Here is a 137,726-nt window from a genome sequence, read left to right as displayed (position 1 = left end):
ATAGGTGCTGTGCAGATATTCGTTATGCAGCGGCAACGGACTACTGGGGACAAGGAATCGCCACGAGGGCCGTGAAACTGGCGCTCTCTCAGGTTTTCCAGGACTTAACTGAGGTCCAGAGGCTGCAGGCTTTCGTGGACATCAACAACCGAGCCTCCCAAAGGGTGCTCGACAAGGCCTGGTTTACATGGGAGGGTTAGCTCAGGAAATACTCATATCTGAAGGGGAAACTGAAGGACCTGTACTTGTATAGTTTCTTATCAACCGATACTGTTTCGGGGAAACATTGGATAGACTCACGATGATATGAGTTTTCTCTCGTTTTCAGGTCACTTTGCTATCCTAATTGCAGCAGAAGCTGCTCCGCCCCGATGATATTCCTTCCCTGCAGAATCCCATGTACTTGACGAGAGTAACATATCCCAGAAAGAGCCAAGGTTTATGGGTTGGACTTTGGAGTTAAAGTAAAGGGCAAGCTTGATTGCACTTTTATGACACTCTTTTTGGCCAGAACCAGGAAGTCTTCTCGAGTTTTCCATCACATATTGATGAAGGGATTAGGAACCTTCGGGTGGAGACCAGTTGTCCACTGTTATCAGTAATTTATATGTAAATTGGACCGGTAGCCAACTGTTTTCCCGATCCGCTTGAGACCTCCATGCTCCATATGGGCTTTGGCCCCATTCACCTACCATGGAGAAGAAGCCATATTCCACTCGGGAAAAGTGACATAAATAAACAATTATACAAGGAAGATGTCCAGCTCATGCTCCATAAGATATTCTTCCCCATTAGCCGAACATTTTGATCAGTCAACAGAACTCTATTCCAGCTCCGATGGAGATCATCGACCCGGCAAGAATCACTCTCCGTCCATTTGAACTGACCGATGCCGACGACTTTTTCTCATGGGCCAGCGACGATCGGGTCATAAGGAACCTTAGATGGACTGCCTTGGCCTCCAGGGAACAGGCGCTGACCACCGTCAGGGAGGTTTGCATCCCCCACCCTTGGCGCCGCTCAATCTGCATCGATGGCCGTTCGATAGGGTTTGTCTCAGTGTTCCCCTGGTCGGGTGAGGATAGGTGCCGTGCGGATATTGGCTACGCGCTGGCACCGGAATACTGGGGCCATGGGATCGCCACAAGGGCCGTGAAACTGGCGCTCTCTCGGGTTTTCCAGAACTTGACTGAGATCCTGAGGCTGCAGGCTTTCGTGGATGTTAACAATCGAGCCTCCCAACGGGTGCTTGAGAAAGCCGGGTTTGCACGGGAAGGTTTGCTCAGGAAGTACTCGTATTTGAAGGGGGAGCTGAAAGATTTGTACTTGTATAGTTTCTTATCAACCGATACTCTTCCAGTGGACTAGAAAGTATTCGAGTATGTAACAGATTTAACTATCTTAATATTTCATGTTGTTTGATGCTAAAGCTCTGGTCCTTCTTTTATTACCTGCACATGTTCTTTGAAGTTTGTTCAGAATCTCGAACTTTTGTCACAATCACTGTGAAATCCGGCATTTTAATACCCATGCATACACGCGCGTACATATTAGTTAAGTATTTCAAGTCCTCAACCACCCCCAACCCACCCCACCCCCCAAAAAGAAAAAGAGGGATTGGAGGCCCAATGGGTTATTACTTAAGAATGGGCTTGTGCCCATGAAGCCCACACACACTATCCTTATCTCCTCAAACTTCCACTGATTCTACCGAGGGAGATGGGGAAATCAGCTGAGAGTACGGCAGTGGTGGGGCATCCCGACGTCATTCTAAGAGTAAAGGATAGGGTATACCAAAGCCATGTATCTCGAAGATTTGAACTTGGTAATTTGTTTTTGGAAGTTACCAGTGAGTACTCTATTTCACTGTGAAATGACATATATCTAAATGGATGTTTATGTTGAGGAAAATAATTCGGTGATTTGGTTAGCTGGATTCTGCTTCTATTGGTCATATATTAAAAACGGGGCCTGATCGGTTGCTTGACCTCACTGAATGTAAAAATGGGAGACATTGTGATGCGTTCATGATATTGAGATTGAGATATGTTTCGGGAGTTGTGGAGGTTGAGGAGGGGGATGTAAGGAGATACGAGATGGGGTCATGTCGAGTCACGGTACGGTATGAATGGAATCTTGTGGTTTTATTTTATGGATGCCGGAGTTGTTTGTTTGTGATCGAGATTGGGGATGTGAAAGTGTCATTTTTATTGTAATGATACTGGCTTGTAATATTGCCGTATTACCTTCTGTGCTTGAAATTGTTGCCTGAGGTTATTGTGATACTTGAGTGCTTTGGTGGCTAGAGCTCGATATCTTTTAAGTGTATGCATATATATTGTTTATATTTCTTATGGGATGCTGATTTGGAGATGAATTCTAATATCTTCGTGTTATCAGTCTATATATTTACATTTATTTTATGAAAGTTGATCTGGTGAGCCGAATGATGGATTTTAGATATGATTATTTATATTTATATTTATATTTGGTTGTTTTAGAAATAGATATGTTATTAATAATAGTTTATTTTGCTTTAGGATGTGTGCTCACTGAAATGCAGTTCATACTTTGCATATTATCTTTTAGATGAGCTAGAAGATAGCTAAGTTGCACATGGAGGAACATTTTGACATTGGGGATCGACTTGGAGGACTTGTAGGGCGATCCTTTTACCTTGGAGGTATTAGCTTATGTATAGGATGCTCAGTGAATACGTCACGATCGGAAAATTCTTGTTTCGCTATTCATGGGTGATGAGAAATATGAGAGAAGTTTCTTTTGGAGATGAATACTTTCTTCTGGTGCATTTATGATATAATCGGGTGAAATCAGTTCTGAAGTTGGAAATTTCATGAGATTGATAATCAGGTTCATATTTTAAGTAGAAAATTCAGAATTTTAGGGGAAATGCTGCTGGAATTTCGAGTCGTGACACTAACCCGGCAACAAATTCCTAAAATTGATGAGTTTCAAGGTGGAGAAGAGGGAAATGAAGTACCACTTGGAAATTGGGAAAGAGCTTTTGCAGTAGCTTTACGTTTAACTTTCAGTAACTAGTCCATCTGCAAGTAGTTCGCACCCGAGCGTTCCAGTTGATCTCGATTAGTGCTGGTAATGAATTATAGACTTCTAGGCCTCAAACAGAATAATCAACCTTTGACAAACCTATGCAGGTATCCGGCTTTCTTTTTTCGTGATTAAAGGCAACTAGGCAAATATTATAGGAGAAGATGACAACTCTTGCTCATCAATCACTTGATTGATCCAAGTTAAATCGTTTTATCTAAACATGAAATACGCTACATAGTACATATACCTTCCCAAGAATTTGTGCTGATGACTTCATTGAAGATTTACGTGTTTTAACTGTCGTGTTAGAATTTTATCAAAAAATAAGCAACATCAAGTGCTTTCCAAGGGACGGACTTAGGGTTCGTAAACCGCATTCTCTACTTCCCGCTTCACCGTTTCGAACAGAACAGATGACAGACAGCGCTCTCCAAAGCTAGGAAAAACCACCTGAAGAAACAACCGGGTCCAATAAAAGAAAGGAAGGAAAGTCTGATCCCTCAGAATCTCTTGGCCTTATAAGAGACTCTGAGGGGAAGAAAGTTCCAGTGCAGAAAACTACACATCAACTTCAAATCGACTTACTACAATGAGTTTTCCCTCGTTTTCAGGCCTCTTTGCTATCTTGATTGCAGCAGCAGCTGCTGCACCCGATGAGATCCCCACCTGCGCAAGATTCGCGAAATCTCATGTACCATCATTGACACAGGAACGATCTTCCAATTTTCCATTATTTGCTTACTGGGAAACAAAGAGAAAACGAGAGGAAAAGGCATGCTGGATTACTGCTTACGACATGCTTACTGACCAGAACAAGGAAGTCTCCTCGAGCGTAATCCAGTATATTTTTTAGGAAGAGAAAACGAAAAAAGGGCAAATTTTCACTGCTCTCCAAAACTGAATGGAATGCTCTGCTGGTTTGAAGACTTACCAGCAAACCTTCCTTCAGCGCGAGAAGCTTAGCAGTCTCAATGGCTTCTTCACTAGATATCTGCAGAAGTTGTATAAGGGTCATTCCTTCGGATTGCCGATAAGTATTTGACAAATCAAATATCAAAGAGGTGAAGTTCATATTCCTACTTGAACAACTTCGTCAAGTAAGTCTCTGTCCAAAACTGCAGGGATGAAGCCAGCACCGATTCCTTGGATCTTATGTGGCCCTTGGGAAATCAGCGGTACACATTTATCACATTCACGATGAAAACGAGGTAAGACATTGCTTGATTGTACCGAGTAGGGTAGAAAACCGAGAGAATTTCTAGAACTCAAGACCTAGCACATTTGCATAAATCAATATAGAACTCAACAAACTGATAACCGCTATTGAAAGATTCAGATTGTAGGTGGAGGAAGACGACTCACCAGGTTTTCCACCAGACAAGACTGCACTCTCGCGAGGTTCCACCCCATACAGCTGATTTCCGAGCAGGTTGGATGTAGGAATATCACGAGAATTAGAACATTCTTCGGCGAAACAGAACATGGCAAATTTCCCAGGGGTTTAGAAAGAGAAGTTTACCTTAATATTTGGGTTTTGCTCTTTGAGATATCTCCCAGCACCTGTTACTGTGCCTCCAGTCCCAATCCCGGAAACAAGGGCTTCGACTTTTCCCCGTGAACCTTTCCATATCTCGCGTCCTGTGGTCTCGTAATGTACCTAGTAGAACATAAAAGGAAAAGGGAAGAATCAACTGTTACACACAGCCAATAATTAATTAACTGCCTATTCATGCAATGGATTAAACACACGGAAGGGCACCTTAGGGTTGGCGGGATTCTCAAACTGCTGAAGCATGTAAGAGTTCGAAGTTCTCGCCAGTATCTCTTCTGCCTTTTGGACCGCTCCTTTCATGCCTCGGGCAGGATCTGTGATAACCACCTCAGCCCCGAAAGCCCGGAGAATGGTTCTTCTCTCAAGACTCATTGAAGCCGGCATTGTGATTATCAGTCGGTATCTTTTAGCAGCTGCCATAAATGCTAGACCGATGCCAGTGTTACCACTCGTGGGCTCGATCAGGACACTCTTCAGAAGTATGGCATTAGCAAAAATGATTTTTCAGTCAGGATCAATCACCTCCTTGTGTTGCACAGAAGTACACATAACTTTAATTGCGATTCATTACGGTCTCTTTTGAGAATTAGATTGAATGACTAACCTCCCCGGGCTTGATCAGACCCTTTTCTTCTGCATCAGTAATCATACTATATCCGATCCTGCATCCAATGATCATCAAAATATTCTCACTATTTCTTCGGAAATCTATAACTTGTCCAGGAGAACTGAAACCCGATAGGCATAGAACAGTAGGAACCCGATCTTTTCGCACCTGTCTTTGACGCTAGAGCAGGGCTCCATCATCTCTAACTTCGCAGCAATTCTGGCGACGCAGCCATCAACCACGCGGTTGAGGTACACCAATGGTGTCTTCCCGATCAGCTGCGATAATAAAATGTATCGAAACGATTCTCCTGATCAAATGAACTGAAAAGGAGTAGTTCATAGTAACAGTTGCACAAATAAAAGCTTACTTCGGTGACATCCTTAGCGATAACCGACCCCTCCTCCACCATCCTTTCTTATTTATCACTGTGCAACCTGAAAGCGGCCATTCAGTTAACAACTTCCAGAAGATTCAGCATCAAGAAAGTACAAGAGAGTGATGGCTGCACATCATACTGTGAACAAAAACCTTGACAGTGATCAGGATTCACATTCGAAACACATCAAATAAGCAAGTTTCTGTATCAGATTCTTCTGGGGTTGATCAGAAAATCTCGCTCTATTGTATCGGAAAACTCTAACCGAACAATTTGGTCATCGACTGGAGAAAGAAAGCTGAGGTGAAAACCTTTGGATTCTTGACTGAAGCAATGAGAGGTGTTCTTGCATTCAGTTTCCAAGCAAGAAACTGAAGCAAGAAGGGAAGGAATAGAGAAAATGAGAACAGATAACAATCAAACAGTGAGGGGGAGAGTCAACTTTACCTTACTTCAGAGAGAAGTAAAACCATGGAGGAGAAGGAGAAGCTTCTCTTTCAGATATTCAATGGGCAGTGCTTGGTGACATTTCCTTGATAATCTATGCATAATATATATAGGTGAACTTTATTTATATTTATATATTTCTTTGGAGATAATAATGCCTAGGTGCTCCTTTGCCCTTTGCTCGGGCAAGCATCACTGCCGAAAAATATGGTTGATTTTTTTTTTGGGGTATGTATCTTATATCCGGAAGTCCAATGAGCCTCAATTATTCCACTGAGCCAAATTGACCCGTTAAGGAGTAAAGTTTTTTGAACATGAATTTTTTTTTTTAAATATTGTATTCTTTTGCACAAGAAAATGCATATACGTTGCAAAACTGAGCTTCCACCGGCAAGTTTATCAAATGCATACATGAGCTCCAACCTCACAGAGAGTACTTCGTGACAAGTATATATCGGCATTTTAAGGAGAATTAGTTTCAATTTATAAGCTGAGAATATCTTGTAGTTTTGCTAAAAAAGCAAAATCCTCATGATTTAGAAAGACTTTGGCACTTCTATACACAGAAGGTTTATTGATCTTTTTATCTTGATCTTCTTCAGCCCATGTAGTCTCTTCCCATGCTGTCCAATCAAAGGAAAGATCAAGACATCGACCTGCAGTAAACATAGATTAAGTCCGGAAAAAAAAAATATTGAACAGTCGCGATTCGCCACCATGACACCGATAGATCGGTGTTATTTTTCTGACCTCTATCATTATTTTTAAGAAAAAATTCTTCAAAAATTGAACACACATTGCATATCTTGTTAGTTGACTGTATAATCCATTGTTTTTTCATTGAAAAACAATAAAAACTCCTGTTATGAATATAGGCTACTCTACTTTTGAATCCCTTTTCTCGGCTACAAAGGAGGTCATGAGTCTAGTAAAAGGATAAGGATGAGAAATTATACGAGAAGTTTTACTCGGAGAATCGAACCAGAATTTCAAGTGAAAATGTGTGCCAGCTGCATTCTTTTCTGCTCTGTATTCGTAGTTCTGCTACGCTTTCTGCTGCTGCTTTTCGCTTTGTCTTAGTTTGTTCCTGACAAAGAACGAATGCCAACGCAGCAACCGATATAACTTAGGACATCTTGCAGAGGTTTTTGGCGACAGCATGAGCTCTTTGTCATGAACATGGCCTGTTCTACGTCCAGATTCATTCTGTTCAAATAAATCGAATTTTGGTCGTTTTCTATATGAAGAGTTGACTATACATTATGCACTCACTGATCAGTCGATGTAATAAGAGAAATTTTTTCTTTGCCAGCGAGAGGAATATCTCTCCTGGATAAATATATACATAAAAGTACACGTTGCTGCAATAATTCAGCTGATTGCGAATCGAGATCTGTACGCGCGTGCCGTGTTCTAATTGGTTGCACCTCCATTGTCTGATGTTATGACGATACGCGGACAGGAATGCCTTCTCTGTGTGCGGTTATGCGTGTATATATACAAGTCCAGAGAAAAGAGAGATGGGCCATGAAAAGGACGCGACTCGAAGAGAGACGGTCATATAATTTCGATGTTACATTGTATATGTGGCCGAGAACCGTGTGAAGACAGAATGATATGTTGTGCTTTTGGTGGCTCGTGGGAAGGAAAGATGATGTTGCAGTATGTTTAATTACATGGTATAGGGCATATATGCATGCAGACGATGGTAATTAGATCGATATATCTTGTATCCTTTTGGATTTTGCTTGAAGATAGAATATGCCTGTACGTCGTTAAACTTAGACTAATGTACTTGTTTCAGAAGAAACATAATTGCCGAATCAAATGGATTGTTCTTGCATAAGGTTGAGCATAGTTGTGCATGTTCTCATGTTCTATTCTGCATGCAATTAAACAGGAAGAAAAATAAGGGAAGGCGAAATAAGAGGATAACGGAAAGTCTAGAATCAAATTCAAAATCTTTCGATTCGAATTCAAAATCTTTCAATCCAAGTCAAGGGTCTGTCCAACTCTAGCAGAAGTACTACTTATGTAAGTATCCCTAATGAGGAATCTTCAACTATTGAAATCAATGTTCATGATATTTGCGATAAAACAGCAAAGCCGTCGCATGTTGTTGGCTACATTTGTACTTTATTCTGGCCGTGTTTTCCAGTACTCGAATGCTTAGCTGCGATCCCATGTTTCTTTGGAAATATGCTCCCTGATCATCAATATTCGTCGTCGCATGACGAACTAAGCTAGACTCCGGCCTTTTCCATGAATGCAATTATATTTCACTATAGACTCCCTTTTCTTCGCATGAAAATTCTGTATGTCGAATGTTTCACTTACAGCGTATCGACCGCATCATATCATGCGTCTAGTATGATATAGCTTATTTTCCTCGATGTCCGCTACCCCGGCAGCTGTCTTCAAATGTCTAAAACCTGCATTGTGCATATGCAAATCGTATTTCAATAGATTCTATCGTAAGCGTAATTTGCTTAGAATCTGAGTAAAATACTTCTTGATTTGTGCCAGTCATCCTTGCTCCGGGGCCATGCTAATCTTCTCTGTATTGGTCCCGGACTCCTAGATTACGCTCATGTCAAGTAAAGTGCATAAATTTTTACTTATGTACTTCAGGTAAATCAGTTAATTGTACTGTATTTTCAATTTTGATTTGATTATACATATCGACATTAAAATTCCCCACATTTATCTATCGAAAAAAAATCTCCACATTTATCTACCCAAAAAAAAAAAATTCCCCACATTTTATAGACACAAATTGCATAAATAGAAATTAGTTAATTGCAATTTGAGAGGAACAATCGGAAAATTTTGAGGTCACCCCTGAAAACTTCATATTTCTCGAAATGGGACTTGCATTCTACTTTTATTTCCAACCTAGCAAAAAAAACAGATAATTCCAATGTTTCCCCTGTATTTCTGATTAGTTTGAAAAACACCCCATTACTTCGCTTGACATTTATTCATTTAACTATACCTTTCTTCTGCCCTTTCACCATCCCAACCCGTACAGATCTCGAACCCTCTCTCTCTCTCTCTCTCTCTCTCTCTCGCGTCGGTCGCTCTGTCAATTCGTCAATTTTGGTGTCGTGCGAGTTGACTCACAGCAGGTGCCGACTCAGCCGCCGATCATGGGAGTTCCCGCGTTCTACCGGTGGCTCGCCGACCGGTACCCGAAGGCCATCGTCAACGTCATTGAGGAGGAGCCCGGCGTCGACTCGGCCGGCGTCCCTGTGCCCGTCGATGTCTCGAAGCCTAACCCTAACGGCACGGAGTTCGATAATCTGTACCTGGACATGAACGGAATCATTCATCCCTGTTTCCATCCCGACGGCAAGGTACGTTTATCCCTGCGTGTGTATGCAAATGCTGAGATGGTTTCGTTTGCTCCTTTTTCGGTGTCTGGGTTGAGCTTTGAGGTTTTTTGGTGAACGATGAGAAGTTTGCTCAGCTGACCAGTTTAACGATTAGGGGCAGTGATGGCCGAATTCAGTGAAGTTCGTTCCTTTCTTGGCTTTGTTAGTGAAATCCTGGTGCTATAGAGGGAGCTGAGGTAAAGAGACCCCGGGGGGGGGGGAACTCCTAGTCCACGAACTTTCCAAGTCCGCAGCAACAGAAGAAATATAACGCCGAAAATTCCAGCGGCATGTGGCAAAGAATGTTAAGCACGTCAATCTTCTTAAACAGAAAGTCGGGTATAAGATTAAATGTTCGACTAGATAATAGTAGAGAGAGATTGCAATTGAATGGAATTTCTCACCTCGGCCCTGTAACTATAACGGTAGAAAAGGGATGTGAAGATTTTGATTGGCCCATATCTGTGGTGCCCTGCAGTAGTTGCACCGATCGGCCTGATAATATGCTGATTTGATTTGCACGGATGATCGAAGTTTGTGCAGCTGGGTTTAACATAATTGTGCCAAATGTAGCTCATTGCAGAAACTGATATTCATTAGACGAGGAGGTTTGAGGAAATTTTTAGTATGAAACATTAATTTAATTGGATTGTTGGTACATATGCATTCCTAGCGGAAAAATTGGAAATGACAGTTAGGTCTAGAGCTGTGGAGATAGTTTTAATATTAATATTGAGAAAAGGAATTTAAATTCCCTACTTTAAAAATAAAAATAAAAAATCCACGGGCAGTACATTATTGTTTGGAGATGGTCTAATTTACTGAGAATATGGAAGCTTCTTCTAGCTAAGAGTAATTGAAGTCCTGTGGCTTTGCCCACACAGACAACATAAATGATGGAGATCCATTTACTGCTCATCTCGGATGTGATTTTAATAAGGTTTATATTGCATCTTGAATCTTGACCCAGCATTAGCTTAGAAAACTGATAAAAAATGATGCCTTTATTGTGGGTCAATTGCTTCTACGTTCCCTTCATTTAGATCGTCTATAAAATTTACGAGAAGAATGCCCTTCAATTTCTACTTCAGAGAATTTACTTTTTATTATCTGATGCATGATTAAAAGTGTCTGAGAATGCAGCAAGTATTGAATAGGATTCCCTTCGTGGTTGAGAAGATCTGTTATTAATTGCTTGATTGTTATCCCATATTGCAGCCTCCGCCTGCCACCTATGATGATGTCTTCAAATCAATATTTGATTACATCGACCATCTCTTTTCTTTAGTTCGTCCTAGAAAGCTCCTTTATATGGCGATTGGTAAGGTTCATTGTGCTTTTCTTGTATCACTAACTATAATTGGCATAGCATACTGATGTGAATCTTTGCAGATGGTGTTGCACCAAGAGCTAAAATGAATCAACAACGTTCTCGGCGCTTCAGAGCTGCAAAAGATGCAGCTGATGCTGTGAGATTCTCCTCAGACTGACTAGACAACTTAGGATCAACATCATGGAGAAATTTATTTATGCTGTTATGCAATGCAGGAAGCTGAAGAAGAAAGGCTGAGAAGAGAATATGAGGTTGAAGGAATTAACCTTTCCTCCAAAGAAAAGCCTGAAACATGTGATTCAAATGTAATCACTCCAGGCACACAGTTCATGGCTGTTCTTTCCGTTGCCCTTCAGTATTATATTCAATCTAGGTTGAACCGCAATCCTGGGTGGCAGCAGACAAAGGTGTGCTTGAGATCCTGTTAACTTGAAAATTTCGTTAGTACATTCAAGACTGGATGATTCCTTACCGATGGAGTAATCCTTTCTGTACTTTTTGGGGGTAAAATTCTGGTTTTCAGGATTCTTTGTCCTCTCTAAATATATTTATGGGGCTGCATTGGGTGCTTATTGAAGGTTATTCTGTCTGATGCGAATGTTCCTGGGGAGGGGGAGCACAAGATCATGTCATACATTCGGTTGCAGCGTAATCTTCCTGGTTATGGTCCAAACACCCACCACTGTCTGTATGGTCTGGTAAGATTTCCCTCTAGGTGTTCCCTTACTCTCCTTTAGAACTTTCATGTTTAATATATGTTGTTAGATTTTCTCTCTTTCTGCAAACATTTTCTAGCAATAGTTAGAAGCTATTGGAGACAATATAACGGTTTTAGTTCCTCTCAATCAGGATGCCGATCTGATTATGCTTTCTTTGGCTACACACGAGATTCACTTTTCAATTCTTAGAGAGGTTAGTACTTCTAAAGACACTCTTTTGTGCCTCTACGCTGGGTCCCTGCTGACTTGCATCATTTTATGATATTTTGTTGCCCTTCAGGTTGTCACTCTTCCTGGACAACAAGAAAACTGCTTTATTTGTGGCCAATCTGGTCATCTGGCTGCTGAGTGCAATGGTAATACTGATGGGAATGGGAAAGATGAAACTCCTATACACAAGAAGAAATATCAGGTTTGATGATTGCATGTGGCTTTTGCTCCTGTTTTTATCTTTCTGGTCTCTCATATTGAAATATGCATTTTCTGCTGCAGTTCCTCAGTATCTGGGTTCTAAGGGAGTACTTACAGCATGATTTGGAGATTCAGAATCCTCCTTTTGAGATTGATTTCGAGAAAATAGTGGACGATTTTGTCTTTCTTTGTTTCTTTGTTGGCAATGACTTTCTTCCCCATATGCCAACATTAGAAATTCGGGAGGTATGCAACTTCTATTCTTATTTAATTTGTTGCCAATCATATTAATTATTTGCATATGTTATATCATGTATGGTTACTTTCAAAGTTATTAAGCCTCTGTCTCATCTCGTTTCCTCTTCAGGGTGCAATAACCTTATTAATGTCCATTTATCAAAAGGAGTTTGCTGCAATGGGCGGTTACCTTACTGAAGCAGGCGAGGTATCTTTCCTCCCTCCCCTCCCTCCAACCGACAGATTCAAAAACTAATGGGAAATTCATGTATTATGTAATAATAGATGTTTCATAGAATGTGCTGGTACATTTATTTGATTAGGGTAGGTCAACTGAATTTTGGGGGAATGCATAAACATGATAATTTTGAATAGCACATGATAAGCTCTATGTAAAGTATTTCTGTCTTGTTGGGAAAGTACACTGTTGATTAGCATAGCAAGGTCCTGATGGATATGCTGTATTAACTATAAGCTTTTATGATCAGTCTTGGGATAAAAGGGTGCTTTAGCTGACTTTTCTCATGCTGGTGGCTGCTTGTGTTCTCAGTTTATTGAATTGCGAAGCTTTTCCGTAATGTCAGATTATTCATTTACTATCTTCTCATAGTGGTACTTTTGTATGCTTTTGTATGCTTTTGATTCTCTGACGATTTTCTGGATCAGTAGAATTTCTACCTATGGGCATATTCAATAGAGAATGACAAAAGTTAATGCTCCTACTGAATGGATTCACTTGCACAGGTGTTCCTAGACAGAGTAGAACATTTTGTCCAGGCTGTTGCCATCAATGAAGATCAAATTTTTCAGAAGCGGGCTCGTATACAGAAGGTCTTTCTTCTTGTCACAGATCTATGCTGCTTTTTATATAGCTTTGTTTAGTGTATTGTGCAGTGATTGCTATGACTTTGATTCTTCATATGTATATATTTATACGCGCATACACAGACACACACTCACTCTCACACTCCACACTGTGGAGTGTTGGGCTTAGCAGGGAAATAATTGGGTTATTGCAGGAGACTGGAACTTAAATGCACACATGCCACAAAACTTAGCGAGATTGCAGTCCTTTGACATTATCGACCATCCTTTTTTCCCCAATTGGAATGTCAAGTGATCTGTCCGCATTGGGAATTTGGGTATATTTCAGAAGGTGGGATTTCTCCCACTTCTGATTAAGTGAGAAAGGGGCGTTCTTTTGAACATAGGCATACATTTATCAGTAGGTAACAATCAGATATTTAAGTTTCTGATCCATGAAAAACTCAAAGGCGAGATCTGTGACTCCAAGGAAGAGTTGTAGACCCTTCTATTCGAGTCCTAGACAGGACAGACCATGGTTGATGTGGAGAAGATTGAGCAGTGTCTGCAGTTACTCATACGAATGAAATTCCTCCTTGATCTCTTTATGATGGAATTACCTCAACTGCTATTTTGAACGTTACTTCAGGCGCAGGAGATGAATGAAGAAATGAGAGCTCGATCAAGAAGAGAGACATCTGAAGAAATACCTGCACCGGTGCCAGTAGTGGACAAGGTATTGAATTTAAAATCCAGCCACATGCTGCCATGCACCTTTACATGTAAATAATGTTCATGACGAGTATCTCAAAGAAGATGTAGGGTGCACTTGCTCATAATATCTGGAACCATACAATGTAGTACTTTACCTTCTTCTTTTTTTTTTTTTGGGGGGGGGGGGGGGGGGGGGGGGAAGGTGTTGGCAAGAGATTCGATTTACTGAAGAATCAGATGCTATTTTATTCAGATTAAACTTGGCGAGCCTGGATACAAGGATCGGTATTATGCCGATAAATTTGCTGTCTCAACTCCAGAGGAGATAGAAAGAGTTAGAAAGGAGACTGTAAGTTCTCGATTCATATTGAATTCTTGACTTCTACTTGTTATGATTTTCTATTCCAATAATATAGTTTCGAAGGTAGAGCTTTTAAACTATCTTTTAAATGTTGCACTTTTTTTTATAAAACATTTTTTATTATTTAAATGTTTGCACTGGGATGATGGAATGTTGTGTTTATTTCTCTCGATTAGGAAATTGGAGTAGCCAGAGTAGTCACTTGTTCTTGCTATGACCTAAGAAAGTTGTGTTAGCATAATTCAGAAGAAAAGTCGACATCTACGCCTTCTGCTGTGCATCTTTCTTTCTTTGAACTTATGAATTTCTCCATAATTATTTTGATCTGTATTCTTTCCATGATGTTCAATGCTTATTGTCCTGTCTTTTCCCCGTGAATGTCCATTGATATATTATTTCTGGTATAAAAAATTGTAATGCTGGGCATTCTTGTAGGTCTTGAAATATGTGGAAGGTTTATGTTGGGTCTGCTCGTATTACTACCAAGGTGTGCGTTCATGGCTATGGTGAGTCCTACTATAGAATTTGCTATCAAGTCGGCTTATCTAATTCCCTATAACTTACTCTTATCTTCTAATACTTCGATCGACTGTTGTAATTGATTCATAATATCGTACACATATCAAGGAAAAAACTGGAAATTTGATTGTGGGAAGTGTTTGCATCTCATTGTCGAAAATGCAGAGAGCAGTCTCTTTTGCAACATAATTTTGAGATATCATGTTCATTGTGTAGGCTGTGATTGCTGATAGGATTCGCCAATCAAGTATGAGTGCACAAAAGAGCAGTTTTGTGCAGATATATAATCTGTGTTTTGCTTTATTAGGTACTATCCATACCATTATGCTCCTTTTGCTTCGGATCTCAAGGATTTGAATGATTTGGAGATTACGTTCTTTCCGGGGGAGCCTTTTAAACCGTTTGATCAGCTTATGGGGACCCTGCCAGCTGCAAGGTTGATTTATTTCTACCTCTTTTTGATGTCTATCAAGATTCATCAAATGGCTTCCATAAATTCTCTTCATCATTTGATGCGGGACATATTTGTGCTGCAGTGCCACTGCTCTGCCAGAACATTACCGAAAACTGATGACTGATCCTTCATCGCCAATCCTCAAATTTTACCCAGCTGGTAAGTATTATTTCAAGGTGAATTTCTCTTAATTGAATTATATTTTGCCGCCTAACCTTTTCTTTTCTATATAATAATATGCCCGCAGATTTTGAGATCGACATGAATGGCAAGAAATTTGCATGGCAGGTAAGTGCTATATTCCACAGAGAGATGTAATAGCTTTCTATTAAGCCTTTTCTAGCGCAAAATGCTAATAGCCTTTACATTATTTTGTTTGGTTCAGGGTGTTGCAAAATTACCGTTCATTGATGAAAGAAAGTTGCTCGTAGAAACCAAGAAGCTTGAAGCCTCTCTAACAGTATGGAACGCAACATATTCTTCACTATGGGTTTCCAGGCTTTATATTTTCTTCCTTTTAAATAGCCTATGCAGTTGCCTTTTTTTATTTTTCTCTTGAAGAGCTTTCTTTCAGAATCTTTAGCAATTCATGATATTGGTGGATGCAGGCGGAAGAGCAACTTCGGAATAGTGTGATGCATGATTTGCTGTACGTACACCCAGTGAACCCCCTGTCTCAACAAATATATGAGTGCTACCGGATACTGTCTCCATTATGTCAACATGAACGATACCCTCTGAGAATTGATACGAATGCCAGGTTGGTTGAAATTAATTCGTTTTTCTTCCATGTGAATATGATGTAAATTAGTCCACTGCCTTCATTTTCATTTGTGCTGGTTTTTGCAGTCATGGAATGAACGGATACCTTTGGTTATATCAGAGGAATGAACTGAGTAATGTAGTTCCTTCCCCAGTCCAGGGATTACCTGATATTACCCATAACCAAGTCTTGTAAGTTCTATATTGCTCGAGTTCTTTAATTTTCAATAATTTTAAGATATGGCAGTAAACCTGAAGGCTTAAATGCAAATTATAATAGACAAAACAACCTAGAGTAGATGGCTGGTCTAGCTATGCAAATTATAATAGACAAACAACTTAAGGGTAGATGGCTGGTCTAGCTCTCTGTTCGTAAGTTCTGATCTTTGCTTTATTGTTCAGAAATGTGACATACCTAGATCCTGAAAAGCATAGGCACATCCCAGAATTGCCCAAGGGAGTAGTCATGCCCAAAAAGGTATTGTTATTTGATGTCTTGATGCTCTTTTTATTGATAAAATTTGCCTGTTAGGTTCGGGTATGTATATGACTTAATGCAAGGCAAGGGTGTTGGATATTCGGATTTGTTAGTCATTAATGAATGGCTATGTCTGAACAATCAAATTTACGCTACTTCATTTCTCATTTTTGCAGATTTTGGGACCTTTAGATTTCAAGCCGTTACCGGTGTTATGGCATGAAGACAACGGTGGCAGACGCCAGCAGGGCCGAGAAAGGTGCGTGGAATACTGCATCTTCTCGGAAATGAATTTCTGATCACTTATTAGTTTTTTTATGGACTCTCTTTCATTTTTTTTTTCCTATGGCAATTTATTGTTGAATTCTCACCTTTATAATTTTACAAGACATAGACATCATGCAAAATACATGTGTTATCTAGGGCCCGAGTACCTGGAGCAATAGCTGGTACTTACCTGGGGGAAGCAGCTCATCGTCTCATCAAGAACACACTCAACATCAAGTCCAGCAACAACAATAGTGCGTCCTTGGGATGGAATGGACCTCTTCAGGGGAATTTTCCAGGAAACTATGGAGTCAACAACAGGCCAAGGCCAATGGGACCCTCAGGTTATGAAAGAAGGGGCTATTATATTGAGAATTACAATCAGTACCACCACGGGAATTACATTAACTCTCATGGAACAGCAGCTGATTATAAGAACTCTCCACCATCGAATGGCAATTATCAGGGCGGGAGAAACAGTAATCGAACCCATGAGAGACAGTACGTGGAACAGTATCGTGAGATGAGGAACGGAATGGCTGGTTTGACAGTTGAAAATAGTGGGAGAGTCAACAGCAGAGAACCGCCGAAGACGTTGAATGCTGGCCAAGTAGTGTTAAACCAAGAGGAGCAGTTCATTCAGAACATGTCTCCATTGCCAACACCTCCGATCAAGTGGATTCATAAACAGAGCTCTGAGGTTGGTGATGGCAGTTCCGGAGGAGGAACTGTGAAGAAGGTCTACCAGGTGAAGACTAGTGCACCATCCCAGGAAGGGCCAACTTTGGACAACCAGCCATTGTAGTTACAGAAGGCAATGTCATGATTTATCTCCCCCTGCCTCGCTGGGAGCTCTAGGTTGCTCGTGGCTCAAAACTGCTGTGCTTATGGGAGACTCAGTAATCCATTCAAAGAGCAGCATGGCTCCGAGGTCCCATTAGGCACAGACAAGATGCTTAGCCGGTTGCTTTGTCGCAACTTTTCGCTAGACAGATGCTGAGAAACAGGAACCCTGTAAGTAGAGAAAATTGGTCGGATGGCAGCAGTTCAACCGAGGCATGGATTGGGAATCTTAAATAGGCACAGTTTACTTGAGGGAGCTCTAGTGCTGCTCGGGTTTGCCATCTTAACAGGTTCACTAGGGAGAAAGTGTATATTATTGTAGAGGTAGGTGAAAAAACATTGATGTTGTTACGTTGTGCTCTTCATTTTAGCGTGAAATTTTCATTTTTATAAGGAAAGACCGTGAATAGCAGAAAGGTTGATCATGTATGGTTAATTTCATCGATTCCACAGCTAATGGAAGATGTTCATTTTTAGTTGAGATATGGTTTATGTTATCAGTGCAAGTTCCGGATTTGATCGAAACTGCATAACTGTGCAAAATGTCTGCATGGCAGTGTCTCTGCTTCCGTTTCTTGATTTAGTTTGATCTCCTCTTAGCTTTACAATGAAGGTATCCTACCGTCAGCGAATTCCGAGGATCACTGACGGTCGTGAAATTTGACGAGTCGAGGAAATGGCTCTCGAGCTAATCATATAACACCATGCCCAAAGTACTTATGCGAGTTATCTTTCTATCTGCACATATTATTACAAGCAGCCTTAATATTCTCTCATCAAACCACCGATGCAACAAAGAAGACTAAACAACAAGAAGAAGGAACATTGCAACTGCCACTATTGCAAGAAGTAGCCCGACAAAAAGAGAAGGAAGAAGAAGAACAAGCTCCCGTATATCAATAGGGCCTTCTGCCCCGACGTCAGGGCGTTCCCTCCCAGCCCGAACTGCTGGTTCTGCGCGAACCCGGCAATCTCCACGCTCTTGCTCTCGAAGAAGCTTTTGGCGGCCCCACAGGTGGGGCACCTCCAATCTACAGGTATCTTGTCGAATGGCAGCCCCGGAGGGATCGGATACGCCGGGTCCCCGACCGACTCGTCATACTTGTACCCGCAGGACCGACACTCGTAGATCCCCGTGTTCAGGACTGCGAACTTCTCCTCCAGCCTCCTCTTGTCGAACTTCTCCTCAGGAGACTCGGGCTCGGCCTCGAGGGTAGGAGGAGGAGGAGGGGGGGAAGGGTCCTCGGCTTCCCGGTTGGACATCGGGGTGTCTTCCTTCGAGACATCAATGGAGCGCGGTAAAAGGCGCAGTCTCGAGGCGCCGGGGAGCAACCGGAAGTAAGAGACTCTCTGGGGTCTGGCAAGTGAGCAGTGCGCCGGCTTCTGCTTCGGGGTGGGGGAAGGTTTGGTGGAGATGCTGTGGAAGAAGAAGGCGGGCCTTGTCGTTGCAGAGGCCATGGTGGTTGTGCAACCGAACCTGCAGGGATGACTGAGATATGGATGGAGAGGGAGAAGGGTCCGAGCTTGTCAATGGAGTCCAAGGTTAAGGGTGGAAGAGGGAATCCATGTAAAAGGAGGATAGCAAATGCTAATGGTGCTGTTCCATTCTGGGAGGAGGAGATGTGAGGTGTACAGATAAGGTGAGGAAGGGAAGGGGGAAGAAGGGGCGTCTGGGGGAAGGTCCTCCTCACCTTGAAAGCGAGAAATTTTCTTTTCCTAAATTTGCGGGTCCTACTCTAACATCTTACTTCAAAAAACAACGTTTGATTTTAGAATTAAAATAATTTTAATTTTTATTATGAAAAAGGATAAATATTATGTAGTGTATTGAATTAAAGTTAAATAAAATTTTTAAATTGAAAAATATGTATTTTTATTGCGTAGTGTGTTAAGTTAAAATTAAAGTTAAAATTTTTGTGATTTTAATTCTGAAAACAAACATGCCATAAATATTTACCTGCAGATTTGCAATCACTGAGGTCGACAATAAGACTATGCCTGCATATGTCTCGAGAATTTCAAGAGCTCTTAGAAAGTACAAATTGATACGATCACAGATCTCTCCCCTTACAACTACCAAAACCCGACCGTAAGGACCCATTTGCAGGGAACCAAAGTGTTCTAAGGAGCGGATAGAGTGTAATCTAGGCTCGGACTAACTGAACCATGAAAGGATCCATCGACCAAGGAAAGCCGATATGGAGAGACGAAAATACTAGTGAAAACATTACTCACTAGTAAAAACCAAAACTTTCAATTTTTCATATAAGTTCTTCCTATTATCGTGGATTATCCATGATGCATCGCATATAAACTTTCAATGATTATATTAATATCTTAAGTGACCCTCCTTCACACCATGAGTTACTTTAATTATGCAAGCTTCTCACAATTTTCAGCAGAAATTACTACTTCCGTTAGAGGTTGAAGCCGAACGATGACAATGGTTGTGTCAGTGCAAAGATAGGACGTAAACCAACTACACATATAGTAGGATTTCGTTTGATATAGTTATCGCTGAAAAATCTGAAACTTTCACAATGAATAACTTCGATTGAGCTTATAGATTTGCTTTGCGATCAAGTAGTCAAAATTGGGAAAGATAACTGAGCATCGGTCACAAAGTGCAACAACAGAAACACAAAGGTTTCATCCCAAAGCTCTCTAAGCATGAGAAAATATTGCTATTAAAAGTAACTGACACCCCGCATTCCGCTCTGAGATTAACACACCTACATGCTTACTTCTTCTTTCCACCCTTGGCAGCATCACTGGCCTTGGTCTGCAAGAAATGGACCCAAAACATTCAGCGTATGAAAAAAATAATAGCAGCATGACTTAAAGAGAACACTGAAAAACCTCTGAGTTAGCTCACCTTCTTGACTCCACGGATTTTCTTGGCACGGTTCTTCCGTTCCTTCATTTGCTTCCTCGACTTCTCTACCTTAGTGTCCAGTCCATTCTGCCATTCAGAAATTGCAACCGGATCAATATGTGCTTAGAAGATATTGAACACCTTATAATCTTAGAATGAAGAAGCACAGAACAGATAGATTGCTCGTGACTTCCCATAAGCCTAGATTGAGCAGGACAGAAGTAAAGAACGTTAAAATCTTACCCTGATAAGTCTGTACTTGGGCTCATATTTCTTCGCAGTCTCAACAGAATCGTAGATCAAACCGAAGCCAGTGGACTTCCCACCACCAAAGTGAGTCCGGAACTTGAACACGAAGATTGAGTTCGGGTCCTTAACATCATACATCCTAGCGAGCTTCTCCTTCAACTCCGCCTACATAGTTCAACAAACAATAAGCTCAGCTCTCAAGTGATAGGTGTCGGACAGAAAAGGAAGGCCGCAGGTAGACCAATAAATAGTTATAAACCATTCATACCTTTGATACATTAGCTCTCCCAGGATGAAGAACATCAATAACCTACACATTCATAATGCAGACAATTAGCATCTACGAACTACGAGATGCTGCTCGAGTCAATTGCGGCATAACTAGGTAAAGAAACCAAAACACTCTTTAACTCCTCCATCTACAACGAGAAACTAAACTCACATCAGGCAATCATGATACAACCATTCGACCAAAGCGAACTAAGAGGTTATCTCGATCATCAAATCCTATTGTACATATCCTTGATCAACAGCACACAACAAATACCTGACTTTTGTCGACACAAAAGCATCACAATTTCCTAATGTCAAGGGGATAATCTCAACATCCTCTACAATCTCGAACTCTTATTGTGATCTTATCATCACTTGAGCTAGGGAAAGAAAATAAAGGCACAAACTTTATCATCTTCCTGACTCCGAAAGCCTAAGCACATTGCTACGATTCTCATGATCTACCACAAGCAATACCAAGAATGAAGCTCCGTCCTAAATCAGTCACATCAACAGTATCCCATGGCGCTACATTTCTGACCCGAAAACTGATATAAGATTCAAAAGCGGACATTTCAGCTAAAGATCTGATCCGCAGGCCACCCAGCGTCAACCTACCGCTAGCAATGAGCAAGGAGAGAGCTAGAGAGAAAATCGGCAGAAAATTAAGCAGCGAAGGGGAGAGAGGTACTGACGAATTGTTTCCTCGCGAGGAGCCTGTTGGTCATGAACTTCCTGGTCCTAATAGTCACTGCCTTGTCCGCCATGATTCTCTTCTCTTCTGCTCCTGCTGAGGTCCGCCGCCGATTGGTCGAGCACAAGGCGCAGTGTGCAGCTCGGGAAGAAGGCGATGTGGAAGCTTGGCCAAAACCCTAGCCTCATTTATAGGGTTATTAAGTTTTCATGCACATCCTGTACCTGAAATTGGGCCTATGGGCCTTTGGGCTTCGTTTGGGGTTTCTGTCGCAGGCAGTCTAACAGAAGAACTGGGCCGGCCATCTGACCGGCAATGCAGTATGATTTAAAATAAGAAATTATTCATAAAATCTAATAAGATTAATGTATTTCTTCGAGAAATTATGTACCTCTAAAAACATATTCTGTCAAATTTCAATTTTAATGACTAACTTGAAAATACTTGTAAAGTTCATAATTATCAGTAAAATATATATAATTTTAGAATCAATCATATTATATAGAGTTATTTTTCATATTCATTAAATTCAAACTATAAAAATTGGAACAAACATTCCTTAAAAAGAAACTTGCACCAGCAATAAAACTAGTTTACTAAATAAAACAAATTGGTATAAAAAAAGTATTGACTGAATAGTAAGTAGCTCTAACTCCCGTAAAGAAGAAAATACAAGTTCGAACTCTAGGAAGCGCACTTGTTGAAAGAAGGAATAGCTTTTAATACTCGAACTCCTGAAATTGCGAGAGCAATGTCTTTCACAATTTTAACTTACCGGAAAAAAAAATGAAAAGAGATGGTTAATCACTTGAGAATGATACATGTAAAAGGGGAAGGGCGGCCGTTAGCAGGCCCCTTTCTCCCCTAATTGGGAGATGTTAATCTATGTCTTTTCAATGGTAATCATTCTCCTTTTCAATTCTCCAATGAATCCACAAATCACTGGAGACCTTGGGAGTGGTGGCCTCTGATGAGACCCCTCTTTCCCATCTCCCTTCCAATTTTCAATTTTTTTTTTGTACTTTGTATTATTTTAATATACTAAAAATTGTTCAAAAGAAAATGATAAAGGTTCTTTTTAAAAAAAAAAAGTGGCGTCTTCTTCTATTATTTAGCTCAAAAAATATGTACACGGTTCAATTACATCATCATTTAAGAACCATAACCCTTATGAGGTAATAAAATGATCAAAAACATACATCACCATTTAAGAACCATAACTCATCTAAGGTAATAAAATGATAAAAAAAAAACAATCAAGACCGTCCATAAATTGCAGCATCCCTAGATTTTTAGCAAGCTTCGAACCCCGCAGTTTATGCTGCAGCTTCTGAATTGATAGAATCTTCATCTTGACAGCTTCCCTACACAACAATCTTATACCTCAAAAAAAAAATTCCCCCCTTTTCTTTTGGATAAAAAAAGTTACTTGAGGCCCAAAATAAGGCATTTTTCCTTGCACAAAACGAAGAAAGGGTGTAGGGTAATAGCTAATATTCTCACATGGTAATATAAAGGTTTCGAGTTTGATTGTCATCAATGAAATTACTCGTGCCCCTTTATTTAGATTTCATTTTCATTTCTTTGTATTAGGTCACGAGCATCGTATTGTAATCGAAAAAAAATATTTCTAGGACGAACCGGACGGTCCGGTCTGGAAGCTGTTGGCCTTTTGGCTTCAATGATCAATCAAATGGGGATTCCTCCGCCTCTGCGTCGTGGATGAGATGAGGTTCACATCTTCTCCTTGTCCGAACGCTGCATACAGCCCCTGCTCGCACAGCCACCACAACAGCTCTCCTCCAATTCAAGATTCTCGGTTTTTAACCAGTCATGGCAGCGGCCACCCTCTCCTTCCTCCAATCAAGCCCACTGAAATGCAACCCCGCCCGCTTCCCTATCCAGCTGCCCCCACCCCACAAACTCCCCGCCACTCCTCTCCGTTTCGTCCGGACCCGCGATGGGTTTCCGAGGCTGGGCGTCAGCTACTGCCTCCCCTCCAAAAACTCGGACCTCATCTCCACCGACCGGAACGAGAACAACCCAGTTAAGATTCTCGTCGACAAGATCTTCGGAGCCCTCGAAGCTCTGAAGAAGCCCGCTCTGGCCGCAATCTTGCTGGGGCTGCTCCTGACTTGCGATGTCAGCTCCGCATTGGCTGCTTCGGGAGGCAGAGTTGGCGGGAGCTCGTTCTCCTCGAGAAGGTCCTCCTCATCTTCGGGGAGCTATACGACGAGGTCGTCGAGCCCGGGGTTCTCGTACTCGGCTCCATACTACGCGCCCTCGCCTTTCGGAGGGGGCGGGGTGTACGTGGGTCCAGCTGTCGGTGTTGGGGTCGGGGCAGGATCGAGCTTCTTCTTGATCCTCATGGGGTTCGCGGCTTTTATATTGGTTTCAGGTTTTCTCTCCGACCGGTCGGAAGGTAGCGTGCTCACTGCTGCTGAGAAGACTAGCGTCCTCAAGCTTCAGGTCAGCGTTCCTTTTTCATCCCTCGCATAGCTCTATCGGGTGTTTGCTCTTGTTACTCTGAGCTGCAAGAGAAGAACAAGGCAATAAAAGTTTCGAACTTGAATTGAATTGGAAGGAAAATGAAGGTTTTGATACCTGGTGCTGGTAAAGCTAGGAGCCATTTTAAACTCTTCAATCTTGTAGATGGAGGTGTTCGAACAGGCCTGATCAGTTCAATTTGGGAGAAATATTGAATTTGAATTGAACAGCAAAATCCATGTGATATGAATGCTATTCCTTCGCTAAGGAGAACGACTGAAGTGGGAGTTTTTTAGGGGCCACTATGAATTGTTTTGAAGGAATTCGTCATCAAACTTGTTTTCAAGATCAATTTCAAGAGTTGTTTTCAAGCGCCTTTTGAAATGCAGAGATAGATTTAGTGTGTTTTAACATAGTTTTGCAAAGCTGAGTTGGTGTTGGAAATTGTCCATCAACGCTGGCGGGTGAACCATGACTGGTAGCTGGAATGGTGGCATGGTTATCGCTGGACTTCTACCCTGAAACTATCTCAAGAGTTTGGATCTCTTAAGAGTTCTTTTAACTGATTGATTTAGGTCGGGCTATTAGGCATGGGAAGGTCGCTCCAGAAGGATCTTAATCGAATTGCTGAAGTTGCAGATACATCTACCCCGAGTGGACTCAGTTTTGTGTTGACAGGTGAACTTCGACCAAGTTGCTGTTTTTACTTCTCTAGAATTAATAAATTTGCCTTTCCTTCCTAGGATGCCGGAGTGACCCATCATATTAAGCATTATTTTGTGAAATTAACTCTAAACAATATCAGCTTTGAATTTTTTAAATACAATATGTTTTCAGCTGCGTCATTCATAATGTTCCTACACTTGTGCTTGTGATGATCTATGTACAATTTTTGAGCAACCATCATAATGCTTGCAAATATGTATGCTTGTTGAATTAGTTGTAATATCTCTTTGTTCTTCTTGTTGTTTTTTCTTGCAGAGACGACACTTGCTTTGCTTCGACATCCTGATTATTGCATCTCTGGTTATTCATCCGTAAGTATAATATGAATACTTAAAGTCATTTTATGGGAAGATCTAATATGTTTTTGAATGGCCAGTAGATAATAGTTCTATGAATGTTATTTCTGCTTGAAGGTTTTCGTACTCAACTGTCTATTTCATGATTTGTGGTCTTACGTATGTGATTTCATGTTATTGAACTCTACTTTAGGTGGATGTGAAGAGGAGCATGGAGGATGGAGAGAAACGCTTCAATCAACTATCTATTGAAGAAAGAGGAAAGTTCGACGAGGAGACGCTTGTGAATGTGAACAGCATTAGAAAGCAGAGCACAACCGCCCGTGCATCTAGCGGAATCAGCAATGAGTACATAGTGGTTAGTTTTTCTCCTGAAGTTTTCTCAAAATCAAGAATTGGAAACTGACTCTTGAAAATGTAAAATCAACAATTCAATTTAGCAATGCCTTCCTCCATTTGGTCTCTTATGGTAAGTTTGCTTCCAGATAACAATTTTGGTGGCTGCTGAAGGATTGCATAAATTGCCTGCCATTAATGGAAGTGGAGATTTGAAGGAAGCCTTGCAGAAGCTTGGCTCCATTCCCTCTAGCAAAATACTAGTGAGAACAGAAATATTCCCTGGAATTTACTTTCTTTTTATTCTTTGAGTTTGTTTTCTCATGAACCTTGGATGATGACCTATGCAGGCAGTCGAAGTGTTGTGGACCCCGCAGAATGAAAATGATACTCTATCGGAACGAGAGTTGCTTGAAGATTACCCATTGTTGAGGCCTCTATGAAGTAAAAGTATGTAATTGCCACCCTTCCTTCCTTGCTTAGAGGCGTATCATATGAGCTAAATTCGACCGTTGGAGTTACTTGTATAGAATAAGTTGTATATAGTGCACAAAAATTTTCATTTGAGCATCGGAAGATGTCTCCTTTGTCATACAAGGAAATGGTTAGAGAATGGCTAATTGTTTGGTTCCATAGCTTTTCTTGGCACTATATTTATCAGTGAGCCGTTCCTATGACATCTTAAGCTTGAGTTGGAAGAAATTTGATCAGGATTTCTTTTACTTGCCATATGGATATTCTCTTTCCATGTTGAGTGGATTCATACGAGGTTGAAGAGTGTTTCATCATGATCTCATGGGTGGACTGGAGTCTGCTGCACTTTGCTTTATAACTGCATCGAGCGAAAATCTTGGGTTCCATCAGCTCCTGCATATTGTAGGAATATTTGCTGGTTAAGACTATACGGACTAGTCCAAGACCATAGTCACTTCCATGTGTCAACACGGTTGCATTGACATCTTCACCAAGGCACTCGGGAAGGTAGGGCGTTCTTGATATCCACGTTTAAGGGGGAGTATAGGAAGAATTTAGTTCCAATTTAGTTCCTAAGTGTCCGATATATCATTTCCTTTTTCTCCTTTCCTATTAGCTGCATGTATCATAAGGTACAATTCTCCATTTATCACTTTCCATATTTGTTGACTGCCATTGTATATGTCCATGCTATAGTACATTCAAGAGGAATCTATATCTATATATATACATAAATCAGATATTCGGGCCATCTTCCGTTTAATTTCGCCTAAGGAAGTCGAACCCCACAAACATTCCCTTCTTCTCCGAAATCTCTAGCCAATCACTTGTCTAGATCCTCGCTTTTCAATCTGCCAACCATGGCGGCGGTCACCCTCTGCCTCCTCCAATCAAACCCAATGAAATGCATCCCCGCCACTTATGAATCCAGCTGCCCCCACCACAAAAGCTCCCCGCCCCTCCTCTCCGTTTCGTCCACTCCCATTACGAGTTCCCGAGGCTGGGTGTTAGCTGCTGCCTCCCCTCCAAGAACTCGACCCTGATCAACACCGACCGGAGCAGGAGCAACCCAGTTGAGGTTCTCGTGGACAAGATCTTCGGAGCCCTTGAAGCTCTGAAGAAGCCCGCGGTGGCCACAGTCTTGCGGGCTGCTCCTGACTTGCAATGTCAGCTCCGCATTGGCTGCTTCTGGGGGCAGAGTTGTCGGAAGCTCATTCTCCTCGAGAAGTTCCTCCTCATCTTCCTCGTCTTCCTCATCCTTGGAATTCTTGTACTCGGCTTCATCTTCTGGGGGCGGGGTGTACGGGAGCTCGGCGGTAGCGGATATGATCGGGGATGGATTCTTCTTCGTCTTCCTCATGTAATTCGCGGCTACCATGCTCACTATTGCTGAGAAGACCAGCGTCCTCAAGCTGCAGGTCTGCCTTCGTTTTTCATCCCTCGCATAGCTCTATTGGGTGTTTGATCTTGTTACTCTGAGCAGCAAGAGAAGAAGAAGGCCTAAAACTTGGCTAGCTTGTTCATGGAGTTGTTCGCAGATCAGTTTCTGGGTTAATAGACCTTAACGGAAGAAGTTTCGGGGTTAAAGTTACTGTTTTAGGCTGCCGGTCGATTTAGGAGAATTTTTTAATTTGAGTTGAACACCAAACCCGTGTGATATGAAGGTTATTCCTTCTCTAAAGAGAAATTACTGAAATGGGAGTTTTAGGGGCCGTTTCGAATTGTTTTTAAGGAATTTGTTTGTCGAACTTGTCTTCATGATCAAGGTCCAGAGTTGTCTACAAGTGTTTTTTCAATTGCACAGAGATTTACAGTGTTTTAAGATAGTTGGGGTTGGCGTTGGAAATTGGCTATGGATGCTGGTGAGGGAACCATTGACTGGTCGCCGAAATGGTGGAATGGTTATCGCTGGACCTATTCCCTTAATTTATCCCAAGATTTTGGCTTTCTTAAGATTTCTTTTAACTAATTGATTTAGGTAGGGCTATTAGGCACGGCAAGGTCGATACAGGAGGATCTTAATCGAATTGCTGACGTTGCAGATACATCTATCCTGAGTGGACTCAGTTACGTGTTGACAGGTAAACTTCCGACCAACTTACCATTTTCCTTTCTCTAGATTTAATAAATTTTCCTTTCCTTCTTAGGATGCCGGAGTGAGCCATCATAGTGAGCACTGTCTTTTGAAATTAACTCTAACAATGTCAGCTTTGAATTTTTTAAATACAATATGTTCTAAGCTGGGTCATTCATAACATTCCTCAAAATAGGTTGCGCTTGTGCTTGTCATGATCCTTGTGCAATTTTTGAGCAAGCATCATCATGCTTGCAAACATGTATGCTTGTTGAATTAGTTGTAGCATCTCTTTATTCTTCTCGTTGTTTTTTCTTGCAGAGACGACACTTGCTTTGCTTCGACATCCTGATTATTGCATTTCTGGTTATTCATCTGTAAGTATATGGAAACCAAAAGTCATTTTATGGAAGAAGATTTAATCCCAAGTCAGTAGATAGTAGGTCTTTAAATGTTATTTCTGCTTGAAGGTTTTCGTACTCAACAGTCTATTTCATGATTTGTGGTCTTACGTATGTGATTTCGTGCTACTGAACTCTACTTTAGGTGGACGTGAAGAGGAGCATGGAGGATGGGGAGGAAAGCTTCAATCAATTCTCTGTTGAAGAAAGAGGAAAGTTCGATGAGGAGACACTCAGTTAACGTGAACGGCATAAGAAAGCAGAGCACAACCACCTGTACATCCAGTGGAATCAGCAACAAATATATCGTGGTTAGTTTTTCGTCTCAAGTTTTCCCAAAATCTGGAATTGTAAGGTGAAAGTGACAATTTGATTTAGTAATACCCTTCTCAATTCTGTGTCTTACGGTAAGTTTGCTTCCAGATAACAATTTTGGTGGCTGCTAGAGGAGTGCATAAATTGCCTGCCATTAATGGAAGTGGAGATTTGAAGGAAGCCTTGCAGATGCTCGGTTCCATCCACTCTAGCAAAATATTAGTGAGTGCAGAAACATTCCCTGGATTTTACTATCTTTATATTCATTCACTTTGTTTTCTCACGAACCTTTGATGATGTCCATTACAGGCAGTCGAGGTGTTGTGGACCCCGCAGGAGGAAAATGATACCCTCTTGGAACGAGAGCTGCTTGAAGATTACCCATTGTTGAGGCCCCTAGGAAGTGATAGTATGTAATTGCCACCCTTCCTTTCCCTGCTTAGAGGTGTATCTATGATCTAAGTTCGATCGTCGGAGTTGCCTGGATAGAATAAGTTGTATTTAGTGCAGATTTTTACTTCAGAACCAGAAGAGGTCTTCTTTATCATAAAAAGAAACGGTTGTAGAATGGAAAATTGTTTGTTCCATAGTTTGTGTTTGTTACCATCTTTAATAGTGAGCCGTTCCTATGACTTTTTAAGCTTGAGTTGATAGAAATTTGATCGGGATTTCTGGTCCTTGGCGTGTGGATTCATATGAGGTGGTTAGATTTAGGCATAACATGGAGTGTTTCATCATGTTCTCGTGGATGGACTGTGGTCTGCTGCAGATCAAGCGAAAATCTTGGGTCCATCAGCTCCTACATATTGTAGGAAGGTTTGCTGGTTAAGACTATACTGGCTTTCAGGAGCTGTCGTAAGTCAAATTCAGAGGAGCCTTGATCGAGCATGCATCAAGTAACGGGTGCAACCTCCTGCGTATCCAGGAAGAAGTCGAGATCGGGAGTACCTGCCCCGTGGAATTCCTGTTAGTGACATGCTTACAGTCATGTAGTCATCTTTCGCCAAAAGCTTGTGGGCTTTTCCTGGAAAGCTGTGGGCGACTTCTTTCCGCTCAAATATAATTAAGGCATGCGACCGAAATTCAGTGCTCCTTTGGGTCAGAACTATGACGAGTTCCTTCCCTTCAAAGCAGGGCGAGGCGCGGGGTACTTAGTCAGAGGATGACTCTGTCATGTTATATGGTGTTACGCGAGGCATGACCCATGCGTCGCACGGAGAAGTTTCTTGTACTATCGTCCTTTGAATTCTCTGTTATGTCTTGTGAAATTCTTAATTTTTTGTGATGCTGATTCTTGCTAGGAACTCTGTGTTTGATAGTGGACAACGACGGGGAACAACAGTGTCTCATCTTCTTTGCTTGGCAGTTCGCATTGTCAGTTTGTTAACATCTTTTGTGGTGGAGCCATTCCTAACATTCACCACTCTTTAGGCTTGGGTTGAAAGAGATTGGTCGGGGCTCCTGGTCCCGATCGTGAAGATATTTCCTAATGCGGATTTCGCACGAGGCAGCCAGGTTTAAGCGTGCGTAACGTTTGCCTGTCCTATTGACATTTGGCTCCCACGTAGCTAAGTTTTTGTTCTGCACTCTCAAGGAGACAGAAAACGAGTTCTGATCTCTAGGGAAATCTGGATCCATAGATATCTCGAGGCTTGCGGATAAGAATCAACTGCATTGTCATCGAATTCTCAGTGGCCGCGGATTACTAGTCCTGCTCCTGCTTATTGCGTAAGCATGTGACTTGCCAAGCCCGTCTGGAGTTCTAGGAGCTGTCTACCACATTCGGTGCACGACCCCTCCCTCCACCACTGGATAACCATTTATTGTCAAGGCAACCAGATTGTCTGCTTCCTTCTTCTTATCTGTGCTTCTCCTTTTCAGAATCCATTAATTAGGAAAAATCCTGAAATGGACGCCACAGGAATTTTGTGAGGCAACTGACGGACATTGTCTTCTTCCCTTAGAACACGTTTTGAACCTTAAAGAAGAGACACGTACATTAATTGCCACAAAGACATCAAGTTTTCTGTCCCTCTTCATCATTTTAACACAAGTTATTCTTTTTTTTTTTTTTGAGGGGCAAAAATCTGTAACCATATATGATCATTCCCGTATTACCTTGCTCCCGATATATATGCTTTCCTGATCCAGTCCTTTATAGTTGCTTGTCGTATCAAATATGGCGAGCTCAGTTGCCGAAAGGTTCATCGGCAGCCGAACTTTTCTAGAAGGGAAGTACAATGAAATTAAATATATAGAATACTGGCATGCCTTTGAATAGGAAGATTTTTGTATTAAGAATTGACTTCTTGAGCCCTTTTAAATGTAGGGATAGGCTTTTGAATTAAGGGTTGGGGTGAAGATATTGATGGACCATTAAGTAGAAAGGCATCCTCCATATGAAGTAATGCAAGATAAATATTACACATAATACATACATACATATATATATATATATATATAGTAGTAAACTAGGATTTGAATAAGGAGGGGGTATGACACTGTTAGGGGCGAATAAAAAGTTAAATTTATGAGTCAAGACACGAATATAAGTATTTTCACCAAAAATTAAAGAATAATATGTAAATTTTCTTAGATTACTATAATTTTAGGAAGTGCGACTGTCTTCCTCAACCTCCATTCCAGTCAATCCCGTAACACATACATGCATATATATAATTGCATAAAGATCAACTTTCGAAATTGATAGAAAGAAAAATTATTTTAAGCAATCTTCCTTTTATCTTTTTCTAGTTAATGTATATACGATTGAGTTCATGTCGTAAAAGATCACAATCATAAACGCATTATGAGACATAGGTGGAAAGGCTCTTCCCTCTTTTTTCCTTTCCATCTAATATTCATATCAAGATGTTCAATCGTTCTCTGTTGACTCCGCCTGCCACTAATTAACTTTGCCATTAGTGCTTATCCATGCCTATACAAAGTCATAAAGCAAGGTTCTTTCTCTCGGGTCGAAAAAACACTAAAGCCGCGATTCTCGTTTCCTCGAAAAATCTCCAATTTAGATCCGCTCGTACAATCACAAAGCCTGATTGATGCGATTCCACAGGACCAATCAAAGGAGTTTTATGTATCTTACATGAAAAAACCAGCTCGTCTAAAATCTGTATCTAAAATCTGTCGGTATTACCAATGTACCATATGATCATCATATTAGTTGGGCCAAAGAACCGTAGAAGAAATATTAGCGTAAATCAGGTTGCCGGAACGTAATATCACCCATTGTTTCTCCAATATGGCATCTAATAAAGGTGTCGTATCTCATCGAGTAAATGATTGAATTAGTCTAACAACAATCAATTACTAATCTAATTATTGGGTCCTTTAATAGTTTAATTTTAGAGTTTTTTTTTTATTTCTTTATTTTTGCAAAAGGATATAAAGTGGACATAGAGCACGGGATATAGTTGTGTCACAAAAGGAAGCTACGGGATGAAGTGGTAAAGATTCAATTGATTTGAAGCCTCACGCAAACACCCACCTAACATGCGTACGTAGAAAACATTACCATCAATCCTAATATCATTTTCCAGCAAATTCGACAAGCTTCCTGTATTCCACGCAATTTGGTGCGCACTTTTTCCCTCCCGAAGTCCGCGATTAATTGTATCCCCGCTAGTTGTCGTGCCGTGACCATGTACTGTATATAAAAGGGTCAACTACAAAAAATATTATTGATACGTATAAGAAAAGATTATTCTCCATTATTTCTCGTACTATTTTAAAATCATGCGTCTTTCTTTCCCTTGACAGGATTTTTCATCATACCCTTATAACTCACGATGCTCTCTCGTAATTGAAGCGTATCACAAAAGTTGACTAGATCGATATTGAATAGAAAACTTGGAATTTGTTGATTTCTTCAACAGCTGCACGCGATTAGATTCGGGGAATTTGACATAAGATAAAAGGGATGGGGAGCAAATTATAAGTAAGACAAAGTTAAGAGAAGAAAAATGTAATTTTCTTCTATCCTTCTTTCTTTCTTTTTTGTTTATATTAATCACAATTTGATTATGTTCCCCAATCAATTTCTAAACTCGATAAATGGTCCATCTCACAGCCTAAAAAATTAAATTTAACAAACCAACCTTATTGTATTAACAATCTTTTTCCTTCCTAGGATGATCATGACATTTGGGTTAGTGCTCGCCACCTAGCAAGTCCTATTCAAATCTCATCGTACAATGTGTGCTTTTGGAGTACAATTATGCTACAAGTCACCCACATTATTAATACCAATGTAGCTCATGCAAATATTTTTTTGCCACGACTTCGATCTGTACCCCAAGAACGGGCAATCAGAGAATTCTGTAAAATTCGAATACTTTTATACGTAAAATCTAAGATCTTATGTAATCTGATCGAGTAATTTATGATTGGAAAGATCGGGTCTAGACAAGAATTATAATTTGGAACATAACAAGTTGGAAGTCATGGGGAGTGGGACCACCCCCAACAAAAATTGATTGTCAATCCATGTGGAAGACCAGTGAAACTTAGCATGGCAATGCATGTCTGGACAAGGAGCATGATGGGCTGGGTGGGGCCCATCCAATCACTCCTCATTAGTGTTATCAAACCAGACCGGATAGCGAACCGGGTAGGACATGGGTTCATGGGTTCAACTGGTGATTTGATGGGTCGAATTGCATGTTTAATTAATTATATAATAAATGTTTATATTATTGCTTTAGATAAAATAAATTGATAATAAATACATAACATTTGTATAGTTACGTAGAAAAGGACCTGTGGCTTAGTTGGTTAGTGAGATGGTCATAATTTGGGTGTGAAGTGGAGGGGTAAGGGTTCAAATTCCACCAGGGCCACCACATTCATTTATTTTGATTTAAATATAGTAAACTGTTGAACTCACAGAACCGGCCGATTTGAATTTAAATGTGCATTCCCGATCTGAATGTGAAATCGGACCGGTCATAGTGCCGGTTCCAGTCCGGCCGGTCCGGTCCGGTTCTAATATCTATGCTCCTCATCCTCAACACCACCACCCTCTCTCTTCTTCACTTCCACTCCCCCACCTATCCCCACTTGATCATTCAATTTTAGGCCAAGAGAAGTGGACCCACTTGAATCTCTTCATTCACTTTTCCATGACTCAAAACCATCACTACCATTTGGAACTTACCAAAGGCCAAAACCCCTTGCTGTACTGACTGGAATGGATTAGACTGATCACATTATAAGGGGTAAAGCTCAAGATAGGAATAGTCATTTTGAGACTTCGGGGTGGAAAAAAACCTTTAAAAGGTGTTTGGTAGGAGATAATCCATGTGAGTTACTGAGAATCTAATTTTAAATTTCCCGAATCCACTAAATTACTATGTTTGGCTAAGCATATTTGGATTTTCAAGATAATCCATTTTCCTCTAAGCATATTTGAATTACCAGCAAAATTCTATGACCATGCCAAACATGATTATGAACATTACCAATAATTTTAAAGGCGTTAATATATCTTAATGCTAATCTAAATAATCAATAATCCCAAATAGTAATGCACAACCACCTTTTCCAATGGACTCTTGCATCTATTGCCGGCACGAAAATTCAATGTATACAACTCATATTCCAATAATCATACAGCCTCTATGGCATGAGACGATTTTACAAAAGAATGGTGTTTGTCACAAATTTTTATACGAACAGCATTGACGGGAGGAGAGACCGTCCCCCAGTAAAATGTGGAAGCAAAGTAGCTGGCAATCCCGGGAACCCTCCTCATTCACCGCCTCACAATCTCGGTCCCTTTGGGCTCCCGAATTGGGGCTGCCACTCAAACCAAAATTCTCCTCACGATAACTGGTCCAGGATCTCGAAGCAAGCCTCATTTCCCTACTACGAGCCACCTGAGCTGCTGCAGGATCCTGTTCTTGCCAGCATTCAGAAACTCTTGAGAAGAAGGCACCCTCAAGAGGAGCCCGATCCTGTTATCTGTATAGTCGAACAATCTCTTGCTAATGATTCAAGTTCCTTCTCCAACTTGGACTGTCCTTCGGTTTTAGATGGTACTACTGACTGGTCTGACTTTTCACACTCTTCATCAGTGTGATTACAGCAAAGATCAGACCCGACAGAACTAAGTTCACGGCTCTCATGCTGATCCCAAATTTCTCGATAGTCTAACTGGCTCCTTGAACCGATGGGCCCATTGCCAGTCCCAAGATGGTCAGACTCCTCGACCTGGTAAGTGATCTCCTCAAATCGACCATGCATTGAAGCACATCCCAAGCACTGAATGTGCAAATTTCTGGACCCGAGGTTATGAGACAGGAATTCCATGAGCGAGCCCATGGATGTGTGATTGGAGGCGCAGTTGTGGCAGAAGCCCATGTTTGAGGATCGAGGTGTTTCCTGGATCCCAGGGCCAGGCCTCCACTCAGGAACCAGTGAGGATATCTCATCATCGATCATATCTGCTATTTTGGTCTCATCTTGGTCATGTATGTCCAGTTCTGCAACCATCTCGGTGGCAACACTGAGTGCTGTATCATTATCAATGTCAAAGGAGAAATATATATTCCGAACTCGACCTGCAAAAAAAATCACACAAATAGTATTGAATTAGTGAATAATCATTAACTTTCCAACAAATCGATCCAGATTAGATCGAATGTCGGATTTACCAAAAAGAAGATCCAATGTGGGTCCTTTAGGTGATAAAGTAAGGACCCAATGGCCCCTTTTGTATGGAAAGGAAATGAGAAATGATTTCATGATAAAGCAATTCATATTTTATCCCATTCAGCTCTCTTGTCACTTCGTACCAAACCGTGCAGTGATGCAATAAGAGTATGATTACACTACAAAACTCCTTTTATTATGTTCAATATAATCATGAAAAACGATTTTCCTTTTTTTTTCCGCAAAATCAGTTATGAAAAGCAAGAGCTAGCTTCCCAACCTTCTTTATCGGCAATTCTGAGTCTTAAGTATACACTTCCATCTTCTCTTCTCTTCCCTTTAATGGAAATACCGACAGTTGCAGACTGCTCATCATCATCTTCATCATCATGATAGTTAAAAAGTTCGATCCCATTGGCTTCAAACTCGACCACTGGATGATAACCCCATTCCTTCTGCGCTAAATAGCCATATCCATTATCTTTACCATATAGGCTGTCACTCTGATGAAAGTATGGTTCCCTTATAAGGGGACCCAAATCATCAACTTCCCTTGCATAGTCCATTGACCTCAAGTCTGTGTCACAGTCATCCAGTCGGATAAAAGGGTCTTCTAGGAGCTCCCTTGCAGAGAGCCTCAAAGACACCGTCGCTAGGCATTTCTCCACAAATTCCCGAACTTCTGGATCCTTCACTTCGTACAAAGCATCAGGCCTTTTCCCCTGAGAGATGTGCACATCATGTGTTAAAGGAATCTCCCCTTTTCGCCAAACTAAGAAATGAAATCTTTTGAAACTTTTTAGAAAGAGCTTCAAAGGTTCTTACAGATGTGACTTTCTTATAGATCTGAGCAGGGTGAGTGCATTCACTGTATGGATATTCGAAAGTGACCATTTCCAGAATGCACATCCCAAAGGAATATATATCAACCAGCTCATTGTATGCCTCCTCGTAAACTTCTGGAGCCATAAACTCCGGTGTCCCTGAACAAGACAAGACATCCTCAAACACATCGAACTCTCCCCTGAACTATTTCCGTGAAGATTCTTCAGTGAGATGAGTGTCCACTTCCCCAGCCCCAAAGACCAGATTCCCGCTGTCCCAGTTCGCAATAAAGTAATACGAGATGCACTATGAGCAATAGCTTTTAACATACCTACACAGTGAGCGGCATGGGATTTACGGAGAATAGCAGCGAGGCCGAGATCGCCGATCTTGACCTCTCCCTGGTTCCCATTGACGAAGATGTTATCACACTTGAGATCTCTGTGGATCACAGGTGGGTCACGGCTGTGGAGGTAGAGAAGCCCTCTCAAGATCTGCCTACACCAATGCTTCACTGCGCTAATGCTCACTCTCCTGTGCTTCAACCTATACCTAATCAACCAAATTCCACAGTACAACCCCTTGTGAGATTTTCTCCGGGAAAAACGAGATACGGTTGAAAGTTGAATAAACACCTTAGTTTATTACTTACTGCCTTAAAGTCCCAGAAGTGAACATCTCAGTGACAAAGTTGATGTTCCTGTTGGCCGTGTCCACCCAGGAAGTGTAGAACTTCATGATGTTCTTGTGCTTGAGTGTCTTGAGAAGATGGATTTCGCTGTAAAGCCTCTCGAGATCCTCGGGGCTCTGAAGGAAATCGTAGAGCTTGACTTGGTTCCAAGCAACCTCAATCCCTTCATACTCATCAAATGCTCTGTACCTGAACCAACCAACCGCACAAATCACATCAACAAGGAACAAATCCGCACCTCACCTATCTGCAGAAACCCACAGGGTAGCTCGAAAATTTGCTAAATTCACACATAAGATCTCTAAAGGCTTGAGCTTTCGAAGAAATTCCCAAATGGGTTATCTCAAAAGGTGGGAGATTGAAGCCATACACTGTCTTTGAAGCTCCTTTGCCGAGGATCTCATTGTACTGCAAAAAGGGAAAATATCTCTTTCAGCCCCCAACAAACCAGATTGAAAAGCAAAGCTGGAAATGCAATAAGGGAGGGGGGGAATATGTACCCTGCCGTATCTCCCAGTGGGATCAACTTCAACAAACTCCAAGTCGTCCGGCTCGGGATGTGGGAGACCATTCATTCTCCAATCCTTTTCCTTCTTCCTCAAGGTGTGAGCTTTTTCCTCCTCTGCTTCCTTCCTGTCTCTCCCTGCCGAATCTAATGGGGAGAAATGACGGTCAGCTTTACATGAGATTCTGGAGGGACAGAGGGATACGGGAAAGCAGAGATGAGATCAACCCAGCTAGCTCAAGAATCTGGTGAGGGACAGAGGTTCCTCTTTAGCTCTTTGCCAAATCTTTTGGTGAAGAAGAAGAAGAACACATGATACAGAAGAGCCACCCACCCCTCAAATGGAACTTATGTGAGGGAAGAGAGATTTTGGCTTTTGTTAGGAGTTAGGAGCTCTCTCTCTCTCTCTCTCTCTCTCTCTCTATCTATCTTTGAGATAATCCCTTTTCTATTTTCTTGAATTAATTATTAGCTCTATTATTATCTCTTTTCTTTCCTTCATACCTTTTCCATTTTTTTAATCTTTTTTTCTTTTTGTGATTGTAGAAAAATAAAAAAGCATGAAACTGACCTGGACCTTAATTATTTTTATAATTTTCAATTTTTTTTCAACTCAAAAGGAGGGGAAACAAAGAATTCAATGTTATAAATATCGGGTGGCACGAGTTAAGATGATCGGGAGGACCGATCCAAGGAGCGAGAGATTATGCAATCTCAGAGTATTAGGATTCTTAGATTCATGAATCAGGACTATATAAGATATTGATGCAATCCCAATGGATTTGGCCTAATGATGAATGTGCGTTTAAATTTGTACCCGATTTCGGATTCGAATACCCTTGGGGCCACAAGAGGGCCTTAAGCGTGATTAACCGCTCTGTGCGCCGTTGGGGGTTCAAAGAGCCCCAGGAATTAGTCGAGCAAAGTCTAGACATCCCAGGTTTGCAAAAAAAAAAAGATATGAATGCAAAAGCAGATTGATTATACAAGACTACATCGATAATGGTTTTATTTAAATTTAGTGTGGATGCAGAAACAGATTGATTATACAAGATTATGTCGATAATATTTTTATCAAATTTAGTTTATTATTTTCGTAAATAGAAATAAAGTTCAGAGCAGGCCAAAGCCAAAATAATGGATAAATATAAATTAAATTGCAATTTTGAATTGATCCAACCTGAATAAGCTGTCTAGTTTGATTGGGAGCTTTTGCATAATTAAGGCGGCTGGAAATTCAGCTTCATGCGAAGCCAAATGGGTTCCTTCCACAAAGGTGTCTGTGGAATAATATTATTATCAATCAACAACAACTGATGATGATATAATTGATAAGTCTATCATCATTCATGATGAATCCTGCACTTATGATATCAGTCTTGTATATGTAATGACCAGTTAATATCGAATTCGGGTGAGCTCATTTGAGATCTAACACATGCATAGTAGCTCGAGTGGATGAATATCATCGTTACTTTGTACGTGACGTAACGCTCATACTGAAATAAAAATATTACCCAAGAAAATATTCTAAGCATATGATATTGCAATGCAAATAAAACCCAGCAGTGATAAGCCAACGACACGATTTAGCCCAATCCTAGCTATGTTTTCAGTTGGTCGTGCTAATTAACATTTATAATATATATATATATATATATATTTATTTATTTAACATATTGTATTGGTCAAAATCATATTTCCTTTTTGTAGTTAAAATTCTATTTACACGCACCCTGGATTTCAAGTTTCAACTGATAGATTTGACCACCTGGCTATTGTTTTTTGTATTTATCCGTGTGCGAAATTATATTATTTAATTAAAATTTTCAATTCAAGCTTGCAAGAATTTTCAGTGTTGACCAGAGTTTTTAGGGTAAAAGAAAATTGAATGTACATGCATATATATACATATATATTTGTAAATGCAAACATCAACAGCAAAGAGGCCTTGGCCTGATTTATAACCTGTTGAATGTTGATTAAATGGCCCAAAAAAAATCATAAATTAAGACTCTAACATTAATATAGCTTATATTTCACATCCATCGATCCTTCGATCAAATTCTCCATCTCCCGTGGGTAGATCGCCCCCTTGTTTATATTTTACTAATTAATTATATATTATCAGTCCAGCATTGTATGTATCTGACATAACATTTGAATTATATATTCAAAATTTCCGGTTGTCCGCGAAATTGGAGTGCATATGTATTATCGATTGATATCAAAGACATGCAACAAGATGCATGATTAATTAAAAAAATCACTCGAAAAATATCAAAAATTCAAAAAATACATGCGAGTCCTTTTTTCCTTTTCTCATGTATTATTATTATTATAAAAGAGCTTATCAGTTAATATAAGAAAATAAAAAAATTAAATAAAAAGTTATAAATAATTTTTATTAACAAAAATTTGAATTTAAAACCTCTTATCAACGTGATGGTCCTCTTTCTCAAATCAAAGTTATAATTATGTTACCCCAGAACACAAACAAATTCAGAGGACAAAAGTTGACCGGGCCACGTGTTGAGTAGGGGGAGCTAGAACACATTAATATACACAAGCGGCAATTGTATATATATTGATCCAAAAAAATTGTACGACTACATGTTCCAAGCCTCTGTTCTGTCTCCTTCCGGCCCTTCCACTGCCAAATTTTCCTATATTTTTCTTTTTATGGTTTATGGACCAAGTGGATGATATAGTTAAATGGGGCAGAAAAACCTTTTTCTTTTAGATTGTGAGGACCGAAAGTCTTACTTGCAAAATTTAAACTGAGAATGTCTTAATAATAACAAAGTCAATATATATGTTACTACACTACGTTCTATTTTTCTTGTTTATACCATGCATATCTCGACGTTTTGCAACTCAATCAATGTCTCTATCACATAGTTCGAAATTTATGTGGAACGTTTGAGAGTGAGATATCTCGAGAAACTTCAGAACAACAACGCTTAGTTATACGTATACTTACATCTTCTTATCATCATGAATTGACGGAAAATAAATTCGACAGTTTGCTTTGCAGTGCCTCTTGTGTTGGTTGGTGCAAGAAAACATTGAGCTGTTGATGCCTACTGATGTTTTGGCTCGATCCACAATATGCAACTTTCCATTTCTCTTTTTCCATTTTATTAATTTACGTCTTTTGGACCCATCGAATTGACGGTATTTGGTTGAAATATACATCACGAGATAATAAAAAATGGGGAAAAAAAGGAATTTATCAAAATCACATATATAGTCATGAAGCTAAATTAATTGTTTTGTCAACATGCAATATTCATGACAATTCATGGACGTGGCTACATGCTGAGGTTGCCGATTCCTCCGGTCATTAGGGTTTCCATTGGAAATGAGTTCAAATACGTACTTGTGCGAGTATATTATTTATTGTGGAAGGCCTTTATGATGATATTATCACGTATATATATGAATCGGTAAGTTATAGCTAGGGGCTTTGCTTGCCCCGAGACACTTCGATATGGTATTGGGAACTTCGCTAGCGAGCTAGTTAGGAGTCTAAACCTCATGTTGATTACCAATGCATGCAAGAGAGAACTCCGGTCCATCGATAACTTTGACTAGAATGAAAAGGAACAGCTTCGATCGAAATTAAATGTGCTTGGCAGCTTTGATAGGTCATTCTAATTTAGTGTATCTTTTCTATCTTCACTATTTAAAAGAATAATTATGGCACAAACTAACAATCAATTAAGTTTTATAAGAATTTTAGAGTTTACTTACAACTTTTTTCTTTCTATCTGTAAGAACTTTTTCTCAGTTTGAGGTTATATCGGCCACAACTTCCACGATATGAGTCAGAACAATGACTTAACCCTCGCAACCGACAAAACTCCCACCGAGTGCATGGGTCATTAGTCAATCGGAGTAGATTTTCTTCATACTTCATCCGAGAATTTTTGCCCATAAAAATACATTGCCATGAAAATGATTTATTGATATTGGGGTTGTTGTGGGGTTACTTCTATTGAGGATGGCACCTTCTTAAGCAATTCAAAAGAATTGCAATATAACGTAGGTTAATTTAAGGGATTCAATATTTATTCTCTTTGAGTAAGATTTAAAATTCGAGTCTTGTGAATGAAAAAAATTCACTTTAAAATAACTTTATTTTTTAATGAACTGATCCGACTCGATTGAATTAGATACAGGCGGAAAAGAATTGCAAACATCATGAAGAGGGAGAGGACGTAAACAAAAGCTTCGATCAATCAATCAATCAAGTTGGATTAAAAGCAGAGATTTTTTAATGAAATAAATGAAGATTCCGACTTTGACTACTTGAGGTGTCGTTTTATCTTTCCGTGAAAGCCGTACGAACGCCGTTGAGTCCATCCAAAACCCGACAATCAGTACTTGGGATTCTCCAAATCCGTGAACATTAATTTAATCTCGTGTTAATTAAACGTTAATTAATATGTTAAGAAGGGTCCAGTTACAGCATCTCAGCCGTTGATATTACATTCAGCAACTCTGATTCATCTGCCAAAACGTCCCAAATTTTTTTTTGTTTTTTGTTTGGTTACAAAGAAAGTTTGTGGATCTAACACAAAAAAAATAAAATATTAATAGCTAATAAAGATATACGGATAGTCTCACGGGATATTGAATCTGAAATCTCGGGGCCATTTGATTTCAGAGTTAAAGTAACTTTGATTTTGATTGTGAAAAAAGACAAATGAGATGGTATTATAAATTTGACTTTGGAAAACGTGTGTTTTTATTGTTTAGTGGATAGAATTAAAATCAAAATCACGATTCTAAAATCAAACTCAAATTCCAAACGGGGCTAATTACCAGATGAAAACATGCTACGTATTCTGATAAAGTTTTTTCACTTTGATTTAGGGGGATCTTGTCTTCTTCTGATGATCCAATGGCGAAATACCACGAAGCAAACTCTCTGATCAATCAAATTGGACACTTTAATTAAGGGAAAAAAAAGGTCATTAGAGAGGATAATAATAATGATTATTGTTCTTTGCGAGGCACAAATTGCAGTGATTTACGGTAAAATCCGTACGACTAGAGAATAATTTAGCCGAGACGTGCATGTATCAGTTTGATCTAATATAATTATTTTAACATATTATTAACTTGTGCTGTTGCTACTTTCTAGTACCTGGAAATATAGTTTAAATGGACTACTAAACCTATAGTTCTTCTCGGCTGGAAATATAATTTGTGATCGTAAACCTAATATATATGGAAATGAATATATATTATTCTTTTTTTCATCGTATACTCTGCTATTTAGAACCATAACAGGTCCCGACTAATTCAATTCGAGTCGGATTGGCCTATTAAGAGGTAAAATTCTTCGAGCATAGATTTTCTTCATTCACGAAACTTGAATTTAGGACATTATTTAAAGGAAATAACTGTCGAATCAATTGAATCGGTCCATGTTGAATTATTTACGTACATATTATTCTGTTTTTGCTGCCAAGCTGTTTATGAAGGGAAAAAAGGAAAAAATAAAATGTCTTCAAAATTATCAATGTCTTCTTCTCTCTCCATAGATAGAGAAAGAAGATTACCAAATTTAACACACAAAAATATCGAGAAGACGTGTTTATTACAATGCGTTTATTTTCGGAGTTAAAGTCACGAATTTGTGATTGTGATTGTGATTGTAGAAGAAGACAAAAATATATGGGGCCCACCAGTTTGACTTTTGAAATATAAAATGAATGGAAGGTAGAGATAATTAATTGTAATGGGATTGTATTTTAATAATATATGGGGCCCACCAATTTGACTTTTGAAATGTGTGTTTTGTTGTGTAGTGTTTTGAGTTAAAGTTAAAGTTAAAATCTTAAATCACGACTTTGAAAACAAACGGAGCATTATAATCACATTTCGTTCTCGATTTGAAATTAGAAAAACTAGAAGAAAGGCCTGTATATATGTACGAGCTAGAATCGTCGTGTATATATATATGTGATAAAAAGACCAGGTAACCGAACGGGTATATAGATAGTAAACTTAATCGCGACTGATCTCTGTCTATGAGAAAGTTAATTTTCATAGTCTTTCTCAACCGTGACCGTTTGTTTGTTTTGATTAATTTTTTTTATTTTTCTCGTCGGACCAACTTTCACGACCATGGGAGATTCCTTATATTTTGGGTAGAAATTTTTTTACTTTATTCTTGTGCAGATACTGAGGGTGTATATAACAATTCATAGGGAGATTTTAATGTTTTAAACACTATATATGTCTACTTACATAAATAAAAGATTTTTCGGCTTCTATAACTTAAAATTTTTGGAGTTTCATTGGTAATGTGAAATGATAATAGCACGCGCATTTGTCGCATAGTAATTAGTTGGATTTTTAAAAGTCACTCAACTATAGACTTTGCATGTCTTACAAGGCATCGTTTTATGAGTTGTTTTAGCTTTTATAACTAGGGGCAAAGGTCGTGCTTCGCTACGGCAATCAGTTGTAATATAAGGATTTATATACTTGCATCATGACTTTTTTTCGATAAGTTTTTGTATTATTATTATTATTATTATTATTATTTATTACTTCTTGAATTACATTATCTTACTATACTATTATTGCTAAGCACCTACGTTGTTATATAAAGTACCTAATGTAAATCTTGGAACAAAAATTTACGTTGATATTATTAGTTTATAATATACAAAGACACGAGTTTATCAATAAATTTAATGAAAATAACCATTTTATTAAATTATTCGTATTTTTATTGGTTAGTTGGATCTTATAAATTTATTACTTATGATGTTGTTTTAAAATTAAAAGAGAAGGATTTAATGATAATATTTTTTTTCCAAAATAAAATAGAAAATGATAGAAGAAATAAATGCGGGATCTAATAGAACCCAAGATATCACAATTAAAAAGTAAGCTAACACTCCAATAGCTAAATTCATTGTTTCTTTATCACGGTTAATCACTTATAAAAGCACGACTTTTGAAAAATAATATAGAAAGACATGACATTTGTATTTTTTTCCTTATTATAGCCCGACTTTTGGAGAGTATCACAAAAAGGTACGATCTTTGCACTTTCCTAAATATAGTATGAACTTTAAAAAATAACACAAAAAGACACAACCTTCAAGTTTAATTCCTCATCTCGCACCACGTTAATTATTCCGTCAGACTGTAATGATAATGGCTAATGTGAAGCTAACAATGCTATGTGAAACAACATGATTGGACAAGTAAAGCCACAAGTTTTTATTTAATTAAAAAATTAAAAGAAATGAAAGGGAGATTCAACTTAATAAGAGGAAATGGGGAGGGGGCCAACATTGGTAGGTACGTCGGTGGCTACCATATCCCAATTGGGGCCACTGGCAGGAGCAAGACACCAATTATGTAGGTAATGGCTATAATCGGGGCACCCACTACCGGAATCAAAAGAGCCCCGAAATTAAGTGCTTTCTCATTTCGGCAGTAAGAGCCTCGATTGCACCCCACAATCTTCAATCCGCTCCTTTCTTTCTTTTTTATCCTAGAAAAAGAATCTTTTTTTCAATTTTTTAATTTTTAGAATTATTTTTTAATTAAATAAAAATATGTTGTGTTATGAGGCGTCATTAGCTGTTACTGTTACATTTGATGAATAATTGACGCTGCACCATAATCACAATTAAACCTGACGATTGTGTCTTTCTGTTTATTTTTTAAAGATAATGTTATATTTTTTAAAAAAGGGGGGAAATTCATGTATTTCTGTACTACTCTCAAAATGTCGTGTTATATTTAAGAAAAAAATATAGGGGTCGTGCATTTTGTGTTATTTTCTAAAAGTCGTGTTATATTTAGGAAAAAATGCAAATGTCGTGCCTTTTAAGATAATTAACCCTTCTTTATCCGCGTATTTTATGCATAGAAAGTTGTGCACAATATCATTTTCAGGAAAATAAATACATGAGTATGCAATGATACTACTACACTTTTGTAAAATGTGTAATGTCCTTTTCTTTTATTCTCTAACTTGGGTTTAGACTTCACTCAACCGATCTCGAGTGCGAAAGGAACTAGTTAAATGTATATGTAGATGTGATATACTAATTTTAAAATTCTTTGGAAGATAGGAGATGTAAACGCATATGTAGATGTGATATATAATATTATTTTCAGGGAAATAAATTTATGAATATAAAAATAATAATACTCCATTTTTGTAAAATGTGTAATGTTCTTTTCTTTTATTCTCAAACTTGGGTTCGGACTTCAGTTGACCCTTCGCGAGGGTGAAAGGAACTAGTTAAATGTATATGTAGATGTGATATACAATATCATAACAACTTCATGCCACTAAAGCCAAGTTTTTGTGCTTGTCCATGGGAGATGGGACACTTGGCAGCATTTCTTTCACTCATGATGGAACAACAGTTTTTTAATATATTAAGATTAAGATTAAGATTATATATAGATAGATTTGTGTTCTCATAAGTAGAATTTTCATGTGACCTTTCACTTCTAATACTAATCTCATTTTACGAAATTTACTTTGATTCTTGTATTGAAAGTTGCTTAAAAAATCACATATGGTATTAATACGAAGTTATATATCGTTGTTTTTCCAAACGGTTTAATTTTCTTAAATGTTCAAAATCACAGTCGGAAATTATATTTTTTTCATTCTTTTTATCTTTCTTTGTGTGTGGATAGTTTGTATAGATATGTTATGTGAAGGGGCATGTGCCCATGGTTGGGTGTTAGGGTACATCAAAGACACCACAAACTAACTGTTTTGGGATTATATACATTTCACACACGCTCTAGACAAGTGGGTTCCAATGAAACATCGATATCTTGGACATTGACCTAACTTAAATAGGCGGTGTGTTAATCGAACAAAGATCGGATAGGATTGAAGTCGTGTATAATGAGAACAACATTAAATGATGCCGACGGTGCAGATCATGAAACTCAAATAAAATTAAGCTATTTTTGCTTCGCATGATCAAAATCATTTAAGGGGCACTTTGCTATAATTCATTGGAAAACTTCCCTGACTAAAACGAGATGAATGTGTCGCTTCTGTAAACTTTACCATGTGAAAACAAATTAAACGTACTTATAACTTAATTAATTACTAAAAGAAGGATAAATAAATAAGCATATTACTTTTCATTTTGTATGCTCTTGTAGAAATCAAAATGCAAACTCTTTTTTTTTGGGTGAAATTACGAATACTCTCAAGTCACAAGAATAAATGAATTTCTTTCCTGGTTAGGAGTGCAATTCGTCGTTGTACCATATTCTCATGGTCAGAATGCCGACAACTTTTGGTGTATCCTTTGATGTTCCCTCCAAAAGATCAACATTAGTTGTCGCTTAGATGGCACCCGCTGGAGATATATATATATATATATATAATTATGTGTTAAAAAAATATAATTATCATATTTACATCACTACAAAAAATACCGAGATTACCAAGTGAATTACCGAGAGATTGCGTCCCTATGTAAAACTCCCTCTGAAATCCCTTGAAAAATTTACCGAGGGATTTCTAAGGGATTACCAAGGGATTTTTCCCTTTTTTTAAAAATAAATTATCGAGGAATTACCAAATGATTTTTTCCTCGATAAAATTATAAAAAAATTATTTTTTTTATAAATAATTTACCAAGGGAAAAATCCCTCGGTAAATTAAAAGTATGAATTTTTAATAAAAAGTTAAAAAGATAAAATATCAAATGAGAAAATTAATATTTGTTTTACAATAATAATTGTAGACATATAAATTATATTTCTTGAAGAGAATATTATATTGTAAGTTAAATATAAAACTAATTTAATTTAGGATTGAAAGTGTTAAATATTTAAAATTTTGAGTTTTTGAAAAAATATATCTAGATATAACTATGTAAACATAATGTTTGCATTAGGAGAGCGTAAACATTATAATTAAAATTATATTTACGCTCACAGCGCGAGTCATAAATAGATGCATTTTATAGTTACTTACCATTTTAATATTGTACATGAAATTTTTTTTAAAAAAAAGAATGAATGAAATAAATTGTATTAGAAATAAAACCTCAAAATAAATAGTATTGGAAAGCATGTTCGAACTTGTAAGAGAAAGTATAGCCCGTTTGGTTTTACAATTCGTTTTTAACTCTACTCCACTTAACTTCACTTATCTTCAATTTAACAACACAATTATTATTTTTCCATTTTTCTTCAATTTTTTAACCATTCAATTCAATTTTTAATACTAAGTTATATCAATTATTCATTACTTTTTTCACAATTCAACAATACAATCATTACTTTCTCTCAATTATTCATTACTTTTTCCACAATTCAACAACACAATCATCACTTTATCTCAACTATTCATTACTTTTTTACACTTTTTCTCATAATTCAATAACACAATCATTACAAATCAATTAAAATCAAAACTCAACTCAACTCAACTATAAAACCAAATACAACAAAATTCTCGATTATGTTACATTATAATCTATTTAGATAGGTCAAATAAACGATGTGGTTATATTCAATTAAATATCAAGTGCATTATATAGATAAATCATGTTGAATTTATTATTAAATGTATATATTATCAATGCAAATTTTTTCATATTACAAGTTTTTGGTTTTTTAAAAAGAAAATATAAAGACAAGCAATACAAATATAATTAAGTGTAGAGAAACGACAAGAACAATGACGTAGTTTAATGGTTAAGAAATGGCATGAGGGATGGGCAAATGGGAGCTAGGAGGTGGGAGGTCTTGGTTTCGAGACTTCAAAAATGCAAGAAAAAAAATATGAGAGAGGTGAAATCCCTCAACATTTTTTACCAAGGCCCTCGGTAATCCCGATATTTTTAATAGTGCATATTAATAGTAATTAATATGATTCATCGAAAAAATAATAATGATCGGTATGAGAGTATAGTGTAATGACTCACGCTTTCTTTGCCTGAATTTTCACTTTCGATCTTCATATGGTATCATTATTTGTTTACCTTTTACGCTTTATTAGATTTTTTCTTTATTTCTTTGTAATAAGTTTATGTGCCTCCATTATAACTAAAAAAGGGAAAAAAAACCATTTAATGATTTGTATGTGTTTATTCGTCATATTGTAAACCTATTAGAAAAGAAGAGTATAATATAATGACTCACGTTTTCTTTGCCTGAATTTTCGCTTTTGATTTTCATATGGTAGAACTATTTGTTTGCCTTTTACCCTTTAATAGATTTTTTAAAAAATTTCTTTATAATAGGTTCATGTGCCTCCCTTATAATTAAAAAAAGAAAAAAAAACCATTCTATTGAAAACAGTCCTATAATAATATCACATATATAATGGATATATATTAGTCGAATTTAATTTACCTAATATTACTGAGAATTCCGGGTTTCACGTCTTGTCTCATGCAGAACCAACTCCCATTAATCAAATATTATAAAGGGCTAATTCAGGGATTTTAATTAATTAAAACATGTTTCCGTACAAAGACCATGCGATTTGTTCGTGTCTAATGTTACATTGTTGACGATATTAACTCGTCTCCCGTCTAGAATAGCGACCGGTACAAATCGGCTATTGCCAACTCAAAAAAGGGGTCTACTTGGAATTTCCTCCCTTTATTAGTTTGGTTTTCCTCTCTTTTTTAAGAAAAAAGAAGGTCAGAGTGCAATTCTTTAAAAAAAATTTGAAATTGAATAATGACGTGACGCAAGTTGAATAGATAATTGCGACCATATATGCTCAAATACTACATGCCGGACTTGGTCGATATGTTTCTTCTCAACAAAAACACAATTATTTGCCTTCATGCGGAACTAAGAGCACAAATTATGCTTAAACATGTCTGCTTCGGTTCTTTGATCGATGCTGAGGCTGAACTCGGAATGGCATCCGTAATTCTAGCATCTGATCTCTGGGATGCAAAATCTATAACAGTAACTTCAACTTCAAGCCTATGATATTTATCCAAAATAAGAGAGATCCAAGGCTGTATAAGACTCCGACAGATCTATATATGGCGGGTGGGGGAGTTCTTTTCCTCATACGAGTGTGCAGAGGACGAACAATGCGAACAGAAGTGCAAAAGCTCCTAGAATCATGCCAGCGGTCCAGCAAGCTTTCCGCAAGCAAGTTTTCAACATGGATGAGCCGCATTCTTTTATCTGCTCGTGATAGAAAGAGATGATGAAACTCGTTCAGCAGATCCGTATTAAACACCCAAACCAAAAAAACACGAACCTGCAAAATGTAACTGTTTGTGTAATGCCGAGTCGAGGTAGGTACCTGTGTCTGGCTCTGAGTGGCATCAGGTAACTGCAATAATGAAGCAGGAAAAAGCAGACACATCATAATTAGATACTGAATGACTCGGCAGAAGCGACTTGAATGGTATTGGTTTGTAAGGGGAATCGGTTTACTTACTATGAGTGGCTTGAGCATCTCGGGATCATCTCTTGATAATGTCGTTGCCATGCTGTCTGCATCAGGGGTGAAGAGTTTGTTAGTGAGAACCTGTTGTTCTCTTTTGTCGGGTTAAATTAAAAACATTATATGATACAGTCGGTTCGTAGCTAGCATGGAAGTTGTTCCGCTTTCTCATATTATGGGAAGAACAAGTTACTTTTAGGTGGAAATTAGTGGATATATGATCTGAGTGTCCGCTCATGAATTTCCACGTACCACAGTCATGAATGCTCCGAGATCTTCTGATTTCTTCGGTGTCTGCAGCATTTTGTAGACCTTCAGGCCTGTAACAATTTGAAAAGCCAAACCCATATCAAAACCGAGTAAAGGTTCAGACATCGATTTCATGTATCAGCCCAGAAGAACCAAGTGAAAATGCTGCTGTGGATGAGAATTTATAACCCTTTCATGATCTACTCCCCATGAACATTTCGATTGACAGTTGTGCTACCCTTCCGTCTGAGCCATAGAAAATGAACATAGTCTATCCTTCCAAGATTTCCACTGAGAAACAGCGTAAGAGTCGCATGATTGCTGGTTTGCCGGCTAAAATAAAACACGAGAAGAAGTAGGACCTGTTTGTGGAACGTACTGCAAAGAGAGTGAGAGCCACCACTCTCATCCTGAGCTGAATATCCGACAGCAGTTTCCATCTCAAGTCTATGTCCGTCTCGGTTCTGCACACACACTGCCAGAAAGGATTAGTTATGCAGATAGCCGGTCCGACATTCAGCATGAAACTTTGGTTCTCTCTCTGACTACATCCGTCTCTAGACGAGAAAGCTGAACTCGATCCTTAGAAAGACAGTGGATCAGACTTGGTGAAGAGCACAAATTTTTCCTACTTGTCTGTTAAATATGAATCCGATGTGGTGTTGAGTTTTCATTCTGGATACCTAGTCGAAATACATTACAAAAACCACCAGTTCCTATGTATCCTTCAGTGCAACATAAAGAATCGACTTCATTTCATGTCCAGATTTCTCGGTTTTACAATCATGAACATCTCATAAGAGAAGGAGAGACGCCTAGTGACTCGAGAACTATCCTCCCGCGCAGACAACTCCTTGACGGCATTTGCTATTCAAACTCCGCAAACTTGATATCCCAATTGTACACGGGAAGAATTGCAGGAAGTCATTCAATAACACTTCTTCCCATTTATCAATGATATCCGACGATCAAGACAATTCCTGTGAAACTCTTTCATTTCATAGAAGTTCATTCTTATTCTTACCAAGCAAATAGCATTTCCTATCGATTTGTCCCCTGGAGTGGGCCTATTCTGATCCAAATTATCCATCTCTACGCGGTTCCCAAGGACTAGCAAAATCGAAATAGCTGATAAGTGAAAGAACCTAGCCACTTCGATTAACATGATAGTTTCCGTGCCTCTCATAATACGGAAAACAAAGACGGTCTAGCGCAATGGATTCCCTCCACAAACAGAACAGCCATTCCCAATCTTAATAATCAAGATAATCCATAAACAAGCCATCCAGATGATATGAGAGAGAGACATACAAGATGGGCTTCAAGGGCGGGTTGTGCAACAGAGACTCAAGGCGATCGAGCTTCACCCCGAGCTGTAAAAGCTTCGGCTTCGCAGAGTCTTTGAGCCCAATAAGATGGTCGGGACTGCAGTTCTTGATCCTGGTCTCAAGATCATCAATCAACTGGGAGGCCTCAACCGCCTCCCGCATCCACGCATCCGTTGCCGGGAATTGCTTCACCATCTCTCCCTTTCTGTGTTGGGTTTCTGGCAAATGTTTCCCGCCGCAAAATAAAAGAGATACAGAGCTGGTGGAGAAGAACAGAATGGCAGCGTCGTTGGGTGTTTCCCTTAGAACTGACAGTTATCTCTCATTGTCATGACCTGTCAAACGCATTCCATACACATTCACCGGAAGAAGGAAATATAAAAATGAACAGATCATCCGAAGATTAATGTGCACACACTTGCATGATTGATTTTTGCTCCGGCGAATGTAATATCTCATGCGCATAGAATATGCGGCTTCTTGTCATTTCATATTAGAATTCCATATTTTTTTGTATTTGTACTCTTTAGCTTACCAAACAAGTGGAAAAGATAAAGACAAATTTATGTTCTCTGCTCCCTTATAATTCCTTCGGATTGCAACCAGGTCTGAGCGGCAAGATCAATCCTAGCGGTATAAAAAGATGTTGATCTGCTCACCGTTAGCTACTTGAATCGAACTCTCTATCATGAGTACGATCACGATAGTCTTTTACCGGAATACTTAAGGTCGACTTAATTTTTACCGGCCGGCATAGTTTACCCAAGCGAAGAGTTGTTCTGCCCCGGAATCATATATCGACAGGAAACACAAGCAATCTTGTCGTAGGGAAAAATGACACTAGGAGCCGATTTAGGGAAAATGCCAAAAGTTGGGGATATGTATGGTTAATCAATCAATCATGAGATTTGATCTAATAAGCAGCACATGATTAGGAGGAGGTTGACAAGTAAATTGTCCATGCCTAGAGGGCTACAAGGGACATTTTGTGATTTTCGTATTTTGTAATTATGAGTATGGAATCCAACGGGAAGAAAAATAAAAATAAAAATAATAAGCAACCGCCACCGACAGGTTTGATGTCGATTTTTACTAGTGGGATTTCTCAATTTTTTCTATTCACGGGAGCTCCTCGAAACCCAAAAGAATGGATTGGGCTAGAGAGTTGAGGTACCCAATTTGGATTCAAATTGAGATGTCAGGCCCATCATTGGCCCAACCCCATGCCCATCGGGAAACCGGCCGGAATGTCGGTTCCTCCCTATGTACCGAACTCAGCCTTCTATTTCGCGTGAAGCGTGCCGAGCATTCCACTGGTATGCTTGTTGTAATTGCATGGATAGCCGGAGACATATATCACATAGTCGCGGCCAGAAAGGACCAAACGATGCTGATGCAGCGGCCCTATAAGGGAGATGGATATTCATGACAGAGCAGAGGCCTTAAAAGAGAACAAAGACAACACAAGGGGTTCGATCCCTCCTTGGCATTTAATTCCATGGTTCTAAAGATTGTTTTTCTAGGTATAGTACAAGACATCCGGAAAGTTCAATTGGTTCTAACTAATTCACGCAAGTTGGATCGGTTTATTAAGAGATAAAATTGTTACGTGCAGATTTCTAAAGATTGACTTGGAGGACGATTTTTTTTTAATTATTTTCATTTATTTTATTTTCTTCCAATTTCTATCCAAGGACTTTCTCAGGAACTCAATTTCCAAAGAAAACATGCTCCACGGTCCCTTGCCTATTTTTCCTGCAATTCTCTCTCTTTTGTCGAGTGAAAATCGTTTCCTCGGAGAGGCTTTCCTTTCCCTCAAGTGAACATGGGTTCGAACGAAGTGTCCTAGAAGGACCTGTACGAGGTGACTCGCATACGGCTCGAGAGCCGCGCCGATCGGTCCAAACCTTCAAATAAAGATGAATTCCCATTGCTGGGAATTGCTTCACCATCTCTCCCTTTCTGCGTTGGGTTTCTGGCAAATGTTTCCCGCCGCAAAAAAAAAAAAACGAGATACAGAGCTGGTGGAGGAGAACAGAATGGCAGCGTCGTTAGGTGTTTCCCTTAGAATTGACAGTTATCTCTTCATTATCATGAGCTGTCAAACGCATTCCAAACTCATTCACCGGAAGAAGGAAATACACAAATGAACAAATCATCCGAAGATTAATGTGCAAACACTTGTATGATTGATTTTTATTCCGGCGAATGTCACATCGCATGTGCGTAGAATACGTGGCTTCTTGCCGAATTAGAATTCCATATATTTTTTGTATTTGTACTCTTTAGCTTACCGAAAAATGGAACAGATAAAAACCAATTTATGTTCTCTGCTCCGTTGTACTTCATCCGGATTGCAACCAGGTCTGAGCGGCAACACCAATCCTAGCGGTATAAAAAGATGTTGATCTGCTCACCGTTAGCTACTTGGATCGAACTCTCTATCATGAGTACGATCACAATAGTCGTTTACCGGAATACTTAAGGTCGACTTAATTTTAATCGGACGGCATAGTTTACCCAAGCGAAGAATTGTTCTGCCCCTTAATCATATATGGACAGGAAACATAAGCAATCTTGTCGTAGGGAAAAATGACACTAGGAGCCGATTTAGGGAAAATGCCAAAAGTTGGGGGTATGTATGGTTAATCAATCAATCATGAGATTTGATCTAATAAGCAGCACATGATTAGGAGGTTGTCAAGTAAATTGTCCATGCCTAGAGGGCTACATGGGACATTTTGTGATATCCGTATTTTTGTAATTATTAGTATGGCATCCAACGGGGAGAAAAATAATAAGCAGCCACCACCGACCGACGGGTTTTAAGTTTGATTTTTACCAGTAGGATTTCTCAACTTTTCCTATTCATGGGGCGTTCCTTGAAACCCAAAAGAGTGGACTGGGCTAGACACCTGAGGCCCATTGAGGTACCCAATTTGGATTCAAATTGAGATGTTGCCAAGCCCATCATTGGCCCAACTCCCATGCCCATCGGAAACCGGCCGGAATGTCGGTTCATCCTTATGTACCGAACTCAGCCTTCTATTTCGCGCGAAGCGTGCCGAGTATTCAACCGATATGCTTGTTGTAATTGCATGGATAGCCAGAGATATATATCACATAGTCGTGGCCAGAAAGGACCAAACGATGCTGACGCAGCGGTCCTATAAGGAAGATGGATATTCATGAAAGAGCAGATAGGCCATAAAAGAGAAAAAAGACAACACAAGGGGCTCGATCCCTTGGCATTTAATTCCATAACTCTAAAGATTATTTTTCTAGGTATAACACATTATATACGAAAGTTCAATAAGCTCCAATTAATTCACGCAAGTCGAATTGGTTTATTAAAAGATAAAATTCTTAACTCGTGGATTTTTTAAGGCGGATTTTTTTTTTATCATTTTCATTTATTTTATTTTCTTCCAATTTCTATTGAAGGACTTTTAGGAACTCAATTTCCAAAGAAAACATGCTCCACTGTCCTTTGCCTAGTTTTCCTGCAATTCTCTCTCTTTTGTCAAGTGAAAATCGTTTCCTCGGAGAGGCTTTCCTTTCCCTCAAGTGAACATGGGTTCGAACGAAGTGTCCTAGAAAGACCTGTACGAGGTAACTCACGGACGGCTCGAGAGCCGCGCCGATCGTTACAAACCTTCGAATAAAGATGAATTGTAATGTAAGGACCTACACCCCGAATGCTGATTTACACCAAGAACTTATTACCAAGCATGACGACAGAGGAAGATGGACGTAAAAGATTACTTCGGGTAAAGGTTGATCCATAAGTACTCTCATCCTTAATTAACCATATATTCGTTCACCATTATAGTCTCGGAGCCTTGTCTAGTCCCGGAAACAGATCTATGTTATATATTTTAGTTAAATGGGGAGATAGCACGGGGTTGCTGGAAAATTGAACCCGAGAATAGCCAGAATTAACCTAGGTGGGTCACTTAGGAGGATATGATCTGATCTGATAAAATTGGCAATCAGTGTACGGTGACAGTATATCCCAGAAAGCTATGCATGGACATTGCATATAGACTTGTGTGTGTGTGTGTGTGTGTGTGTGTATGCATGTGGATGTGTGGCCGTGGCTCTGATGATGATGCCGAAGGGATCAGATGTCGGGGTGAGGGTACAAGGAAACTATGCTAAACCATAGGAGCAGCTGAACATTTTCTCTATGGCTGTCTTCCTTAAATAAATTGGTCCCCAGTGTCTGCATGGTTTCACGTGTCCGGCCATCCTATTGCCGTTTATTACACCATCAGCGACTGCATAGGATTCTAAGCACTCCCCCACACTCCCCTCTGCATATATTTCTGCACACATACATACGTACATACATCTACACGTATCTATTATAATAATTCAAAATGTATCATTTTCTATCTGGGACCCTTCTTCTTTCCCCACTCTCACCCTTCCTTTGTGAAACCCCACGCGCTCCTCCAATCATGCGCTCTTCCGTGATTCGGGTCGGTAAGATCCATCCGGCCCGATTGGCATGCCGTGATCGTGTTCCAGTTTGTACCAATGCGTTTGTTTTCGGAGTTAAAGTCACGAATTTGTGATTGTGATTGTGATTGTAGAAGAAGACAAAAATATATGGGGTCCACCAGTTTGACTTTTGAAATATGAAATGAATGGAAGGTATAGATAATTAATTAAATAGGATTGTATTTTAATAATATATGGGGCCCACCAATTTGACTTTTGAAATGTGTGTTTTGTTGTGTAGTGTTTTGAGTTAAAGTTAAAGTTAAAATCTTAAATCACGACTTTGAAAACAAACGGAGCATATACTAGTCTCGCAGTGATTGGTCCCTAAAGGATAAATACACATGACAAAATATATGATTGATCAGTCTGATCGCTTTGAGACATAAATACCGATCACAAGAGAAGGTTTGGTTAAGAACTTCAATTCATCTATCTGGTCTGAATGTTTTTGACAATTTCTTTTGAATTCTAGAAAATAGGATGTACAGTTGAGAAAGATGGTGTACTCCGTGCATGCATTTGTTACATTACACGACATTCTATAACTGATTGTTTAGCTTGCGTTTGGTTTTTGAGTTGTATCATCATCCAATTTTAACTTAATTTTATGTAATAATTGCAAGTGTTAACAGATATATATATACGTGAGCAAATATTGAGTGAGTATTACTCATATACTTGGATGTGTAATACCCAATAAAAATGTCTGAAAGTGAAAAACCAGCTCCACAATGGGCACACAGATTCCCACTCGTAAGCATATTGATTGGTTCTTACTTATTTAAAGTGGATGAGTAATACTCATTAAATATTATCTCTATGTTTGTATATATAGATGTGAAAATATATGGTGAATTTATTATTAAAAAATTAATTATAAAAATAGTTAGAAAAAAGTATAAGTGAGAAATTATTATTAAATGAAGAAAAAGATAAAACAGTAATAATTGCGGTATTGAATTTAGGAAAGAATAGAATTTTTGAGTTGGATAGAATAAAATTTTTTATTTGAAAACTAAACAAAGCTTTAGCAGTGAAAGGTCCGATCAGTGCATTGTCAAGTCGATAATTTGTGATTTGGATTATCGACCGTCATCACGATGATCAATACGAAACGCGTGACGTATGCGGCGGAAGATTCGGATGCCTATGAAGGTGAGTTTCACATTCGTGAATGGAGAGTGCGGGCGTGGGTGTGCTGTATGCATCTCTCTGCCCTTTCCATGATAGGACAAAATACTTGATAAATGATCAGAGACAGAGAGAAAGATAGAGAGAGAAGATAGGAGAGAGAGAGCCTTTTTGTATTCTTGCATATATCATTTTGCCAATTTACAGTAACAAGAAATAATAGATAGAGAGAAGACAGACACAGAGGTAAAGAGGTTTGCAAAATACACACACTCACACGCGCAAAGCCATGTTTGATGGAGTACCAGAGCAATTCCACCAGTTCATAGCTTCTTCAAGAGCTTCATCGTCACCCCTCCCTCTCCCCCCTCAGCTCTCTGCCTTCCCTTTCCATGGCTTTGATCCGTTCCCAAACCCTAACCCTACCCCCATCCCTCATCCTCCTCCTTCTCCTCCTCCTTTATCTGCCTCCCATCACCAACACCATCTCTTGCACCTCCACCATCCCTCCCTACTGTTGCACCATAAAGATGTCGCAGCCGAAGAAGAAGAGGGGAAGGAAAGGTCGCTGCTCGCCATGTCCGCGAACTTCGATATCGAGGCCCGAGTCGACCGGTCGATGCCCGAACCCGTGGATCATGGCCCGTGGAGCAACGAAGAAGTGGTTGCACTGCTGAGGATCGGATCCAACATGGAGAACTGGTTCCCCCAGGTCACTTGGGAACATGTATCCAGGTAGTTACTGTATGCATCTATCTGAATGCACATATGCGAGATTTTTGTCCAGAACTAGCTAGCTCATGTCGGGAAATTCCGTAGTGAAATCATTATATGGTACAATCACCTACTGTGCCACAATATGGGATACCCTTTTTGAATACTACTTGATTTTCTTTTGGAACGAGGATCGGAGGGAAATGGGTATTATTTTATTTGCACACATGTTGTTAATTTCCCCATATATGTGTCATGTGATGGTGTGACATGCATGCATTTGACTAGCTAAATTTTTAATCTCCACTACATGACTTGTTCTTTGGTTTGATGAGTTGTGACTAGTGAATGTCTGTCCCCGCCAAGACGATGAGAACTTGTTCACTTAGACTGTGCAGAAATGGAGGCAACTCATAAATATATATTGTGCCTTGGGATCTTCAAATTGAGAAGGAAGGGAAAGGGAGTAAATTAAGTAGCACACACATGGGAATATTATTACGCATGTACACCTATATAATTTATATATGTCACATACATATGCACACAGTGAAATGGAATACATACTTATGACATGGGCTTCAATTGTTGAAGAACCTGCACATTATTTAATGGCGGGGGTGATTTTTGGAATTATATATGGACGTAAATGGTGCGTGCAGGAAGCTAGCAGAGCTTGGGTTCAAGAGGAGTGCAGAGAAGTGCAAGGAGAAATTTGAAGAGCAGACAAGAACATCATTCAACGACGACAACCACAACAACATTAATATCAACATTAACTACTCCAAGAACAACAACAATTATAGGCTGCTTGTCAACGAGCTTGAGGAGCTCTATGATCATCATCATCATGAGAACCCTCCGACTCCTCCGGAACAACATCAACAGCTCCATGAAGTGCCGCAGAGCAACGACAATGATGATGGCAACGTTGAGAAGCCAATGGAGGAAGAAGACAAGGAGGAGGAGGAGGAGGAAGTGGGAAGAGGAGGAGTAGAGGGGGAGAAAATGGGGCAGAACAACATGGAAGAGGTCGACTCGCAAGCCGTGGAAACGACATCGTTAGCAGAGGATGAGAAGAGACTGAAGGAGGAGAGGGAGGAGGATAAGGTTGCTAAGAAGAGGAAGACGTGGGAGAAGTTCGAGATGTTCAAGCGCTTCTGCGAGAGTGTCGTCGAGAGGCTGATGGCACAGCAGGAAGAGATGCACAACAAGCTCCTCGAGGACATGATGAGGAGGGACCGGGAGATGGTCGAGAAGGAAGAGGCTTGGAAAAAGATGGAGATGGAGAGGCTCAACAAAGAGCTCGACATGAGGGCACAGGAGCAAGCCGTTGCCGGCAACCGGCAGGCCACCATTATCGAGTTCTTGAAGGGATTCACCTCTCCTTCCTGCGAGGCCGACAAAGATGGCAAGGATCCAATTCCAAACCCTAGGAACCCCACTGCCCGGGTCGATACGGAGAAGGAGCCCAAGACTCCATCCTCAACGGCAGGTCCAGCAGAAGACGATAGGCCGAATCTGACTCCTCCTCCTCCGGCCCTTGTCTCTCCTAACCCTAACTCCTCAAGTACGCCCCGGAATCTAAGAACTAGCAACACCACCGGCGAGTGCTCCGACACCGGGAAGAGATGGCCAAGGGAGGAAGTGCTGGCACTCATAAACCTGAGGTGCACCATCCAAGGGAACAATGAGGACAGTGATCATCATCAACAGGGAGCCGTAAAGGCTCCGTTGTGGGAGAGGATCTCGCAAAGGATGTCAGAGCTTGGCTACACGCGAAGCGCGAAGCGGTGCAAGGAGAAGTGGGAGAACATAAACAAGTATTTCAGGAAGACCAAAGACAGCAATGTCAGCAGGAAGCGGTCAGCTGATTCCAGGACATGCCCTTACTTCCACCAGCTGAACGCTTTGTACAACCAAAGGAACAAGCCCGTGCCCATGCCGGAGCCCTTGGAGAACCACCCAAGCTCGCCGGAAAACCGCCCGAGCTTGCAAGATACCACCCAATAATTACTTTATTAAATTCCTCTTCTTTTTTTTTTTAATGGGTTCTTCCATGCTTAGTGTTGGTGTAGTGAAATTCAAATTAGGGCTAGCTATGTGCCAAAAGGGATGCTGAGAAGTGATAAAATATATGGCTCAGGGGTACGTATTGCCAGCTTTTCAGAGTCGGCATAATTCTGGAATTGCATGTGTGCATGTTTTTGCCTTTCCATGGTACTAATTAAGAGGAAGTGGTGCCATGATATTGTCATGTTGGCTAGCTATATTTTTTTTCGGTAAGTTTGGCTAGCTATATTATATATCAAAATTTTATTTTCTCTCATTTTATCATCCGACACACAAATATCTAGATACGTAAAACACGCACCGACAGTCGGAAGAGATTATTCACATGTAGATCGGGTTAACGACCTAGTGGGCTCCATGGAGATGGGATGTACTGGGACTTGTTGGACCCGATATTATTTGCAATCTGGAGGAGGAGACGACCAATGCGGAAAACTTTGAGCTGACATATCTTTCGGTTTCTACATTATTGCGGGTTCTGAAGTTGGGCCCTTAGGCTGCTTCAGTACTGGATGTTGCCAACCAATAGAGTAGACAAAATGAAAAAGACATTGCAGAGAATCTTTCTTGGCATATTAATTAAATATTTAGATCTTAGACTCTTTGTACTAATGACGTGAATGTTAGTGACTGATGAATTGTGAAATCTTATTGTGTCATTCTCTTTGGAAATTGGTTTTGCTCTTTTCGATTACATTTTTTCCCCCCTACGAATGCTAAATGTTAGCATGCATATATTATCAAGCGTTCCAGTGATAAAGGTTGATAGTGTAGCCTCACCATACAAATCAAGCAAACCGGTCGTGATCCCAGATTTTGCTGTGGCATCACTCGAAGACTAAAGTTTCAATTTGAAATATGCTCAATCCTTACAAATAAGGCTGGGAACTTCTTATACCATAAGATAGCACGACATGGATGTTACATAAAGTCAAGCGTTCGAGATGGGGCTAAATGTTTTTCATTTCTAAACAAGTCGGACCCGATTAGACATGATAAATATTCGTGTTGGAACGGATTTAACTAGTGTAACCCATATAAATACTGTTAGAATGTAAAAAAAAAAATCCAAGTTATGTATGACGTGGTTTATTTATTTATTCACTAATACTTCCCCTCGCTTGTGGGTTGGAAATAGATTTGAAAGATACATAGAGTGAAAATTTCATTAAATGGGGGGAAAATTCGTGCGTAATGTATAGAACCTGCGCCCTGATATCTATGTGAAATATTAAAATTTCATAACCGTCTAATTTAAAAGATTATCCTTATATAGATATGGCGTAATTTATTTATTCATTCATTAATAAGACCCATTTATGTAAACATGTCATATATACTGTGTTATTGAACCTATATCCTAACACTTCAGTTCACTTTGTGTTCACTCTTTAGTTGGTTTCAATTTACAATAATTATATTTAATGGGGTCAATATTGTATGAATGTGTTTATTTCAACATGACAAACATTGCCACCCCTACTTATAAAAGAAGTTGATCATATCAGCTTTATACAGCACCACTGCCTCTCATCTTCATTACCTTTCTTCTTTTTCTCTCTTTCTTTTTTTTTGTTTTATTAACGAGAAGTATATCTAAATTTCGCCTAACTGATTCGCATTGTCACAATTGAGCATCTTGTACGTCTACGGAACAAATCAATGCATTTACACAGATTGTGCAGATGGTCTATATAGGTTATCTTATTTCTTTGTATAGCATTAAGAATGACTTTATGCAGAATGCACGTGAAAAAATGAGATTGAACAATCATGATTTAAGACTAAATATGATTAGTATTGATGATGAATTTTTAGAAAGTGGAGAAATTTCGTAAAATTTGAAAAAATGAAATTTCAAATATTTTTTTCGGCCACAAAACAAAATGTCAAATGTTGCGACTGTGAATGCACATGAAACAAAAAATGAGTCGAAATTTTCAAATCTCCCGCATGGTTTAACTTTACAAGTTAAGGTTCCACGAAAAAGAATGGTGACAGTCACATGTGATATAATACGATTGTTATTCGAAAGGACATTTTGTAAGAAGCCATTGCTCACCGAGGTTGATGATGTAGCATTATGTCCTAACTTTTATATGCATATACACATGTATGTTATATTATATTAGTATTGTGCCCGTGCATTGCATGGGTGGTGTTACCATCTATAGACATTGTATTTATGGTACTCCTATATTCATGTGTTAGTACATTAATTTACTCATATCATTTGATACAATTAATTGTGCAATATTTAATGTGAAGAGTTTACTCGTAAAAGGTGGAGATGGCCATTGAGTTGCTTTAATTGATTACAAAAGTTAATTATAAGGGACAATCCAAAGTTTAAAATATTAATGAAATACTAACAACAACCTAAGTAATGATAAAAATAATATCAAAAGTAAATAAAAAAATATTTCAAGATCGGAAATAATACACATAAAAAGTAGTGATTATGATCTCAATGAATTAATCAAAACGGAATGAAAGAATTTTTACGAAAATAAAAAGGCCCATTCATTTTCTTTGTTTATGAATGACATACTCCTTTTATTTTTTAGTTTTAAATTTATGCCCAATAAAACAACATGAGTATATGATAATTTTTTTTCTTTTTTATTCATTAAAAAAATATATATATAATATATAATATACTAAATTAAAATATTAAATATAAAGCAAAAAGATCTGTACAACACTATTTTTCACTTCAGATATGAACTTTATATTCTCTATTTTTTATCTCACTTATTTACTAATGAAGTTTTTGTTGGAAAATTCAACATTAAAAAGAAATATTTGTCAATTTTTATAGGATATGGCGGATAAAAATAAATATTATGGTAAATTATATTAAAAATCATTAACTTTCAATTTCGTCTCAATTTTTTTTCATTTTTTATGAGAAAGATAATTAAGGAGATAGAGCATAAAGAGAGAAAGTAATAAAACTAATTATTTCTTTTTTTAGAATTAAATAATATATTTATTTTAAATTTTAAATTACCTATAAGACAAAATAGGATTTCGGATGAAATTGTTTTCTTTTTCGTATTTAATTCATTAAAGATATAATATAATATATAATATAATAAAATAAATTATTAATATAATAAAAAATTAAAAGAATTCAAGTTGCTCGAAATCGGATAATTTTATGGCATTTAGGATTTACGATTAAGATGAGGGAGGAGGCCATACTCTGTTTGGTTTCACAATCGGATTTTAAAATTTTAACTTTAACTTTAACTCTACTCACTATACAACAAAAATTAACTCTTCAAAGTCTAAAAGGTGGGGCCCATACATAAATCTACATATACCTCATTTATACTCAATTTAATTTTTAATACTAAATTTTCTAAACTATTCATTATTTTTTCACATTTTATCATAATTCAATAAAACAATCATTACAACTCAATTAAAATCAAAACTCAACTCAACTCAACTTTAAAATCAAACGCACAAGTAGCCAGCAAAAGAAGTGATTCAAAAAATAAATAAATAAATTTGGACAAGACAGGAGGAACGACATTTCGCTGGGCCCCAGCACACATGCCCCAGTGTTTTTAACCATAATAAGAAGGAATCGGACGGACGCGGTCAAAATTACAGGAAAAGCCCCATGGGGCTGGGGCTGGGGCTGGGGCAGGGGCCCTTTCCCATTAAAACGAGAGGTCCGGTGGGCCCACCGCTGCCATTGAATCTCTGCACGTCGAGGGTGGTCAGCACGTTACTTGAACAGTACCTCGTCGGCAAGCGCACGTGCGACGTGGTGGGCCCCGCATCATCTGACGGTTCGCATGAGCCTGCCTCGCGATCTCTCAAGGTCAACGTGATCGACCGCTCTCCTCGGTCTGACCTTTCCCCCGTCAGTTAAAAAGCGATGTAAAATAAAATGGGCAGTTCTACCGTCCGATCTCTCCATTCTCTCCTCTCTTTTCTCTCGTCTCTATTCTTTCAATCTTCTTTTTCTCTCGTTTTTCATTCTCGTTTCAGTCTCTACAAGATGTTTCGTTCGTTGTGTGCCGATAAGATCCGCGTGTGATCGAGGCGGAGGCTTCCCATTCATTTCAGTTTCGATCTACGGTCCTTCAAAGTTACAAGATTCCGTGAATCTTTAAGAACACTTAACATTATGTACCATTGGCCATGAAAGTTTTGATTTTCGTTTGAATTTTCAATTTTGCAATTTGATTGTCGTATTTGGGGTTTGCGATGAGTATGGATTTGATTATGGAGTAGTTAGGGTTTAGAGGAATTCGATTTTAGGAGTATGGATCTAGGATTTAGCAACTTGTTTGACTATGTACAACATTGATTTAGGATATATGAGTTGGTAATTGTTCTATATGTGTGAAATCATTTATCTAAGTTGATTAACTTAATTGGTTTAAACACTTAATTAAGGTATTCAGAAGTCAATTTTGTGTATATATTTTTGAAATTAAGTTTGATTATTTGCATAGTGAATTTAAATTGAAAAGTATAATAACGGGGTATAACTTGAATTTGCTTGATGAATTACAAATTTAATTTAGGGAATCTTTCAAAGCTTCACATATATATGATGTCGCAGAAAATAAGTGTACAATGATGCCAAAAGCTTAATTAATATGTGCTTTGTATGTGCCAAATTATCCGATTAAAATTGTCTATGTAATTGATGTAATGGAAACTTAATTAGGTTGGCTTAGTGGTTAGTTTTGTTTACAGATTGAATTCAATTACCCTCATATTTAAATAAAATTGTAAAAGAATATTATTGGACTATTCGAGACTGTAAATTGAAATTGATTGATTAAATATTATTATTGTGTGAATTTTGTCATTGCTATAAATTAGTCATAGTTATATGCATAGTGAAATGAAGTTGAAACGAGTACAATTTGATTATGTACCTTCAATTCGATTGATAGAACGCATAATTATTTTATGGCAATGTAATTGTGGGTATGTAAATATGGAAATTTTTTATGGCACGAATTTTTGGAAAAAATATTAATAATTGCATTATTGACTTAAGTTGAAAAAGAACATCATTGTTGGATCTATCCTTAATTTATTATGATTGATCTGTCACATTCTTGATTTTGGGTAGTTAAGACTTTATTGTTATGTATATTTGGTTATTTAGCAATTAAACTTAGCAGTTGGAGGATCTTTTTTAAAAGTTGACAGAATATTTGGTACATTAAATGAGTTGTTACCTTTTATTTTTTATTTTTTATTTTTAACTATTATCGAGTTGGATTCTGATTAGGGCATGTATAATTAAAGAATGGCCTGAAATTGCTATCGTAAATGACTAGATAAAGAGTTGATCTTTTTCTTTGACAACTGGTTGGAGGTAGAACTTCACATCAGATTTGGGAATGATTCGTTCACTTCTAAATTGTCCATCCAATTAAAAATATAGTTTTAATGAAGATTTATAGTACAATAAATTTTACCTTGTACTTGTCAAGAGGAAAAAAATAAATGAAAGGCTTGTAGGTTGGTTCTACTCAATAATGCCTTGTGAGATATTCTTGCACTCGAGATGACCCAAAACTTATTTATCAAATTCTTTATTTAAGTTGGATATTGAATAGTTCATTATTGATATTTCTTAATATCGTGAATATAAATTATTGGATGACCTAAGTTGGACTGATGTTTTTCTATAGATTAGAAAGTTATTGTTTGCTTTGAGTAATTCAATAATTTTATAGTAATGAATCTAAATTATTAGTTTTGGTGGGATTGAGAGATTGATATGTGCTTGATGATTAAGCACTATTTTTACATAACGACGCTAAATTATTATCGCAGATGATGATTAGATAAAGATTTTTCTTTTGGTTAGAACATTAAATTTAGTGTGATTGATTTTTCTTTAGTTTGTTAATTTCCAATGTCAATTTCAATAACAATATATGTTTAATAGAGGCTATAGCCATAATAAAGTAAGCATGGTAAGTTGGTTGTGGTCAATAATGTCTTAAGGGACATTCTTGCGGACGAGATTGATTTGCGAGGTGATCTTTAGTGTTAATTGTGATGGGATTTGAATTCAATTTTGGACATGCTTGGAATAAAAGTATTGAATTAAGTTTAGAAGGTATATAATTTCCATTTTTAGCGATTTTATTATTTTATTGTATGTATTGATGACTTGCTTATGTGCTGCGGTTTCTTATTTCGTGTAAATAATAATGTATATCTTTATTATGGGAAGATTGATGGGGAAGAAGAGGGAATGCAATGTAAGTGAAGTTCTTGCGAAGGTTGAAAAATCTTTAAAAGATTCTGATAAATCTGATGCTCCAGAAAATGTATGTGTAATCGTGCAATTTCTTAATTCAAAATAAATTTAATATTAATGCTCCTAGATTAAATCACAAGGTCGCATTTATTGACTGAGGCGTTTTGCTCTTGTCCGGAGGTTGAACTGAAAACGCATTGCTCACTCGAAAGAGCCGTGATTCTTTTTTGAAGAGAAGAAGAAAAAGTCATTCTTATGTCACTGTCATATTATTGTTTAAAAGCAAAAAAAAAAAAAAAAAAAAACTGGTGTACCCGGTCAATGGGTTACCCCACCTGGCGAAAATGGTAGAAGCTCCCAAAATAAAGAAAGCAAGGGGCATAAGTTTGAGTGGGATTCGACTTCCCTTTCCTTTAACTTTCTAATAAGTATATTCTTGGAGGAAATCCTCCATTTTTCCATGATCAATTCCTTGGTCTTTCTGAACCGTCATATTAACATTGCGGCGTTTTTCACTTTGGGAATCATGTTATGAGCCACGTGTCCATTGCCATAGCCTTGTCTGTGCTCCTTATTCATAGAATTGAAGTTCCAATCAACAATCGTGCATGAAGATATTGACGTCGCATCCGACACAGTAGCACATTTTTGTCTCCAGTAGAATTAGTAATTCCCCGAACTCTTTTTTTCTTTTTCTAGCAAATTTAGGTTATTTGTGTTTGTGTACGTATATGTATGCGTGCGGATGTTGGTACTTTGCCCATCAAAGGGTGGGTTTTGGGGAAAAAAACAAAATGAAAATGTGTGTGAACGCCTGAGTACCTAACGTTTAATTCATGTACTCGGGATATGTTTGATACCGGGGCCCAATAATGTAATAATAAGCCCAGGCCCATAGTTTCAGGAGGTTTGGGCCCGAATTCTATGACACGGCCCATCATTAGATCGCTCTGTGTGTTAGACTACGTATGGGACGAAGCCGTTCGTCCCATACGCAATGGCGGCACTGAGATTTATTGTTAGACTACCGGCTTTTGGCTCCGGGGAAGGTCCAATTCTCAACCGCACGTTTTACATCCAGCTCAAGAAGCTTTTTCGGACTCAAATTCTCACTGGACTAATTTCCGATCTATCAGTGTTACGTGAAATTCACTTTCCGCGACATGCTTTAAAGAAAGTAATCGTCGGTCGCAGCTTCTGCTTCTGATTCCCCTTCCTCTGACTGATCTTCACGTTTTAAAATAGTTGCTTGAAATTAATTAATTTGTTGCGAAGTCTTTGCTCTTTGAGTTTGAGCCAGCTCATAGATTTACTATTTTTGTTTAAGCATAGGGTTTAATTTATCCAGCCGACAGAGAAAAATGGAAAGAAAAAGAAAAGGACAGATTCTAATATCTAAATTTTGATTCATAAGGATCCATGGTTGAGAGTGTCTTTGATTTTCATGGGTGAAATCGTTGCATGAGGTGGGTCTCCATCAAAATAGATTTGACACGTCGTATGGAAACCGTCCCTATTCGACTTATTGACGATACATCTCCTCCTGCTATTGTTCTGTAATCCGACGTTTGGTAGCAGAAAGATAAATCTGGTGGGAGGGGCGGGTTAATCCGTATTAGGATTTAATTAATATTAGTAAAGACCGAAAAACCCCCTACTTTAATCGTCAAAATTACAAAAATTGTCTTTGATATGGAAATCTATGAAGAGGAACGGAGAGAGGCGGTGATTGCCGGACGCCTGAGATGAACTGCCCTAGTGAGGTCGCCAACAACCTTAATTGACAGTGATGACTGATGTCAGGTCACCACCACTGCGAAATCATCCCCCATATGTGTCTCTTTCGAAGAGGGAGAAAGATTAAACGAGGACAAGGTCAACTTGGAATTTTTTTCGGCGCGAATAAGAATATCCCTTGGGATTTTAACTCTCACACCACCACATCCTTCCCATAAATCTTATTCAATCTGCACAACCAAATTTAGTAAAACTTCACGCGCATATGATACTATTAAGAAACATCCACTTGCACAACAACTAACTGCTAGACGTGATTCGTTAAATGTCCTGTCGATTCTGGCCTATTTGTCAAATCAAATCTCTAGTTATCGGGTTTACTTTCGATCACCGGAAGGATCAATGTCGGTGATGATTCTCCATTGTCTACGGCGGCATTGGATGTAAATTGCATGGAAGTTATGTATGGGACCCGAGAGAGAGGGGGATGGGGGGAAGGTTCATGAATCTAACGTAAAATCTAATGATCCTAATCTAATGGAGGAAGATGGAAAGAAGTCACCAACCAAAAGGCAAACAACCAAATGCAATATAAAGGCAAGGCTTCTCTATTGCCCGCAGATCTCGTGACAGTGCTGAATAGCAGCTTACAGGGACACTTTCTGTTTGTCTCTCTGCCCTTCCCTCGGCCTTTGTCGTTTTCCTCACAGTCCTGCCACCGAGTCGGTTAATTTTTTTTTTAAATAAAAAAGGTCCTCTAATTTAAAAATTAAATAAATAAATAATAACTTTGACCAGAAAAATACATGAAAATAAATACGAGAGATTCTACGCTGCAATCGACTAAAATGATTGCACCATACAAATAAATAACTTATTAAATAATTTAAGTAATTAGAACCTAGAAGCATTGGAAATATGTGATTAGGCTCGGAGAATGGCAAAAGCTAGTCTTTTTTTCCAATGTAAATCCTGATATTCAGAAGTTTAAGTGAGCCTGACTAATTCAGTCGTCGGGACGGCACAGTAAGAGGTAAAACTCTCTCAGCGTAAATTTCATGTAATTACAAGGACTCGAACTGGAGACCTTGTTTAAGTGGAGCAAACGCTGAACCGCTTGAACCAACTCACATTTGTGGCGAAAGCTAGTCAACCATTTAGTTAGAGCATTGAAAAAATTATGAAATTTAATTATACAATATAATATAGGGCATGAAAATGGATAATCAATCACAAGTTGAGGGATCTTTGAAAAACTTATGTGAAAACTCCTCTTTACTAAAAATTTCAGTAATTTTTTTAATTAATTACTTAGAAATTTGTGTAACTAGGTTCGGAATTTGTATATTTTATTTTGTTTGTAATTTGCTGAAAATACTATTGGGCAAAGTAATTTTTTCAGTTACAAGGGATGCATATGCACCTAGTACATTGAATTTGGGCGAAGTAATTTACTTTGATTATATAGTGCAATCATAGAACTTTCCAATAAAAACATAATTAAGTAAAATAATTAAAAAAATAAAGGATATGTCATGGGCCACCATAACTTGGGCCATGGATATACGAGGCCGGGTTTGCCTGGTCAAAGTTCAACATCCGAGGGCAATGGCATGCTTTGCGCCCTGGTCTCGATTTGATCAATCTTAATTCTCCTTCCCGTCAACATCTAGCAGTGTTAAGACAAATCCAATACGGGGCCCTTAGATAGCACCGTCGCTGTATATAATGCGCGGTCGCGTCAATTATATATATTAAAACTTTTTACAGTTCGGTTCAGTTCGTCAGTTGATAATAGTCGATTACAACCATGAATAAGACAAGAAATCTCGAATTCCAAGTAATTTGAAAAATCATAAATATGATAATGGTTTGTCTTTTCAAGTTGTTTGATATATGTTGGGTCAAATTTTAGATTCCACTCTAAAATAATATTTATAGTCTTGCTAGCCACCATTTTGATCATGATTATGTTTCTTTAGAAGTATATGTCTCTATATATATGGATTATGACTTTTAAGTAACTTTAACTCATGCTCTAAGGTGATGATTACTCATAAAGTAACCTGTTTATATAATTTATTAGTCTCTCCTTCCGTTATCCGTTGCCTTCGCCTGAGAAGTGAGAAAGGCAATCGTCCGGGGAATTGAATAACACATAAATAAACCCCCTAAAGTAAAGTCTTACAGAGAAAGAAGTGTCTTACAAAGAAGTGGTTCACGCTATTACTTGGCAATCTAAAAGTTTAAATTTAATTCTTATTATGGGACTATTCATACTCTCTATTAGGTTTTTAATTTCCTTGTAATTAGTTAGGCTCATGAGTCGACTCTCTTGTAATCGAAATATAAAGTCAAAACATTTTAGAAATGAGACTTGATGGAATTGTATTGCTCTCGATTTCATATGCTAAGAGGTTTTGAATTCTATTTTCACCAATGGAACTTTTTATACTCTTTTAATTTCTCTTATTCTATCCTCGTTGTAGTTTTTGATCCTCGATTATAACCAGAAAATAAAGTCGAACAGTGAAGTAAACTTCCCGTGGACCTGTCGTTGGCTGTTGTAGCATTATGTGAAGATATTAAATGCAGAGCTAGAGAACTTAGTAAGTGATAAAATATATATATATATATATACATATATATATATATGAAATATGTGAAAGGGGAAGGACCATCTGCGTGATTCACATTAACATCCTCCCCAGAATTTGGTAAGCTCCTTTGCCCTTTTCAATTATTTCGAGTTATAGAAGACACCGTAGCTAGAGTTCATTAAGGCGAAAACTGTGCAGTTTAACGACTTGATGTCATAGGTGGGAATCGTTCATGATGTCGTGGCAAGGCTGTCGACACCAACGGCCCAAAGAAGCAGAGTCTCGCTCGGAGCTCGCGAAAGATTCGAACTGATAAACCTACTCAGGTAAGGATGTTCATGAACCGTAAATGCAACAATGATTCCCTCAAAATGAAGGGCAATTAATTGAACTAAGAATCACGTACAGATTTATTAGTTCCTCATTTGTATTGTGACTTATATTCTTTTTTCGGTATAGACTAGTTGAAGCTATAAATATATAACGTGAATATAGCAAGAAATTAGCAAGCCATATATATATATCACTCAAAAAAGGGACTTTGAGATATATAGCATAGATAGGGGTCACCTTATTAATGGCCGGGCATAAAAGAAACAACCGATCGATGCTTTCCGAACATCAACTGTCCGAAAAGGGGAACCATGAAAGGTCTGCTAGCCATGGATGTTCTCTTTTCGCCATGGTGGTCCAAGAAAGCTATAACTCATCACCACACTAACCTTTCATTTATATATATATATATATATATATATGTATATATACGTATGCAATGAAATTGCCATAACTTTTCAGGTATAAGACCATACTAAGAAGATCACACCTAACTTAGCAATAATACTAGCTAGCTCTAAGTTGTTAATGAACACAGGATGAAGTTTCTCTACTTCTTCTCCGCAGCCAAGTTGGTTTCATATGAAGATTCATTATGATATCGTGAGGCAGCGGATCGTGAATTTGGACCAAAGTGATACGTCTGAATATTTGGCAGTAAGAAAAGTTATCGTGTACTTTTGGTTGTTTGTGTTAGCTATGACTATGTTTGCACTACTAGGATGGTGCAGAGTGCTATATTGCACATCTTTCTCTATAATTGGGAATCGTGTTTATTGGGATTTACTATGTGCTAGCTATACTTCCAACCCATAAGTACAGAAACAATGCATATGCATATATATATATATATGCTCTTGCTTGTTCCAAACTTAGAATTTTAGGTGCTGACAGTGAGTTGTAGAATCGAAAATGTTAAATGTATCGACTAACGTGAGTCGGTTTAAACGGTTCGGTACTTGTTCTATTTAAGCAAAGTTACAGATTCGAGTCTTGTGAATGAGAAAAATTTATGCTGAGAGAGCTTTACTCCTTAACGAATCGACCCGGCTCGATTGGATTAGTGAGAGCTTATTAAATTTCTGGATACCGATGTGCATACTGAAAAAATAATATGTTAAATGTATCAATTAAAGTGGTATAAATAACTTCCAAAGACTCAACAAAACGGTGATATTGATATATATATATATATATATATAACATCCTTTATCCTATATAAAGAAATGTCAAATCTTGAAATCTTGATTGGTATGATTATATATTCATAACCATATCAAATTCATAATTTATCTAATTTCATTAAGGAACCGCGGCAATTCTATGCAATTCATTTGATTAAATTTTTGTAGTGGATTCTACCGAAAAAAAAAAATTGTAGTGGGACTTACAATGCCAACCAAAGTTGATATAAAGGTACAAGGATCATTTTTTGACTTTTTCTTTGTCAATGGGAGAAAATATATAAGATATTCATTTTCTTTTTTTATCTATCGAAAAAAAAAGTTAAGGGAAAAAAAAATACAGAACAGAGAGGTGTAAGGGAGCATTGTGGTCCGCGGAACATCTGATAGCTGCTCGAAGGAGCACGGCGCCGAAAACGGTGGTGGCATGGCTGAAATTCCAGGGGCAATGGAGGGGCCTTCCGGTAATTGCAAGAAATATATAAAAAAAAAAGGAAGAGGAGCCGGATAATAAGCCTCGTGATTGGAGGGTGGGTCGGGTCGCAGATCAAATCGCGGGAGGAAGGAAAGGTTGTGGGCCCCACGATGCTTCCTTTGGTCGATCCTGCTCCCCCTCTTCTCTTGTGATTATTTTAAAAAATTGCTACAGAACTTAAGTCGCCATTCGATACGTAAATTCTTAAGTAAATTATTATATTTTAGCATTGAAAAAAATTTACGATTAGAAGAGTTGTATTTTTTAACAAATTTGTTCGATTCGAACTAAACTAATCTGAACTCTCAGATGTGGATGGACATTCAAAAGAATTGTTACCTAGAAAATATATTTAGAAAAAATGTAAATTACACTGGTGGTTTAAAAAGTTTTACAAATATTTTAATATGATACAAAAAGTTTTTTTACTACTTGATGTTATAAAATGTTTTAAAATTGTTTCAGTATAGTACAAACCGTCATCTCGCCATTGACAACGTCAAGCCGACGCTGATGGTGCAAAATCGATTTTTGTGGAACCTTACATGATGATGCAAAATGTTTTGAAATTGTAACTTAATAATACAAAATGTTTTACAAAAGTTACATGATAGTATAAAATTTATAGTCTTATAAAGAACGACTTGACGGCGTTAATGGCGAGATGACGGTTTGTACTCTATTGAAACAACTTTGAAATATTTTGTACCATCAAGTAGCAAAATATTTTTTTTGTACCATATTGAAATATTTATAAAATTTTTGGACGATCAATGCAATTCACCCTTAGAAAAAGGAAATTAGATTAAGAAACCAAATTAATTAAAGGGAAGCAAAAAGAAAAGAAAATAAGCCAATGAAAGCTGACAAAAATTACTGATAAAGGCCACCCTTTCTCAGTCTCACGTAGACCATACAGTACCACCACTAGTAGAGTCTAAAATTAATCTTGTTATCTAATTTCTCTTCTTTTCTATAATTTTTACCGTTAACGATAGTAAAGTTGAAAATGTAACTACGGTCCTTCTTCGCTACCTCAACTACTTACGATATACCGCAACGTAAGTACATCAGAGTGCAGCGTCATTCGTAAATTGCGAGAAAAGAAAGGATCCTTATATTTATGATAGGAATGAGCTTTATCCATTGTTTCTTATTCAATGATGATTTTCTTGGATTATAATTCTTAATAATCAATTATGTCCTCCTTTTCATAACAAGAACAGAACAAAAAGAGCAGAAATTAAATTTTAGCTCATCATTATTATGCTTGGCTTCCCTACCTGACATTATCCCTAGTTTTGACCCATAACCATTCACACCTCCCCCCTCCCCCTCTCCCTCTCTCCCACCCTCTCTCTCCCTCTCTCTATCTCCCCAATGCTACTAAAATAGACTTTTTAGTAGTGACCCATGCTTTGATCCCTCCTTATGTACGTAAGTTCAAGAGAAAATAACCTGAAAAATTCATTACTTTCATGAATTTTTTTTTAATTTTGATCTGAAAAATTACAACGTTTATCTTCATTTTTTTTATCTACCAATCTGTTAATTGGATAGTCAAAATTACTGACGTGGTCATTAATGGCTCTGACGTGATAGATGGTTGCTTAAGTGGATGACATGTTACAAACCTTTTAATCGAAAAAATCATATAGTTTGCTTTTTTTTCCTCTTTTATCAAAATATCAATAACATTTCCTTCATTTACCAAGATATCGATAACTTTGAAAAATCACATAGTTTGCTTATGTTTCCTCATCTTATGGCTTTTTTAAAAAATCACATATACCAAAATATGACTTATTTGAATGATTATAAGTTTGAATTATGGACCTATATATATATATGTTAATTTAAATGTTAAAAAAAATTTAATAGAAAAGAAGTGTTAGAACAGTTACAAGTTTGTTATTTACAACATATCTGTTATCACATTAAGTAATATAAAAACTTAGATATATTATACTACAAAGACAATAACCATGTCAAAATACCATTCCAACAGAACATGTGCACACCATCTATAATTGTTTTTGAATGGTATGCATAAGTATAGTTGGAATGGTTATTTTGGCATAGTTATTGTCTATGTAGTATAATATGTCTAAGTTCCTATAATATGATAACAAATATGGGCATTTTTTGATTTGTAAATGATAAATTTGTAACCGTTGTAACACTTATTTTTTATTAAAATTTTTTTAACATTCAAAACAACATACATATGTATAAGTCTCTAATTCAAACTTATAATCACTCAAAAAAGTCATATCTTGGAGGATGTGATTTTTGAAAGAAGCCATATTTCGGTAAACGAGGGAATATAAGTAAATTATGTAATTTTTCAAAGTTATTGATATTTTGATAAATGAGGAAAAATTTATTAATATTTTTGCAGGTGAGGAAAAAAAGCAAACTATGTGGTTTCTTGGGTTAAAAATTTGTGGCATGGCATCCGCGTGGGAGCCGTCTATCACATCAGTGTCGTTAACGGTCACGTCAGCAGTTTTGACGGCTCAATTAACAGATTGGTATATTAGGAAAACGAAGGCAAATATTATGATTTTTCAAATCAAAATTTAAAAATTTTGTAAATCGAGAAATTTCGTGAAAGTAATTGATTTTCCGTATCATTACCCCTAAATTCAACTCCTTTTCTCTCTCTCTCTCAAAAGTATGCACAATTTTCTAGTATTTTGATATAATTAAATACTTCACTAAATTTTCATAATTTATATTTGTTGAAATATGATCGTAAGTTAATTATGTTATCATCACGTAGCTTTGAGCGACTTAAGTTCACTCATCTGCTTAGTCAAGCCTCTATCTTGGTCTTTCTATCTCCAGTATGCTTCTGCTATTATGTCGTACGCACTTTGCATTATTGCCAAAAATTAAGAGTGCGTTTGGATTTAGAGTTAAATTGAGTTGAATTTTGGTTTTAATTGGTTTGTAATGATTATATTATTGAATTATAAGAAAAAGTAATGAATAGTTGAGAGAAAGTAATGATTAAGTAATGATTGTGTTATTGAATTGTAAAAAAATAATGAATAGTTAAGAGAATTTAATATTAAAAATTAAATTGAATGATTAAAAAAATTTAAAAAATAAAAATAAGTAATGATTGTGTTGTTGAATTGAAGATAAGCGAAGATGAATTGAGTTGAGTTGAAAATTTTTTAAAAAACAAACATTACTTAAAAGACAAAGATTACCGATTCGTCCTCTAAACCTACTCAAAAAGATCTGTAAAATGTATCTTATTCTGTATTAATTAATTCAAATTATCAGAAGAAGGAAAAAAAAAAGAAAAAAGAAAAAATATTGCACCACTCTCTGTCTCTTCCCCTTCTTCCTCTTTTGGCTTTCTCTCTCACTCTCCCAGTCACTGTTCATATTTGTTTCCTTCTCTGCGATTACATGTGTATTTGCCTTGGACCAAACCAAACTGCCTCCTCCCTCCCTCTCCTCTCTCTACTCTCTCTCTCTCTCTCTCTCTCTCTCTAAACCCTTCACTGCTGCGGAGGACACTGTCGTCGTCTTCCTCGCTCTGCGAGCACCACCAATGCCCGAGCAGCTGCTGCTGCGCCTTCCTCTGCTGCTTCCACACCTCCCCCTCCTTCTTCCTGTCCCCCAACCACGTCGTCTTCCTGTTCCCCTGCAAATGTAGCTGTCCCTGAAGATTCTACCTCCTCCTGTGCCCGCTCTCACTCACTCACCACCAACTGCTCTGCCGCAATCTGACAACCTCTTCTCCTCCTCGTCGATCCGTGTCCCGCTCCGCCGTCATTTCAAGGTACATTTCCTTCCCTTCCCCGTTTCCTTCCGCAGAATCTCCGGATTCGATTCACTTTGCTCCGTTGCCTTAGCTGAAAAAAAGGAAATGCGGTAACCAGATCAATGAGAGCACGGTCCTCCCTCAGGACTCTGCTCGGTTTCAGCACATACTCTCTCTGAGATTCATCTCCGCTGCTCGGGGAGCATCTACAGAGATTGGAGGGCATTAGGTAGACTTGCATGTGTGCGGGGTTTTCCTAATCGTGGGGTTTAAGCTTGAGAAATTGGGGATTTTGCTGTCGGTAGCTGCTTCATGGGCACTTTTTTTTTTTTTTGGGCTTTTAAAGTTTTTTCCATCTTCGGTGTTTCTCTTTGCTTTGCTTCTCTTCATCTTGTGGAGATGTTTTGAAAAGTGTTTGGTTGGTGAGAAATGTAGGTAAGGAAAAGGAAGGGGAGTGCCGTTTTTCGACATCTGGGGATAGAGATGTGAAAGCCCTCTACTTGAGTCAGCGAGACGAGGCCACTGAACTTAGCTTCTGTGAGTTCTAAACTTACAATATTCTTCAATGCTGCATTGTCATTGCTATTTGGATGTCGATGGAAGTCTGCTGCGGGTCTAGAGTCATACCCTTGATGAGTTTTGAGACATTGTGAAATCTCGTGTCAAGTGTTGTTGATTTTAACGGCTGCTTCTTTTAGATTGATTTTATTTTTCATTGCCACGAGAGTTTTGTCTAGTGCTATGTTTCTGGCTTACAAAATGCAGATATGTTTACTGCTAATGTGAAGGAAAAATGGCTACAGTGGTCATAGATTGACAATTGCAACGGTTATCTGCTGGTTAAGTTATTTTGATTGTGAATCATTCGATGTCCGGTGAATGCAGGTTAAGCGTTTCACATGGAACAGTACGAAATACTCGAGCAAATTGGGAAGGGGGCTTTTGGCTCCGCTCTTCTCGTGAGGCATAAGCATGAAAAGAAGAAGTAAGGACTAAAAGTAGAAGCTGTCTTCCCTGTGTTTAGTCTTTCGAATGATTGGAAGAAGATAGCAGAACTCAACTTCTCTCTTTAGTGCATTTTGATATCCTCAAGTTCATACTCTGACTGATCGGGCATGCTTAGGTATGTGTTGAAAAAGATTCGTCTTGCCCGCCAAACTGATAGAACTCGAAGATCTGCTCACCAGGAGGTAAGTGTTTCTCTTTTCCAATTTTCTTCCCTACTCTCATGGATCTGTTTCTCTTGAAATTTTCCTTCCCTGTGTTGTAAATGTTGTAGCTATTAAACGGTCTCTGAAACTAAGTTATGAAAATATCTTGTTTATAAATTTTCTGTTTTACTTATCCCAAAATATGAAATTTGCTGTGTTATTCATAAGGTTTTTTTTTTTCCCCTTTGGAATAATGGGAAATGTAGTAAACAGCATCTATTTGAGGAAGATTCCATGCACTGTTGTTCCTTAAAGATCATTCTCCCTAGATTGTTTATCCAGTCTTTCAACTGTGTCTATATGCGCTATGAATGCGTTTTGAGCAAAAAACACTAATGGATCTAAGGCTTTCTTGACATTAACTTTTTTCTGCATTGCAGATGGAACTCATTTCAAGAATTCGGAACCCATTTGTTGTAGAATACAAAGATTCATGGGTCGAGAAGGTAAGGGGAAAACCAATTACATAAGTTACACACACACACACTCTCTCTCTCTATGGTAATAGTAGGTCCTTTAAAGTGATTAAAACAGAAAAGTCGTCCTCATGACAGTTTAGCTTACCAAGTAAAAGTTTTTTTAACCTACCGTTACCTTTGTTAGCAGAACCTAACTTAAGTTCACATTAATTACTATGTTAGGGTTGCTATGTATGTATCATATTAGGTTACTGCGAGGGTGGAGACATGTAAGTTCTTCTCTCTGAATTTTAAAGATAATTTGAACAGATTCAATGAAGCCTGGCATAAGCTATTCACTCTTGTTTCCATCTACAGGGCAGAAGCTATTAAAAAAGCTAATGGAGTACTTTTCTCTGAAGAGGTTTATCTTTATTTTATGTTGATTTTCCATTCATACTGCTTGTTGAAGTTTAACTTGCTGGATTTAGCATCTGGGATTTTGATCTCTTCTGCAGAAACTGTGTAAGTGGCTTGTTCAACTCCTGATGGCGCTTGACTACTTGCACACGAATCATATTCTTCACCGAGATGTCAAGGTTGGTGGCATAAATCTGTGTTTGTGGATTAGCAGCTCCTCTAAGGATATCATACTGATGGCTTCTCATGTTTCCCTCAGTGTTCGAATATATTTCTGACAAAAGAACAAGACATACGCCTTGGTAAGTGACCACTTTTCTTCTATGGCCTTCTCGAAGAAAATGAGTTATTTTGCTGAAAATTATGAAATTTTGAATGCAGGTGATTTTGGACTAGCCAAAATGTTGACTTCGGATGATCTTGCTTCCTCAGTATGTTTTTTTTCTGTTCATCAGTGAACGACCTTTCAAGATTTAACTTATTACTTTTTCATGTTCTTTGTGACAACTGCTGTCTTACTATTTAGGTTGTGGGAACTCCTAGCTACATGTGTCCTGAGCTTCTTGCTGATATTCCTTATGGCATTAAGTCGGATATATGGTCTTTGGGTATGATGATATTCCTTGTTCTTTCCATTTTCTTTCTTTTTCTAAAACTGGTTTCAAATAATTAGAGAAATTTGCCTACCAGGATGCTGCATATATGAAATGACTGCTCATAAGCCGGCTTTTAAAGCATTTGTAAGTCTGAAAAGCCTTGTGTTCTCATCTTATAAATGTTCTTGCAATTTATGCTAGTTTCTTTCACCCCTTAGTAGCTCAGTTTTATGTTTTCCGTACTTCCCTCTTGAAGAATCTTTAATTTATCTCTTGCAGGACATGCAAGCACTGATAAACAAAATAAATAAGTCTATAGTGGCTCCACTTCCCACAAAATACTCTGGAGCTTTGTAAGCCTCCCCAAACTTATTTACTGTTATTCTAGGATGACTTTTTCCTTTTGCAGTTTATATACTGTATTGGATGGACCAAAAACGTATCCTCCAAAAACTAAAGATAGATGAGAAAATACAATAATCGATAAGATCTCTCCTTCACAAATATTTTACCTGGGTGGGGTGCATTATTTATGCAGGGCTTTTTAAGTCAATAGATTCAGCTAGTAATTATTATTATGCTTCCCATGTTAAATTGCAGTCGAAGTCTTATCAAAAGCATGCTGCGGAAGAACCCAGAACTGAGGCCAAGTGTATGTATAATTTTCTCTACTGATATCAATTCTACAACAATCTCTTAAAGAAATCATTCTGCCTGCTTCCCCTTTATACTTGAGATGTTTTTCTCGTCCAATTATTTAATCCACTGGCTTCATTAGATTGCATGGTTTTAAGTGACACATCTCATTTCAGGCTGGAGAACTACTGAGGAACCCACATCTTCAGCCTTATGTCCTCAATATACACATGAAGATGACCAACCCGAGACGCAATTCATTGCCAGTCCAGTGGTCTCAATATACTCACGTGTCTCCTTACAGGAAGATTCGGTACTCATTTGCCAATGATCGGGCATTGAACCCAAGCATATCTGGGCCTGAGCAAGATTCTAGTTCAGATGGAAGATTTGATGGTCCGGGTTATATTATAAATCGAAGATTAGCGGAGCTCTCTGATGGAAGTTCCCAGGGAACTGTGATTTGTAAACCAATCTCTTCAAGAATATCAACCGTTTCAAGGACCCAGAAAGTTAGCCTTGCAAAAGTTTCATCCACACCCAAAAAACGAATGGAGCCACCACTTAAGAAGCGTGAATCGGTGAGATTTACTTCCATCAATTCATGTCATTCCTGTAACAATGAGATACTTAAAAAAGTGCTTTATAACAATCTAATGTGTTAGAACTTCCAAGTTCCAAAGGCAACTTTTTTAAATAGGTTGTTGGAGTGTGGCATGTTGGGCAGACTGGATAGTTACTAAATTGATACATAGTAATACGACATGGACCTTTTTAATTTTCCCCTTTTGGTAAGAAGTAATGCGAATAGGCCTTGCATGCACTTGTGGGAATCCTATGAAATTGGAAAACTGGGATTTTTCCTTCTCTCTTTAAGTAAGGAGGAAACAAGGTAGAAACATTTTTTATTGCATTTTTACTAGACGTGTTGGACTAATTATCATATGTTTTGTGCATTTCGATTTAATGCTGCTTTTCCTTGTTTGCTTCATATTTCAAAATTAGAAAAATGGAAACATAAAAGGCTATCCTGAGTTTTCGAGAACCCGTTGGAGTCCCCAAGTTAATATTAATTCTTTTTTTGCTCATCTTTGCAGCTTCCTTTTCAACGTGCCACGAAGAATCCCTTACCGACGGCTCGAAGAGCATCTCTTCCGTTGCCAACAAGAGATATAATGCACAAATCCCCATTTAGGCCCAGTGATGATCTCCTACACATTATTCAATCTCCCGATGTTTCTGTCAACTCCCCGAGAATCGACAAGATTGCTGAATTCCCACTCTCTTCATATGAGGAACCCTACCTTCCCATCAACAGGACCTCTTCAACCTCTGCTCAGGGTTCCACAGAGTCCCCGCCTGAACGATCGATGATGAAGGACAAATGCACTGTCCAGAAGTGTGGTAAGTCCTCCAGAAAGCCTGACTTCATTGAGGCATGGCAGGGGATCCATAGGAGTCTGCTTCGAGCAGAGAAGGAGGAAGGTAGCGAATCTTCTGATCAGAATGCTACCGCCGGTGCATCAAGTCGGGCCTCATCAGACTCAAGGAGACGGAGATTTGATACCTCATCATACCAGCAACGGGCTGAGGCCCTAGAGGGCCTGCTTGAGTTCAGCGCAAGGCTGCTTCAGCAGGAGAGGTATGAGGAGCTCGGGGTGCTTCTAAAGCCATTCGGGCCTGGGAAAGTTTCTCCTAGAGAGACTGCAATTTGGCTCAGCAAGAGCTTCAAGGAGAACACTCCAAAGCAGGAGGATTAGTTTCGAAAATTTATGGGAACATCTGCCCCGTGTATGATAAGTTGTAGTTGAGAGGAATCGGTATGAGGTTTTGGTGACAGAGGCTGTTCGATCAGGAGGCGTTAGGGGTAGGCAGAGGAAGCAGTAAGTACGACATAGGATTAGGATTCAGGCGTAAGAACTTTTGCATTCTTCCCACTTGATCTCTCATGTAACCTTCCATTGAACCATCCAAACTCCTCGTTTCAAGTTTAAGCTCAACAAAATGTGAAGGATGACATCGAAAGTACTTGTTTCGAACGGTGGATATACCTCATTCCCCTTAAAAGAATTCGACTCTCTATCTCTAGTTTGTTGCCATCGTTGAAAATAAATTCTTGTTTGACGATTTGGAACAACATACAGCGATTGAAAAATTCGGTTATTCACTGTAAGCTATGTTTCAGTCCTTAAATTAGCAGACAGTCTGAACGATTTCGGTAACAGTCGACGACCAGTGGCTTTCTGAGAATCTGCGGGCGTCTTCTATTATAGGTGATGTTTGAACCTTTAGGACTCGCCAAGTAAATAGCAATCTTATCTTCGGTAACCACTCAGTGGGTCTTCCATCGAGCATCAAGTCCTCTGCTGCTTGATTATCAGTACATAACTACATGAGGCTGCCATGATGGACATTGGAGTTAGCATAAACCAGTCGAACGAAAAATATCATCAAGAAATTGTTGTCTTACCTCATATGCAAGAAGAGGCGAGCCGTAGTTCGATTGGCTTGTCACCGTGCTCATAGATTCGCTCTCATGGTCCCTAAGTGGTCTCCTCGACCGGTATAGCTTAATGAACCACGAATCTTGATTCTCACGATTGCGGCCCTTCACTTGAGGTGAAGCGGGATTCTCCACTCGAGTCTCAATCGGGAGAGGGGAACCCCCATCAATTGAAGCTCTCCGCTTGCTCTTCCGTGGCATCTTCCCTATAGGCCTCTGCTTCGGCTCACTCTGTGACCTGGCCTTTGCTTTCGAAGACTCAGTATTGGCCATGTAATGTGGCACAAAAGGATCGATGCAATCTGTCTGCTCGAAACTGAAGGATGTTCTCGTAGATTTGGCTTTGCCGATGGACGAAGATTGAATCCTAGGCGTGTTTTGTGCCGATGGTGATAAGTAGCACTCCTTGTACTGCTGTTCTTGATTTAATGACATGAGGTCGCCGGAGTAGTAAGTTGTGTACCCTCGTTCTATTCTTTCAAACCTCGGGAGGTCGAAGTAGCCGCTCCTGCTCTTTGCAACTCGACAAATTTCATGATCATTGGTATCCATCATCATCTACAACATGGAAAATACAGTGCATATTAAAACTCGAATTTTTTTAATTCTCAACACCTTCATTCTATTAGGAAGACATCCGCAGTGAATGGTAACTCACTTTCTGTACTTTCATGTTCCCATTATCCCGGGGAAACTTTCTGTGGACGGACCGTCTCCTTCTGAGAATGAACTCCGTCTCCTCGGCCATCTGGACTCTTTGGACGCGAGCTCGGACTTGAATCGACATCAGAGCGCGCATACTACTCATAGCTGCCGAGGTCTGTTTCCTCACAAGGTAACCCCTCACAAGTGCTTGCAGCTTCACGAGCCCCCTCAAAGCCCACAATGCTCTCCTTGCCTAGAACATTACACGAACATACGGACACTGTCAAACCAATGCTGGATATAAGTTGTTTATTTTGCCTTTGCACAAGTTAAACTCTGTATTGGAGTAAAAGTTCAAGTTTTCGATTCACAGTTACTAATATATATATTTGCTCGGGTCATGGATTATGCAAAATTTTCTATAAGAATGTCAATGTCTGCATGTCAGACGAGTTTCAGCTCGTGCTTTGACATACATAGAGTCGATGTGTCTCTAGAATATCTTAGCATTTTCCATGAATCGGTCGTGAATTAGCAGGATGAATCGAGAGAAAAGGAAGAGAGAACCAAGTTTCATGAACCAAAAGAAGCCTTGGAAGTTCCTGTTTTTTCTTACCAAGTATCCCCGAAAGACTGCTTGGATCTTCGTGGCAGCGGCATTCTCAACATCCACAGAAATCACTGCCGACTGAAAAAGAAGAGGCTGTGATTCCGGAATGACCACCTTACTCGGAGCCACGAGACAAGAAGCGTCAACTGAGTCCACAGACTTTGAGGTTCTGTGCCTAATCTCTTTCCTGCTCGACCTCCCGAAGCTCCACCTCCTCCTCACCTTTGGAGTGGCCGGCGGACCGGTAATTTTTTGAACAGCATATCTCTTGTCATCCTTCTTCCCTAAAAGGAAGTTTGTGATCCATCTGCTTGCTTTTTCCATATCATTAAATTCCTGAGCACTTCCTGTTCTTGTCTGGCTTGATGATCATATGAATCCTAGGAAATTTGGTATTTATAAGGTTATCTTGCTTCACTACAGTTGACTTTATGTGCATTTATTAATAGTTTACATCTGTTCTTTGTGTCTTATCATTGTTTACTAGCAAAGGCCTGCAAAGTGGGAAAGTCCCTCCATCTTCACGCCATTTGCCATTCTCCTAAAGCTCATCATTTACCTTTGTCCACCTGACCAAAACATGAAAAATGATCGAAGATTCTTTCTATCCGTTAAAGATTATATTTAAAATTCGTTTAGTGTATAATCCCAGTTTTTGAAAAGAAAAAATGTCACGGTAATAATTTTCATCACGTCCCTTGTTTACTACGGTAGACAACTTTGCTTGTTAGAATCTGTGAGATCTAGAACTTTTGGGCAATCATCGAGACTTCTCGGTCGATATTGGAAGCGATGATTGATCCCTTTTGAGCTTTGGCAATAATCACCTTGATTTCATGATATGTCAAAGTGGCCCACTATTTCATATAGGCCCACTGAGGAAACGTTTAGGCCCAAGTTCCCTTCCCAAAGGCATCAGCCTACAAATTTTCATAAGCTTCCGAGGAAGTTTACTTCAAGATCCAACCACTATCCTCGTAAATTATGTGTTTTTTCGAAGACTTGAACAGTCGAGTTTCGATGTATCGTCAAGGAAAACGTTACCTGAACACGAGAAATGACGTGGGTAATGCAAGGGTCGCTGTTGCTTTGGCCGATAGACCATCCAGCATAGGCTTTGTTTACTCCATGATGCCAACGTACGTGGAAGCTTGTTACTTCATGATGCCAACATTCGTGGAAGAAAGAACACATTGTGCAAGAAAATGGTGCACATAATTTCCTTCAGGTGATGGAGACATTCATGGACATGACAAAAACAACATTTGCAAATCTCGGGCACAACATAATTTGTCAACAGAGGTATTTTCCACATTATCTCTGGATAACTAAATAATTGATCTTCTAGGAGTGATGACCCAATTGGAGGTCTCAGAATGTGGATCAACTCCTGGAAAAGAAGTCGGGGTTCGAATTTGGAGTTTTCGCTTTCTGGAATGTATGTTCAGATCGTCGATCTCCCCAAATCAGACCGTAATCTTATCAAACATGGAGAAAAAGGATTAAGCTCTTCTAATATTATTAATTATACAACTTGGACATGTTTCGTGACTCTTTCGCTTCATTCTTCATTTAGAATAGATTATGAATTTCCTGGAATTTTTGAACCTTGACTTACATGGGATTAGGCTGAATTTAATTCCTCACTTCTAGAAACCAACCATACCGTGTTCTGACTTTTGCCGTCCTAATTTGATGTGTGTTCATCATTTGGGTATAAAGTCTCCCTGGAAACCTAAAACCGAGAAAACCAGACCATCCACCGAGCCATCGACTGATCAGCTGGTTCGCTCACTGGCTCAGTCTCAATCCTGGTCGTGCTGAGCCACGGCTTACTGATATATAAGATGTGTCAAACGTAGCATATACACGTCACGAAAGATGAGAACTACATCGATAATCATTAATTTTTCTTGCGTAGATTTGGTGTTCATACCGGGTAGCTTCGAGAAATACTTGCGGTTCACGGTGTTAGTTAACAAAAGCAGAGGAAGCTTCTCAAGGTGAAACAAACGCTGTCGAGTAGAACGGACGTGAGCGAAACAAGGCAAATCTAGAGTTTGACTTTTTCCATCATCCCAACAGAACCATTCTCATCGTGCCACGGGTCTACAGAGACCAATTTAATTTACTAATCCCAATTGGAGAAGACATATTGGACTTTCAAGACCTGACATTTAACAGAACGAAACCACAAAACCAGGCTATGAATAATTCAAAATAATCAAACAATCATGAATTGAGAACTCAAATAACCGTTTAATGAGTGACTTTGTTGAAAAACCGCGCTCCGTTGGGTAGACTTTATCTGCACTGAAGGCGTTCGAAAACCACTGAAAATACTTCGTGACCATGGCCAGGTCGCTACTCGAGCAAGATTGGTCTCTGCTAATATATTGATGGGCCACGTTTTTTATCCCAAAAAAAAGAAAAGGAAAACTTAAGAAACGTTTCACCTGCTTTGTGGGCGATCTCTGAAAAAGACTACTTTTGTAGTATGGTCTCATCCAAGAAGAAGCTTCTATCGAGAAAATTTGATTCAAAGAAGAGAAAGTTTCAATGTCTGGCAGCCTTTATATAAGCAGTCTGCATCCATAGAAGAGCCACCTCGCCCTGCTCTCCTCTTCTCTTCCATCAGTCCCTCCCAATCCTTCTGCAGTTCCAAAAAAATGGCAGCTCTCTTCAAGCTGATGGCTCTCTCGGCTCTTCTCCTGGTTTTCGTCCCTTCTGCTTCCATGGCACTTGACTGGAACCCTCTTAACAGTAATACTTAGCGACAATTTATTCGAGTTTCTTATTGGTAATCGTGGAGATATATATCACGTTGTGTCGCGAGAAGTCGGTAATTAGTTTGTGTTTGGATTTAACTTGCAGAGACCATCTGTGATGCGGTGGAGTGTGGCAAGGGAAAATGCGTGTCGAACTCAAGTGCCCCCTTCGAGTTCGAGTGCCAGTGCGACTCGGGGTGGAAGAGGACCCGACTCGAAAACGAGGACGATTTCTTGTTCCTCCCCTGTGTGATCCCGGAGTGTGAGTTTTCGTGCTCATTTCTTGTAACTCCATCTCTTTGACAATCCTCCAAGGACGGAAAAGAAACTAGAAGCTTAGAGAAATGAAATAATTATCCATAACCATGACTAACTGTTTGATATGTAACGCTCTTCTGCAGGTTCGGTACAGTACTCGTGCATGCCGGCTCCCCCGCCGACTCCGCCTGTTCCTCACAATATATCCTTCTTCGATCGTAAGCACCTTCTCGCCATTCATCATCGAAATAACTGACTTCTAACTGACAAAGCCTTCTTGGGATTTTCTAGCTTGTTATTGGACCTACTGCGGTGGAGGAACCTGCACGAAGTCGTCAAATTATGAGCGCGTCTGCCAGTGCAGCCCTGGATATTCCAACCTCAACAATGTCAGCGTATTCCCCTGCTTCAACGATTGTAAGGATCACCGATCGAGAGATAATTCTTGGTTTGATTTGTTGCGAACTTGTACTTCCTATTCTGCAGATCCGCTAATCAGAATCTGTTTGTTTTTGTGATAGGTGCGATTGGAAACGACTGCTCTAAGCTCGGAATCAAAGTTGCCGATTCCACTTCCACCACAGGCTCCGATGAAAGTCACGGTGAGTCTACACCTGATCCATTCTCTTCTCTTCGGTGCTCCAAAACATGTTCAGTACCAACCACGTTTCTTAAAACGACATATTCCTGCCCTCAACGAAAAGGTCTCCAATTCTCCGAGCCTTTGAGAACATTCAACAGCTGTTTATCTTCCTGTACAAGGTTTTCAACACGATACAACATGAACTGAATTCGATGAAACGAAAAATATACAAAGAACGGAGCTAAAGAAATCTCTACCAACTCCCTTATCGATATTCAACAAAGATGATACTCCTCACAAGCTGCCGTAATTTTTTTTACTGTTGTATTGAACTTAGAAGTCAAACAAACTGAGTTAGAAACATTCACATCTAAAGCTCTTGGAAACGTTCCACCGGTTTGTCGTAATTCATTAAGAGAAAATGACACGAAAGTTGTATTTTCAAAGTTTAATCTCTCTAAGCAGTTGACTAAAAGGCATAGAAAAGGCCATCCTTCTGTGTCAATCTCTACCTTCCCCCATATCTATTTCTCCAAATATTGCCTCTAAACTTAACATTCAACGTCAATCAGCATCTAATGAATAGTAAATTCAATCGGCCGGGAAATTAGAACAAGAGCCCGTTGAATTAGAAATGTTGGACAAACTCTAACTTTTGAGGTTGATCTTTCTTTGTTTGCAGCGCATACTTCACTGCCCGGGAAGTTGCTGTGGATGACCGTGTTGGCATCCTCCATGGCTCTGGCTCTCTGGAAGTAGAACGAATAAATCGGGATTCATATATATACGCGCTGTCCTTGTATCAGCAGCACTCACGATTCCGATCTCACAGTCATTCTTTCTTTTGTAATTCGTCTTTGGTTTGTTACTGTTCCTTTGATTTTGCTATACTGCATTATTCTGTATAAATATGGTTTCTGTAGACGAGTTATGCATATAGTGTAGTTGGTGAATGATTTCTTCTGTATAAAGTCCGACACGTATACATCGATATCAGAATAAACATCGTCTTATTTTATTTTATTTTCTTCCCTCCATCTCTTTCTCAGAGACAATATCAGAATAACCATCGTTTTTTTTTTTTTGTTCCCTCCATCTCTTTCTCTGAGACGAAATCGACTATCTAAAATCGATACTGTCCGAATATTTTTCACATAAGCAGGAAGAAGAACAGGTTCTTACAGGTGAAAGAAACAATTCAATTATTCCGATTATTCCCCATCTTTTTCGATTATTCAAGTTACATCTATACTTGTCCAGAAACAATTCCTTAGATGAGAAGCTACAAAATTTGGAAGTAACTTAATGGCATCTATGAGTTACAACAAAGGATCTCAAAGCCCTTGATGAGAAGAATAAGAACAAGAACAAGAACCACTTGTTTTCATCCCACCAGAACAGAATTACTGTCTCACTTGTTCTTGACTTCGACTCCCGATTTTCCAGCAATAATCACAGCAGTCGTCATGTCTAAAAACAGACCGTGCTCAACCACTCCCTCGAATGCAGAGATTTCTTTCCCTGCTGCTGGCCCGTCCTTTATCGGAGTCTTGAAGTACAAGTCCACAATGTAGTTTGAGTTGTCGGTGACGTAAGGCTTCCCGCTGTCGTTGAGTCTCAGTTTCGCTTCACATCCTTCTTCCTTGAAGAGTTCCTGAAGCCTTACCTGCAGACATCAAGGTCTAAAAATGAGAACGCGGAAGTCGCTTGCGTTTCAAGGTACCAAAAAGTTTCACTTTCCATGTTGCCGCCATGAATTGAAGTCCATACAGAACCATTCGCAGTATCATGTCTCAGATCCTACTCTCAAATTATGCCTCATTTCATCTTCATCAGCCAAGTCATAAATGTGAAATGAGCTGTAATTATAACCCAAATGATGAGATTTGATCTTCAAAGCTGAATTGACTAGCGTAAATGTTCGATTAGGGTAGTAAAAGAGTTTGGACTGCTTTCAGTCACTGTGGGAGACATCAGCATGAAAAGGTGCCGGAGTCGATGAATACTGTAGATGGGGCAAATTTTCCAGAGTAAATGATAGCTCCAAGAAAAAGCTCGATATTCAGACACTATGAGATAAGCAATTTCTGCCACATTGACCCCGAAGACTATGATATGAATAGAAGGGGAATTTTATGAAGAGCGACTCATATAGAGACCGATCGAGGGAGAAAAAAACGAAAACTTGTCACTTCCTAGAAAAGGTGTGCATTGGATAATCTTTGTGGCTGTCACAGTTAATGCTAAAACTTGTCATCAACTCAAGAAACGATGACAAGTTCCCCAGTGAATGAGAAGGAAGAAATATAAATACTAAATTTTGATTTACGAATTGCTCAACACATTGCCCTTTGAGCGCAACTAAACCGCAAAAATGATCAAAATTCAATTAAAAACTCTCAGCAACCTGTACTTCCACTAGAACCGAACCTAAAAAGGACCAAATTTAGTTAATGAACTCTCCATCAACTTCCACTTCTAGCAGAACAAAACTCGAACACTGACCGACAGTCCACTTGGTACTATTGAGTGACTGTAAAATTTCGTTCTTTCTGTTGAATTATACCACTGGGGCTGCAGATTTGACCGTGAATTCTCACCAAGTAGAACTTCCACCAGAAATAAAATGTGACTAGATCATCATGTTCACCAACAAATGACCCGGAATTTGATTTTGACAGTGACCACCAACCAAACTTAACTCCCAGCAGAAGTAAGCTAAAACAGATCAAATTAGTCAGGGCCCAATTGGGCTTCCGGTTACCAGGTCCGCACCGAAAAAATTCGGTTTCCTGCAGCAAACTCAGAAAGGATCTAATTTTGATGATGAATCCTCAGTCAATTGCAATTTGCAGCTCTCAGCAGAAGGCTTAATCCAAAAGGGATCGAATTTCCGAGTGATGAAATGCTCACCAAGTTGTACTTCCAGCAGAACTGGACGACCTCGACGGGCATAGCGAGGCCACTCCCGCCGAGCCCATCGACGAGCTTGGTGTCATCCACCACGACCACGAACTTGTCGCTGGCCGCCTCTACCATCTTCTCCCTCAGCAGGGCCCCTCCCCTCCCCTTGACCAGGTCGAGGTTGGGGTCCACCTCGTCGGCCCCGTCGATGGCCAAATCGAGCTTGGGGTGGTCGTCGAGGACGGAGAGCGGGATCCCAAGCCCCCGGGCCTGCTCCTCAGTCCGCTTCGAGGTGGGGACGCCGACGATGTCGGTCAGCTGACCGGACTTGAGGAGCTCGCCGAGCTTGGCGACGACGAATGCGGCGGTGGAGCCGGTGCCGAGGCCGAGGACCATCCCGCTGCGGACATACTCGACGGCCTTGTCGGCGGCGAGCTTCTTGAGGTCGTCCTGGGTGAGGACGGGGGCGGAGAGGGCCTTGACGGAGAAGGGTCGGTGGGAGCGGAGGGTGAGGTAGGTGGGGGAGCGGAAGAAGATGCGGCGGGGGGAGGCAATGTGGCGGGAGCTGTGGAGGGAGGAGGCGGAAAGGGAGGAAGATAAGGTGGAGGCCATTGATGGGTGGAGATTGAACAAGGTCTCTCTTGCGCTCTCTCTCTCTCTCTCTCTCTCTCTCTCTCTCTCTCTCTCTCTGCCTGTACTGTGTCGCGTTGGGATTTTGTATTTTTGATCGAAAGTTTGTGTCTTTTGTCGTTGGGATGGTGTGTGCGTCTGTGGGGGCCTTCTGGTGGGACGATGAAACTGTGGAGTTGGAGGGAGCAGACCAATCAGACGAGGAGCCGAGAAAAATTGGTAGGTGGAGAAGAAAAGTTAGATTTACCCAAAAAAAAAAAGGAGAGAGAGAGAGAAAGAAATCAGAATAAAAGGGAAAAAAAAAGGGAAAAATTGAAATTGGAATGGGCATTGCTTGATTTGTAGAAATGTACTCGGGTGATCAGTCTGGATCGTTTGTTGGCCATTCGTGTCGTGTCTTGTTTATACGCGTCGTGTCTAAATGAATTCGTGTCATTAAAGTCATAACCCGTAAACGATACGATTATTAAACGGATCAGGTTTTGGAAATCCATACACGACACGTTTATATCCGTGTCAACCCGTTTAGACACGTTTAAATTCGTTTATCGAAATGTATCATAATAGGTACACGTATATACGACGCGATTATAAACGTTATCCGGACACGTTAACACAACTTGTTTATTCGATCAACTCAGTTACCCGGATACATTAACACGACTGGACCGTTTGGATTCAGAGTTAAAGTTACTTTGATTTTGATTTTGATTTTGATTGTGGAAAAGGACAAATGAGATGTAGTTATAAATTTGACTTAGGAAACGTGTGTTTTTGTTGTGTAGTGTGTTGAGTTAAAGTTAAAGTTAAAGTTAAAATTAAATTCTTTGAAAACAAATGGGTAAGACATGTTTATCCGATTAACTCGTTTACCCAAACACGTTAACATGACATATTTACACGTTAACACGGAGATTGAGATGGAGGGGACGGGGAAAAGGCGGGAGTCGCATCCGAGGGAGGTAGCGACGGCGATGATGAAATCGAGTCATGAGACGCATTAGCTGGAGTGGGAGCCAGTGAAGCGGTGGGCTTCGAAGGGGAGATGGTAGGAGTGGAGTCGGCGGCGAGCTTGGGAGTAGGGGAGGGCGAGATCCGAGGCGGATCTGCGAACAATGCGAGGTGCACGAAGATGGGAGCAATGAGAGCGAAGAAGCAGAATTTCGCCATTAATGGATGAGAAGAAAGAAATCAAATCGTAGATGAGATCTGAGGGAGGGTAGTAGAGAAGTAGAAGTAGAAGTGGAAGTGCAGTTGTGCTATGTTGGATTGGGTAAAAGAAAGGAAAGTAAATTATGTTAAGGATTTAGGAAATTAGGATTACATAAGGATATTTTGGTAAACCCAAATACATAAATAGGTTAACGGGTTATATAATTATAATAATACGATTAAACATGTCTAAATAAACAGGTTTAATCATGTATAATCGGATTACACGGATTCAACCCGGTAAGACACGCTTATTAATCGTGTTTAAACGGGTTGTACCCGTTTAAAACGATTGTAAAAAATGACCAACTCAAACCCGTTTAACTCCGTATCGTATCTGCGTCGTGTTATCGTGTCACGTGAAATATTGCCAACCCTAATCGTTTGGATCGAGTTTGACGCCGCATGGAGGTTGCGCTCGCCCTGACATATGTGATTATGCTACCAATATTTATGACTTACTTGGGTGCGAAGGAAATGGAAGAAAATGCAGTGAATGGGAGGGGAAGTTGTAAGAGATTTTAAAAAGATTCTCATATAAAATTCCCTTCCCTTTTCACTGTTTCGAACGCAGGGTTAGAGTGATCCATCCGCCTCGACTCGGAGGTTGGCGACTTCAAATGATTATGGAGGCTTCCGAAGAATGTTTTCATGTGAATGGATTTGTCTTGTTGGAGACGAACGCAACAACCGGAAGGCTCATCATAGTTTTCTCTGTATTGTCCTGCCATTCTTCCATAGGAGATGAAATTCGGGAATTCCACGACCATCCATTTTGCATGACCATGAAGAGAGAGGATGGTTTTCTTGAAGATCACCGTGGACGATGGAACGATTTTCCGTACCTGGCGTGAGATTTGAGACCCTTTCTCGATAAGTATGAGATTTAAATCTCAGCCATTTTCAGAAGCTGAATGCCATAGTAGTAAAGATCAATAACACTGATATCAAACATGAACTTGCCAACATACAACAATCCGTCAGTAGGCAATTTCCTCCTTCGAAGAAGCCGAGGCGATAACTGAACTATGCAACAATCGAATACCAGACTTGCCATTGCTGTTTTCTTCCAATTTCCCTGCTTTCCTCTTCTGTTGATAAATAATTGAAGAGGAGAGAATCAATGCAGAATCCTGATCAAATTCTGCAGAGCACAGTAGAGGTTTATTCGCTTCTTCAATAAACGTGTCTTTGGTTTGTCAAATCTTTATGGTTTGTCAGCTGCCCCGTGCATACAGGTCGATGCTACCGATTTGCAGCCTAGGGTTCGATTGAGAGTCCCTTACGGCTAGAAACCTAAACCTGCCAATGCATAAATCTTTGCATAAACTCCACGCAGATTCAGCCATACATCTCTACTGGACATACAAAAGATTTTGTGAAGAGTACCTGAAAGCATTAGACAGAAGACCCGTCGATTTGATCAGGAATGTTTTCCGTTGGAATCGATTTTCAAACAGCTGGGAGGTTTGTCTGTCCAAAACACGCCAGCTGTCACCGCTATCGTCACTTCCCTCAATGACCCTAAACCCGTCAAGAACTTGTTAAGAGAATATGTCCATGGGAAATAACGTCTCGATTAAAAGTTCGTGTACTGAATACTAAAAATTAGAGTAGAGGAACAATGTACCCGTGAAAAGGATAACCTATCTTTACGGTACACTATAATATAAATGAGGAAACCTACCAATCCATTGGGTCTCTCTCGGGAACATCATTCGCAGACATTAGCTCATATGCCACAAGTTCCTCCGCCTTGTTTCTGGGTACTTTATAAATGAGCCAGCACCCTGCAAAAATAGAAGAGAAGAATGAAAGGAAGATAAAGGTTCATTGAGATCGATGATAAGAAGCATGCAACAAGAAAGGAAAAATTTAGTGATATCGGCAATCAACTGCAATATTTATCGTCATCCGTTTCTTCAGATGATGAATGGGAACTAAGGGAAAAAAGAATATCAGGTAACCCGTGTTATCAACAAGAAAATGGCAAGTAATTCCTCAGAGAAAGAAAATAATTTTTCTCCATCAGTTAAATTACCTTTTGCACCATTTGGTTCTTCCCACTTAGTCTCACGAGTTCCATCGAATGCTGATGTGGCCTGAAATATAATGTATAGACCGATATAAAATCTAGGCATAAGAAGGGACATAAATTCAGATCATGCAAAAAGGGAGGTTTGCAATAAACCTGTAAAAATGCAACTTACAATTCCAAGAGGTATTTCCTCACCACTTGCAAGGACCGAACCTGAATGTATTCTGTTCACCTTAACCAATGGCAAGCACAGAATATCCTTGGTAAGATTTTTGCAATTTTTTAGATTAGTGATTGCATCGTCCAACGCATCCAACACAACAGGCAGCACCAATGCGGTTCTTACAGGATCACCAGCCAAACAGATCTCAATCTTCCCATCAGAATTGTCTAATTTCAGGGAGAGCGCATTAAGTAACTCATCAAAAGAAGGAAGCAGCTCGTTCACAAACGATGCCTTGCTGATTGGTAAGGAATCAAGGGGCACTCTTCTCGTTTTGAAAGGCAAACTCCTCATCTTCATTAACAGTTCCTTAAAAGTGATCAGTACTTCAACAGCCGTAAGTTGAGAAACAGGATTTTCAGCAAAGTGAGAGAGGAGAGGAGAGAGTGAATTGTAAATCCTCGTCACATGCTCGTCCATGCAAGTACGAACTGGGCAAGAAGAACAGGTCACAGAGCTATTATTGTCTTCAGGACCAATTTCTGCTCTCGACATCCGCCATTGCTTGTCTCCACTTTGCCTTCCAGGCAATGAAACCGAGGGATCATCTGAGGAATGTAAATCTCTTTCGAGTGATTCTGCTTCTCTTCTCTCACGATCTACTAGTGAGGAGAGTGCTTGAGAAGGGAAACTTCTCCGACATTCTCCAGTCAACTTATTGAGAAGACCAGGGAGAGCAGATTCTGTGATTAGGTTTCTTCGAGTCAAAACCTGCAAAAGGTTTCAGGATGGAAATATGTACCCGGCACTTGCAATAAAAATCCTATTTCAGAGGACATAAACCACGTTACCTCGTGCCACTTCCTTGTGTAACGCTTAGTAACATCATATACCCCATCTCTCGCAATGCCAAATGCATAATTCAGTTTTTTGTTCCAGCTGATGAAAGAAAGCCAAAAACAAAAGAATGAAGCAAAAAGTATTTTCTACAGTTATCAAGCAGATAGAAGGAAAAACCAAACTGTTAAATTAGCAGGGTCAGTCGCAATGGTGATTACCCTTTTTCATATAACAGAGGTTTGTCATACACTGCTTCACAAGAATCAAGATGCATCCATCTAAATCATGCATATGAGGAACTGGTTATAAGACAAGAATAGTAACATCAGCGTGACAAAAGCTCATCGAGAATGATGCTTACCTTCCCAAATATTCTGAGAAGCACTCAGTCCAAACGTGATCAGTAAAATCCAAAACCTGGGAATGACTAAGGTTGAGAAAATGAACATCTAACTTGTTTGAGGCCTCAAATTACTCGAGCAATATATGATGAAAGGCTCTAGGTCAGGTTCCATAAGGCCGAAAAGAACTAACCAGACGGGAGTCATAACCAAAAGCTCTGCAATACAGTGTAAAGCAGTTAGCCCACTCCCCACAGCGGCCCCTTCTAGTTTCCAGAAGCTGGCCCAAGCAACATACATTCAGCAAATGTGTCAGATAAATCTATGACTAAGTAAAATATGACCAATTAGCAGAAAACGCGGGGATATACCTTCAGTGGATCATTGTATCTTGGAAAACGAGTCGTTCTTAAGCAATATCTACATCTGAAATTGAAAAACACATGAGTTATGGGCCCGTAAATAAAGCATAACTATCAGCATGATTATTATTGATAATTGCAAGGATTTTCCTTTTCTTAAATAAATGAAGAAAACAGACGATGAAATGAAGTGCGTGACAGCAAAAATTATATTCTCATACCTATATAGCTCAACTCGAGAAGCACCATATAGAAGCTCTGAAGGGACTGGAGAGCCCATGCCTTGACTTATTGTTTCACTCCCACAGCTTTCACAGGAAGGAGCATTAACCCATCTACATCAGTGAAAAACTGGAAATCATTATGTACATAAAGCACAACTCTCTAAACAGATATATCCTAATATATCAAACCAAACTGTAACAACAGTAGACAGACTTCTACTGGATGCTCACAAAGGTCTAAGAAATTCATTCAAGCGAAGTGCAATTGAGTGATGAAAGCACCTGAAGGACTGTTTGAACCAGTAAAGAAGCTGCAGCAAGAAAGCCTGGTCCTGTTCCGCTTTCGATGGTTTGAACTTCCCCTCCTAAAGAATTTCATTCAAATTCCGAGATATCTCAATTGCAAAAAGCACAATAATTTAAAGCACAATTCATGTTATATGGGAACTCTTACCTTGGCCAGAGATACCAAGGCCTTCTCCTCAAGCTCTTCCAAAGGTACTGTCCTTCGAGCTGCTTCCTGACGCTTAGGATCCTCATACTGTACAGAAAATAACTTCAGTAAGTTAGCTGATACCATGCTGCTCCCAAAGGCCCACAAAACCGAGAATACTCAAAAAGAGTGAAATGTCATATCCATGTTTCAAAGTGAAATGAAACATCTCATATTCATATCTTCACGCCTATCTATCCCTTTCTTGTAATGGAAAAGGAAGTCCAAAACCTGTTAATTTCATTTTTAGCTAATTAATCAGAATTCCGAAGAGAGAAAGAACACACATGATTGAGCTGTTTCTCATAACGGTCGGAAGCTGTCAGTTAGTTCAGATGCAGAGTTACAATGATCCATAAAATACAAGTAGCCATTACCATTTGAACTTGGCCGATATAAGGTCTTAACCTCTCCTCCATTTGCCCTGTATTTCCCCCTACAGCATACTGCTGCATCAACAAAGCTTCCTCCTCTGCCTAAACACATACCGGGAATAGCTCAACAAACAGTGATATTGATATTGACGGCAATTATGCAATGAATGGAAAAGAATTACTTGCAGCATTCGGGCCAATTCCTCATCGGATTTCAACCACTCAGCATCACTGCTGGTAGTCCCTTGATCGGCGGGTGTCGCTTCTTTCCGCTCTTTGGACTTCTCTTCTGCTTCTTCGTCGATTGACACCAGCTGGAGCTTGTCGCACATGGTGAGGAGATCGGAATCTTCGGAGACGACTTGATCATTCTCAGCTCCAAGGATCTAATCGAATCATTCAAAATCAACTAACGCGAACATAATCACAGAAAATTCACACTTAGAAAAATACAGAAATCGAGGGTACCTTCTGCTCGTCGGGAGGAATTGAGGTGAGCGAGAAGAGCTGGAATCTGAAGACCTGCAAAAAATGAAAGAATTTGTCAGCCAAAGATGAATTATGAATAAGAATTGGATTCCCGAAATTGAGTTCCGCGGCGAGCGAGAGAGAGAGAGAGAGAGAGACTTCGAGGCCGTTATCGGTGTCGTACTCAAGGTCGTAATCGGCACCATCGTGGCGGACCTGAAACCTCCGGGCAACCATCTCTCTCTGGTTCGTCTCACGGCTTACTGCTCCCAGCAGAACAGAGAAGAGAACATCGTCAGACGACGACAATTTCTACCTGTCGAAGTTTCTCCGGCTGAAATTGGAGTTGACTCGTCACCCGAGTTGACTTGTGTCGGTCGGAGTCGGACAAATGAACCCGACAGAAACCCACCCACAAAAAAAAAGAAAAAGGAACAAATAGTTTTTCTAAGAGAGACAGTTTGAGCTGAAATTTAATAATGTTCTCCTTGAAAATCAGTTGCAAGTTATGTGCAGATTAAAATGAATGTTGAGTTGTAAACCCGATGATTCCAAGAACCGAAATACGTCGACTCCCTCACAGGTCACGATGCCACTCCAGTGAGCTCGGACATCTTCGAGGGCAATATTAGTAATGCAGGAGGAGGAGCAGCAGCTTCTCGTTGCGCCACTTTCCGACGAAGAATCATTTCTCTATACGCGCGCCGCCCATGTAGTCCACAGTTGAGATTGCGCTGAGTTGCTTCATCTCTTTGGCCACATATCTGGGAATGTGAATAGATTCCCACATTCCTGGTTCTGTGGCCAAATTTACTGGCGTTCAGGAAGGATCATAGGAATCGAGTAGGGGTACCTCTTTGGCCACATGGAAGTACAGTTCGAGCTTTCCATTTCCGCGCAAGTATAAACCATGGTGAAAATTGGCGGAGTTGCATTATATGGATGAAACTTAAATCGGAAAACGGAGAGAGATAAAATACGTGTTGTCCCAGACATACGGCACTTTACTTAATGCGGTTCATGCTACCAGCAGTCAGGAAGCTGCTGGCCGATTGGATCATATACGATTCTAATTTCTACACCATAAATGTATCCTGATGTTAGCTCACCGTCGCCTTCAGAACTTGCATCCACTTCCGAGCGAAACCGGAAAACATCTTCACGATGAACATGGAAACATGCAGGAAGAGCTTGTAGGTCTCCGTCATGGTTTCCCCAGGTTCTGAATAGAAATCCGATCCTCGTGTATGATGTTGTCTCATGTGAATGACACATAAGTTGTCATGCAATGTTTGAGCATCCTAAAAACTCCAAAGCAATGGGCATGAGTGTGTGCCTTTCTTTGTCGACAAGGTTGTTCGGATGCACAGGGTTCGAGCAAACTTCTCTTCATAAGGGAAAACCCCTTTGTTTCTTGATCAGGAATCAAGGAAAAGCAAGTCGAATAGGAAACATTCAGCAGAAAGCTACAAAGCTGGAATTTGGTAGGGGTAAGGGAATTTTTGACGGACCGGTGCAAGTTATGTACAAATAAGTAGAGTTTTCGCTGTTTGGGAATGAAAGCACGAGGTTCATTTCTTCCATAGAGACTTTAAGCAGCTGTCTTGCCTGCAGAGAAAGGAATTATAAGTTCCATATTTTCTCACAGGTTGTCTTTATCCCCGTGGAGTAGGGTAGAGTAATAACTCTACTCTGCAATTAAATGCAAACTACGAATTCTCTCTTCAACTCCAATCCTACATAAATAGTAAGCTGGGAACAGCATCCAAATTTGGGATGCTTATTACTATTCTCTGCAACCAATTCTGCTTACTCACGTCCGACGAATTTCAATTACCGCAGAAATAGTCAGTCTCATTCTGCACAAACTGGTTTGTTAACAGTTATTGAAAGGAATGTCAGATTGGATTAGGACAGTCGGGGGTTCAGCATTACCACAAGAGAGGAGGGAAACGAGCTGAAGATAATGCAATCAAATTCAAAGTTTAACTTCCACTACAGTACAAAATTATACTGCCTGTTATTGACAAGACTTATCATATAACTTATTCTTCTCAGTCTGAAAACTCTGGGGACATTTGGGATGTGTAGACCTAAGGTTTTGGCGGAGTGTTGGCATATTTCCATGTCGCATTAGCCATGCTCTCATAGGATCTGCCGCCGGCCACCTCGCTGAGAGGCACAGCATCAGAAATCTCTTTCAAGTGCTCTTCCGTCAATTTTACCCCCACAGAACCAATATTATCGTCCAGGTTCTTTATCTTAGTTGTCCCTGCAGAGAGCCGAAACGGAAATACAAGTAAATACTCAGAACTCAAATCCAGGGTACTGCTGAAATCTGCTCTCGTGCATACACGTATCTCATTGACAATGAAAGATAACTGCTGACGTTTTGAATCCATCAGGATATGGAAAATTGAAGGAAGCTTCCATGTTTCCCTATTGTTTTGTTTTCCACATGTTTCAGTAGATGAAAAATGGAAAACTGGAGAACCGGGATATACGAGTATATCCCAATTGTCACCCCCCGCCGCATATTTCAGTAGATGAAAATTGGAAACCTGGAGAACCGGGAAAAATTGTCTAGCAAATATACAAGTGCAGTATCATTAAAGGCTAGCTATAATCTGTGTTTGGTGGACTTGAAGTCGCTATTTCAGGTATAGGTATAATAAAGATGCAAAGTGAGCAAAGCTTCTGCAGAGGAAACGGTTATAGGGGGATTACCGGGAATTGGCACTACGTCATCTCCTTGTTCAAGAACCCAAGCTAGTGCCAGTTGTGCAGGAGTACACCCATGCTTCTTTGCAAGGCTCTCAATCCGAAGATAGATGTTTTTGTTCTTATCGAGATTCTCCTTCCGGAATCTAGGGTGGTTTGCCTTGCAGAAAAGCAGATTTACATTAGCCATTAAATATAATAGTACCAGAAATCGACACTATGCAATCAAAGAAGCCCAAAGCTGATCGAGTTATCCAACTTAGAAACAACTCCGGGATAAATCTAAAGAGATCTAGCCATGGAATTTTCCATTATAGCATGATTCAGCCACCTAAAGGCTCAGTAGATTTACGAGTGTTGATATATTCCCTCGCCAAAGCATAAGTGAAAAGGATGGAGCAACACCTACCAGAAAACTATCTTGAGACAAACTTTCTACCACAGCTTTACATTAGCCATTAAATATGTTTATACCAGAAATCGACACTATGCAATCAAAGAAGCCCAAAGCTGATTGAGTTATCCAAATTACAAACAACTCCGGGATAAATCTAAAGAGAGATAAGCCTTGAAATCTTACAATTATTGCATGATTCAGCCACCAAAAGGCTCAGTAATTTAAGAGTGTTGATATATTCTCTCATCAAATCGTAAGTGAGAAGGATGGAGCAATACCTACCAGAAAACTGTCTTGAGACAAACTTTCTACAACAGCTTTGCCTCCAAAAAAGCCACGACCAAGAGGACTGTAGGGGACCATTCCAATGCCGAGCTCCCTGCATCTCAACAATATCAATAGGGAACCCTCACAGCTTCTGACCAAAGCCACAAGCTTTTGAATCAAAACTTCCTAATTTAGCTTAGTTGGAGTCGAAAATGGAACTCAATCAGTCTGCCAATGAGTATCAGCAGAGAGAAATCAAAACAAAGAGAGAGATCAATACTAAGGACTAGAATTAAAAGATCCTAAAAAGGAAAAACAAAAGAAGAACTCAGAGTCCGAAAAGAACCTGCACAGGGGGATTATCTCATCTTCAATATCACGAGTCCAGAGGGACCACTCCATTTGAACAGCTGTAATTGGATGAACAGCATGTGCCCTCCTGATAGTATCGGGGCTTGCTTCAGATAGACCAATATACTTTATTTTCCCTTCTTCCACCAGTTTCTTAAGTTCTCCTATCTGCATCAACAAAAATTTTCATCCTTTAAGACTGATGTACAATCTGACTACTGCTATAGAAGTTGAAGTAGGATCCACTGGATCTCGGTGAAAGTCAAAGATGAGATTGCACATTTTGTGACTGGATGTTTATAGGGTTATTCCCAATATGCCTTGATTTGTCCAAGGGATAGTTGAGATTCATTGTCCAAAGATCTCAATATATAAAAATCAAGAGTACAATTGAGAAGCACTCACAGTTTCCTCTATGGGAACTGATGTGTCTATTCGGTGCTGATAATACAGATCGATGTAGTCTACACCAAGACGCGTCAAGCTTGCCTCACAACATAAGCGGGCATACTCAGGAGTTCCCTTCACCATCATCATTGAAGCATCAACCCCCACAATCCCGAACTTTGTTGCCAGCTGAATCTTCTCTCTTGGCAGTTCTTTCAAGGCCTATGAAATATAATAGGGAAGAAGAACTCAGTTTATCATATCTTCTGCTGGGGCCTCTTTCTTGTTATACTTTTTGTGTATATGAATAGCTCTTTCAACCTGGAACATCATAGAAATACCGACCTTCCCAACAAGGACTTCATTGGCGTTGGCTCCATATATATCAGCCGTATCAAAGAAGGTGATGCCTTTGCTATAAGCATACTTGATTACAGCGATCCCTTCCTGTTCGGCAACAGGAGAATTGTAGACACCAGACAGGCCCATACATCCAAACCCAATCTTTGATACCTAGAACAGCGTATAGTAAAATTTGAGGAGACACAAGGTAAAAATGTCGGGTAATATCTGTTCAGAGATATTCAGTCAAGTCCTTATATCATCAGATCATACACATGAATGTAGCTGAAGAAAAGAGCAACCTTCACTCGCACAAATCACAGAAGAAGGAAAAACAGTGGATAATAAACCATTGGATAGCACATTAGAAGTACCAAACACGCAACTTGGGTAAATTTCTTTAGTCTGGCATAAGCATATGGAACTATTCGCATCAATTGCAATATAGACCAGGATCAATGCATTCCAAAATAAGCACATTATTCATCAAGCTCATTCGATCGTGACATGTATTGCTACCTCCAGCTTTCAGCATTATTTTCAACTGGAAATGCTGAAGCTTTCCTAGCTAATAGGTCATCCATGGGTAACTCCAACTTCTACAGACAGCAGCAGATTACCGAGGACCCGGAGAGAAACCATCAAAGCCATAATCTTCTCAATTAGAATGCAAATAGATTCCTCTAAACAGTAACAACGCAGATAGTCAACTTCAGACCAGCTGGTCACACTGACGAGAGGGTGAAAGCATGAGGCTCAGACTCACCAGAGATTACATAAATCTCCACCGACCCAACAATCTTCCACGCATAAGAAACAAACCCAGTGAAAAAAATTTCTGATGAAATGGAAATGGGCATCTGAAAGGTTCGATCTTGGGACATACCTCCAGCCCCTGAGTCCCGAGTTTGACTCTGGGCATCACCAATTTCTTCTCCTCTGCCATGTTTTGAGCTCCTTCGTGGTCTGTTTCCCCCCTGATCTTCTCGCTCGATGTTCTCACAAGTGTCTGATCACCCTCCCCAAAAGCCACCCCAAGACATTGACTTGACTGGATACAAAATGGGAGCACAACTCGCGGGCTTTACTAGCCATAAAAACGGTCGTGGTTTCATAATTAAAATCACATAAATTTTAATTTTTAACTTTAATTCAACACTACATAATAAAAATACATATTTCAATTTTAACTTTAACTTAACATACTACATATCATTTATCTTTTTTCATAATCAAATCAAAGTTATTTTAATTCTGAAATCAAACGCACCAGTAAGTTCTGTTTAGTTTCGCAGTTAAAATCACAAAAATTTTAACTCAACACACTACACAATAAAAATATACATTTTTCAAATAAAAAATTTTAATTTTAAATTTAACTCAACATACTACATAATTATTTATCATTTTTTACTATCAAAATTAAAATTATTTTAACTTTAAAATGAAACTCACCAATATTTTCCAACTCTTTCGAGACAGACAGGCGAGAAAATTCCTCTTACTCATCATTGTCGACTGGCCCACCATTCTAAGGACAGTGAACGAGGGAGGAAAAGAAAATCATCGGATGATTCATCATAGGATGATCTCGTAACTAAGAATTCATCATACTATTCAAGTATTATCTATGAGATTTGACGGATATCTAATTTCGTTTGTAAGAATTCATAATAAGATTCATATATTTAGGTATGAGATTCGACATTGATTGAACTTCATCATTAAAACACATATATCCTCTTAGCCCCCTAAAAAAAAATCCGGTAAGTGCAAAAAATCTGATTCCACCTTAATAAAAAACCAACACGATTCATGCGTAAGAATTTATAATATGAGTCATGAGATTCGGACGAGACGAACATCATCGGTGCGATACGATTATTTTAGTAGATTGCATTTTAGAGCATATAATAATTTCGATTGGATTGATTTTCCTGTTCTTTCCTCTCTTCCAAAGAAGAGAGGTTTTTTGACGTATGAGCATACGCACTTTGGTAAGACTAAGGATGAATGGTCGACCGGCGGCCAGCAATCGCAGTAATTGCAGTCAAAATCCAGGATTTCTTTGTTCTTTAGATGAAAACTTATCCTATTCTTCTTGAATACTCTTCATCGGACCTGTATGCCATTTTTTTTTTTTATAATCGCGTCGCGCTAGTGCCCTTCCTGTTATGAGTATTCAAGATGTCTAGTCGCATTTGCTGAAGAAATCTCTGTTGCAGCGAAACCTGGTAAATGGTATACGAGTTATAGGTGTGTTCCAGTTGGATTGAAATGCAATCAAATTCGGGGTTTAGCGTTGTACGGCTTCAGCATACAATTAGCAAAAAGAAGAAATCAAATCATATCACTTGTCTCGCGATTTGATACTTCTCGGTCTGAAAACTCTCGGAACATTTGGGACGTTATTAGATGTAAGCTTTGGAGCGTTAGGCATCTTTCCATGTCATACGAGCCATGAATTCGAAGGTTTTGTCACCAGCCACCTCGTTGAGAGGCGCGGCATCAGAAATCTCTTTCATGTGTCTTCAGTCAATTTCAACCTCACAGAACTCATCTTAGTTGTCCCCGCAAATAGCCTAAAAATTCAAATAAGAGGTGCGTCTCAGACCCGCTGCTGTCATCATATGACAATGGAAAAACTTTTCTGCATTTTGGGTCGGTTAGATGTGAAAAATCAGAAGAAGCTTCACGTTGTTCCCTACCATAAGGTGGTATAAGGCGTAATGAAAAAAAAAAGTTTGGTTATAGATTGATTACTGGGAATCGGAACGACATCATCGTCTTGTTCGAGAACCCAAGCTAGTCCCAGTTGTGCCGGACTACATCCGTACTTCTTTGCAAGGTTCTCAATTCAAAGATAGATGCTTTTGTTCTTCTTATCCAGATTCTCCTGGAGTCTCGGGTGCTTTGCCTTGCAGAAAAGCGGATTTATGGTAGCCGTTACATAAAATAGAACCAGAAATAGACACTATGCAAGCAAAGAAGCTTAAGATGATGAGTTTTCCAATTCACGAACAACCATAGTCTTCCATAAAAGGGAAAAATATATGTCACAGCACTATATTTATGCTTTTGTATCAATTTTATCACAACAATTTAAAATTACACTATATAACATAATATTTAAGGTATAGTGTCAATTATGGCATGATCTTAAATTTTTCATGAAAATTAAATAGAAAATCGATGTGGGGCACATGTTCATAAATAGTGAGTCCAGACTCTTGCCACAAGGGGAATAATTCATATTCCAATCAGCACGGTACCCTTTTTACCCATCCGACTCCCTCACCGTTAATACTCGAATCTCATTCCCGCCTCTTTACATACATAATTACTCTTTCTGAAAATAACCATGCCATCAATAAAATAAAATAAAAAATAACACATTGAACTTATTGTAGTTTATATAGTGAATAAGAGATGAAAAATTGTTAGAAAGAGAAGGGAAGCTCATACCTATCAAATGAAATGTAAACCTTAATTTGTTTTTTTTATGGGAACAAAAGAGGGAAAAGTGTGAAGAGAGAGATTGGCAAGCTCGTGGGTGAAAAGGGAGAGAAAGGGTAAAGCGCTGAACTAAAGAGAAATTTGGAGTTACAGTGACGTGGAAGATCTATGAAGAAGTGGGAATGAGATTCAGGTATTGATGGTGAGAGAGTTGAGTGGGTGAAAGGGCATTGGGCGGGCCGAAATATGAGTTATTTTGCATGTGGCAAGTGTCTGGGCTCACTATTTATTCTCGGGGTGCGTCACATCAGCCTTCCATTTAATTTTTACAAAAAATTTGACGTTGTGCCATAATTGACACTACACTCTAAACGATATGCTATATAGTGTAATTTTAAAAAGTTGTGATAAAATTGATACAAAAACAAAACGTTGTGCTATGACATATATTGTAAAACTATCAGTTTCAAATTTGTATTAAAAGTTTCATTCGAAATCATAGTTCAACCCAAAAATAAGAATAAATAATAAAATAAACTATTAAACTCAAAATTCATGAATTATGTTATAAGAATATTAAAGAATATTGAAGATATAGAAATCATAAAACGCTTATAATTATTGAATCGAAACCAGTAGTAGAGCTAGAATAAACATCCTATCAAAATAAACCATATCGAAGAAATCAATTTCAAATTCACATTAAAAAATAGAAATCATAAAAGACTTACAATTACTGAAGCGGCACCTGTAGTGGATCTGGAGTAAGTATCATGTTGGAACAATCAATATCGAAGAAATAATTTTAAATTTGCATTAAAAAATAGAAATTAGAAAAGTCTTATAATTATTGAAGCAACACCCGACGTAGAACTGGAAAAAAAGATCTTGCAAAAAAAATCAATATTGAAGAAACCAACTTCAAATTTGCATTAGAAGTAATTGATTCACCAAATCAAAGTTCAACCAAGAAAAGAAAAATTGGAGAGGAGGAGAATAAAAGGTTTATAACCATATATAATTTTTTTGTGATAATATATAAAAAATTTTTACATGAAAAGAGTAGCACAATTAGGATCCGTTTGGAAACGGAATTTAATTTTAGAATCATGATTTTGATTTTAACTCTACCCACTACACAACAAAAACACACGTTTCCCAAGTCAAATTTATAATATAATCTCATTTGTCCTTTTCCAGAATTAAAATTAAAATCAAAATCAAACTCTGTTTCCAAACGCACCCTAAATCGTAATTAGAACTCTATTTCAAAACTGTATATGTTCCCATATATATGTATATATATATATATATATTTATGATTATATAAAAGATGAGTTTCTCAAAAGATATACCCATAGATTGTAATAGCTCTGGATAGCCCAATAGGCGGTCCAGAGCTGTTCGTTTCTATGACGCGCTCCAATTTCAATTTTTACTGATTTTTGCGGCTAATAACTTGTATTTCAATTTCCTATATTTCAGTAATTTTCTAGAATTTTTCTGGAAATATAAGTATTCAACGTATTTTTGGAAATAAATGGAAAGTGTTAGGTTTTTGGCCTCATGAGAGCTAAAACATACACATAGGTTTTCTGCTTTTATTTCCAAAAAATTATAAAAGAATTTTTGTATTAGAAATGCACTTATACTGGTATCGATTAAGTCTGTTTCGGTATTTTAAGTTGAAAACACTAATTTTTCAAAAGTTTGGATCTTGAACCATAATATTGATTTTAAAAAATGTTGAATTTTGATAAATTATGTTTTCAAACATCCTAAATTGTTTATATGGAGTTATGACCCTTTACCGGCAAATAGGGGTTTTTTAGTTGATGAAGTTTTCGGACCATAAGCTACATTAAAAGTTGAATATTAGTAGTGATGCTATACTTCAATTATAGGTCTATTTCCTAATATGGATCTTCATCTGTGAGCTGACAATTCGAGGATAGTAGAGGTAAGTAACCCGGACTCATTTCTATTGTTTGCGAAATAACGAAATAGAATTTCTATGCATGTCATCGAATTATGAAATGCTATAATATTAAAAAATTTATTATTTTATTTGAGCACGAAATGATTTGTGATTTTTAAAATTAGGATCAAGTATCGAAACTTATTGGTATATGATATTAATTTAACTGAAATTGGTTCAAGTATGCCATTTGATATTCTTTTGAGTATATGAAATTGTATGGAAATGGAATTGTTATTTATGATTTTTGGAAAAAATATTTGAAATACCTTTTAACATATGAACTATTTGGATTATTGGCATATTTATAATGACCTAAAGGTATTCAAAATTATGGGATTTATTGGATATGAAATTACTAGATTTATTCTGTTATAAGGCTCATCTGTCTACTACGTTTCGGGCATCGCGATACTATTAGTGACCGTTGCTAGCGGGATATAAATTGGCATAGTGATCGTTGCTAGCGGGATGTAAATTGGCATTAGTGACCGTTACTAGCGAGATATAAATTGGTATAGTGAACCGTTACCAACGGTTAAACTGGAAAATGTATAGCGGGTCCGCGTGACATGATAAAATGTCACTGTAGTGCTTAAGACAATGAGCAATGTTTTGATATCAACATTTTGAATAAGTAAATCTATGTTATATGAATGTGTTTGAAAGCAATATTTTGACATGATTTATTGGTTTAATTGATTTATTTTGATAATTCGTTTATAAAAATATTTGTTGATCGAATTATTGAACTCATTTGGTATGTGATATTATTTTACAAAAATAGACAATGATCGAACTATTGAATTACTTGATATAAAATATTAATTGAAAGTGATACTAGTGTTTAATTTCCATGAATTCTATCTTCAAAATATTCATTTATTTTGAGTTCTAAGTTTACAGTTATATTGGTATAAATCTTATACTGTATGCAAAGTGATTAAATATAATTGCTTGTAATAAGATTTTTATATGATGCTTGATCCGGTAGGAGTTAGTTTTGATTACTTACTAAGCATGTGGATTGCTCATCCCTTTATAATTTTTACCCCATATTTGGATTGAGGAGAATATGAGAGCTAAGGCATTAGGAGGTTCAATGACCAAATTGCTAAGAGGATATAGTACGTTCGAGATATTTTCGTATTTTTAGTATTATGGTGTTGTTAGGAGCAGTGTTATCAAAACTAGACAGGATGTTGAACTAGTCGAGGTATGGGTTCACGGGTTCGATGGGTCCAACCGGTGTCGATGGGTTGAACCGCACATTTAATTAAAAATTATATAATACATTATTAGTATGAAAACATACCCAATTTTTTTTTCAAAAATATTCTTTCTCTCTCCCCTCAACTCCCTCACTCTCCTTCGCTGCTCTGTCCGTTCACCCTTGCTCGATCCAGTTCAAGTACAAGGAGGAGGACCTGAGGAACAAGAGTCCCCTACTCTTCCAGATAAACCCCATTCACAAGAAAATACCCGTCCTCATTCACAACGGCAAACCCATCTCCGAGTCCATCATCATCTTCCAGTACATCGACGACAATAAGAATAAGGCTCCCGCTCGCCTTCTCCCTTCCAATCCCTACGACAGAGCCCATGCCCGATTCTGGGCTGATTACATCAACGAGAAGGTTGAACTTGACTAATCTTCGATTAGGCGGAGCAGGAAGCTCGAATATGTTGACAAGGAGAAGCCGAGAACAGACATAAGGGGACGAGGAAGCTGAAGCTGTCGCGAATCTTGCGATGCTCGAAGGAAAAGAGGAAGCTCGAAGCTCCTCTACTCAATCCGTTCAACAAAGATAGTGAGGAAGCTCGAATCGAAGCTATTAATGCTCGAAGGAGAAGAGGAAGCTCGACTCGAAACTCCTCTGCAGCAGAGGCTCTGCTTGATTAGTTCAAGTGTTCAACAGATTGATGCAGCAGGGGAGGCTCTGCTCGAATTGAAGGATTCAAAGCTCCTCTGGGGTTTTGAAGGATTATGAACCCATGTAATTGGCCAGTTCATATGGATTCGATGAATTTGTCTAAAAACCGTCCGAGTTTTTGAGTTCACCGGTCTATTTATGCATTTTCAGTTTTCAAGCTAATCGGATCAGACATAGGTCTGGTTTTCGATATGGCTGGTCGAACTGTCCGATCCGATCTGATAACACTGATTAGGAGTTTTAATGCTTTAGAGAACTTTTACTCTTAAAATTTCATTGTGTATCGACCCATTTGGAGATTATGTTTATTAGTTTTTAATAAAAGACAACTTTGGATCGTAAAGTTTGCTAGATGGCTTCGCTTGCTATGGGGATTGTAGACCTTATAGTGAGCGGCCAGTCACATTCTTGTTACTCGAAAATGGGGTGTGACATAGATACTTATTTTCGTAAATAATATATATCTTTACCTACATATTGTTATACTATATTCTAATAATATATTTATATTTATATTTAGGTTATTATTATAGATACTGTATCATAGGAAAAAAACAGTATAGTTATATACATATATTCATAAATGTGTAAGAACCTATATATATAATCATGAATATCATGTGCCATCGAAGAAATCAATTTCAAATGGATATATATATGTATGTATTCTAGACCCAAGCAAAAAAACATATATATTCCGACAATATAAGACTCTGATTTCGGCGGACAATAAGTATATTTCAATATGTTATGATTAATAACGGCATATATTTTTCTCAAACGGATATATATATATATATATATATATATATTCCTAGACCCAACAAAAAAATTCCTATAATATAAGTATGTGATTTAAAAACGACACAATATAAATAAAAAATACTATATAAACGGGAATTTGATCGTGATTAATATTATAAGAATATATTTGCCCATAATGCGAATGACAACTCTATAAATATTATAAACCCTCGTTAATATTACTTTCTAACTCTATATTTTTCCAATATATATGTACGCAATTTAATTGCTACAATATAAAAAATTTCCTGAATAGCGACTAATATATATAATATATATTTTGTTGGGCTATACTCAAATAATATATATATATATATATTATATTGCATAATTAATGATAAAAAGTTTTTTTACATAAGTGATAACGTGGTAAAGTAAGAGAAATTTATTTTTTATTTTTGATGATATAACAGTGTGAAAATTCGACTTGGACTTATTAAATATATATATATATATATGTGCGTGTGATAAGAAATAATTAATAAAATTACTTCAATTGAAAATCATTCTAATTAATTATTTCAAGAAATTAACAGTTGTATCACTGTATGCAAACTAATAAAAACATTTTGAGAGTAGCTCGATAACATAGAAAAATCAACGTCGGGCTGCCCGTTTTATTGATTTTATATATCGATCACTGGGCCAGTTTTATTAAATTTTATAATATTGGTGACGCCATCATGCGCGCCAACTGCGGAACCAAACAAATTAGTGCTTCATTTCTTTTCATTGAAATAGTTGAAATCGTGGCATTTGACAATTGTACCAGATCATTGGAAATAAAGGGTTGCAAGTACTTCTGCACTCTCATGAGTTATAAAGAACTTCATTTACTTGTCCTTTTTTTTAATGTATATATTGATATTCGAAAATTTAATCGATTTCGATTAATTCAGTCAAGTTGGGTCAATCTCTTAAGAGTTAAAGCTTTATCAACGTTGATTTTTTTTTTCACGAGACTTGGATGTGAGACTTTATTTAAGTGGAAACAAGTTTGATTTTTGTATAAATAATAGCATACATTGAACGGGTTTCATGTCTACTATCGTCTACAGACGAGTAACATGTCCAATCTTTTGTGATAAGTCCAATGAGGCGTTATATCCATCTTATGATGATTTTGACTACTTTATTTCCTCATAAATCATAATCTGCAACTGTAGTAATGAAATCCTTTTTTCATTTGATTCTATCGATATTAATACATAAGCTAATTACTTCTTTATTAATGGGCACAATAGAATGCGATGAGAAAGTCCAGAGAGAGAAAATCAAAGATAAAAGAAAGGCTAGTTGCGTTTGATTTCAAAGTAAAATTTTAAAATCAGATTTTAATTTTAAAAAAGAGTGGTATAAATGGGGCATATCATTTGATTTTGAATGAATTATTTTATTTTGTTGTGAAAAAAAAATTGATATAAATGAGGTCCACTTTTTGACTTTGTATGATTTATTTTGTTTTATTATGGGTAGAATTAGATAAAAGTTATGATTTTAAAATCATATTTGTAAATTAAACGAGCCATAAATAAAAAGCAACATTAATATGGAAGAGAACATAAATTTGAATTTTGAGAAGTGCTTGTTGGGAGTAATAAGATGAAAGGAAAGAGAAGAAATCATGGACCTCGGGGTTTTCTCGATCAAATTATTTTTAATTTAATTTAACAGCTAGCTGCCCTGCGGACAGAGATTTTTGTGCTTTTCTGTGTCGTTTTTTCAGTCAACTAATATATGTTGCCGGCTATTCGGGCTCCGCCCCCTCTTTCAACCGAAAAGAAAAATATATGTTGCCGGCCACAATATTAAAATAAATTGAATTAATAATAGTTATATATAATTCTCACCTGCTCCTTTTAGATCTGACTGAGGCGCTCTATTAGGGCAGTTTGGTTTCATGATGTGATTTTAGAATTATGATTTTGATTTTAACTCTACCCACTATACAACAAAAATACACGTTTTCCAAGTCAAATTTATAATACTATTTCATTTGTCTTTTTCTACCATCAAAATTAAAATCAAAATCAAATTTAGTTTAACCCTGAAACCAAACCGCCTTAGTATTTGTTGTTGTTTCTTCTTCTTCTTCTTCTTTTTTTTTGTCTCAAGGATAAAAGCTGCTAATACCCCCAGCCTTCTTCAGCATCCCTTCCATGAACATGCCCTGGTCCTGCAAGAGCTGAGCAAAAATTTCAGCTTGGAATGCCACATCTGTAAAATCTCCGTGAAAGGTCCGGCCTACCATTGCATAGAGTGCTGCGAGTTCCTCATCCACAAATCCTGCGCCGAGTTGCCTCCCAAGATTCAACATCCCTCTCATCCACAGCACCCGCTTGTACTCCGGATACTTTACATTGGACCGTTGTTATGGGTGTGGTAACGAGCAACATGATATATGCATCGATGTCATGCCTGTGGTAACCCTGGTGACTCTGATGACAGTGATATAGAATTACATGTGGGATGTGCAGTTGCAGCTCTCCCTCCTCCTGAAGAAGAAGAGCATAAGGACGAGCAAAAGCACGAGGACAAGGACCACCATGAGGAGGAGATGATTGAGCACTTTGCTCACGACCATCATCTTGCATCCTTCCACGTGGATGCGCCAAATCAGATCCCTTGCAAGGCATGCGGAGAGGGTATCTCCGGTCGCGTTTATGGTTGCCGTGCCTGCATATTCGAGCTGCACGAATCTTGCACTCTGGCACCCCTAGAGATAATGAATCATCCTTTCCATCCACAGCACCCGCTCACCTTGCTTGCTGATCTCGAGTATGAGTATGAGATGAGATGAGATGCGATGTATGCGAGTATAAGCCTCCGTTTGCATACAACTGTAATGAATGTGATTTCCTTCTCGATGTGAAATGTGTTGTTTCCATTGTGCATCCTCCTCCTCGAGATCATGATCAGAGTCGTAGCACAGACGATAGGCGAGATCAGATCCATCATTTTTCCCACCCCCACCAACTGACAACTTTTCATGCTAAAGCTAAGCTTCTTGCGAGCTGTGATGTTTGCAACGAAGGGATATCGGGTGATTTTTACTGTTGCCCTGACTGCCTTTTCTTGCTCCACCCATCGTGTGCCAAGCTGACACAAGAGATTGTGCATCCTCTTCATCCGGGCCACCATCTCATTTGCCAAGCAGATCCTCGGAATTGCTCTCTCTGCTCTGATAATACTCATGGCTTTGGATTCAAGTGTGAAGAGTGTCCCTTTGGCCTTCATGTGGGATGTGCTCTCCAATCTCTCTCTGCTACGAAAGAGGAATTAACTCTTAACAGTGAGCTTCTCCATAAACACCCCATGAGGCTTCAGTGTCTAACTAAGGGATATGTGTGTATTGTCTGCGAATGGCCTGTTAAAGGTCTAGGTTATGCCTATGAAATTTGTGGCAACAAGGCGATCCATAAAACCTGTGCTGAGCTACCACGTGAATCAGAACGACACCCTATTCACCCACAGCGTCTGCTTCTCCTTCTTTCTAAGCCACTCGATGAATTCAGTCATTGCTTTGCATGTTTGGAAAGCTCTGGGGGACTCACCTTTTACTGTGATTATTGTAAGATCCAGTTCTATGCACATTGTGCTATGAGGAGGCCGACTCTGAAACATCGGCGTCACGAGCATTGCCTATCCTATTTCAGAAAGATAGGCCGCAAGCCATACAGCGTGCAATGCAATGTGTGTTACGATTATTGCTGGATTGACTTCTACCGCTGTGTTCGGTGCAACTATAATCTTCACTTCAGTTGCATGCCACTACCCCCTTCTGTCAAACACGCATTCCACCAGAGTTACCATCCGCTGGTGCTCCGTGATAGATTTGTTGATGACAAACTTGATTATGAGGAGCAATACTGCGACGTGTGCGAGACACTCAGGCACCCAGAACATGGTGTTTATTATTGCGAGGAGTGTAATTATGCTGCTGATATCGACTGCATCATCCCCAAAGTAAGCCCCACATCCCAAAATTCCACCACATTTTCCAAAGCATTAAGTAGCTAGCCATGACTCTTTCTGAGTCATCCCGATCTTAATTTCTATCCCAGCTGGGAAAGGAACAGTGATTGGAAAAACGTGAAGAAGGAAAAAGAAGCCACTCCTAGACCTTTGCTTGGAAATTAAGAAAATTGTTGGACAATTCATCGTATATTGCCTAGAATATTTCTTTTCGAGTTCATAATATGAGACTAAATATAAAATGATTGCCATCTTCAGAGAGACCTTAAGAAAGGTAGACAAATGAAAGACTTTATGCTCAAGCGACTGGATAAAGATATTTCAATTGCAGAAGCAATGACGGAGGAACTGAAGAAGAAATGGGAAATGTCAATGAAAGAGCTGAAGAACTCAAGAAAAAGAGGCAGGAGCTCTCAGACGCGATGGAAGCAGAGTTGGACAGGGCATGAATTGAACATGGAGCCTTTCTCTTGGCATATCGTTCATCCTAACAAGGATCTCATGCATCCATTTGTCAAAATAGATTTTCTTCACCACGTGCATCTGTTAACAGTCGATCTTATTCTGCGCTAGTCATTTTGATTGTGACCTGAAGTTACTTCTAAGGACCAATATGTGTTGTCGGCCACTATATTAAATTGATAATATTTAATAATCTAGCTAGCTGTTGGGACATGATCAGTTTCACTTTCACACCTGAATTCCTTTGAGTGCTGACTGAGGCGTTCTATCTATTTGTTGTTGTTTCTTCTTCTTTCTTTCGTGTGTGTCTTCTCAAGGATGACTGCTAACACCCCCCGCCTTCTTCGGCATCCCTTCCATGAACATGCCCTGATCTTTCAAGAGCTGAGCGAAAGTTTCAGATTCGAATGCCAGATCTGTGGTTTCTCCTCGAAAGGCGTTCCGGCCTACCATTGCATAGACTGCGAGTTCTTCCTCCACAAGTGGTGCGCCGAGTTACCTCCCGAGATTCAGCATCCCTCTCATCCACAGCACCCGCTTGTCTTCTCCACATCAAGCTGGAATTTACGCTGTTATGGGTGCCGTAAGGCGCTACGTGGTAAATGGTATCAATGTTTTGACTGTCGGATAGACTTACATGTGGGATGTGCAGCTGCAACTCTCCCTCCTCCTGAAGAAGAAGAGCATAAGGACGAGCAAAAGCACGAGGAGGAGATGATTGAGCACTTTGCTCACGACCATCCTCTTGCATCATTCCACGCGGATGCGCCAAATTATATCGAATGCAAGGCATGCGGAGAGGGTATCTCCGGTCGTGTTTATGGTTGCCGTGCATGCATATTCGTGCTGCACGAATCTTGCGCTCTGGCACCCCGAGAGATAATGAATCATCCTTTCCATCCACAGCACCCGCTCACCTTGCTTGTCAATTCCAAGCCTAGCTTTCGATGCGAAATCTGTGGGAGTCGCCGTCTCTTTGCATACAACTGTAATGAATGTGGTTTCATTCTCGGTGTGAATTGTGCTGTTTCCATTATGCATCCTCCTCCTCGAAATGATCAGAGTTGTAGCACCGACGATAGGCGAGATCATATCCATCATTTTTCCGACCACCACCAACTGACATATTTTCATGCAAAACTGGAGTTTCCTGCCACCTGCAGATTTTGCAGGGAAGGGATATCGGGTGATTTTTACTGTTGCCCTGACTGCCTTTTCTTGCTCCACCCATCGTGTTCCAAGTTGACACAAGAGATTGTGCACCCTCTTCATCCGGACCACCCTCTCATTTTCCAAGAAGATCGTCTTAAGTGCTCTCTCTGCTCTAGTTATTTATATGACTTTGTATTCAAGTGCGAAGAGTGTCCCTTTGGCCTTCATGTGAGATGTGCTCTCCAATCTCTCTCTTCTAGGAAAGAGGAATTAACTCTTGACAGTGAGTTTTTCCATGAACACCCCATGAGTCTTCGGTGTCTTAAGGGATGTAAATCAGTGTGTATTGTCTGCGAGGGGCCTGTTAAAGGTCTAGGTTATACCTGTGAAATTTGTGACTGCGCGGTGATCCATAAAACATGTGCTGAACTGCCACGTGAATCAGAACGACAACCTATTCACCCACAGCATCTGCTTCTTCTTCTTTCTAAGCCACTCGATAAATCCAGTCCTTGCTTTGCATGTCAGGAAAGCTCTGGGGGATTCACCTTTTGCTGTGATTATTGTAAGATCCAGTTCCATGCACATTGTGCTATGAGGAGGCAGACTCTGAAACACCAGCGTCACGAGCACAGCCTATCCTATTTCGATAAGATAGGCTGCGAACTATACAGTGCACAATGCAATGTGTGTTACGATGATTGCAGGATCGACTTCTACCGCTGTGTTCCGTGCAACTATAATCTTCACTTCAGTTGCATGTCTCTGCCCCCTTCTGTTAAACACGAATTCCACTTCCATCCACTGGTGCTCCGTGATAGAGTTGTTGATGAATATTATGATTATAAGGAGCAATATTGCGACGTTTGTGAGACACTCAGGAACCCAGAACATGGTGTATATTATTGCGAGGAGTGTAATTATGATGCTCATATCGACTGCGTCATCCCCAAGGTAAGCCCCACATCCCAAAATTCCACCACATTCTCATTCTCCGAAGCATTAAGTAGCTAGCCACGGCTCTCTCTGGCTCATCCCGATCTTAATTTCTGTCCCTGCCAGGAAAGGACAATGATTGGAAAAACCTGAATAAGGAAAAAGAAGCCACTCCTAGTCCTAGACCTTTTTTTGCAAATTAAGAAAATTGTTGCACAAATTCATAGAATATTTCTTTTTCGAGTTAATAATATGAGACTAAATATAAATGATTGCCATCTCCAGGGAGATCTTGAGAGAGGAAGACAAATGAAAGACCTTATGCTCAAGCTCAAGCTCAAGCAACTGGATAAAGATATTTCAATTGCAGAAGCAAAGATGGAGGAACTGAAGAAAAAATGGGAAATGTCAATGGAAGAGCTGGAGGAACTTAAGAAAAAGAAACGAGAGCTCTCAGGTGCGATGGAAGCAGAGTTGGACAGGGCATAAATTGAAACATGGAGTCTCATAATGCTTTCTCTTGGCGTATCGTTCATACTAACAGGGATCTCATGCATCCATTGGTCAAAACAGATTTTCTTCACTATGTGCGTCTGTTAGCAGTCGATCTTATTCTACACTAGTCATTTTGATTGTGGCCTGAAGTTGCTTCTAAGACCAGATTACTGAAAATAAGTGTTCATGTACTTCTGAAAAGACAATTGTGTGATCTACACTCATCATGAGTTCCTATAAACTTCCTTTACTTGTCCATATATTCATTAGGCAATGCAGATCGTCTCCCATGAGCTCGGATAGATAAGGAAGGAGCCTAGGATGGGGAATGAAATCGGAGTCCTGTATCGCTCTTTCTTGGTATTTGTCATTATTGAGAAGTATATTGTATTTATGTATTTGTCAAGTAGTTTTTATTTCTCTGTAGGTGGGTTCACAGTCGATTTGATTCTATCCCTTTTCTTGCCAATTGCTACGATAGTAGAACAGGGAATCATGCGTTGTGTTTGCTCTCCAGTTTTATCGTGTCTAGCTACTTAGTACGGATACTATCATATTTCCAAAATGACAAGTTCTAATCTGCGCTTCCCAAAATTCACACCATGTCGAAGCTCAGATCCCACGGACATGAGTCCAAATATGCTAACGAGAACAGTAACCTGAGCATCTCATCTGCGAACTTCATGAAACAATTTCATTTTAGCAAATCTGTTAAAGAGAATCAACGAAATCGGAACATGGAAAACTGTTATGGCATCATCATGCTCTGGCTGATCTGATCTGTCTTAGATAATCTGGTTACTGGAGTTCCACTAGTGAAAATCGAATCTGAAACCTTGATCCCATGAGATGTCACTGAACCCAGCCCCCTTTCCTTATATTCCCATTTCATTGATGATAATACGTGCCGACTTTTATATTCATACACATCCATTGGTTTGATCAATTGCATTTGAAGGACATCATCTATAATATATAGCTATGATAGATTTGGTAAAGTACATTTATGAGACCTTATTATAACAGTAAACAGACATCGATAGAGATAACAAGACAACATCAAAGACTGCACATAAACTTTCTTGATCATGGAACTAAATCCTTGAAAGAAAGTAAAAGTGAAAATTGACTACACAAATTCGGAAGTGTCCTGGTATTCTGGTATCCTGTTATGAAGATTCAAGATGTCAAGCCCCACTTGTTGAAGAAATATTCATGGCAAAGAAACTCAGCAAATGGAAAGCGGGTTATAGATGGGTATTGGTTGCAAAGTAGCAATCAAATTCAGAGTTTAGCAGCCCTAGTACAGCATAGGTGAAATAACATTGCTTGTTCCATGATCCGATATACCTCGGTCTGAAATCTCTCTGGACATTTTGTATGTTTTATACATAAGCTTTTGGGGGAGTGTCAGCATATTTCCATGTTGCTTGAGCCCCAAACTCGTAGGATCTGTCACCAGCCACCTCACTGAGAGGCACAGCATCAGAAATCTCTTTTATCTGCTCTTTCGTCAATTTCAACCTCAAAGAACTAATACTGTCGTCCAGGTTCTTTATCTTAGTTGTCCCTGCAAGTAGCCAAAACACGAAAACCAGTAAATACTAAGAAAATTCAGATCTATCTGCTCTTAATCCGTCTTTTGTGGATTTCACTTCGCTATTTTAAAATGCATATGACAAGGCTATGAATAGAACATAGGACCTGAATGGGGCCTAAAGGAAATGGTTATGAGTGATTACCGAAAACGGGCACAACACCATCTCCTTGTTCAAGAACCCAAGCTAGTGCCAGCTGTGCTGGAGTACAGCCATGCTTCTTTGCAAGGTTCTCCATTCGAAGATAGATCTTCTTGTTCTTGTTGAGATTCTCCTTCCGGAATCTAGGGTGCTTGGCCTGGCAAAAAAGCACATCTGCATTAGTCGTTAATCAATATAGTAGGCCCACAAATCAATACTATGTAACCAAAGAAGCTGAAAGCTGATCTTGTTACCGTCAGATATATTCTCTCATCATAGTGTAAGGCAAGTGCCTTTTCAAGATGAAAAGAATGGAACAATAAGTACCAGCAAAGAATCTTGAGGTAAACTTTCGACAATAGCTTTGCCCCCGAAAAAGCCACGACCAAGAGGACTGTAGGCGACTATTCCGATGCCGAGCTCCCTGCATCTCAACAAATTCAGAATAGAGCTCCAATATTTCCTGACCAAAGCCACAGGCTTTTAATCGGATCTTCCTAACCGGTTGAGAGAGATCAAATTTAAGGAGACAGATTAAAATATCCCAAATAAAGCATATCCAAAGTCTGCAAACGAACCTGCATAGGGGGACTATATCATCTTCGGTATCATGACTCCAGAGGGACCACTCCATTTGAACAGCTGTAATCGGATAAACCGCATGTGCCCTCCTGATAGTATCAGGGCTTGCTTCAGATAGACCAATATACTTTATTTTCCCCTCTTCCACCAGTTTCTGAAGTTCTTCCATCTGCATCAACAAAAATAATTGACCTTGGACTTTGCTAATGTACAATTGGGCAAGCTCTATAAGTCGAAGAAGGATCCACTGCAGTTCGGCAAAATTGAAGGATGAGAATGCACGAGTTATGATTTGATGGTTGTTGGGCTGTTCCTTATATGCCTTGATTTGCTGAACTATAAAGTTCAATTTGAATGTCTGAAGATCTCAATGCATAGAAATCAGGAAAGTACTATTGAGAGTCGACAGAATGCTCACGGTTTCCTCTATGGGAACTAATGTATCTACTCGGTGCTGATAATACAGATCGATGTAGTCCACGTCAAGACGCCTCAAGCTTGCCTCACAACATGAGCGGACATACTCAGGAGTGCCCTTGACCACCATCTTCGAAGCATCAAAACTCACAATCCCGAACTTTGTAGCTAACTGAACCTTCTCTCTCGGCAGTTGCTTTAAGGCCTATGAAATATCACAGTAAAGAAAATTATGGGTCCTTGGATCCTTTCTCCTGGGGACTTTTTTTTTTGGTTGTTTAATTTATAGGTAGCTCTTTAATATTGAAAGTTAGAGAAAAACACCAACCTCTCCGACAAGGACTTCATTGGCGTTGGCTCCATAAACATCGGCTGTATCCAAGAAGGTGATGCCCTTGTTATAGGCGTCCTTAATTATGGCGATTCCCTCCTCCTTGGAAAGATGGGAGACAATGGACAGGCCCCTACATCCAAACGCAAGCTTTGATACCTAGAACAGCGAAAAGTAAAGAGCGATCAGAACCCAAGTAAAAATCCCGAAGAAGAGCATATCTTAAGCTGGAGAAGTACATCTGTCCAGGAACAATCGCTTCATGTTTGATTGGATGATACACATCCAAGTAAGCCAATGATGAGGAACGACCTTCACCATGTCCCCACAACTGGATAATAATGACTGGATAGCACATCAGAAGAAAAAAATGAGCCAATTGGCATAAATTCTGTTTCAGCGTGGTATAACCATGGATCTATTATTTCTAAAATAAGCACATAGTTCCATTAATTCATTCCATTAGCTTCCTCGCTAGCTAATGGATCATCCATGGATATTTCCAACATCTGAAGACAATAGCAGATAACGGAGGACATGAAAACTAAAAATAAGAGCTAATAACTTTCAAAGTGATAGTAAGCTGCAAATAGATTCCCCTAAGCAGTGACAATGCAGATAGTCGTCCACTGTGGATTAGCTGGTAACACTGATGAGAAAGAGCAAGGATTCGGCTAGGATTCATCGAAATTGAAGATTTTCTGATGAAATGGAAATGGCCAGCCAAGATATTCGATGTTGAGCCTTACCTCTAGTCCCTGAGTCCCAAGTTTCACCCTAGGAATCACCACTTTCTTCTCCTCTGCCATTTCCTCAGCTCCTTCTTTCTTGCACTGTTCACCTTTGTTCTTCTTGGCCTAGGATCTCGCAGTTGTCTGTAGCCGGACTTTAACTTATGCCAACGGAAGAGCTCATGTCTTGGTTCTCCGCAAGATCAATGTAAATGGAAACCACAATTTCCCGCCCTTTAAATGGCAATGCCTGTCGACTTTTACTGTAAGCTTATGGTTGAATTCATTTTATATTTTTATGTGTAACTCTATCTGTAAAGGAAATTAAGGAATGAGAAATAAAGAGGTACGAGACGTCTCAGTAACGAGAATCAAACTCGAAGTCTCGTGGGTATGTGTCACTGCTTAACGTCCCTTTCCTGTTTCCACGTTTTAAAGCAAGAGGATGAATTATAATAAACTTTGACATTGCACCAATCAACAAGGAAAAGTATATTTAATTAAAAATGCGACAACGCATGAGGAATCGGATTCCAAAGTATGTTTTTGGGATAAGTGAGGTTCAAAAGTTGGTCTCCACATAATAAAGGATGTCTCCATAAACAAAATTCAAATACAAATACAAAAAAAATGTTTTTATTAAATTCGACCGCCTCAATACAAATACAAATACTAATACTAATACTAATACAGAAAACGAATGTTTTTATTAAATTCGACCGCCCTATTATTTATTTCTCTCGACGAGCATTGCATTGTAATGCTCAAGCAAACAGCAAAATTCATGCTCGTTCCTTGTTGTGTACTCAGTGGGGTGTTAGCGAACTTCCACGAGCATCGTAGGATGTGCTCGGAGATATCCCATCACCAGCAATTTCATCAATCGGCACAGTATCAGAGATCTCCTTCAAGTCCTTCTTCGTGAGCTTCATCCTCAAGGACCCAATGCTACTCTTGAGATTATTCATCATTGTCGTACCTATAAAGAAACATGAGTTCGAAGTTAAGAATATCCTGTAGAATAATCTCCGATTTCCCATATTGACAAAAGAATCAGAAATGGAAGTTCGAAGGCAACTCACCAGGAGTAGGCCCAACATCATCCCCCTTAAACCTTGGGCGTGATTCCTGAAAATTAACATAGCCATTGAGTTTCCGCTGCAGCCATCAGGTTCTTATGGAAAGCAGTTAAGTTTGTATACTTTTGCAGGTGAAATGTTCAATGTACAATTATTGAACAGTTACACACCAGAAAGCTGTTTGCTGGTATAGCCTCGGTAATCGCCCTTCCCCCCGAAAAACCCCGAGCGATGGGACTCCCTGCCAATTCAAAAAATAAAACCACAAAAGATATATTGTCAATATACAGATAAATATTGCGGAAGTTTAAAACTTTTTGGAGTGGCGCAGCGATTCACCTGCAGAGAGGGACTATTTCTTCCTCGATATCGCGTGTTGAGAGAGACCACTCCATCTGAACTGCAGTGATCGGATGGACTGCATGGACACGCCTAATTTTCTCAGGGCTTGCTTTCCGACAAGCCGATGTACTTGATTTTTCCCTCTTCCACCAGCTTCTTCAGTTCCTCCATCTGCAGAATTTTCCCAGCAGACATTGGTCAGACTAACAAATTAATCTACCCAATTGCTTTTCCCTCAAAAGTAGGATCGTGTCGTGATTTCACCATAATATGTTCGACAGCCGTACTGTTTTCTCAGTAAGGATGGTGGTATCAACCCAGTGCTGATAGTAGATGTCGATGTAGTCCACATCAAGACGTTTTAGGCTCGCCTCGCAAAATGATCGAACATACTCTCGTTCTCCTCTGACTATAATCATCCCTTCATAATCCATTTTCACAACTTCGAACTTCGTGGCTACCTGGAACCTCTCGCGAGGCAGTTTCTTCAATGCCTGGGAAGAAAGGCATATCGTGATGCCACCGATCACAATGACTACGACATCGACATCATGAAACTGCAACGTGTTACCTTTCCGTGGAGGATCTCATTTGTATTGTTCCCATATCGACGAGTCAAAGAAGGTTATCCCTCTATTGGAAGCCTCAGTGATGATCGAAATCCCGACATCCTCTGGGACGGGATCACTGTAAGCCCCTGTAAATCCCAGGCACCCGTATCCCAACCTCAAGATCTACCAAAAATCAACAAAACAACGTCGGCAGCTAAATATAATATATCTATTCAGTAAACTAAAATAATCACGTTGATGGAGCGAATGTATCACGATGAACGAACGCCAGAGCGAGTACCTCGTGGCCCTGAGTTCCGAGTTTCACTCTGGGCATGTGAATGCTCTGTTGCTCTGCCATTTTCTCATTCCTGTGTTCCTTGTCTGTAACTCGTTTCTTGGTTCATATATCCAATTCATGTTCATGTGTAGAGTTTTACTGTTACAGATATTTGTGGTGGAGAAAAGACAAGTCAAAAGAACATGAGATGTAGATGTCGACAAAGGCAATCAGGTAACTATTATTATGAAATTTACTTTATTTTTCGAACTTAACATGAATTAAAATGAATTTTATCCATAACAACAAAAATTTAGGCTTTGGCAATAGATCTATCATGCCGTTACATTTCTGCATCTCATGTTCGGTGACGGTCACCCCTGCATTTGAAAGCGGCAAATCGCACAGTTTCGTTCTATTTTGTTGAGCTAATTCCCCAAGCCCGTTATATAGGTAAAAAATACGTTGAAATATACAATATACAAAGTCTGGAAAAATTGTCGAAGGTTGCCACCTATTCAGATTTGGCAAAATAGAAGCTTCTCATGCGTTTGTATTTCATATTAAGTAATTGGAAAAATTATAGTTTTGGTCCTCTACCTTTGAGTGATTTTCTATTTTGGTCGTCTTTTTATATTTTTTTTATTATCATTCCTGAGTTGGAGCCACATCACCTGTAATATAAAAGATATTCATTCCACATCATCAACATTTAAAGAAAATAAAAGAGAAAAGTTAATAGATCACGAAAGAAAATTTAATTGGCTTCTTCCTCCGGGAAAAAAAATTGCTTTGAAAGTCTAGACCAAAACACCAAACAGCCAATCATCTTTTCTTTCTTATCCTGCTTCCCCATGAACAAAATTCTTCTAAGGAACACAGAGGGCCTGCACAACAGGCACCAACATCTCCTTGCAAGCCTTTTCTTACCCATTCCCCCCATTTTCATGTGCCTTTTAGCTACCGATCTCTCTCTTTATCAATCAGGAGACACAGTTCCCATTCAAATTATTGATGTAAAAATGCCCACAATACAATACAATCCCTACATTAATTGATATGGAGTATACAAGTAGAAAGAAGAAAATGCAGCCGTGATCTCTCCCACAAAATCTCAGCTTTGAGCTTTTTCTAGTTTAAGAACCCCCAAAAATAAAAGTTTCATCACATGTCGTTCTCAAGCTCACTGAAACTTCACTCATTCTCCCCCTTCCCTGAGCTGACACACTTCAAATTCAGCTCCTGTGAGCTCAATTTTGAGATCTTGGTGCATGAGGGTATTTACTCCCAAACACCAACACCAAGTTCGGGGGAATTGAAGGGAATTCAGATCCTCTATTATAAAGAAAATCCAATGTGGGAGCATGAGAGGAAAAAAAAATATGATTTGCTGTTGGTGTTGGGTTGGAGTTGCAAAGCAAAACTTTTTTCTCCCTTGGAGGAAGAATCCAATTAATTTTTCGTTTATAATCTATTGAGTTTTTTCTTTTATTTTCTTTTAATGTTGATGATGTGGAATGGGTATTTCATAAGGCGGCTAATGTGGCTTCAACTCAGCACTATTTAACGGCATCACTAACATATGACTAAAACATAAAAGTTTCTTAAGATAAATGATGAAAATGTAAAAAATATATAAAAAGAGGACCAAAATAGAAAAGTATTCAAAGGTAGAGGACCAAAAGTATAATTTCCCTAATTAATAATATGTCATTATTGTCTATTGTGGATGACATAATTTTCATGGTTATTCAATATTATAATTAAAAAGAAACTAATTATAAAAAATCATGAATTTTGAAATAATTTAAAATCATATACTTTACTATATTATATGTATAAAGATATGTCGAATTTCAACTTTATAAATTAGAGTAAAATAATTACCAATTTAAGTTAAAACTCGAAATAAACATTAATATTCAACGTTATAATAAAAAAGAAACTAATTACTAAAATTGTGATTTTTGAAATAATTTAAACTATACTTTACTATTTTATGTATGTAAAAGATATCTTGAATTTTAACTTAGTATATTACAGTGAAATAACTTACAAATATAAATTAAAACTTAAAAGAAACAAAAATATTCAATATTATAATTTAAAAGGATAATTTTTCTAAAATCATGATTTCGAAATAATTTAACGTTTTATACTTTACTATCTTACTTATTTGAAAATATATCAAATTTTAATTTAGTATATTAGAGTAAGATAATTGCACATTTAAGTTAAAATCCAAAATAAACATAAGTATTCAATATTATAATAAAAAAATTAATTATTCAAAAAAACACGAGTTTTGAAATAATCTTAAGTCACATACTTTACTATCTTATACATATAAAAAATATAGCGAAATTCAGTTTTTATATTAGCGTGAAATAATTAACAAATTAAAGTTAAAATTCAAAATAAATAAAAATATTCAATATTATAATTAAAAAGAAACTAATTATTAAAAAATCGGATTTCAAATAATTTAAAGTAATACAATTACTATCTTATGTATGTAAAAATATTTAAAATTTTAACTTATTATATTAGAGTAAAATGATTAATAAATTTAAGTTAAAACTCAAAATAAACATGAGTATTCAATATTATAAGTGAAAAGAAAATAACTATTCAGAACTCGTGAGTTTTGAAATAATATAAAATTATATATTTTACTATCTTATGTATGTAAAAATGTATCAAATTTTTTTTATCTTAGTATATTAGAGTGAAATAATTATAAATTTAATTTTAAAACTCAAAATAAACATAAATTTTCATATTATAATTAGAAAGAGACTAATTATTCAAAATAAAAAATTTTGAGATTATTTAAAGTTTTATATATACTTTACTATATATTAGAGTGAAATAATTTTACAAATTCAAATTAAAGCTCAAAATAAGTTTTTCACAACTCATTACTTGCTCGAACATGTAAATAGATTTTTAGAAAAGTTTATAACATTTTCAATTTTCATGTAAAAACTAAATACATTGAGAAATTAAAATTATTTGAGTTCAAAATTTTAAATTATATGATTGATTTATTATTATTTAGAATGTTTGAGATCTAGAAATCAAAGTTACTTAAAAAATTTTATGTTAAAAATTTATTTACCTTGATATTAATTAAATAAACTTATTAATTAGATTATATTAATTTATTCAGAAAATATATAAATTTAGATATTTAAATATTTTAATAAAGTAGTTCAATATTTTATATTTAATAATTTTTTTATTAAATGTTAACTTGAAAATTATCATGAAGTAAATTATAAACTTATTAAAATTTAATCAAATTAAATGATAAACTTAAAATCTGTCACAAGTAATAATTCTACGGAAAGCGCCGCGGATTGACTAGTACCACTTTATTTATGCTCTCAATGTTTATTATGCTGTATATTGCCCAAGCAACGTTAATGCTATGACAATGAGATAATTCCATTTATTTCTTGATATAATGTTGATAAAAGTACAAAAACCCTCTTATAGTTTGAGCTTGGGACAAGTTGAATTCTGTGATTTTTCGAGGGACAATTAACACTCTGTGGTTTATTTCGTGAGACATAAGGGACTTCACCGTTAGATTTTTTGTCACTTTTGGTTCTCAAACTTTACTTTTCGCCATTATTACCCTCAAACTTTCAACTTTTTGCAATTTGATCCTAAAAAGGGGAAGGGACTAGGGCCATTGGTCAGCGACCTTGACCCCACCACCGAGGTCGCCTGCACCCACAGAGGATGTCGACGACCATGGATTGGGTCGAGATCGCCAATCGGCGGCCCAGCTCCCCAACCAACCGGGATCTCGAGTTACTTCAAATGGACGATTAGTGTATCTCCAATGGAAGGTACGATGTTACTTCTTTGCACAACCAACCTGGTTAATGTCTTTGAATCGAGGTCTAGTTCAAACTTCATATGATGCAAAAGCTTCAATTTCCAGTTTTCCTTAAGCTTAAATGCATCGCTAGAAAGTTTTGCATATTTATCCATAAATTTAGCAAAGCTCTTCCCTTAGACAGCCATTTATCAATCTCTCAACATTCATGACATATGCTCTCACACACTTTACATCATAACATTATATCACGGTGAATTAGCCAAAAAACATATATATATATATATATATATATTAGTGTAAAATAACCTGATATTCCTTTCAGTAATAAGGATGGCTTGACCAAACCCTGCAGCACAGGTCGTTCTTTCATTGACATATATATCTCTACAGAAAAATTTCTAGTATGTATATACTTCAATAATTCCATCCTGAATATTGAAGCTCTGGAAATGGAAATTCCTCACTAGTCATATGCTTATTTCTTCTATCTTTGGGCCGGGGTGTTAGTGAACTTCCAAGAGCAGCGAAGCAAGTGTTCCAGGGTCCTATCACCAGCTACTTCATCCGTTGGCACTGCATCAGCAACCTCCTTCCAAGTCCTCTTCTGTGAGCTTCAACCTCAAGGACCCGATGTTACTCTCAAGATTCTTAATTTTACTCGTGCCTGAAGAAAAGCACGAGCTAAGAGTTAAGACCACCCAAAGAAGTCATCAATTGCTCATATTCAGAGAAGAATTGAATGGAAAACAATCGCAACTGACCTGGAATATGTACAACATCATTCCCTTGACGAAGAATCCAAGCAAGAGCGAGTTGAGCAGGGCTGCATCCACGTTTTTCCGCCAACTTTTCTACTCGAGAATAGAAAATTTTTGTTCTTGTCCAAGTTCTCTGCTTTAAACCGTGGAAACGTTTGCGGAAACGAAAAACAGGAGGGTCGGGTTTCAGATAAGAAGCAGTTTCAGACTGTCCAATCTTCAGTTGTCGAGTAGCATGTACCAGAATACTGTTTGCTGGTATGGACTCCTTGATCGCCTTTCCCCCAAAGAACCCATGGACAATGGGACAGTATGCAACGATCCCAATCCCAAGCTCCTTAAATATTGCAACCAAACACGGGGAAAGAAATTGGCAATTTTACAGATACTAAGTTGGCACTGCTGAATTTAAAACCTTTTTTAATTGTGCAGCAATTCACCTCGATTTCGCGAGTCCAGAGACCACTCCATCTGAACAGCAGTGATCGGGTGTACTGCATGGGCCTGCCTTATGCTGTCGGGGCTGGCTTCCGACAAGCCTATGTACTTGATCTTCCCCTATTCCACCAACTTCTTCAGTTCCTCCATCTGCATGATTTTCCCAACAAATTAGTCGTATTTCAAATCCCAATTTTCAGGACGTTGTAAATATATTCGTTTATGGATCTTATAGTTTCCTCAAGGGGGGAAGTGGTGTCGACATGGTGCTGATAATAGAGGTCTATGTAGTCCGCATCATGACGTTTCAGGCTCGCTTCGCAACATGATCGGACATATTCTGTTTTCCCATTGACGATGATGTTAACCAACTCGATCTTCACAACCCCAAACTTCGTAGCCAACTGGACCTTCTCACGGGGCAATTTCTTTATTGCCTGCAATAAAAGCACGCAGAAAAGTGATTAAACAGGTCATAAAATTTTACCACTGGAATAAACTAAGACATCTTCACAAGAGCACCGATAGTTCACATTTCCTACTAAGATCTCATTTGCCCTGCACCCATATGAATCAGACGTGTCAAAGAAGGTTATCCCTCTCTTGAACGCCTTGGAAATGATTGAAATCTCGACATCCTCTGTGACAGGATCATTGTAAGTTCCAGAAAGCCCCATACAACCATATCCTAATTTTGAGACCCGATAGTACCTCAGGAAAAAGTGTCAGCAAGCATTGTGTGCAAAAATGAATCACAATTAAGGAAAGTTGAAGAGAATACCTCAAGTCCCTGAGTTCCAAGCTTCACTCTGGGAATCTGAACCTTCTGATCCTCAGCCATATTTTCGTCTCCCTGTTCCTCCATTGGGATCACGAAGCCACTTTGATATCGCATGGTTCGGTTCTCAGCAGCTTCCATAGACTTCTGGGAACATTTCTGAGAGCTTTCCCCCAAAGCTCCAACGACCCCTTCGATTTCTCCCCTGCATTTCTTTCCTACAAACTTGTAGGACTTACCTAACACTTACTAAATATCATATCTACATAAGTTTACTTTGACTTAATAATCCTAATTAAACATTGTCATCTAATTAGTGTTCCAATTAGATGCAAGTGTTAGAATTCAGAAAAGGTTGGCAAGCCAAAGCTCTGGCTGCACAGCGTGCTGGACAACAACCTTGGAAACCGCACGAATTCTGTCTTCCAGAGTTCGGTCCGTCAAAATCTTTGAAAACAAAGTCCTGTTCTGCTGTACAGACCCATTGGCATCATCTACCAACTATTTGGCATGGATCGTGATGTTGAACCCTTGATTAATCTAATGGTCGCAGCCAAAGCAAGTCCATCCCATATTGCCTAGGCTGCCTTCGAGCCCTTTGCTCCATGATTTCAAACCGTAACATGAGTTGACTGATTAAACCCATTCCTGCTAGGTTTTTCTCTGTGATCCAATAGCATAACTCTCACCCGGGAAGTGGGTCCGTTGCATTTGCTCTGGCCTGAGTTTTTGCGATAGTCTCGGGATTTAAATTGCAGGCACGGATCACGTAACAGTCGCATCGCAGTCATAACGGTTTCAGCTAATTGCGATGTTACGTAACGGCGTCCTAACTGTCCATGGACTTAGTTAATTGATCTCTATATTTCTCACCCCATAATCCGCAGTCGAGTGCAAATCCCCTCTCTCCTCCTATAATTCTACCCCTGCATGAACTTATCTCACCAACTTTTTATTTGAATAACGGCCAGTTTCATTACGACCATTACAAACAAGAAAATCACTCTATCCGAATATCAGTCTGTACTGTGGTTTCGGCTGTTATGAACCGAGATTTAACATTGGTGCTCGGACTTTCCCAGGCGGCTGCAAACGCCTCCATTGAGAATTGCTAGTTGAGTTAAATTCAATGGGCAAATTTCAAACCAAAAGAACCTAACTCGGTAAAGCACTGCATGCGTATTTTTTTTACCACACCCAGCCTGAAACCTACTTCCAAGAAAGAGTCATTGTCTTGGCGCCTTTACAGTCTTATTGAGCTCCGATTCAATTCAGATAATTCGAAGTTTCATTTTCCGATTTTCTGAAAAAGTTCTCGATTGCAAGATTCTGCTTTTCTTTTTCTTTTCTTTTTAAATCGGTAAAAGGTAATAACTTACATTCAAAAGCCACTGAGAAAATACAAATACATATACAAAAGGTTAAACGACCACAAGTACAGAAACAAAAGCAAACTATAGGGTAGCCGAATGATCACTAATTACATCAATAAATAGGTTAGCATTCCCTAATCCATTCCCATTTACCCAAAAACTACTCATCTTACTCCATCTATCTAATTAAATATCTATAAAATTCTCCAAATCTTCAAAAGTTTGATTGTTCATTTCCTTCCATATAAGCAAGAAAACAGATAAAGGGATCACTATGATGATTTTCTTTCTCTCTTTAAGACCTTCAATCACTTGCCAAGCCCATAACTCTTAACGAACTGAAGATGCAAGCACCAATTGAATCCCAAGGAGAGTGTATACTGCAACCTAGACCCGTCTAGACCCGCCTAGACCAAGAATGATGGATAAGAATAGGGTTATTTATCTGTTTTGCATGATTGTAAATGAAAACTTTTTTATTTTAATTATTTATTTCATTTATTGTGTTAAAAGAAAAAAATAAGATTCCAATAGGGCATCCGGAACATATAGTATAATTCATATTCTGGATAGTTTCCGGTTCCAAGTCTCAACATGGTAGAGTTTGGTTCCAAAATCCTGAAACTTATCCCCACAGGAAAGGATCTGAATACCGTTAAAAAAAGGAATATCCGGATCTGTACACCTCTATTCCTAGAGGCCCGGTGTTCGGGCCTGTGAAATGTCAATTGAGCCCTAAACGGTAGAATCACACAACGGCTTTAAGCTCTTTCCGTCTATCGTCCATCTTTAATCTCCGATGGCTCGCTGATATACACACTCTTATCCTATCAAATAGCTTAAGATATCAGGCATGGCGGTTTGAATGAAAGGTGGAATTGATAATCTTCGTGATTCGTTTATTCACCACTTTCAGGACTCTTGCATGCAACTAACTCTTGCATGATAATCTTCGTGATTCTATTCCAATTACCATGTCTTAGTAATTGGTACTCAACATATTCAAAATATAGAGTTAGAACACTAATTTTAGACTTGCCCTTTACCCTTTACCCTTTGCCTTTTTTTTGGTGGAAATGATATATTTTATTAATCAGCAAAAATAATATACATTAATTGACCACATTGATACTATCGGCTAACCCAGCCACGATGCTGCCAGAGCCTATCCCGACCATGACACTGTCGGTGTTTGTCCTGGTCATAAAACTACTAGGTAACAACATACCTTTTATTACAACACCAACAAGGAAAACTAGCCGCACATCGTGCAGAAACCGATCACATTGCCCTTTGTATGTATGCGTATATACTGCACCATATATATAAATACACACATGGCATGATGAATTAAAAACCAGCGTACAATATTGCTGATTTTTTTTTTGTCATTATACAAGCAAAGGTGACTATGAAATCTCCTTCCCATTAAATTTGATTTTTTTTCTTTTCATTTATTTATTTTTTTAATGTATAATATTATAGATTTTAAGGAGTTATAATGGTTTATCTCATGATAAAATAATTGGGCCATGAGAAAGGCACATGGACAATTGGAGTGAGATTGACAAGATTGTGAGATGCGATGAACACAAGAACTAATGATTCATTAGTCTTGACATGATTTTCCTTGATGAAGAGGTACGTTTTGGTATATTTGACTAATTATAATATTTTCAAATACAAACTTGGATATTTATTTAATTATTATTATTTTTGATGAAATCAGGGTTCTTTAATGCATGCAAGAAAGTCTCATATCGATTTGTCCATATCGTTATTTCATGAAGGGGTTTATACACCATCAATAATTTCAAGATAACTACAGCCTTATCGAGATATCGGCCAGATTCTGAGATAAAAAAATTGTTCTTACTTATAACGTTAGTGACCGAATTGAAAGAAGATTAATTACCCATCAATCAACACAAGTTTGAGTTTACTTATATGCAAATAATAAAAAGTAGATATAATGACATGAACATTCAACCGACACTATTTTGATTTATTTTCCCTTACATATTTTTCTTCATTTTTATCCATTGAAGATTTTTCCATAAACTTTGAGTTGAGTGGTTAGATATTACGATAATGATTCTTATTATTTCATACTTTGAGATTTTTCGTTTCATGAATTTTACTTTTCACTCTCATATGTACATGGGGCTTTAGAAGCAGCATTTTGATTTCTAGATAAATGGATGACTAATTGAATTTTTTTTTTCTTATTTATTCAGGCTCCAATTCCTGAATTGCTTCTTAATGGTCATCCTTGTTTTTGTTTCATTTTCCATTGATATTTCTTTTCATTCTATTCTGTTGATTTTATTCCCATAAGCTTAGAGTCGAGTGCTTATACGTCAATATAAATTATATGTATATATATATATATTGATTCCTTCTACATCTATAACAATATATTTTGTTTGTATTATATATATGCATATATATATATATATATATCCTATATATATAAGTATATATCGATTCTTTTGCATATGTAACAAAATATATTCCATTTGTATTATTTATGCACATCGTCAATTTAATTATGTAAATAATATATTAAATAGAATATATCAAATTTCTTATTTGGACTAAATTAAAGGAAATTTTTATACTTGACATATTATTAGTTATTTTAATAGCATAGAAATAGTAAATGAATTATAAGAAAAATGTATAGTAGTGTATGCATAGATTTCTATTCCAATTATGTATATATTATAATAGAATTTTAAATATTATATTTCCTTTTATTGAACTTATATATCTCTTCAATTAACTATAAGTATGTAATTTATACCGTCCAATTGATTATAATTATGTAACTGATTCTCGAATTACGATAACTTATTCTATTTCTTCATTATTTGTTCGAAACTCCCCAAATCCTACTCCAATTCAAGTGGCGGATGATTCGATCGTCTCCGTAGCTGTAAAATGAGATAACTTAAGAGATGATCTGATTCTTTTTCTTAAATATTTGTTAAAAATTATGAGACACTTTAAATTTTTGTTAGGAGTTTATTAGAATACCAATAACTATATTTTATGCCAAATTATTAAGGCCCGTTTGTTTTTCCTGTTAAAATCACAAAAATTTTAACTTTAACTTTAACTCAACACACTATACAACAAAAATACACGTTTTCCAAGTCAAATTTATAATCTCATATCATTTGTCATTTTTCACAATAAAAATTAAAGTTATTTTAACTCTGAAATCAAACGCACCGTTATATTTTTGTATAATTATTGCATCATTATCTACCAAAATTTCTCGCAAGAGGCACAGGTTTTAATCTAGTTTTATTTTATTTGTATTATGATACAATATGTATTGTCTGATTCACATTGCGTCATTCATGGCATCACGAAATCCATCCTGGATATTGAGAAAGTTTTGTATAGACTCATTCGGGACTAAGCTGCTTTATAATGTCAGGATTCCTCACATTCCCTGGGGCCTGCAAAATGTTTATCCTATTTAATAATCTAACCAACCAGAATTTTGGAGTTTTCTTCTTCTCCTCTTCTCTTTCTTTATCACTACCATCAGTCGACTATAAAAGCAAAGACTTGGTCAATATGGGGAACATAGTTCTGTTTTCTTCCTCTCCTTTTTCGGTTTCTCTCCTCTTCTCCATTCCTTCTTTCACCTGTTCTGTATTTTTGCAACTTTGAAGAAGATCCCAAAACTCTATTATATTGTTTGTTGTTTCTTCCTCTTCCTCCTCCTCCTCTTCCTCCTCCTCCTCCTCCTCAAGGATGAATACAGGTAATACCCCCCGCCTTCTTCAGCATCCTAGCCATGAACATGACCTGGTCTTGCAAGAGCTGAGCGAAACTTTCAGCTGTGAATGCCATATCTGCAATTTCTACACAGAAGGCGGTCCGGCCTACCATTGCGTGGACTGTGAGTTCTTCCTCCACAAATCATGTGCCGAAATGCCACCCGAGATGCAACATCCCTTTCATCCACAGCACCCGCTGGCGCTTACTATATCTTCAAGAAAGGATTACGGCTGTGGCGGGTGTGGTGACTTTGTAATTAACAAATATCGTTACCAATGCGATGGCTGCCGTGTAGCCTTGCACTTGGGATGTGCAGCTGCAACTCTCCCTCCTGAAGAAGAAAAGCATAAGGACGAGCAAAAGCACCAGGACAAGGACCACCACGAGGAGGAGATGATTGAGCACTTTGCTCACGACCATCCTCTTGCATCCTTCCACGTGGATGTGCCAAATTATATCAGATGCAAGGCATGCAAAGAGCGGATCTCCGGTCGCGTTTATGGTTGCCGTGCCTGCATATTCATGCTGCACGAATCTTGCGCTCTGGCACCCCGAGAGATAATGAATCATCCTTTTCATCCACAGCACCCGCTCACCTTACTTGTCGATTCCGACCCTACCTTTCGATGCAAAGTCTGCAAGAGGTACTGTTTCTCCTCATACAACTGTAATGAATGTGGTTTCATTCTTGATATGGAATGTGCTGTTTCCATTGTGCATCCTCCACAAGATGATGAGAGTCGTAGCACAGACAATAGGCGAGATCAGATCCATCATTTTTCCCACCCCCACCAACTGACATCTTTACACGCAAAAGCAGAGCTACGTGCCATATGCGAATTTTGCCCACAAAAAATATCCAGTGATTTTTACTGTTGCCCTGGCTGCCCTTTCCTGCTCCACCAATCGTGTGCCGAGTTGACACAAGAGATAGTGCACCCTCTTCATCAGGACCACCCTCTCATTTGGCAAGAAGGTCGTCCTGATTGCTCTCTCTGCTCTTCGAAGCATACCACCTGGTTCGGATTCGAGTGTAAAGAGTGTCTTTTTGGCCTTCATGTGGGATGTGCTGTCCAATCTCTCTCTGCTACAAAAGATGAATTTACTCTTTACAGTAAGCTTTTCCATGAGCACCCTATGAAGCTTCAGTATTTCAAGGGATATATATCAAATTGTATTGTCTGTGAGTGGCCTCTTAGAGGTCTAGGTTATGCCTGTCAAGAAGGTTGCCGCAGGTTCGTCCATAATACATGTGCTACACCCAGACTTGAATCGGAACACCCTATTCACCCACAACATCAGCTCATTCTTCATAAAGGGAAATTCTATAGATCCCTTCCTTGCTTTGCATGTCTTCAAGTTATATCTGGTGGATTCACCTTTTACTGTGATCATTGTGAGATCCAGTGCCACCCACGCTGTCTTAGGACGCCAACTCTGAAGCATCAGCGTCACGAGCACAGCCTAATCTATTTCAGAGGGATGGACAAGAAGCTACACAATATGCCATGCAATGTGTGTTACAATGATTGCAGGATTGACTTCTACCGCTGTGTTCCGTGCAACTATAATCTTCACTTCATTTGCTTGCCTCTGCCCCCTTCCGTTAAACACGAATTCCACTTCCATCCGCTGGTGCTCCGTGATAGAGTTGTCGATGAACATTATGATTATGAGGAGCAATACTGCGACTTGTGTGAGACCCTCAGGAACCCAGAACTTGGTGTCTATTATTGCGAGGAGTGTAATTATGCTGCTGATATCGACTGCGTCATCCCCAAGGTAAGCCCCACATCCCAAAATTTCACCATATTTTCCGAAGCATTAGGTAGCCGTTCGCTCTTTCTGAGTCATTATGATCTTAATTTCTGTCTGGAAAAGGAATACTGTTATGAAGAACCTGAACCTGAAGGAAAAAGAGGCCACTCCCATACCTTGCGTGGAAAAAAAATTGTTGCAGAATTCATAGTATATTGCCTGAGGACTATATTTCTTTTTCGAGTTAATAATATGAGACTAAATATATAGTTGATTATCAAAAGAGGATATAACGCATGCTCTTAGCTGGTAATTAAGAAATTTCATATTCGATATGGGACTATCCGTATCATTTTATTAGCTATTAAAATTCTTATTTCATTATATAGTGGGTCGATGGGCCTCACTTGTAACCTAACATATATAATTGATTGCCATCTCAGGTAAATCTCGAGAAAAGAAGACAAGTGGAAGAACTTATGCTCAAGAAACTGGATAAAGATATTTCCAAAGAAGAAGCAGAAATACTGTCACTGGAGGAAAAATTGGAAAAACTGAAGGAAAAATTGGAAACGTCAATGAAAAATCTGGTGGAACTCAAGAAAAAGAGAGAATGGGCGCTATGGCAAGCAGAGTCGAACAGGGAATGAATGTGGAGTCACACAATGATTTCTCTTGCCGTATCGTTCATCCTAATAGGGATGTCACTTATCCATTGGTCAAAATAGACATTATTCATTATGTGCTGCTATTTGCAGTCGATTTTGTTCTTTGCTTGTTCTGATTATGGCCTAAAGTTACTTTTTAAGGACCAGATTATGAAAAATCAAGTGTTCGAGTACTTCTGAAAAGTCAATTTTGTGATCGGCACTCTCGTGAGTTCCTATACACTTTCTTTACTTGTCCATATATTCATTAGCCAACGCAGATAGTCTCCACCGAGCTCGGATGAACAAGGAAGGAGTCTAGGATGGGGATGAAATCGGAGTCCCATGACGCTCTTTTTTGGTATCTTTTGTTGTTAGCATCTTGTACATGCATTTTCATTTATTTTCTAATCGATTTAATTTGAACAAGTTGAAGATCCGCACAAATATTTTTTAGTTGCAATTAATTTTATCAAATAATTATACACGTCAGTCATACACAAACATACATATATATATATATATATATATTGCGGGTTAATAAAAAAAATATAAACATTTCACATTTTAACAATTATAGCACAAATTTTTTTTTCTTGATCTAAATATACACAAATTTTTTATTCGATAACAATTCTAGTACGGTATCAACTTTTTCGTTAATTTGGACGTAAATTACTGATGTGTAGGTCGAGTGGGACCCACCATATTTTCTTTGTAATAAAATTATTTCAAAAAATAACATAAGAAATTAAAAAAGAAAAAAAGGCAAAAACCAAAATCAGGGAAGAGGGTCGGCGGCTGGCGGTGGAGGCCTCGTGTCGGCCACACCCCCCAAACCCCCAGCCGGGAATTTTAACTTATTTTTCATTCATTTGCATTCTTAAAAGTTTTATAACTTTTAGTTTTTATAGGGTTTGACCTCGCCTGAGCGGTGGTGGTCGGGATCCGGGCCACCATAGCCCTCAGTCGTCCATCTCTTTCTCTCTCTTCAAAATATCGATGGATTAGTTCTCTTGGACCACATCAGCTGGCACTGCTCCTAAGCTTTTTAAATGAAAGAATTTTTTGTCAGTGCCAACTCTCTCAGAAACTGAGGTTATGCAGTCGAATTTAAAAGATAAAAACCCGACTGTTAGTTTCGACTGTTTGAAGGCCAAGATCTTCCGGGTATATCCATCCACATGGACATGATACTGCATCGAGACTTCCGACCCGCATCTGGCCTGTTTAAATTGGGTGGGCCGTCCTGGGCCACGTAATTCGGACCCATAAAAGAATTTGGTTTTTGAATGATGTCCGCCATGATCCTCCTCAGGCCCATCATATCCTTCCTCTGCGTTATAAATTCAAAGTTGGCGTAGAACTTACCAGGAAATTCCTAGAATCCCAGAGGCCCAGTGTTCGGGCCCGTGAAATGGCTCTTTCCGTCTATCGTCCATCTTTAATCTCCGATGGCTCGCTGATATACACACTCTTATCCTATTAAATAGCTTACAGATATCAGGCATGGCGGCTTGAACGAAAGGTGGAATTGATAATATTTTATTTATCAGTTTTAGGACTCTCGCATGTAACTAACTTTTGCTTCTAAAAGATGCCGATTTTGGTTCAAAAGCGAAATTCCTGTCAACACGGTTTAGCCCCCGTGCCGATGGAACTTCCCGTGACCCTTAGAGGATTTCGATTATCATTAGCAAACAAATAGACGAGATGTATATTTTATCGAACAAATCTCGGTTCAATCTTTGGTGTGTGTGCCAACTATAACACATGGAACCAATCATTTTGTGTTGACAACATGGCGACATGTGATTGGCCATTTAAGTAAGCGATAAAAGGGTGGGAGAGGGACGGAAAGCGGCCCACCCAGACGGCCACATGTCACGTGGA

At 38.6% G+C, this 137,726-nt stretch overlaps 19 protein-coding genes, 1 non-coding gene and 3 pseudogenes across 31 annotated transcripts in view; 10 read left to right on the top strand and 13 right to left on the bottom strand.

Annotated features, from left to right (window-relative positions):
* LOC116207159 (uncharacterized N-acetyltransferase p20-like) overlaps window positions 1-1,528 on the top strand; it is a 2,055-nt gene extending 527 nt beyond the window's left edge. Inside the window, exon 1 of the mRNA XM_031540029.1 lies at window positions 1-1,528. This exon is cut by the window's left edge and continues 527 nt beyond it. Within this exon, the coding sequence (XP_031395889.1) occupies window positions 838-1,368 (531 nt within the window). The 5' untranslated portion in view covers window positions 1-837 and the 3' untranslated portion in view covers window positions 1,369-1,528.
* Window positions 1,529-3,316: 1,788 nt separating this feature from the next.
* On the bottom strand, window positions 3,317-6,151 carry LOC116206923 (cysteine synthase-like). 6 transcript variants are annotated; one of them, XM_031539759.1, is made up of 11 exons: window positions 6,058-6,151; window positions 5,602-5,668; window positions 5,400-5,509; window positions 5,229-5,286; window positions 4,832-5,095; window positions 4,592-4,729; window positions 4,435-4,486; window positions 4,153-4,232; window positions 4,004-4,063; window positions 3,658-3,738; window positions 3,317-3,564 (listed from the first exon to the last, which is right to left on the bottom strand). In XM_031539759.1, exons 2-11 carry the CDS (start codon window positions 5,641-5,643, stop codon window positions 3,430-3,432), a joined length of 1,020 nt encoding a protein of 339 aa, XP_031395619.1. In that variant the 5' UTR covers window positions 5,644-5,668; window positions 6,058-6,151; the 3' UTR covers window positions 3,317-3,429. The 6 variants fall into 6 exon arrangements, with proteins under 6 accessions (XP_031395619.1, XP_031395622.1, XP_031395620.1 ...); XM_031539762.1 differs by having other exon boundaries at window positions 3,317-3,522; XM_031539760.1 differs by lacking the exon at window positions 6,058-6,151 and adding an exon at window positions 5,750-5,982.
* Window positions 6,152-8,551: 2,400 nt separating this feature from the next.
* LOC116209742 lies at window positions 8,552-8,657 on the bottom strand. Its single transcript, XR_004157334.1, has one exon. It is a non-coding gene; the product is annotated as a U6 spliceosomal RNA (small nuclear RNA).
* A 407-nt stretch (window positions 8,658-9,064) lies between these two features.
* LOC116207250 (5'-3' exoribonuclease 4) lies at window positions 9,065-17,818 on the top strand. Of its 2 annotated transcripts, XM_031540152.1 has the most exons (22): window positions 9,065-9,413; window positions 10,650-10,752; window positions 10,824-10,900; window positions 10,980-11,171; window positions 11,343-11,462; window positions 11,614-11,676; window positions 11,764-11,895; window positions 11,976-12,140; window positions 12,262-12,339; window positions 12,876-12,962; window positions 13,585-13,671; window positions 13,903-13,998; window positions 14,446-14,516; window positions 14,837-14,965; window positions 15,066-15,142; window positions 15,231-15,271; window positions 15,369-15,443; window positions 15,592-15,743; window positions 15,833-15,937; window positions 16,148-16,223; window positions 16,400-16,482; window positions 16,647-17,818. In XM_031540152.1, exons 1-22 carry the CDS (start codon window positions 9,207-9,209, stop codon window positions 17,293-17,295), a joined length of 2,865 nt encoding a protein of 954 aa, XP_031396012.1. In that variant the 5' UTR covers window positions 9,065-9,206; the 3' UTR covers window positions 17,296-17,818. The 2 variants fall into 2 exon arrangements, with proteins under 2 accessions (XP_031396012.1, XP_031396013.1); XM_031540153.1 differs by lacking the exon at window positions 10,650-10,752 and having other exon boundaries at window positions 9,276-9,413.
* Window positions 17,819-18,001: 183 nt separating this feature from the next.
* On the bottom strand, window positions 18,002-19,018 carry LOC116207251 (rubredoxin). The gene has a single exon (XM_031540154.1). It carries the CDS (start codon window positions 18,789-18,791, stop codon window positions 18,171-18,173), a length of 621 nt encoding a protein of 206 aa, XP_031396014.1. The 5' UTR covers window positions 18,792-19,018; the 3' UTR covers window positions 18,002-18,170.
* Window positions 19,019-19,860: 842 nt separating this feature from the next.
* On the bottom strand, window positions 19,861-21,598 carry LOC116207252 (40S ribosomal protein S24-1). The gene is made up of 5 exons (XM_031540155.1): window positions 21,426-21,598; window positions 20,726-20,767; window positions 20,452-20,622; window positions 20,209-20,295; window positions 19,861-20,115 (listed from the first exon to the last, which is right to left on the bottom strand). Exons 1-5 carry the CDS (start codon window positions 21,495-21,497, stop codon window positions 20,074-20,076), a joined length of 414 nt encoding a protein of 137 aa, XP_031396015.1. The 5' UTR covers window positions 21,498-21,598; the 3' UTR covers window positions 19,861-20,073.
* Window positions 21,599-23,129: 1,531 nt separating this feature from the next.
* LOC116208358 lies at window positions 23,130-25,998 on the top strand. Its single transcript, XM_031541738.1, has 6 exons — window positions 23,130-23,893; window positions 24,487-24,589; window positions 24,893-24,948; window positions 25,127-25,291; window positions 25,419-25,532; window positions 25,620-25,998. Exons 1-6 carry the CDS (start codon window positions 23,258-23,260, stop codon window positions 25,710-25,712), a joined length of 1,167 nt encoding a protein of 388 aa, XP_031397598.1. The 5' UTR covers window positions 23,130-23,257; the 3' UTR covers window positions 25,713-25,998.
* Window positions 25,999-26,559: 561 nt separating this feature from the next.
* Window positions 26,560-30,572, top strand: LOC116208359 (annotated as a pseudogene).
* Window positions 30,573-34,073: 3,501 nt separating this feature from the next.
* On the bottom strand, window positions 34,074-37,641 carry LOC116208418 (probable serine/threonine-protein kinase WNK9). Its single transcript, XM_031541837.1, is given in 9 exon segments — window positions 34,074-34,494; window positions 34,497-35,111; window positions 35,483-35,924; window positions 36,028-36,185; window positions 36,359-36,579; window positions 36,680-36,907; window positions 37,089-37,126; window positions 37,219-37,370; window positions 37,452-37,641. Coding segments are annotated over 8 exon segments (1,866 nt in total). The 5' UTR covers window positions 37,294-37,370; window positions 37,452-37,641; the 3' UTR covers window positions 34,074-34,405.
* Window positions 37,642-48,937: 11,296 nt separating this feature from the next.
* Window positions 48,938-51,926, bottom strand: LOC116206740. Of its 3 annotated transcripts, none has more exons than XM_031539543.1 (7): window positions 51,908-51,926; window positions 51,232-51,583; window positions 50,283-50,384; window positions 49,924-49,991; window positions 49,666-49,721; window positions 49,483-49,557; window positions 48,938-49,406 (listed from the first exon to the last, which is right to left on the bottom strand). In XM_031539543.1, exons 2-7 carry the CDS (start codon window positions 51,441-51,443, stop codon window positions 49,284-49,286), a joined length of 636 nt encoding a protein of 211 aa, XP_031395403.1. In that variant the 5' UTR covers window positions 51,444-51,583; window positions 51,908-51,926; the 3' UTR covers window positions 48,938-49,283. The 3 variants fall into 3 exon arrangements, with proteins under 3 accessions (XP_031395403.1, XP_031395402.1, XP_031395404.1); XM_031539542.1 differs by lacking the exon at window positions 51,908-51,926 and adding an exon at window positions 51,667-51,810; XM_031539544.1 differs by lacking the exon at window positions 51,908-51,926 and having other exon boundaries at window positions 49,528-49,557; window positions 51,232-51,746.
* Window positions 51,927-57,046: 5,120 nt separating this feature from the next.
* Window positions 57,047-59,931, top strand: LOC116208076 (trihelix transcription factor GTL2). Its single transcript, XM_031541294.1, has 2 exons — window positions 57,047-57,623; window positions 58,265-59,931. Exons 1-2 carry the CDS (start codon window positions 57,178-57,180, stop codon window positions 59,613-59,615), a joined length of 1,797 nt encoding a protein of 598 aa, XP_031397154.1. The 5' UTR covers window positions 57,047-57,177; the 3' UTR covers window positions 59,616-59,931.
* A 15,737-nt stretch (window positions 59,932-75,668) lies between these two features.
* Window positions 75,669-81,344, top strand: LOC116208221 (serine/threonine-protein kinase Nek2-like). 3 transcript variants are annotated; one of them, XM_031541553.1, is made up of 16 exons: window positions 75,669-76,062; window positions 76,480-76,581; window positions 76,930-77,029; window positions 77,168-77,234; window positions 77,636-77,701; window positions 77,897-77,943; window positions 78,032-78,077; window positions 78,172-78,252; window positions 78,333-78,375; window positions 78,455-78,504; window positions 78,600-78,681; window positions 78,764-78,813; window positions 78,949-79,022; window positions 79,270-79,321; window positions 79,482-79,886; window positions 80,403-81,344. In XM_031541553.1, exons 3-16 carry the CDS (start codon window positions 76,944-76,946, stop codon window positions 81,063-81,065), a joined length of 1,812 nt encoding a protein of 603 aa, XP_031397413.1. In that variant the 5' UTR covers window positions 75,669-76,062; window positions 76,480-76,581; window positions 76,930-76,943; the 3' UTR covers window positions 81,066-81,344. The 3 variants fall into 3 exon arrangements, with proteins under 3 accessions (XP_031397413.1, XP_031397414.1, XP_031397415.1); XM_031541554.1 differs by lacking the exon at window positions 76,480-76,581; XM_031541555.1 differs by lacking the exons at window positions 75,669-76,062; window positions 76,480-76,581; window positions 77,897-77,943 and having other exon boundaries at window positions 77,012-77,029.
* A 93-nt stretch (window positions 81,345-81,437) lies between these two features.
* Window positions 81,438-83,387, bottom strand: LOC116207962 (protein IQ-DOMAIN 14-like). The gene is made up of 4 exons (XM_031541109.1): window positions 83,070-83,387; window positions 82,467-82,706; window positions 81,776-82,366; window positions 81,438-81,703 (listed from the first exon to the last, which is right to left on the bottom strand). Exons 1-4 carry the CDS (start codon window positions 83,385-83,387, stop codon window positions 81,683-81,685), a joined length of 1,170 nt encoding a protein of 389 aa, XP_031396969.1. The 3' UTR covers window positions 81,438-81,682.
* A 2,261-nt stretch (window positions 83,388-85,648) lies between these two features.
* LOC116208223 lies at window positions 85,649-87,695 on the top strand. Its single transcript, XM_031541557.1, has 6 exons — window positions 85,649-85,826; window positions 85,938-86,093; window positions 86,233-86,307; window positions 86,381-86,506; window positions 86,611-86,691; window positions 87,355-87,695. The coding sequence occupies exons 1-6, from the start codon at window positions 85,733-85,735 to the stop codon at window positions 87,429-87,431; spliced, it is 609 nt and encodes a 202-aa protein (XP_031397417.1). The 5' UTR covers window positions 85,649-85,732; the 3' UTR covers window positions 87,432-87,695.
* Window positions 87,696-87,850: 155 nt separating this feature from the next.
* Window positions 87,851-90,298, bottom strand: LOC116208224 (probable ribose-5-phosphate isomerase 3, chloroplastic). Its single transcript, XM_031541559.1, has 2 exons — window positions 89,586-90,298; window positions 87,851-88,338 (listed from the first exon to the last, which is right to left on the bottom strand). Exons 1-2 carry the CDS (start codon window positions 90,186-90,188, stop codon window positions 88,084-88,086), a joined length of 858 nt encoding a protein of 285 aa, XP_031397419.1. The 5' UTR covers window positions 90,189-90,298; the 3' UTR covers window positions 87,851-88,083.
* A 2,003-nt stretch (window positions 90,299-92,301) lies between these two features.
* On the bottom strand, window positions 92,302-97,415 carry LOC116208220 (peptide-N(4)-(N-acetyl-beta-glucosaminyl)asparagine amidase). Of its 2 annotated transcripts, none has more exons than XM_031541551.1 (17): window positions 96,881-97,415; window positions 96,722-96,775; window positions 96,436-96,639; window positions 96,257-96,355; window positions 95,841-95,927; window positions 95,669-95,751; window positions 95,384-95,497; window positions 95,172-95,226; window positions 94,994-95,080; window positions 94,821-94,876; window positions 94,678-94,737; window positions 94,471-94,558; window positions 93,629-94,390; window positions 93,460-93,520; window positions 93,106-93,208; window positions 92,808-92,942; window positions 92,302-92,720 (listed from the first exon to the last, which is right to left on the bottom strand). In XM_031541551.1, exons 1-17 carry the CDS (start codon window positions 96,956-96,958, stop codon window positions 92,636-92,638), a joined length of 2,211 nt encoding a protein of 736 aa, XP_031397411.1. In that variant the 5' UTR covers window positions 96,959-97,415; the 3' UTR covers window positions 92,302-92,635. The 2 variants fall into 2 exon arrangements, with proteins under 2 accessions (XP_031397411.1, XP_031397412.1); XM_031541552.1 differs by having other exon boundaries at window positions 97,038-97,415.
* Window positions 97,416-98,665: 1,250 nt separating this feature from the next.
* On the bottom strand, window positions 98,666-102,242 carry LOC116208222 (probable aldo-keto reductase 1). The gene is made up of 7 exons (XM_031541556.1): window positions 102,073-102,242; window positions 101,190-101,357; window positions 100,863-101,066; window positions 100,453-100,625; window positions 100,122-100,218; window positions 99,449-99,602; window positions 98,666-98,993 (listed from the first exon to the last, which is right to left on the bottom strand). The coding sequence occupies exons 1-7, from the start codon at window positions 102,130-102,132 to the stop codon at window positions 98,815-98,817; spliced, it is 1,035 nt and encodes a 344-aa protein (XP_031397416.1). The 5' UTR covers window positions 102,133-102,242; the 3' UTR covers window positions 98,666-98,814.
* Window positions 102,243-111,746: 9,504 nt separating this feature from the next.
* LOC116209312 lies at window positions 111,747-113,946 on the top strand. Its single transcript, XM_031542915.1, has 2 exons — window positions 111,747-113,324; window positions 113,592-113,946. Exons 1-2 carry the CDS (start codon window positions 112,155-112,157, stop codon window positions 113,904-113,906), a joined length of 1,485 nt encoding a protein of 494 aa, XP_031398775.1. The 5' UTR covers window positions 111,747-112,154; the 3' UTR covers window positions 113,907-113,946.
* Window positions 113,947-114,081: 135 nt separating this feature from the next.
* On the top strand, window positions 114,082-116,776 carry LOC116209311. The gene is made up of 2 exons (XM_031542913.1): window positions 114,082-115,901; window positions 116,169-116,776. Exons 1-2 carry the CDS (start codon window positions 114,114-114,116, stop codon window positions 116,370-116,372), a joined length of 1,992 nt encoding a protein of 663 aa, XP_031398773.1. The 5' UTR covers window positions 114,082-114,113; the 3' UTR covers window positions 116,373-116,776.
* A 727-nt stretch (window positions 116,777-117,503) lies between these two features.
* Window positions 117,504-120,566, bottom strand: LOC116209272 (probable aldo-keto reductase 1). Its single transcript, XM_031542869.1, has 7 exons — window positions 120,197-120,566; window positions 119,445-119,606; window positions 119,118-119,321; window positions 118,696-118,868; window positions 118,445-118,541; window positions 118,121-118,274; window positions 117,504-117,948 (listed from the first exon to the last, which is right to left on the bottom strand). Exons 1-7 carry the CDS (start codon window positions 120,254-120,256, stop codon window positions 117,764-117,766), a joined length of 1,035 nt encoding a protein of 344 aa, XP_031398729.1. The 5' UTR covers window positions 120,257-120,566; the 3' UTR covers window positions 117,504-117,763.
* Window positions 120,567-120,798: 232 nt separating this feature from the next.
* Window positions 120,799-122,526, bottom strand: LOC116209274 (annotated as a pseudogene).
* LOC116209273 lies at window positions 120,799-128,320 on the bottom strand (annotated as a pseudogene).
* A 4,937-nt stretch (window positions 128,321-133,257) lies between these two features.
* LOC116207225 lies at window positions 133,258-136,181 on the top strand. The gene is made up of 2 exons (XM_031540110.1): window positions 133,258-135,210; window positions 135,630-136,181. Exons 1-2 carry the CDS (start codon window positions 133,402-133,404, stop codon window positions 135,834-135,836), a joined length of 2,016 nt encoding a protein of 671 aa, XP_031395970.1. The 5' UTR covers window positions 133,258-133,401; the 3' UTR covers window positions 135,837-136,181.
* The last annotated feature ends 1,545 nt before the right edge of the window (window positions 136,182-137,726 follow it).

This window comes from Punica granatum, chromosome 5, assembly GCF_007655135.1.
Source record: "Punica granatum isolate Tunisia-2019 chromosome 5, ASM765513v2, whole genome shotgun sequence".
Lineage (NCBI taxonomy): Eukaryota > Viridiplantae > Streptophyta > Magnoliopsida > Myrtales > Lythraceae > Punica > Punica granatum.
This window is presented reverse-complemented; position numbering and strand designations above follow the sequence as displayed.

Excerpts from the sequence above, each read along its gene's own strand:
- LOC116206923 (XM_031539759.1), bottom strand. The coding sequence starts at position 5,643 with ATGGTGGAGGAGGGGTCGGTTATCGCTAAGGATGTCACCGAA. Across the intron at positions 5,510-5,601 it reads TCGCTAAGGATGTCACCGAA|CTGATCGGGAAGACACCATT; the intron begins GTAAGCTTTTAT and ends TTATTATCGCAG. Across the intron at positions 3,565-3,657 it reads ACGAGGGAAAACTCATTGTA|ACTTTCCTTCCTTTCTTTTA; the intron begins GTAAGTCGATTT and ends CTGAGGGATCAG.
- LOC116207250 (XM_031540152.1), top strand. The coding sequence starts at position 9,207 with ATGGGAGTTCCCGCGTTCTACCGGTGGCTCGCCGACCGGTACCCGAAG. Across the intron at positions 10,753-10,823 it reads GCTCCTTTATATGGCGATTG|ATGGTGTTGCACCAAGAGCT; the intron begins GTAAGGTTCATT and ends GAATCTTTGCAG. Across the intron at positions 11,677-11,763 it reads ACTTTTCAATTCTTAGAGAG|GTTGTCACTCTTCCTGGACA; the intron begins GTTAGTACTTCT and ends GTTGCCCTTCAG.
- LOC116207251 (XM_031540154.1), bottom strand. The coding sequence starts at position 18,791 with ATGGCCTCTGCAACGACAAGGCCCGCCTTCTTCTTCCACAGCATCTCC.
- LOC116207252 (XM_031540155.1), bottom strand. The coding sequence starts at position 21,497 with ATGGCGGACAAGGCAGTGACTATTAGGACCAGGAAGTTCATGACCAAC. Across the intron at positions 20,623-20,725 it reads GGAGAGCTAATGTATCAAAG|GCGGAGTTGAAGGAGAAGCT; the intron begins GTATGAATGGTT and ends TGAACTATGTAG. Across the intron at positions 20,116-20,208 it reads AAATCCGTGGAGTCAAGAAG|ACCAAGGCCAGTGATGCTGC; the intron begins GTGAGCTAACTC and ends CATTTCTTGCAG.
- LOC116208358 (XM_031541738.1), top strand. The coding sequence starts at position 23,258 with ATGGCAGCGGCCACCCTCTCCTTCCTCCAATCAAGCCCACTGAAATGC. Across the intron at positions 23,894-24,486 it reads CTAGCGTCCTCAAGCTTCAG|GTCGGGCTATTAGGCATGGG; the intron begins GTCAGCGTTCCT and ends TGATTGATTTAG. Across the intron at positions 24,590-24,892 it reads ACTCAGTTTTGTGTTGACAG|AGACGACACTTGCTTTGCTT; the intron begins GTGAACTTCGAC and ends TTTTTCTTGCAG.
- LOC116206740 (XM_031539543.1), bottom strand. The coding sequence starts at position 51,443 with ATGGTGAAGCAATTCCCGGCAACGGATGCGTGGATGCGGGAGGCGGTT. Across the intron at positions 49,992-50,282 it reads GCAGTACGTTCCACAAACAG|GCCTGAAGGTCTACAAAATG; the intron begins GTCCTACTTCTT and ends AAATTGTTACAG. Across the intron at positions 49,558-49,665 it reads AGATGCTCAAGCCACTCATA|TTACCTGATGCCACTCAGAG; the intron begins GTAAGTAAACCG and ends TCATTATTGCAG.
- LOC116208076 (XM_031541294.1), top strand. The coding sequence starts at position 57,178 with ATGTTTGATGGAGTACCAGAGCAATTCCACCAGTTCATAGCTTCTTCA. Across the intron at positions 57,624-58,264 it reads ACTTGGGAACATGTATCCAG|GAAGCTAGCAGAGCTTGGGT; the intron begins GTAGTTACTGTA and ends TGGTGCGTGCAG.
- LOC116208221 (XM_031541554.1), top strand. The coding sequence starts at position 76,944 with ATGGAACAGTACGAAATACTCGAGCAAATTGGGAAGGGGGCTTTTGGC. Across the intron at positions 77,235-77,635 it reads GAAGATCTGCTCACCAGGAG|ATGGAACTCATTTCAAGAAT; the intron begins GTAAGTGTTTCT and ends TCTGCATTGCAG. Across the intron at positions 78,505-78,599 it reads CGGATGATCTTGCTTCCTCA|GTTGTGGGAACTCCTAGCTA; the intron begins GTATGTTTTTTT and ends CTTACTATTTAG.
- LOC116207962 (XM_031541109.1), bottom strand. The coding sequence starts at position 83,387 with ATGGAAAAAGCAAGCAGATGGATCACAAACTTCCTTTTAGGGAAGAAG. Across the intron at positions 82,707-83,069 it reads CAGTCTTTCGGGGATACTTG|GCAAGGAGAGCATTGTGGGC; the intron begins GTAAGAAAAAAC and ends GTAATGTTCTAG. Across the intron at positions 81,704-81,775 it reads CGCCTCTTCTTGCATATGAG|CCTCATGTAGTTATGTACTG; the intron begins GTAAGACAACAA and ends CCATCATGGCAG.
- LOC116208223 (XM_031541557.1), top strand. The coding sequence starts at position 85,733 with ATGGCAGCTCTCTTCAAGCTGATGGCTCTCTCGGCTCTTCTCCTGGTT. Across the intron at positions 86,094-86,232 it reads CCCCTGTGTGATCCCGGAGT|GTTCGGTACAGTACTCGTGC; the intron begins GTGAGTTTTCGT and ends GCTCTTCTGCAG. Across the intron at positions 86,308-86,380 it reads CAATATATCCTTCTTCGATC|CTTGTTATTGGACCTACTGC; the intron begins GTAAGCACCTTC and ends GGGATTTTCTAG.
- LOC116208224 (XM_031541559.1), bottom strand. The coding sequence starts at position 90,188 with ATGGCCTCCACCTTATCTTCCTCCCTTTCCGCCTCCTCCCTCCACAGC. Across the intron at positions 88,339-89,585 it reads TCTGCTGGAAGTACAACTTG|GTAAGGCTTCAGGAACTCTT; the intron begins GTGAGCATTTCA and ends TGATGTCTGCAG.
- LOC116208220 (XM_031541551.1), bottom strand. The coding sequence starts at position 96,958 with ATGGTTGCCCGGAGGTTTCAGGTCCGCCACGATGGTGCCGATTACGAC. Across the intron at positions 95,928-96,256 it reads ATATCGGCCAAGTTCAAATG|TATGAGGATCCTAAGCGTCA; the intron begins GTAATGGCTACT and ends TTTTCTGTACAG. Across the intron at positions 95,752-95,840 it reads CCTTGGTATCTCTGGCCAAG|GAGGGGAAGTTCAAACCATC; the intron begins GTAAGAGTTCCC and ends GAAATTCTTTAG.
- LOC116208222 (XM_031541556.1), bottom strand. The coding sequence starts at position 102,132 with ATGGCAGAGGAGAAGAAATTGGTGATGCCCAGAGTCAAACTCGGGACT. Across the intron at positions 101,067-101,189 it reads ATGAAGTCCTTGTTGGGAAG|GCCTTGAAAGAACTGCCAAG; the intron begins GTCGGTATTTCT and ends TATATTTCATAG. Across the intron at positions 98,994-99,448 it reads TGACGTAGTGCCAATTCCCG|GGACAACTAAGATAAAGAAC; the intron begins GTAATCCCCCTA and ends GGCTCTCTGCAG.
- LOC116209312 (XM_031542915.1), top strand. The coding sequence starts at position 112,155 with ATGAGATGCGATGTATGCGAGTATAAGCCTCCGTTTGCATACAACTGT. Across the intron at positions 113,325-113,591 it reads TCGACTGCATCATCCCCAAA|AGAGACCTTAAGAAAGGTAG; the intron begins GTAAGCCCCACA and ends TGCCATCTTCAG.
- LOC116209311 (XM_031542913.1), top strand. The coding sequence starts at position 114,114 with ATGACTGCTAACACCCCCCGCCTTCTTCGGCATCCCTTCCATGAACAT. Across the intron at positions 115,902-116,168 it reads TCGACTGCGTCATCCCCAAG|GGAGATCTTGAGAGAGGAAG; the intron begins GTAAGCCCCACA and ends TGCCATCTCCAG.
- LOC116209272 (XM_031542869.1), bottom strand. The coding sequence starts at position 120,256 with ATGGCAGAGGAGAAGAAAGTGGTGATTCCTAGGGTGAAACTTGGGACT. Across the intron at positions 118,869-119,117 it reads TAGTTCCCATAGAGGAAACC|ATGGAAGAACTTCAGAAACT; the intron begins GTGAGCATTCTG and ends TTGTTGATGCAG. Across the intron at positions 118,275-118,444 it reads TACCTCAAGATTCTTTGCTG|GCCAAGCACCCTAGATTCCG; the intron begins GTACTTATTGTT and ends CTTTTTTGCCAG.
- LOC116207225 (XM_031540110.1), top strand. The coding sequence starts at position 133,402 with ATGAATACAGGTAATACCCCCCGCCTTCTTCAGCATCCTAGCCATGAA. Across the intron at positions 135,211-135,629 it reads TCGACTGCGTCATCCCCAAG|GTAAATCTCGAGAAAAGAAG; the intron begins GTAAGCCCCACA and ends TTGCCATCTCAG.